Source organism: Eschrichtius robustus, chromosome 16 (genome assembly GCF_028021215.1).
Source record: "Eschrichtius robustus isolate mEscRob2 chromosome 16, mEscRob2.pri, whole genome shotgun sequence".
In the NCBI taxonomy this organism is placed as follows: domain Eukaryota; kingdom Metazoa; phylum Chordata; class Mammalia; order Artiodactyla; family Eschrichtiidae; genus Eschrichtius; species Eschrichtius robustus.
Genome location: NC_090839.1, coordinates 84,502,835 through 84,642,902, shown reverse-complemented (window position 1 = coordinate 84,642,902; position 140,068 = coordinate 84,502,835). Strand labels below are relative to the sequence as shown.

Sequence of the window (140,068 nt, the reverse complement as noted above, 5' to 3'; positions counted from 1 at the left end):
TATTGATAAAGCTGGCGGGAGGAAGCTCTGGAGATGTATGGTGGTGATGGTTGCACAACTATACTGAATGCTATTGAACTGTACACTTAAAAATGGTTAAAACGGTCAATTTTATGTTATGGATATTTTACCACAATAACAATAAAAACAAAACAAAACTAGTTGATGGAAGTTAGAATACAGAGTCTCGAAGTTTCTCCTTAAGGATTCTTTATAAATTACAAAGGAATAAGGGCTTCCCTGGTAGTGCAGTGGTTGGGAATCTGCCTGTCAATGCAGGGGACACGGGTTCGATCCCTGGTCCAGGAAGATCCCACATGCCGCGAAGCAACTAAGCCCGTGTGCCACAACTACTGAGCTTGCACTCTAGAGCCCGCAAGCCACAACTACTGAACCCGCGTACCACAATTACTGAAGCCCACACACCTACAGCCCGTGCTCCACAACAAGAAGCCTGCGCACCACAACGAGGAGTAGCCCCCGCTCGCCGCAACTAGAGAAAGCCCGCACGCAGCAACGAAGACCCAACGCAGCCAAAAATAAATAAATAAAATAAATAAAATTTTTTAAAAATTACAAAGGGGGCTTCCCTGGTGGCGCAGTGGTTGAGAATCTGCCTGCCAATGGAGGGGACACGGGTTCGAGCCCTGGTCTGGGAAGATCCCACATGCCGCGGAGCAACTAGGCCCGTGAGCCACAATTACTGAGCCTGCGCATCTGCAGCCTGTGCTCCGCAACAGGAAAGCCTGCGATAGTGAGAGGCCCGCGCACCGCGATGAAGAGTGGCCCCCACTTGCCACAACTAGAGAAAGCCCTCGCACAGAAACGAAGACCCAACACAGCCATAAATAAATAAATAAATAAATAAAATTACAAAGGAATAAGTGGCTACTTTACAGTGGATAAATCTGGCAAATAGCACTTTAGCCACATTGTCAAAGTTAACTATTAGTTGAATAAACATTATTATTTATTTGGTGGGATAAAAGGACATCACATGCCTCCTGATGTAAGGAGATGATACCCAGGGTTTAGAAAAAAGTTATGTATGTGTAAATGTGTGTGTGTGTAAACACACATGTATGTGTATACATACGTGTGTATATGTGTATGGGTATATATGTACATATACAAAAAATTACATGTATATACATATTACATACATACAGAGATAGAAAAAGCATATGTAGCAAAATGTTCATATTTGCTATATATGGGTAAAGAGTAAAGAGGATTTCAAAATAAAAGGTTAAAAATAAACCCTTTCTAGGTCAGATTCAAGAGAAAGAGAGGACAAAGGGATTCGTTTTCAGAAGAAGGCTGTTAACCAGTTTCCAAAAGCAATGGCTGAAACAAAGTATGAGGTTACTAGGTAGAAAACAAAAAGATGTGTAAGACCTTTGAGAAATAATTTATGAATCTTTACTGAAAGTCATCAGAGAATACCTAAACAGAGAGAGATTCCATATTCATGGATGGGAAATGCAACCTCAAAGATATCAATACTCCCAAAATTAATTTATAAGTTCTATCAAAATCTCAACAGGTTTTGTGTGTGTGTGTGTGTGTGAGTGTGTGTGTGTGTGTGTGTGTGGAACTTGACAAAACGATTCTAAAATTATATGGAAGGGCTAAGGGCCAAGGAAACCAAGACTTTTGAAGAAAAAGAACAATGTGAGAGACACACCCTAACAGATACTAAGACATATTATAGAGCCATGGTAGTGAAAGCAGGGTGCTGGTAGGACAAGAAAAAAATACAGTGGAATAGACGAGAGAGCCCCAAAACAGCCACTTGCATAAGTGGAAATCTGATACATGACAGAAGGAACAGACGGACAACTCAGTAAGAGAAGCTGTGACAAGTGTTATCCATATGGGAAAAAAACCTGGATTTCTACTTCATACATAAAAATGAATTCTAGAGAGATTAAAGAGCTGAATGTGAAAGAACAAAACTTTAAAACTTTTAGCAGGAAATACAACCTTCCAGGGCAGAGTGAGATGAAGGGTATTTGCTAAATATGACCCTCATGCCCTCCCCCCACAAAAAAGCACAAATCGTAAAAGAAAGGTGACTTTTTAGGGCACTTTCATAAATAATGATGAAATAGCTATAATAATAATAATTACGATTCATCATTTACTCACAATACACAGGGACTAGGTTCAGTACCCTAATCCTTATACCCACCTAGGGAAGTGTCATTGAGCGCATTTTACAGATGTGCAAACTAGGACTCAGAGAAGTTGTACCCAAGGTCACGATGTACCAGTGAACACCCAAACCAAGTTCAATCCCAGATCTATCAGACTCTAGCTCCTGGTCTTTTGTCTCTAACCCTTACTGTCTCTCTGACACTTTATAGTAAAGTTAATAATATCAATTGGGTGTGTTGGCGGCGAGATATACCCATCTAAATAACTCTAATACAAACAAGTGTTAGGATTTACATGCCTCTCCCCCAGCTATTCATATCAGGTATTCAATAGGTGCTTTAAAAATAGGACTTTCTTCCTATCACCCTGGGAAGACAAAATAGCTGGTGTGTGATTAAGAATAAGAAACCAAAATTGTGGGACAGGTGGAATTTGCCAGACGTACCCACACACAAGCCACTGACACTACAGCCATGGCATTAATTCTGTAGCCAGACTTTATTTTTTATTTATTTATTTATTTTTATTTTTTTGTAGCCAGACTTTAGCTGGAGAGACCACGATGGGGTGAGATTTGGCACGTTTTTTGTGCAGTGAAAGAGATTTAGGGGTATAAAAGGAAAGCAGCTCTGGGAAACTTTTCACTATTTCATTATTAAATGTCAAATGGTATACAAAATTTACAGCCCACTTGACTTAGTACATGACTTTGATTATAGCTAAGGAAAATGAATATTTTGTACAATGTTTCTGGCTTTTACTTACAGAGTGTTAAAAATTACTTTAAAAAATAAAGTGTCGGGAATTCCCTGGCAGTCCAGTGGTTAGGACTCCGCGCTCTCACTGCCAGGGCCCAGGCTCGATCCCTGGTCGGGCAACTAAGACCGCACAAGCTGCGTGGCACAGCCAAAAAAAAAAAAAAAAAAAGGTGTCTAAAGGGAAAATGAAATCCACTCCCCCCCACCCCCAACTATTGTTAACAGTTTGTGGTGAATCCTTCCAGACAATTTTTATATGCATATAAAATCACTTAAAAATACACTTACTAAATGCAATGTGGTATCCTGGATTTGGATCCTGGAACAGAAAAAAAGACATTAGTGGGAAAACTGGTAGTATCCAAATAAAGTCTGGAGTTTGGTTAATATTAAGGTATCAATGTTAATTTCTCAGTTTTGACAAATGTATTGTGGTTGTATAAGATTCTTGTTAATGTTAGGGGAAAACTAGGTGAAGAATTTATAGGAACTCTGTGTACTATTTGGGCAATTTTTCTGTAAACCTAAAATTATTCCAAAAGAAAAAGCTTATTTTAAAAATGTGCTTAAAATGGGGATCATATTCTACACTGTTCTGCAACCTGCTTTTTCTCAAAAGAAGCAGAGGACATCTTTAATGCTGAAAATCACTTCATTCTTTCTGATGGCTGAATAGAACCATATATGGAGGTACCACAATTTATCCAACTAAAGTTCTCGTGCTGAACATGTAGATGACTGCAATTTTTTTTGTCACTGCTACAAACTAGAACTTCCTTGTCCATCTATCTTTCCATGCCTGCTTCGATATTTCTGTAGGATCAATTCTTAGAAGTGGATTTGTGGATCAAAAAGTATCTGTGTTGGGACTTCCCTGGCATTCCAGTGGTTAAGACTCCTTGTTTCCAATGCAGGGGGCGCAGGTTCAATCCCTGGTCAGGGAACTAAGATCCCATATGCCACGTGGTGTGGCAAAAAAAAAAAAAAAAAAAAAAAAGGTATGTGTGTTGACACTTTTCATAGCTACTGCCATCGAACCCAGCAACCTTATGTGGATATGCCTGTCTCCTCCACACCTGGCCTTTAGACTTCTTACCCCTGATGTCCACACTAAACCAGCAAGGCGGGGTGGGGGGGGGACTATAATCCATGTTCTATTCCTTATCCAGCAGGTCCTGTGTGGGGCACATTCTCTGCCAGCTCTGGGTATGGCTGCGTTGCCGACACTGAGATCTTAGGTCAAGGGCTTTATACTGTCTGCCTTTCTCAGTGGTCATATTACCCAGACTATGTTCCTTGAACCAGAAGCAAAAGACTGAACACTTTCCAAGAGGCTGTGTGTGCTTGACTGACTGGTGTTTAGACCACCTACTCACCTTCTACAATCAGGGGGGTGATACTGGAGTTACAGGACCATCAGACTTTTCAAACAGGATCATGAGGGTGGAGAGTGATGGGAGGACTGCTGATTTGGAGACGGTGATCAGGAAAGGACATTCCCAAGGGAGGTACATTTGAGCAGAGGCTTGAATGAGGTGAGGGAGTGAGTCGTGCAGATATCTGGGGGGAGACAGCTCCAGGCCAAGGGCAAGTGCAAAGGCCCTGAGGCAGGAGCAGGTTTGGTATGTTCCAGGAATGGCAAGGAAACTGGAGGGGCTGAAGCCTAATGAATGAAGGAGGAAGTGGTAGGAGGTGAGCTCAGAAAGACCAATTCATGAAGGACCTTGTGAGATTTTAGATCATATTCTAATGGGAAGTCATTCAAGCAGGAGAATACTGGATGCGATTTACCTTTCAAAATGATACCTAGTCACTATGCGGATAATACATTTTGAGGGGCAAGCATGGAAGCAATTAGGCTACTGCAGTGGTCCAGGCAAGATATGATGGTGGCATGTATCAGAGCAGAGTTACCCAACCCCAGAACTATTGACATTTTAGGCCAAATAATCCTTCGTTGTGGAGGCCTGTCCTTTGCCATGTTTAGCAGCATCTACACAGTTGTGACAACCAAAAACATGTGTAGAAGTTGTCACGTGCCCCCTAGGGGGCGAAATCATTCTGGTTGAGACTTGTATTCATATTGTGTTAGAGTGACTTGGAGAAGGTAAGAACAGGTTGAGCTCCAGATATATTTTGAAGATAGGGCTGGAAAGATTTGCTGATGGAATGGATGCTGATGGTAGGATGCAAGAAAAAGAAGAATCAAGAATGACTTCAATGGATAAATAAAACGTGGCCCATCCATACAATGGAATGATTCAGCTTTAAAAGGAAGGAAATTCTGGACTTCCCTGGTGGTCCAGTGGTTAAGAATCTGCGCTTCCAATGCAGGGGGCACGGGTTCGATCCCTGGTCAGGGAACTAAGATCCCGCATGCCTCATGGTGCGGCCAAAAAAAAAAAGGCATGAAAAAGGAAGGCAGTTCTGTCGCATGCTACAACATGCATGAACCTTGAGGACATTATGCTGAGTGAAATAATCCAGTCACAAAAAGACAGATACTGTATGATTCCACTTATACGAGGCACCTAGAGTAGTCACATTCACAGGCCCTAAAAAAGTAAAATAGTGGGTACCAGGGGCTGAGGGGGGCGAATGGGGAGTTATTATTTAATGGGGACAGAGTTTTACTTTGGGGAGATAAAAAGTTCTGGAGATCTGTTTCACAATAATGTTAATATACTTAACATTGCTGAACAGTACACTTAAGAACTAGTTAAGATGGTCAATTTTCTGTTAAATGTATTTTGCCACTTAAAAATAAAATAAGATAATTTTAAAAAATATTTATTTATGTATTTGGCTGTGCCAGGTCTTAGCTGCGGCATGTGGGATCTCTAGTTGCGGCATGTGGGATCTAGTTCCCTGACCAGGGATCGAAACCGGGTCCCCTTCATTGGGAACACGCTACTGGACCACCAGGGAAGTCACAATAAAATAATTTTAAGTATTGCATAAAAAAAAGAATGCAGTTTTTGTCCAAGAGGGTCTGCTTGATTCTCAGAATGTGGAAGCTGCTGCCAGAAGTTTCCTCTGGGCCATTAGTTTCCCAATACAAGGCACATCCCTTGGGAGGCTTCTGCCTTGGCAGCCTTTAAGCCTTAGGCTGCTTCTGAAAGAAAGTGCTGGACAAACATAATGGTCCCCAGTTCTGGTCATACCAAACTCTCCCTCAACACCGGTACTTCCCCAAACATGCTCCCTGCCGTTGTCTACGGGAAGCTCAAAGAATGAAGTTTCAGTGACTCTAGGGGGAAGTATTGGACACTTCTCTTCTACGCTCTAATTTCACTTTTGCATGTTCTGTGGGAACTGCATTTTGTCACAGCGCAAATGTATCTCACAATGAGACCTTCATTTCCCAACAATGGGTTGCAATGGATTCCCACTTCAGCCGTCTTGCCTAGATAAACACACCAAAAGCAACCTAAATGTCCATCAACAGAGGAATGGATAAAGAAGATGTGGTACATATATAATGGAATATTACTCAGCCATAAAAAAGAATGAAATAATGCCATTAGCAGCAACATGGATGGACCTAGAGATTGGCATACTGAGTGAAGTAAATCAGACAGAGAGACAAATATCATATGATATTGCTTATAAGTGGAATCTAAAAAAAGGGTACAAATGAACCTATTTACAAAACAGAGGTAGAGTCACAGATGTAGAAAACAAATTTATGGTTACCAGGGGGTAAGAGGGGGAAGGGATAAACTGGGAGATTGGGACTGGGAGAGTGGGATATATACATTACCATATATAAAATAGATAACTAATAAGGACCTACTGTATAGTACAGGGAACTCTACTCAATACTCTGTAATGGCCTATATGGGAAAAGAATCTAAAAAAGAGTGGATACATATATATGTATAACTGATTCACTTTGCTGTACACCTGAAACTAATACAACATTGTAAATCAACTATACTCCAATAAAAACTTTTTAAAAAGAAAAGAAAGAAAAAAGAAAACAAAAACAAAAACAAAGCACACACACCAAGAAAGAATAGTGATGTGGGCACTAGTCAGATTTAGTGTAACAGATTTCCTGCGAATAGGTGGGACTGTTAGAAATGCATTAGGGGAATTCCCTGACAGTCCAGCGGTTAAAACTCTGCTTTCACTGCAGAGGGCCTGGGTTCAATCCCTGGTCAAGAAACTAAGATCCTACAAGCTGCACAGCACAGCCAAAAAAAAAAAAAAAAAAAAAAAATTAGGATATCTTTTCATAACTAACCTAAATGGAGTCATCAAAACTTTTGGGTGTCACCATCATCCTGGGGGCTGAAGAGCAGAAAAGGTACTCCACTCGGGAAAGACATTCCAGAATGTGGGGACCCAGTGGGATTACACTCACACACCGCAGACCAGATTTTCCTACTATCCAGCCAAGCCCGGCTGCTCCCAAAGGATCTTTGAGAAGACAAAACAGTGAATCAACCCCTGGGCACCTGCAGTTTCTCACACCAGGGAAAACCACTTGTCAGAATCCATCTTCATACCTCAAGCTGATGATTTCAAGAAATACTAAAATTTTTTTGCTTTTATTTTGCACTGTTAGTCTGTTTTGCTTCTGTAAGTCAGCTAAGACTTTTTTAAAAATGTTTTATTTTGAAATACAATAATAGATTCACAGGAAGTTGCAAAGAAATGTATAAGGAGGTCCCGTGTACCCTTAGCTCAGTTTCCCCTGATGATTACATCTTACATAACTGTAGTACAATATCAAAGCCATGAATGTGACATTTATACGATGTGTGTGTATAGTTCTGTCATTTTATCATATGTGTAGACGTCTGTTACCATCGTGGCCATCAAGACACAGAACAATTCTGTCATCACAAAGATCTCTCTCGAGCTGTTCCTTCACACCCACTCCTCTCCCCCACACAATCCCTAAACTCTGGGCATCACTAATCTGTTTTCCACCTCTATAATTTTGTCATTTCAAGGATATTATATAAATGGAGTCATAGGGTGTGTGACCTTTTGAGATCAGCTTTTTTTTTCACACAGCATAATGCCCTTGAAATTCACTGAAGTTCTTGCATGTATCAATACTTTGTTCCTTTTTATTGCTGAGAAGTTTCCATGGAGTGACTGTACTATGGTTTGTTTAACCCTTTACCTAATGTAGGACATTCTGATTGTTTCCAATTTCAGGCTATTACAAATAAAGCTGTTGTGAACATTCTTGTGTAGGTTTTTGTGCAGACATAGGTTTTCATTTCTCTGGAATAAATGCCCACGAATACAATTGCTGGGTTGTATGGTTAAGTGTATGTTTAGGGTTTTTTTGTGTGTTTGTTTGTTGTCTTTGTTTTTGTTTTTTTGCCGCACCACACGGCTTGCAGGATCTTAGTTCCCAGACCAAGGATCGAACCCGCGCCCTCAGCAGTAAAAGTGTGGAGTCCTAACCCCTGAACCTCCAGGGAATTCCCTGTTTAGTTTTGTTTGTTTGTTTGTTTTGGCTGCATTGGGTCTTCATTGCTGCACATGGGCTTTCTCTAGTTGCGGCCAGTGGGGGCTACTCTTCGTTGTGGTCTGCGGGCTCTAGGCGTGCGGACTTCAGTAGTTGGGGCGTGAGGGCTCAGTAGTCGTGGCACACGGGCTTAGTTGTTCCATGGCACATGGGATCTTCCTGGACCAGGGCTCAAACCCATGTGCCCTGCCTTGGCAGGCAGATTCTTAACCATTGTGCCACCAGGGAAGTCTACCTGTTTAGTTTTTAAAGAAACTGTTAAAACTATTTTCCACAAGCCCTGGTCTGGGAAGATCCCACATGCCACGGAGCAACTAGGCCCGTGAGCCACAATTACTGAGCCTGCGTGCCTGGAGCCTGTGCTCCGCAACAAGAGAGGCCGCGATAGTGAGAGGCCTGCGCACCACGATGAAGAGTGGCCCCCGCTTGCTGCAATTGGAGAGAGCCCTCGCGCAGAAATGAAGACCCAACACAGCCATAAATAAATAAATAAAATTCTTTAAAAAAACAAAACAAAACAAAACTATTTTCCAGAGTGGCTGGATCATTTTGTATTCCCACCAGCAATGTATGAGGGATCCAGTTTCTCCACATCCTTGTTAGCATTTGGTACTGTCACTATTTTTATTTTAGCCGTTCTGATAGTTGTGTGGCGATAGCTTATCCTGGGCTTAATTTTCATCTCCCTAATGGTTAGTGATGTTGAACATTTTTTCACGTGCTCATTGCCATCCGTATATCCTCTCTGGTGAAATGTCTCTTCGTGGCTTGCCCATTGTCTAGTTGGAGTGTTTGGTTTTTTTAATGTTGAGTTTTGAGAGTTCTTTATATATTCTAGACAGGAATATATCAATATCTGTTCATATAGGTGGTATATCCATACAGTGGAATATTACTGAGCTATAAAAAGGAATAAAGTACAGATACATGCTACAATATGGATGAACTCTGAAAACTATTCTAAGTGAAAGGAGCAGGACACAAAAGGCCACATATTGTAGGATTCCACTTATAGGAAATGTCCAGAATGGGCAAACCCATAGGGACAGAAAGTAGATTAGTGGTTGCCAAGGGCTGGAGGGAGGGGGAAAAGGAATTGACTGCTAATGGGTACAGGTTTCGTTGGGCATAGTGAATATGTTCTGGAATTAGGTAATGGTGATGGATGTATAACTCCGTGAATATACTCAAAACCAACAAATTGTATACCCGGAGCTTGTTCAAAGTCTCCTAGAGAGGTAGAATGGATGGAGAAAAAGGCTAGGACTGAGCCTAGGGCTCCGGTCCACTTGCCAGTCATGCTTTGCAATGGGCAAGTCACTGGATCTGGCCACTGAGACTTGAGGGGATTTCTCTTCTGGGTTTTCTGGGGAAGTCTTCTTAGCTTTTAAAATAGGACACAAGGTGGGGATGTTTCCTCTTTTCTGGCTCTGAACATTGTCATATGCATGAGCTACTCAGAATTGAGGCCACCATGTTGAGTCATGAGGGAAACCAGCCAAAAGAAGGGGCCAACTTGCTGAAGATAGCAGAGTAGACTTGGGTCCCTGATGATGTCACTCCACTGAATTAACCAATCCTGAAATGGCCTTACCTCTGGACTTCTTTTTTTTTTTTTTTAATATTTATTTATTTGGCTGCACTGGGTCTCAGTTGTGGCATGCGGGATCTTCATTGCGGTGTGCAGGATCTTTTAGTTGTGGCATGCAAACTCTTAATTGTGACATGTGGGATATAGCTCCCTGACCAGGGATCGAACCCGGGCCCACTGTATTGGGAAAGTGGAGTCCTAGCCACTGGACCACCAGGGAAGTCCCTGGACTTCTTATTAAGTGAGATAAAAACTCCTCTTTATGAGTGACTTTGATTTGCATTTCCCGTTACTTGCAGCCAAAAACACTGTAACTGATAGAGTATCAAACACTTTTGAGGGAACTCTACTCAATATTTTGTAATAACCTATATGGGAAAAGAATCTGAAAAAATATATGTATATTCATATATATCTGAATCACTTTTCTGTACACCTGAAACTAACACAACATTGTAAATCAACTATACTTCAATTAAAAAAAAAAACCAACATTTCTGAGATATCAAGAAACACAAGGACTATGGCAGAAACTGAATTGTTCCCTGGTACTTTCTGTCCCTTCTTACATAGTAATAGAATTCTTAGCTGGGCTATGGCCATGAGAAGATGTTCTAGCCATAAGAGAGCAGAAGGGATGTGGCTGTGCCCCTTAAGGGAAGGAACATGCCTTCCGTGTGTCTTTTCTTTCTCTTTTCATTGGCTATTATGGACTGAATGTGTCCCTCCAAAATTCATGTTAGAGCCCTAACCCCCAATGTGAGTATATATGAAAATAGGGCCTTTAGGAGTTAAGATTAAATGAGGTCATAAGAGTGGGGCCCTGATCTGATAGGATTCGTGTCCTTATAAGAAGAGATACCAGAGAGCTCTCTGAGATCCATGTGAGGACACAGTGAGAAGGCAGCTGTCTATAAGCCAGAAAGAGGGCTCTCACCAGGAAACAAAACTTGCCAGAACCTTGATCTTGGACTTTCCAGCCTACAGAACTGTGAGAAAATAAATTTCTATTGTTTGAGCCACACAGTCTGTGGTATTTTGTTACGGCAGCCAAGCTGACTGATACATTGGCTGAAATAAAATCATGATGGCGGAGGATGGAGCAGCCATCTTGGACTATGAGAAGGAAGCCCTGTTGAGGGTGGCAGAGGAAGAAGAAAGAAGAAATCTGGATCCTTCACAATCGTGAGCTCTAGATCTCCTGCCAGCACTTACAGGTGAGAGATAAAAATAAATCTGGATATTGTTTAAGCCTCTGTTATTTTCTGGTAGGTTATACTACTGTTCAGCATATGTTCACTCTCTCCTCCTCCCCATTTTTGGGAGAGGCATACTTCCCCTGCCTCATTGATAGATAACAGCCTTGGCCATATGACTTGCTGTAGACAATGGAACATGCATGAGCAGATGGGATGTGTGTCGTGACCCAGCACAAGCTTTAAATGTGCTTGCTTGGTCTTTGGGGTTTCTGCCTTCATCTCCAGGAGGAGCATGCCCCAGGTAACCACTGCTCCTTTAGCTTGGGTCCTGGAATGAGGCACACACAGTGCAGACCTGAATGCAACCCACAGCCTGAAATAGAGCTTTCAGAGCCAACGTGCAGAACCATGGGAGAAAAGTAAATGTTTGTTGTAAGCCATTGCAATTGGGGGGTTGTTTGTTACACACTCCATCACAGCAAAAACTGATGAATACAGTTTCAGAGCTCATATTATAACTAAAACAAGGAATGAAAAAATTGTCCCTTGAATCTCATGATGTGCAGGTCACCATTGACCTGAGGAAGGGTTGTCTCAGTGACGTGCTAAGGACCAAAAGCAGATTGGAGCCATCTGAGTAGTGAGAGAGAGGAAAGGAAATAAAGGTGGGTGAGCAGACAGCTCTTTGGGGAAGTTTGGCTGTGATGGGGAGGAGAGGGGTAGGGCAGCAGCCGGAGTGGGGCGTGGAGGCCAGTGGCAGCCATGCAGATGGTCTGCTCAAATCTCCCTCCGAGAAAGGAGCTGATGAGTTGTGAGGAATGTAGTCAGCTGACAGCCTCCATTTGTAGCAGCTTCAGGATCTACTGCAGCCTTTGAGCCAAGGGCACACTCTTCCAGGGCAGTCCCAGCCAGTGACAAATCATGGTAGGGAGGGACTTCCCTGATGGCCCAGTGGTTAAGACCCCCCACTTCTACTGCAGGGGGTGTGGGTTCGATCCCTGGTCAGGAAACTAAGATCCCACATGCCGTGCAGCGCGGCCAAAAAAAAAAAAAAAAAAAAGCATGGTAGGGATACTAGGGCTGGGCCATTTCTACCCTGAAGACCCAACCGACATAGGTTGAAAGGGTTTTCTGTTGTTTGCTTTAAATGACAGAAACCAGTTTGCTTAGAAGCCCCACGGGAAGAATCCAGTTGGGAAAGAGCAGCTGAACACGGGAGAGAGAAGACCCACAGATGGAGAGAGGGAGGTCCCGAGAAGGTAGAAGGAGATGCGTTCTGGAATGCGGGGGAGCAGTTCCTCAGGCCCGGGGAGGAGAGGACGGCTGAGCGCGGACGTGTGAGGGGGTGTAGGTTTGGGAGCGAGGTGATGGCAGACTTCCCATCAGAGAATTTTCTTTTTCTGAGAAGTGGGAAGCAAGATCAGATTCCAGAGTCAGGGAACTAAGTCCTTCAAGGTTGTACGGCTGTGTCTCCATTTTCCTCTCTTGGCCTCAGTTTTCCCATCTGCACGATAAGCAGTTTGGGTTAGACCCCTGATCCCCAAACTTGTTTGAGCCTCAGTAGATTTTCAAAAACACACTTTTGGGGGGATCCCATACCTCAACTGCTGGATCGGAATCTCTGGGGCAAAAAGTGGTAGGGGCAGGAATCTGTTTATATTTTTAAGTGCACCCAGGGGTGATGTGAATGCACATCCAGGTTTGGGAACCACCCTGTGGAGGCTCTAAGGACCCCTTCAGCTCTGAGTTTGTGGTTCCAGCCAGAAGGTGCAGAATTCCAGCACAGCATTTGACTGAAGCTATAAACTACAGAGTAAACCACACACCATTACCTGTCACCTATGACTACAAAAGCGCCTAAGTCCCAAAGGTACCGGAACTCAAGAGGAACCACAATAAGGCAAAAGATCAGCAGCAAAATCAGAGGCCCTGCCTACATGGGAAGCCTACCTCATGCACTCTGGTTCCTGCTACCAGGTTTCCAAACCCCCAGGTGGGATGGGTTTGGACATGGTCAAGGGGAGTCCCAGGCAACGGAACTAAGGGTTGAATCAGGGCTGTGGCAGGAGAGAGAGGGATGCTTTTGGCTGCCCTGCCAAGGGGTGGAGGCCTATCCAGGCCTTTCTGAAACCTGAACCCTGGGGTGAGGGAAGGGGGAGGAGGGGCTGCCTGGCCCTGAGAGTCCACGCCTGCCCCCCAACCCCAGAGCTCCTCCTCTGCCCGGTGCCCCTTCTGGGGGCTGCTCCAGACACTGCAGGCCACCTTCACTCTCCCTTTGCCTCCCTCTGCCCCTAAGGTCGGGTGGGGACAGGCTGGGACCACCAGCCAGCTCCATGGATGGGGAACTTTGCCTCTGCTCACCTCCCAGCTTTGGAAAGAAAAGAAGAAAGGTCTGTGTTGATTTGCATCTGGGGGATCCTTCCCAGTCCTAAACTTCTGGAGGCAGAAAAAGTGATTTGACCTCGGACTGACTATAGAAGAAGGAACAGAAAGAGCCTAGAACCTTCCCCCAGGTATGAATTCTTCCCTTTTGCTGGTGTGTGTGAGTGTGAGTGTGCGTGACTAGTTTTCCACTGGACAGATGTGGAGCTGTCCTTAATGATCTCCGGGGCCCCTTCTGACTGCTTCAGTGCTGTGATTCTGCAGCCCTAACCTTCATTCAGTCTCCTTAGTACCCGCCCTGTGCCAGGTGCTACCGTTGGGTAAGCCCTGGTCCCTGCTCTCGAGGGTCCCCAGTCTAAACGGGGAGGCAGTAATCATAATAACAGCTACCACACTTACGGTGGGCCAGGCTCCGGGCTAAACTTTTTACAAACTTTAGCTCATGTATCCTAGCAAGAACTGTAAGAGGTAAGTGTATTACTAGCCCCATTTTACAGATGAGGACAGCGAGGCGTGGCAAGATGAGCTCACACAGCTAGTAAGTAGATGGTGGAGCAGATGCTTGTAACCACTGTGTATGCTGCCTGCCCTGAACAGTGAAGAAACAGTTCAGGGCAACAGGTGCACTGCTACAGGGTAGGGAGGGAGGCACTATCCACGAGGGCAGGGAACGGTTAAGCCTCATTTTGACCAAGGTTCCCAGGGTGTAAGGCAGGAGCAGTTCTGGGGACCAAGCTAGGAGCTAGAGATAAGGCAGGCTCCACAAGGCCCACTGAGAGCTCTTGGGTCAGCCAGGACTTGAGATCAGTGGCTGTCAGGATCAGGGGTCCTCCTCCCTCACTCCTGGGCCAGGGTGGCAGGGGATAGAGCGGGGGGACTTCAGGATTCCCAGCCAGGTTCCCTGGGAGCTGTGTGTCCCCATACTCACAGAGCAGGGGCTTGCCTGACCTGGGGGGCCAGTGTTCCAGCAGCCTGAGAGGTGGGTGGCCCCAAGGCCTGGGAGGCAGGGGAAGGCCCAGGTCACAGTGGATTCCCCTCAGCAAAGACTGGACCATGGGTCCCCCCTCCTCACAGCTCTCGACTCCCATCTCCCAGCTGTCCCCAAGAGGACAAAAGCTGATTATTCCACTGGGGGCTGTACTGGGCCCCATGAATGGAGTATTGAAAACCCTGTGTCCACATCCAGATAGGTTTTCATCCTCTTCCCAACCAGACTGTTTGTATGCCAGGATGGAAGCAAAGCCAGGGAAAGATGGCGGGGGGACGAGGGGGGTGGGTGCGTTCCAGCTGAGAGGGGCACCCATGTCCCCCGGGAACCTGGGTCTCAGTATACCCCAAACAGAACCATCTTCTAAACCAGCCCCCGACCATCCAATCATAGCCCACACACTGGGATGCTGGTTACATGGTGTGAACGTTCACTGAGCTCTGCCCTTATGATTTATGCACTTTTTGGTTTGTAAACCTCAATCCAAAATTTAAAAAAAAATCCCAAATGGCATTTACTCTCCCAGCCCTATACCATTTTTGCATATTTGTGACTCGTGGGAACCATATCTCCTTGATGGTTTTTTTTTTTTTTTAATTTTTATTTATTTTAGCTGTGCGGGGTCTTAGTTGCGGCACGTGGGATCTTCGTTGTGGCATGCATGCGGGATCTAGTTCCTCGACCAGGGATCGAACCCGGGTCCCCTGCATTGGGAGCGCAGAGTCTTACCCACTGGACCACCAGGAAAGTCCCTGATGTTTTTTCTTTAAATTAACTTTTTTTTTGCTCTTTCTGATTTCAATTAACTTTAGGGAATTCCCTGGTGGTCCAGTGGTTAGGACTCAGCGCTTTCACTGCCATGGGCCTGGGTTCAATCCGTGGTCGGGGAACTAAGATCCCGCAAGCTGCGGTGCAGCCAAAAAAATAAAATTAAATAAATTAAATTAACTTTAAAGGGAAACTTTATGTTGTTCCAGATAAATGAAGAGCCAGAATCCTTTGCCATAAATAGAAGGCAGTGTAAAAGAAAAAATAAATGAAAATGAAACAGTAAGTGTCATCTATCTCCCCCCAAAATGATGTGGGTTGCCCCCAGTGGCCCAAACACCCTGCTTTGGGATGTGTTGTCCTGGAGGAAAAACTCTGAGCCTTTGGCACAGCCAGGCAGACCTGTCTCGGTTTGGGATCAGACAACCCTGCAACCTCACCTCCCACGCCTTGCTTTCATGCACCCTCTGCCCCAGCTGGACCTAAGTCCTCATGAGGAGTTTCCATCTGTGTTTCTGTCCTTATCCTCCAGCTGCTGCCTCCACTCAGAATACGAAACCCAAGTGGAAATGTCACGCCCCCACCCCTCACCGAAGCTCTACCTGGGCCCTTCCAGCTGGAGGAAGTGAAGGGGAACCTTTAATTCCAGAAGTTCCAGCTGTGACTTCTCCACCACTCCTTAATGGGACCCTTGGAAAGGCCATCCACTGGCTGGACGCCTAAGGACACAGAGATGCAAGTTGGTCCCCAGCCTGATGAGAAGGGCAGGGGATGGAGGCCTGGAGACAGGAACGCTGCCCCTTCCCCCCTCACCCCTGTCCTGTCCTTCCTCCTCCTCTTGCCACTGGGTGAGTGCTCCCCTCCCCGCACTTCCCCTTTCTGGCTCTGAGTTTTCCCAGTTGTAAAATTACGGTGGGAGGTGGCCTGTAAAGGAGGTGGTTTCCAACACTCTCTCCAGCTCTGACATTTGCCCAGGTTTGATGAAAGCTAAGGTCTGAGTTGGGGGAGTGGAAGGCTCAGTGCTAAAGGTGAGGGCTCAAGGTACACAGAGCATGGGCAGTTGGGATATTGGAAACAGGCAAGGAGGGAAAGGGCACAGGCTCACCAATGGCTGTTGGAAAGCCAACTGGTGGAACAGATGCAATCAAACAGCCTAGGGACTATCCTAACTTAGGAAAGAAGAAACTGACTCTTAGTTTCTTCATCTGTAAAGTGGGTACACTAGTACATGCCTCAGAGGTTGTAAGGATTCTTTCTCTGAGCTAAGGTATGTGGATGTGTCTGAGAACTCTGTGCACAAATGAGGGGCTATTATGGGTATTCAATTTCCCATGCTAGGCCAGTTTCCCCCTCAGTCCACGTGCTCAGAATTGTATGGTGAAGAAGAGTGTGGCTGTCCGGGTTAGAATTCCAGCTCTACCTTTTATTTGCGGAGTGGTCTTGAGCAAGTTACCTAACTTCACTAAACCTGAAGTTTCCCCTTCTGCAAAATCCAAGCTGCCTCATAAGTTGTCCTAATGAGTAAGTGAGTCAGGCTACATAAAGCAATGAGCACAGTGCCTGACCTACACATATGTGAGAGCCGAAGCAGAAGGACTTATACAGGTAAATCTTTGGGGGGAAATCAGACTGAATCCCAAAGGTAATTTACACACTTAAGGCAGAGCTACTGAGCATCTGGGGAGTAACAGGCTCTGGGCAGGGGGCTCTGGAGGAGACCGAGATGAGACAGACATGGCCACATCGCTGGGCAGAAGGCCTGGAAAAGGGTATGTGTATGGTGCCCAGGTATTCAGAGGAAAAGGAGAGCACTTCTAGCTGAGAGCTCCAGGAAGGCTTCCCATAGGAGGGGGCTTGATCTGCAGGGCTGTAATGAGCAGGGCTAGCAGAGGAGACTGCAGGGTGAAAGACCTGGAGACAAGACTGATGGGAGACTAAGAAGTAAGGAGAAGCTGATCAGAAGATCCTAGAAGACTTTGTAGAGAAAGCTTAGGTTCTGGGACTCCTGCAGGAAAAGGGGAGTCTTTGGGGAATTCAGCAGTGGAGTGGGATAAGCTGATCTGTGTCTCGGGCAGATCACTCTGGGGCAGCCCATGGACCAATGGGCGAGGGATGAAGCAAGGAAACCAACTGGGGCAGTCAGGGGCTTTGGAAAAGCAGGGGTAGTGAAGAGGAGGGGGATGATGGTGAGGACCATGGGGGGAGGAGGGGAGGCTGTGTTCCCAGGGCCAGGCAGCCAAGGGAGGGGGCTGAGGGGGCCAATGCTCTTCCTCACTCTGTTCCAGCCAGCGCCCTACAGCCCACCTCACTGCCCTTTCCAGGTAGGTGCCCCTGCCCCTCCCCCCCGCCCTTCCCCCTGCTCGCGAGGTACTCAGATGCTCAGACAGAAGACCTCAGGGAATAATGACTAACCAGCCCTCCATTATTCTAGAGGCCCCCAAAGGGATTGCTCTAGTCTTCCCATTTTACAGAAAGGGAGAAATAAGTCCCAGGAGGGCCTGATCCCAAGGCCCCCACAGCTTCAGGGCAAGGCAGAGGCATCCTCTAGGTTGGGCCCACTGATCCCCCCGTGCCAGCTTAACCCTCTCCACAGAGCTGAGGCTGGTGGGGGGCCCGAGCCGCTGCCGGGGACGCCTGGAGGTCCTGCACGGCGGCTCCTGGGGCAGCGTCTGCGACGACGACTGGGATGTGGTGGACGCCAACGTGGTGTGTCGTCAGCTGGGCTGCGGCCTGGCTCTGCCTGTGCCGCGGCCCCTCGCCTTCGGCCAGGGCCGAGGCCCCATCCTGCTGGACAACGTGGAGTGCCATGGGCAGGAAGCTGCGCTGAGCGAGTGTGGCAGCCGAGGCTGGGGCGTCCACAACTGCTTTCACTACGAGGACGTGGCTGTCCTGTGTGACGGTGAGCAGGACAGTCTGCGATCCAGAAGGACAGACAGGCAGGCAGGCAGCAGGGCTTCCCAGCAGTAAGAATGTTCCAATGAAGAAGACCAAGCCAGCAGCTGCAGTGCATGGTGCTGGGGAAGCGCCCCAGCCTGGCTGTCGGGAGCCTGGGCCCCAGCAGTGCTCTGGCTCATTGTATGACCTCTGCTGAAAACCAGTATTACTGCTTCCATGGAGGGCCTTGATTATCCCAGCAGAGCCCCCTTCCCATTTTTAAAACCAGACAATTGGGGTCAACGCTGGCAGTAAGGCCCGCTTGGTGTAGAGCTGCAACAAATCTCTGAGAGGCTTTGACCTTGAGAGCAGTAGTTCTGGTTTTCAAGAAAATCAGCTGGAGGGCTCATTAAAACACAGATGGTGGCCCCATCCCAGAGTTTCTGATTCTGCAGGTCTGGGGTGGAGCCTGAGAATTTGCATTTCTAACAAATTCTCAAGTGATGTGATGCTGCTTTAAGAACTAAAAGAACTGAGAACTAAACGAAATCCTCTAAACCTACTGCTTTCAGGACTCAGGTGGCCCTTTCTCCTCTCATACCCCAGATTTCCTAGTTTTGACCCTTTGTGTGGCCAGAGGCCCTGAGGGCAGGTACCTTAGCGGTCCATGCCCTGCCCCTCACATACCTGTGTTTGTGAGGATGGAGAACAGAAAACTCCATATCCTCCTCCCTTCCACCCTGCTTCTTTCCCAGAATTCTTGCCCACGCAGCCCCCAGCAAGGAAAGTGTTAACCAGTAGGGCACCCGCTACAACTCCCCAGAATGGAAAAGGTAAGTAAAGGCAATGTGGGGGACCACCTGGGTCTTAGGAGAGGGATCCAGGGAGGAATATCCCAAACCCTACGCTAGGCAGTGGGAAGTGAGGGATTACTGATGGGTGAGTTTGGTCATTCCTTCATCCCGCCCTGCCCCTGCACCCCCTCAGGCCACTCACCGTCTGGATAGGGAAAGAAGATTCATTCTAGTGGGATGACAAAAATAGTCAGCACAAGGTTGGAGAAAATAAGAGAGGTGGGGGCTGAAGCTTAATCTAATGGGAGAGTCCGATATACACAGAAATGCTGATAATGATGTAGAACAACAAAATGAAAAGTTCCCTTAAAGAATGACAGATAAAAAGGCAAGAAAATCCGGAGGAGGAAGAGGATCCCATTCATCAGAAATCAGGGAGGTTTTCCTGGAGGAAGAGTTGTTGGTGCTGTACCTGGAAAGATGAGAAGGCTTTCACTGCTGTAGTGTTATAAATGAGGAATCAGCACATCCTAGATGGTTAGCAGAGCATGGATTGACAAGGGCAGGGAGGGTTGCTTTTAGGCAGGAAATGACACAGTCAGAGGGCTCTGTCCTCAGATCCCACAAAGCACCCCCAATCTAGACTCTGAGGAAGCAGTGCTTTGGGGGTAAGTGGGTGAGCAGCTCCTCCTAGGTTTTAGGTCCTGGGATACCATGCACTGTGGGTATGCGGAGGGCCTGGGGCAATAAGGAAGAACTTTGGGTTGGAATGGGCAGCAAAGCCATGTGGGAGATGCTCCTTGTCCCTCCACCCCCATTACCAGGTGAGGGCAGCGTGCGCCTGGTGGGGGGCGCGGGCCCGTGTCAGGGCCGAGTGGAGATCCTGCACGGTGGCCTGTGGGGTACCGTGTGTGACGATGACTGGGGGCTGCCGGACGCCACCGTGGTCTGCCGCCAGCTAGGCTGCGGGGCGGCCCTGGCAGCCACCACCAACGCCTTCTTCGGCTACGGCACGGGGCACATCCTGCTGGACAACGTGCACTGTGAAGGAGGCGAGACCCGTCTGGCAGCCTGCCTGAGCCTAGGCTGGGGGGTGCACAACTGCGGCCACCACGAGGACGCCGGCGCGCTCTGCGCAGGTGCGGACTTCGGGGGCGGGGCCGGTGGGCGGGGCGGGGCCGGTGGGCGGGGCGGGGCGGGGCGGGGCCGAGTCCTGAAGCAGGCGGAGGTGGAGTGGGGCCTGGGAGGGCACCAGGATGTTGACTGTCTTGGTGTTAACCTGAGCTCTTTCAAGAAGGCCCCCAAATTAGTGTTAATTTCTCAGTACTGCTCTAGAAGTGCCTCCGAAAATCCTAGTAGACTCCACAGGTATGTAATACTGCAGTATTACCCCACCAATACTCCAGAATTGTCTAACAGTACTCCAAAAATGCCTTCGGAATTTTCCACCACTTTCTAAGTACTCTTTATGGAATACTTCAGAGTAAAGTAATAGTCTTCTAGGATCGCTCCAGAGATACTCCAGAATTCTCTCATTGAAACCCAGGTATGTCCCCAGAATTTCCTAGCCATCTGTAATCCTGATTCTCTTATAATAGTAGTTCCTCTCACCTGGTCCCTCTCCCATACTGAGAGGTTTTCTGAACAACTAGGAATAATAGGGCTGTTAATGGCATTTCACAAATGGACTCCATTCTACCAGATATAAAGTGCTTGCCCATGCCTCACAGCAAACCAGGGGGCATCATTCCCAATTTACAGATGGGAAAGCTGAGGCCCAATGAGGCGGAGTGAGCCCTGGCAAAGCCTCAGCTAACCTTGCTGCATGATCTTGGGTATGCCCCTTGCCCTTTCTAGTCTTATTATTTTATCTGTAAATGGGGATAGTGAGTTTTGTTCTGCAAGCCCCTCAGGACTGTGCATGGCCCTCCCTGGTGGGCAAGGCCTTCTTTATCTCCCCATCTTGGACACACATTGGGCTTCTGGGAACATTGGAGAGACATGAAAGCACATCTGTGAAAGCCTGTATAAACCGTGAAGTGTACACCTAGGCAGCACAAATAAATTACAAGAACTGGCAAAGTGGGGCAGACTTCCTTGGACCCCAGTTGGGACTGAGCCCCCAGCTCTGAAAGTAAAATCTGTTGTCTTCTCCAGGGAGACCCTCCCATCCTCTCCGAGAGCCCAAGGCTGATCAGGAACCAGAACCTTGGCCTCTGACCCTACTCCCTTCTCTGACTCCTACTCTAGTCCTGGGGCACCTGACTCTCACGGCACTGCCACCATCGGGCACAAGAGCGGACTGGGCGTGGCACACAGAGCCAGAGGGTAAGGAGCCCAGCCCACCAGGCTGGAATGGTAGGGGCAATGGTAGGTGTGTAGGGCTGGGAATTGGGAAGACTGTTCTGGACCCAGGGGGAGGGGGCCCGGGCTAGCAGGCCAGGGCTTTTGGCCAGACGGTAAAGAGGTGGGTGAGAGAACAGATGGGCAGCTGGAGCAAGGGTGAAATCCAGGGCTCTGAAAAGTTCAGCAGGCTGGGAGGAGGCACTTCTTCAAAGCTCTGAAATAAAATTTGGGTTGGGGCCGAGGTTGGAAATTGAGAGGCCTTTCGAGAAGTGAGATATAACTTGAATGAAGGGTAGAAGTAGATTTGCAATTAGGGCTGGACCTATCATTGGGATTGAAATTAGGATAATGCCTGGAAGTGGGATTTGGTTCATTCCCTTCAAGCTTCCTGAGGACCCCACCACAGCGTACAACATGGTGACTCTAGGATTGAGGCTGAGTGGGGTGCAGGTGTGGTAAGAGTTGGGGCATCTCAGTAGACGCGCCCTGTGCCCTGCTGCAGGCCAGAAGCCCTCTTTGTCCCCTTCAAATGCTCTAGATACCCTGTCTCTGCAGCTACAGGAGTTGGTGCCCTGCCTTCCAGGGAGCCGGCACTGTTCACCACAGCGGCCTGGGCGGCGGGGAAGAAAAGTAAGTGGCAGGGCCAGGGTTCCGTTGTGGGTGGAAGAGGGTGGGGCCGGGGCTCTGCCCGGGAGCCGGTGGCCCCAGCCCAGCCCCTCTGGCCGCGGGCCTGTGCGCCCCGCAGGCGGGCGGCTGCGGCTGGTGGGCGGCCCGAGCCCGTGCCGCGGCCGCGTGGAGGTGCTATACGCCGGGGGCTGGGGCACCGTGTGCGACGATGACTGGGACTTCGCGGACGCGCGCGTGGCCTGCCGCGAGGCGGGCTGCGGGCCGGCGCTGGGCGCCACGGGCCTCGGCCACTTCGGCTACGGCCGCGGCCCCGTGCTGCTGGACAACGTGGGTTGCGCCGGCACGGAGGCCCGCCTGAGTGACTGCTTCCACCTGGGCTGGGGCCAGCACAACTGCGGCCACCACGAGGATGCGGGCGCGCTCTGCTCAGGTGAGGCCGCTGTAGGACCACGTATGCACGGCGACACGCGCGGGGCACAGCGCCATCTGAGGAATGTGGGGGGGAGTGCCGCGCGCAGGCGCTTACTGCGGCAGGGCGGGGCCCGCTGTGAGATGGGCGGGGCCCGCTGTGAGATGGGCGGGACCGGCGCGGGAGCGTACTGCGGCGCGGGCGGGATGAGGCAGGCTCTGGGGAATGGGCGGGGCCTCGCGCAGGCACGCTCTGCAGCGCAGGGGGGCGGGGTCTGTTGGGAAATGGGCGGGGCCGCGCGTCAGAGTTCGCCGAGGCGCTGCGGCGTGAGTGCAGCGGGAGAGGACTCACACTCTGCAGACAGAGGCGGAGCCCACCGTCGGCGCGCTCTGCGGCTGCGCGGCATGAGCGGGGCCGGGAAGGGAGCGCCCTCTGCGGCAGTGAGGGGCGGGGCCCGAGCTGAGAGGCCGACGGCTGGGGGTAAAGTGTGGAAGAACCTGTAACAGACGTGGCCGGGGAGGTTTTGTTCTGCTGCGTAAAGGACCCGAAAAACTCTAGTTAGCAGGGAGAGTTGATCAGCTTTCGGGGAGCAAGCGTTTGACCTTTGGGAGGAGTCAATGGAAAAGGGGTGTTTGCAGAGTCTGACACATTTAAAAATGCGTCTCTTTATTGATTGCTTTGGGAATCGGTATTTTCGCCCTTGTTTGGTGCCCTGGTAGCCTTGGCCACAAAGGGTTCTGCTTTGCGCCCCAGGGTGAAAGAAACACAACCCACGTTTCTGTACCAAGGAGCGGGGACCTATTAAGTCCTTTCTGACCCTAACTCAGTCCTCCCTTGGAGGGTAGAGGTGACCTGGCCTCAAGGGACTTGTTCCCCAGTGTGACAGCCACCTGTTTCTTTGTCCTTGCTGAGCCAGGCCCAGAGGAGCTAGTCCAGCAGGATGGTGCTGAGACCACCCAGGTGCCCACTCCTCGACCCAGGGACGGTAGGTGTCCACCGTCCCTAAGAGTGAAGTGGAGGCATCAGGATACGAAGGACCAGATTTGGAAGGAGGTCACAGCCCGGGGTTACACAGCAGATTTGCACCAGGTCCTGGAGCCTTTGTCCTTCTGCGAGAGTCTCAGGCCTCATTAATAGAGGCATGATGTCCAGAAAGAGGGAGGTGGGTTTTAAGCTAGAGTCATCTAGAGATTTCTAGAGTTGGGACCAAAATAAAGGGATGGGCTCCTGTCCTCAGGAGAGCAATGAAAGAATTCAGGCTTTAGTCTGGGGAGTCCAGGGAGGAGGGGAGATGATGATGATAGAGAGCAGCCCTGGGTCTGAGGTATTGGGATTGTGAACAGAGAACTAAGGAGAGAGCAGACATGAAGCTCCCAGCATGCAAAGAGCACCCCACAAAGGCTTGTACACATTCTTCTGATCTTGAGATGCAGTCTGGTCCGATGCCCTTCTTATTTTAATCTCATTTGTCTGCCTTCGTCCAGTGGTTCCCAGGGCAGTGCTGTGTCCCAAACCACCACCCTTTGCCTCCTGTAACTACCCCTTACCTGGCCTAGCTTGGGAGTGGCCTGGCCTGGGCCAGCCCCTTCCAGCCCCAGGCCTTGTCTCCCCACAGGGCACTTACGTCTGGCCAACGGAGCCCACCGATGCGAGGGCCGTGTAGAGCTCTTCCTAGGGCAGCAGTGGGGCACTGTTTGCGATGATGCTTGGGACCTGCGGGCAGCCGGCGTCCTGTGTCGCCAGCTGGGCTGTGGCCAGGCCCTGGCAGCCCCTGGTGAGGCCCACTTTGGCCCAGGCCGAGGCCCTATCCTCCTGGACAATGTCAAGTGCCGTGGAGACGAGAGTGCCCTGCTGCTCTGCTCTCACATCCGCTGGGATGCCCACAACTGTGACCACAGTGAGGATGCCAGTGTCCTGTGCCAGCCATCGTGACCCAGCCCACTCTGCAGACCACCTCTTCTGGGAGCCTACTGTGGCCTGCCCCTCTTCCTCCAGGAAGTCCTCCTCCTGTGACAACTGCAGTTCACTCTGCCCTTCCCTCCCCTTGCCTGGGAGAGAGCCTGCCCAGATGGTGTGGTCCTGCCTGAGGGAGCCTGGCTCTATCCCATCAACTTAGTGTGTGACCTCACCTGTCATCACCTACTGTGGGCCCAGTTCAATGAAAACTCCTACTTTCTGCTCAGCTAAAACAGAAAATGGTGGGAAGGGAAGAACTCCTAACTTTCCTCTTTGGTGGGACTCCTGTTACAGTACCCTTAACCCAGCCTTCCTTAACCCTGGTCCAGGAGGTTCAGGTGCTCTCTGTAAATGGGGTATCTCCCTTCCCCCCACCCATCTTGGGATCCTCAAGAAGACGGGAAGGCAGGAGAGGCCTACAGCTCTTACCTTAGACTGGCCTGGGGCTGCAGAAGAACCTGGGTCGTTGCCTGGCCTGCCCTGTGAGGACCTGGACTCAGATGGTGCTTGGCTGGACAAGGGGACTGGAGGGGCCAAAGCAGGGACAGGGGCCCCTCCCTGCAGCTGGAACCAGCAACTCGATTTATGCTGCTCCCACCACAGAGCCTCCACTTTGCAGGAGCAAAGAACCCTGGGGGCCTGTAGCCACCCGTTCATAGGTGCCAAGTCAATAAAGCATTGTCCCCCCTGTCTTTTAACCGAGGTCAGTGTTTGGGCATAAGTGCGTAGTTTGTGGCAGCAGGGAAGACTCTGGTTAGGACTCTCCGGAGGAAACCTGCCTGGGGGTGGAGGGCAGTGCGAGAGCATCATCAGAGAGCTTTCAGCAGGACCATCACATCCTGGAGATGCTGACTCACAGTGTCAGGCCAGGAAGGCCCCTAGAGGGTCCCCTAGCCCATCCCCATTTTCCTTTTACGTACACAGAATCCTAAAGGAAGGGGTCTGCTCAAAGGCACATAGCAAGAGTCACTAGAAGAGAAAAAATTGAGAGGAGGCAGAAAGGATGATGAAGGAGAGTAAAGCAGCATTGGGGCTTCCCCAGGGGCTGCTCTTGAGGTACCTCACCTGGCGCCCCAGGGCCAGAGAGAAGTGAGGGATCCTGCCAGAGCCTCTCTCAGCCCCACGGTGGCTGACTCGCCAGTAGCAACTGTCTGACGTCAAACCCCCACCCTCCTCATCAGCCTGCAGGCTCTGCATGAGTTTCCTATCCCTGCCGTAACAAATTAGGATAAATTTAGTGGCTTAAAACAACAAATTTATTATCTTACAGTTCACGAGGTCACGAGTCTGAAATGGGTTTCCCTGGGCTCAATTCAAGGTGTTGGCAGGGCAATATTCTTTCTAGGGGATCCAGTGGGGAATCCTTTTCCTTACCTTTTCCAGCTTCCAGAGGCTGCCTGCATTCCATGCCTGCTCACAACCTCGTTCCAGCCAGCACTGCATCACTCTGACCCCAGAGTCCATCATCTCATCTCTTTTTCTGATTCTTCCACCTCCCTCTTCCATCCTCGAAGGCCCTTTGTTATTATATTAGGCCCACCTGGATAATCCAGGATAATCTCCCCGTCTCAAGGTCCTTAATTTAACCGTGTCTGCAAAATCTTTTTAGCTACGTAAAGGAGCATTTTCACCAGCTCCAGGGATTAGGACTTGGACCTCTTTGGGGGGGGGGGGGCGGGGGCGGGAATTATTCTGCCTCCCACAGGCTCCAAACCCAAGTCCTGGCTGCCAGCCAGAGTGAGGCAGACACTTAAGCTCCAAACTCCATCAGCTCTTGGCAGTATTGGTTTTGTCTCCATTTGTCAGGGAGCTCTCTGTGACCCACGTGTCATTGGAGGGATGAGGGCTGGAGGAGTGAAAGGAATGAAAATGCTGAAGAATTCAGGGAGTCGGGGCAGAGGGACACGGATGCTGTAGCTGCCCTCAGCCCCTAGACCTCAGTGCAGCACACTCAGATTCTGCTTAGCCTGTGGTCATTGCCACTCCAGCCACACCCACACTTGAGTGTGCCTCTCCATTGTCTTGAGATGTGTGACGGCTTCCCACCCCTGGACTCCCCTTCCCCATCTAGACAAAGTGCTTTCATCAATGCTCAACTAAAGGGAAGTGTTAGCATCCCTTTTTACAGACAGGGACAACTGAGGCTCAGAGCGGGGAAATGACTTGTACAAGTTTGCTGAGGAGACCCAGGACCAGAAGTTAAGATTCTTGATGCCCATTACTGGGCACCAACATGTCCAGTTCTTCCCCTTCCTGGCATGTGGTAGATTTGTACTTCCCTGTTCTCTTGAAGCGAGGCATGGCATGTTGACACGCTTTGGCTGATGAAATGTGAGTGGAAGTATCTCCCCCAGGCAGAAGCCTTCAAGGACCCAAGCACTATCTGCCAAGTTCCCTTCCTTCAAGGTGACCAGTGACATTCCAGGTGGTGGAGGCTCCATCAATCTGGGTCCCCACCTGGAGAAAAGCTTCCATTGACTCAAGATGGGCAGGTAGAGTGAGGGAGAAATCTGAGTTTGGGGGTGGTTTATCATAGCAGCGTAACCCAGCCCATCCTGAGGGAGACACTGAACCTCCTAAATTTTTCTCTGTCCTGTGGGGTCTATCTGAAACCTGTTTTCCAGGCAGTTATCAAAGCTGTTCTGCTGTCTGTGGTTTTCTGTGGTTCTGTGTACACTTTGGTGTTCTGTGGGCCAGAGCCTACTGGGTTTGGGAACACGCAGATAAATAAGGGCTTTTGCCCTTGAGAAACTCACAGAATAATCCAAATGCTGACTTGAGCGCCCTGTGCTCTCCTGATACTCAACCTGTGCCACTTAGAACTTTGTCACCTACACCTCAACCTGGGTTTCCCTGTTTAGGAAGTAACACTACCAAGCACTAGCTTAAGCTGGAAATCTGGGTCTTATCCCCAACAGTCCCCACTCTTGAAAAACTAATTAAAGTCTACTGATTCTACCTCCCAAACACTGTTGGAATATGTTCGTTTCTCTTACTGTTTCTTCTCTTACATTTCTTTCATGGCCTCTTCACTGTCTCACTGTCCCCAATCCACTCCCCATACCACAAGAGCAGTGAACTGTCTAATGTTGACAAATCTGATTGCGCCACTCCCCTGCTTAAACCCCTTCCATGGCTTCCCAGTGTTTTCCTCAGCAGCCTAGCTCAGTCTACAAGGTCCTGCAACAACCTGGTTCTACTTGTGTTCGACATCATCCCTTACCACTTGCTGCCAGGATCTTGCCAGGCTGAACTACTTTCAATTCCTCTAATGTCTGGGCTTTCTTCCCATCGGGCCTCTGCACATGCTGTTCTCTCTGCCTGGAATACACGTCACCCTCTCCCCTCCTTCCCCTTGGTCAACTCTTATTTAGCCTCATGTCTCAGCTTTCATTTTCTCCAGAGGCCTTCACGGATACCCCCCTCCCCCACCCACGGTCTGGACTAGGAGCCCCCATCACACCTGGTACCTCCCCAGTGACAGCACTCACCCCTACATCACAGCAGACTGCTGACTTGGCTGTGTCTTCCACCAGCCCAGGGGAGCTGGGAGGGCTGGGGCTGGGTCTGTTGTGCTTGACTTTGCACGTAGGACCTTATACATGGCAGGTGCTCAAATAATATTTGTCCAGTGAACGGAGGACATGAACAAGTATTTCTGGAGCACCTGTGTGCTAGTCTGAGCACCGTGCTGGACTCTGGGGCTGCAGAACAGGAAGAGATCTAGACCAGTTACAGTTTGCATGGCCCAGAGATTACCTTCAAAAGAAGACCCATGATAAGCCATTGAACAAATCAATAGCCAAGAGAGTTTGAGCTAGTGATTAGTGCTACAAAGAACATGAAGCAGGGTGTTATGGGGAGGCATTGGGTGGTCATGGAAGGTCACTGAGGTGGTGAACCTTGAGCTGGGCCTGAGTAGTGAGGGGGAACCAACCATGAGCCTTTTGTTGATCATGAAAATGTTTGGGGCGGACCATTCCAGGTCCTTCACTGGGGATTTAGCCTGGCCTGCAGAAGGACCAGCAAGAAGGGCATTGTGACTGGAGCAAAGAGAAACGTGCTAAGAGATGAGTCAGGAAAGCTGGTAAGCGCCAGACCACTCAGGATTTTCTAGGCCACCGGGAGGAGTTTTATTCGAAGAGCAATGAGAATCCATTGGAAAATGAAGAATGTAGGCGGTCCAGATGTCAGCCTCTTGAGCACTTCCCACCTCTTTTAACTTGCTGAGTGCACCTTGCCTCTTAAGATCTAATCAAAAGGACCCATTAAAGTAGGATACCAGGATCCCTACCAAAAGCCTCAGGAATTCTTAGGGAGCTTAGATTCTGCTAAGTACCCCTGACTTTTGCTGATTTCTAAATCTTCCATCTGCTTTTGCCTCCTTTGTGACTCTCCTTTTACCTGTTCACTGACCAAGCCCTTCACTCCCAAAGTTCCACCAATTCCAGGCTGTGCATGGTGCACACTTGGCTGATGATTTGGAGCAAGCATTCAACAAACAGCCAGAAATTAGATACCCTGTTTTTAAAAATCCCTTGTATATTCACATACACACACTGCCACCATTACCACCACTGCACACACATGCACATTCCCACATAATTGTTACTGATTTTCTCTACTCTAGCCCTAATGGCCTACCCCAAATGCTGAGACCCTCTGTCTCCTACCACCTCCTTCCGCATTTGCAAGCCCTCTTGACTCCCACGTTTTTGCTCATTGCTTTTTCTTAAATAACAGCTTTATTGCGATATAATTCACATACCATCAAATTCTCCCTGTACACTCAAGTGTACAATTCAGTGGTTGTTAGCTATTTGCAGGGTTGTGCAACCATCACCACTATCTAATTCCAGAACATTCCAGAACATTTCATCACCCCACCAAAAAAACCTCATACCCATTAGCAGTTACTCTCCATTTTCCCCACCCCGGGGCCCCTGGCAACCCCTAATTTACTTTCTGTCTGTATGGGTTCTAGACATTTCCTAGACATAGAATCAGGCAACATGTAGCCATTTGTGACTGGCTTCTCTCACTTGGCATAGTGTTTTCAAGGTTCATTTGCATTGTAGCATGTATCAGTACCTCATCCTTTTTTAAAAAATATTTATTTATTTTATTATTTTGTTTTATTTATTTATTGTTTCTGGATTCATCGGGTCTTCGTTGCTGCGCGCGGTCTTTTGTCTGGTTGCGGCGAGCGGGGGCTACTCTTCGTTGCGGTTCGCGGGCTTCTCATCATGGTGCCTTCTCTTGTTGCGGAGCACGGGCTCTAGGCGCGCGGGCTTCAGTAGTTGTGGCACGTGGGCTCAGTAGTTGTGGCTCGTGGCTCTAGAGCGCAGGCTCAGTAGTTGTGGCACACACGCCCAGTTGCTCCGCGGCATGCGGGATCTTCCCGGACCAGGGATCGAACCCGTGTCCCCTGCACTGGCAGGTGGATTCACAACCGTTGCACCACCAGGGAAGCCCTCATCCTTTTTTAAGGTGAAATAATATCCCTTTGAATGGACTTATCAGATTGTGTTTATCCATTCATCTGTTGACCGACACGGACTATTTTTACCTTTTGGCTATTGTGAATAATGCTGCTTTGAACAGTCCTGTACAATATCTGTTTGGGAACCTGTTTCCAGTTCTCTTGGGTATATACACAGGAGTGGAATTGCTAGGCCATATGGTAATTCTATGTTTAACATTCTGAGGGACTAGCAAACGGTTTTCCACAGTGGTTGGGCCATTTTACATTCCCACTTGCACTGCACAGGCGTTCCAATTCTCCACATCTTTGCTAACTCTTGTTACCCCCTTAAAAAAAAATTCTAGCCATCCTACTGGCTGTGAAGTGTTATCTCCTGGTTTTGGTTTTTATTTCCTTAATGACTAATTATGTCAAGTGTCTTTTTTTGTTGTTCTTATTGGCTATATGTATATCTTCTTTGGAGAAATGTCTATCAAGTCCTTTGCCTATTTTTCACATGTGTTCTTGCTCATTTCTTATGCAGAATTACCTTGTCTACTGCCTAGCCTCCAGGACTAGCTTTCCAAAATTGCCCTTTTTGTTTTGCTAATCAAAGCTGGATCTCCTAATTGGAATTCTGCAGCCACCTATTAAGTGGTTTTGTTCCCTCCCCCCCTCCCCGCATTTGTATATGTTGTCTCATTTCACAGTCGCAACCTGAGAGATGGAGGTAAAATCCTTTTCTGATTTGACCTTTGAGGATTTAGGGATTGGCCAGGATCTTACAGCTGGCTTATTAGGGGGTGGGATTCACACCCTGAGCTGTCAAACTCCAAAAATCCCCATGCTCTTCCTACTAACTAGTACTATCTTGTCTCATGACTACCCCTGGACATGTTTATCTTTATTTCTACTGTACAGAAGGGAAACTCAGGGCCGGAGAAGGATCAGGAGTTTTCCTGGGTCACGAAAAAAGATCAGAGGCCAGGTCTAGGGTCTCCCACCTCCGCCCCAAAATCCTCCTCCCAGCCCCACCAGCTCAGTGGCGCGGACCTGGAAGGGGTGGCTCGGCTCGGCCCTTCCGGCCCAGTCCGGTCTCGCTTTGCTGCTGAGTCACTGCCGAGGGGCAGGGCAGGGCGGGCGCAGCGAGCACGCGCGAGGAGAGCGAGTAGGAGCCCGCCCCGCGTGGGAACCGAAGGCCCACCTCTGACTCCGCGGTAGCCTCCTGATTGGAGAGCATTGGACTGATACAGCCAATCACAGCAAGCTGCGGCTTGCGGGTGGGGCGGAGCCGAAGACAAGGGAGACACCTCCCCCCTGTCTCCTAGAATCTGCCTCTTCCGGGCGCACCCCTCGGGGCTTTGGGGAGTATTCTGGGCTCGGCAGCTGGAGGGACGGAGGTAGCCGGACCTTGCGGTGATGTCGGGTGCTACCTACGCGGGGTCGGGAAGAAAGGGTCCGGAAGAGTCCCCAAGAACCTGGGGTGAAGGCGACCTTTTCTAGTCTGTGCGGCCATTCTCAGTTTACAAAGAGAATTTGACACCCCACCCGCCGCCAGTCGGGCCGGGCTGGGATCTTTATTCTTGTTTGTGGGGAAGATTAACCAACAGAGGCCTGTTAAAATTATAAGGCCAGTTTTCGTTAAAACTGGCATTGGAAAGGGGCGGGCCCAGGCACTTGCAGACGTGCGCACTAGGCTGGGAGTTTACCAGCAGCTTAGAGGCGCCCCAGCAAAGGCCTGTGTGTGCAGGGTCACCCTGAGGATGTGGCCCGCGTGGTCTCCAGAGCTGGCCCTGAGGGCCTTTGAGATGCAGCCAAGGCAAGGAGGGTGGTCTCTGGAGCTCAGCAGTTTGCTCTTCAAACTCATAGTCTAGGCCTAACTCCCTGTCTCCCCTGCCGACCGTGCACCCCTCCACCCACCTCCCTGGCTTCTGCCCTTGAGGTGTCTTGGTGGGCTTGAGTTTATCTTACTCGCAAAGACTGCTAGCAGTCTTTCTTCCTCTCCACCTCACTCAGCTACTCAGCAAATGTTTGAGCCCTTCCTTGTGTCAGGCTAGGGCAAACGGCCCATCACAGAGCCAACCAGGTCTCTGCTCCTGTAGAGTTTACAGTCTAGGCAGGAGATAGACCAATGGTTACGTCAAAGCCTGGTGAGAGTTGGATGGGGGAGGAACAGAGTGCCAAGTCGGGCAGTTTGCAGGGGCCCCTAACTTAGTCTAGGGGGAAGGAGCAGGGAAAGCTTTAGGAAGAAAATAGCTTTTTTAAAAAAAATTTATTTTATTTATTATTTTGGCTCCTACTTGGCAGATGGAGAAACTGATGCTCAGAGAAGAGACTGATCTGCCCAAGATCACCACCCTGAGCTAGAGGCAGACTTGGAACCTGGACATGCGGGCTCCCACTGGCTTCACTTCCCACTGCCCACATTTGGGTTGTTTTAGGTCTTCATTGCTGCGCACGGGCTTTCTCTAGTTGTGGCCAGTGGGGGCTACTCTTCGTTGCGGTGCGCGGGCTTCTCATTGCAGTGGCTTCTCTTGTTGCGGAGCACGGGCTCTAGGCACGCAGGCTTCAGTAGTTGCGGTGCGCGGGCTCTAGAGCGCAGGCTCAGTAGTTGTGGCGCAAGGGCTTAGTTGCTCTGCAGCATGTGGGATCTTCCCGGACCAGGGCTTGAACCCATGTCCCTTGCATTGGCAGGCAGATTCTTAACCACTGTGCCACCAGGGAAGTCCAGCAGGAGGATTCTTAACCACTGCGCTGCCAGGGAAGCCCGAAAATAGCTTTTAACCAGAGGAAAGGGAGCCTGGCCTTCTTGGAGGAATGGAAGGAGAAGCAGATGGCTGGAACAGAGGTTCAAGGGAGAAGGTGGATTGAGATGGGAGGAGAGCCTTGTGGGCTCATTAAAGATTAGGGAGATTATCCTGAGGGTACTCAGAAGCTAACTAGAGGGTTTTAAGCAGAGGAGAGACATAATAAGATTTGAATTTTAAAAAGATCATTCTGGGCATATTGTGGGGAAGGGGTAAACAGTAGGGGAATAAGATGGAAGCAGGGAAACCAGCTGCATTAATGCAGGGGAGACATGATGATGATGGTTCAGACTCTGGTGGAAGTGGTACAGACCATGAGCAGAGGATGCATTGTTGACCTGTAAGGGGGGCTGTAATGCTTCGGGAGACTTAGAGTGGCACTCCCTCTGTGGGGCCCCCTTTATTTATTCGTTCATTTATTCTCTTATTCAACAAATATTTGAGCACCACTTTGGCCAGAAATTATGCCCAGTTTCCCAGGGAGCGAGGCTGCTGTCTGACCCAGTCGGGGTGGAAGGGAAGGGGTGATGTCTGCAGAGGGGTTGGTGCAGACCTCACTGAGACCCCACAACTGTACAGTATTTGGACACTGGTGTGGGGTTCCTATGCATTTCAGCTCCCACCAGAACCTCCCTCTGCTGACAGCCAGCCAGAGATTTCAGTTTCTACTTGGCATATGGAGAAACTGATGCTCAGAGAAGGGACTGACCTGCCCAAGGTTACCAGCCTGAGCTAGAGGCAGACTTGGAACCTAGGTATCCGGGCTCCCACTGGCTTCTCTTCCCACTGCAGTCTGGCTGCCCACATTTGGGTTGTTTTAGGCTCAGAGAGCCTCTCCACCACCGTCAGGCAGGAGGAGAAGCTGCAGACAGAGGGGCGCCTGCTCCTTGTCTCTCTGCGTCCAGCTCCAGCCCTGAGATTGCTATATTATTAGCAACAACCCACGACTGCGCAGAGCTGTACAGCCTTCTGCTTGCCAAGGGACTTACATGCAATATCTCATTTGATCCATCTGGCCTCGCCAGGAAGTGAAAATTATTATCCCCACTTAACAAGTGAAGAGACTAAGTCTTAAAGACACAAACTATCAGTGCATCTGATGAACTCCATTGAGGTTCTATAACATACAACTAATATGTATCCATTGAACTCTGATCCCCTGCAACTGTGCTGGGTTCCATAGAATACAAAGATGAACAGGATCTGGGCTCTGCCCCCAAAGGGGAGATAATCTATAGGGATATAGTTCATATACATTCCTAGCCTTTGTGTAAGACCCCGGTGTGTGGGGCTTTGGAGAAATGGTGTGGGCTCAGAAGCAGAAGTCACTCCTAGCAGAAGTTCTGGGAAGCCTTCTGGAAGAGGAAGCATTTAAGCTGGAGTTGGAGGCCATGGGTTTGGATAGGTGGTTCTAGGGTCCCCTCTGTGTCCTCTCCCAGCATCCTGGGCTCACCCTCTCATCACATGTCATTACTTGTCTCCCCTACCAGATACTATGCACCTAATAAGTACTCAACATTTGAATCAATGGAGGTGCAAGTAAACGGTGGAGAGGCAGAATGAGGCCAGGTTGCAGGTGACCTTGATGATCAGCAGGGTCTCTTCCAGTCGTAGAGGGCTGCCATCTGGGGCAGAGCTCTTGGGCGGGTGGGATAGAGCGATGAAACGTGTCCTTTCTTCCCTCTTTTTGGTGGGACTTGGCACCCAGCATAAGTGCTGGGGTTTGGGGGTGAGGGGAGGTGGGTAGGAGCCTTTAATTGGTGGGATCTTTATCAGTGGTGCAGCCCTGGGAACTGGGGTCACACGCTACTCTCCTGACTCCCCACCTTTGGCCCAAACTGCTTGGCCAGATTTTTGGAACTCTCCCCAAAGGGTGCCAGGAACAGAAGGTATCTGTTGCCTCCAAGTTCTTGTTGGACCTGAAGGACACCCTTGACACCCCAGGTTACTCAGGTCCTCTGTGGGGTAAGTGAAGATATGTCACAATCACTGAGGATTGGGTGGTTGTTTCCATTTTACAGATGGGGATGAAGGCTGCAGAGAGCTCAGTGGCTGCCAGACCTCACAGCTAGTGAGAGGCAGAACGGGGTCCCTGCCTCCAAAGCAGCCCCCTTCTCCGACCTCCTGCTGCCCTTGAGGAAGCCCTCAGCAGGGGCACTCCTCAGTCTGCAACACAGGGTCACCTGGCTGGGCTTTCTGCAGCAGGTGGTGCAGATGGAAGGGACAATCCGGCTGCCTGGCCCGGTGGCCTCTGCCTTCCCAGAGCAGCCATCCATCTTGCACTGATTGGGTCCAGCCCAGCAGCTTCCGGGATGAGCTGTGGGCACCCGGCCAGCGAGCTCAGCACCTTCCCTCTGTCGAATCCTTTCTGTCTCTCTGTCTCTGTTTATTTCTCTTTTCTCTGCTTTTCTTTTATTTATTTATTTTTTTTGCCAGCCTCAGGGCCTCCTCCCCGGCCTTTCCCTGCCCCAGGAGTAACCCCAGGACATCCAGTGCCTCAGAAATCACGGCTGCCCCTACTCTGCCTGTGCCTCTCCTCAGCCACCTGCATGACCCAGTGGATAAAAAAGTACAAAGCAAGGGAATACGGTAGTCATGCTCCCCTTTGTTCAAGCCCTTGGCTTCTTCTTCCCTGGTTGTGAAGCTCAGGAGGCCCGAATCGGCCCCATCTTTCCGAGGTAGAAGTGCTGGCCCAGAGATCAGAGTTATGGGAGCAAGATGCAAGGGTGGCAGGGCCCTGTGCCAGGCAGAATGGAAAGGTGTGGAGGTTCAAGCCGCCAGCTGCCCTGCCTGCCGCGCTGCTTCTTCCAAACCCTTTGAGCAGATCCCCTTCCTTGGGGCTCAGAACTCGTAGCTCTGTGAACCAACCCTGCGCCCTCACAGCCTGGTCCTGGGTGGCCTTCCTGAGGCCTTTGGCCCCTGGTTGTCGTTTTCGTCCTTCCCCAGGCCCTGCCCCATCCTGGGGACTTCCAGCATCCACAGGACACAGCGTCTGCCACCAGAGCCTCTCAAGGGAACCAACTCAAACCTGAGCCTCAGCCCTAGCCCCTGTCCACTCCCCAGAATTTTCTGCTGCACTTGGGCTTCCCACTCTCCTGATGCTCTGGCACCCCACTTCACCACTCCCCTCTACTTGTTCTTCCATGTCCCTGAGCCCTCCGGCCTCTGACCCCCTCCTGCCTTTATTTTCCCCACCTTGCCCGGTCCTCGGCCAGTCCTGGCATTCACTCCTTTGATATATTGAGCCCCCTGGCCCCCAGTCCCTTGGCCACAGCTGACCACTGCCTGCCCTGGGTGGTCTGACCTCGACCTTCTCAGCTCCTGGCCCACACTGCTGAGAGCTGCTGGAGAAAACCACAGGGCCGGGCAGATGGGGGCCCTGTGCACGAGGCCTCCAGGCCCAGCTGGTCCTTTTCCCAGCTCACTCCCCCACCCTCCCCAGAGGCTCCCTCAAACCTTCAGCCTGTTCACCAACCTCCTCCCCTCCTCCTCCCATGACTCAGCAGATGACTTCAGCTTCTCCTTTTCGGAGAAGAAGGATCCCAGGAATCTCCCTGCCCTCCGCTCAGAAGTGCACCCCACCTGCCTTCCATCCCGGCTGACCCCTCTTCCAGGGCTCCTGACCTCCCCCACGTCAACATATCCACCTGTTCCTTCCACACCGCCCCCATCCTTCCAGCCTCTCTCTCTCCAGACTCTTTCCCCTGAGCATTTAAACAATCCCAGCCTCTTGCAGACAAAGGAAACCCTCCCTCTGCCATGAGCCACCAGCAATATCAGCGTCTCTCTCCTTCATCTGACCATTAAATTACTGATGAAAATAGTCATTTGCCTAACACAACATTGTAAATCAACTATACTCTAATATAAAATAAAAAATAAATAAAAAAAAAGAAAATACTCATTTCCAAATCCTAATTCGCAACTTCTCTACCCCCTGCCATCCTGAACCACTGTAGTTCGGCTCCACTAAAATTGCACTTGCCGAGGTTGACAGAGATGCCCTAACTCATGGAAAGGCCTGCTTTTCTGTCCTTACAGTTTTCTGGAGGCACCTGGCACCTTGGAGCACCAGGAGGAACGGATGGTCACATCCTGTGCTTCCTGGTGATCCTTCCAGGTCTCCTTCTGAGCCCATCTTTTCTGGCCCAGCCCATACCTCACCCCCTGCTCATTTATACTCCTTAAAGGCCCACGGGTCCACCTCCCACTGCAAACTCAAATTTCTGTGTCCAGACCCAACCTGGGCATCTCACCTCCCAAACTGAACCCATCATCTTTCCCTTAACCCTGCTCTATCTAGGAGGATGGGACTGTCCTCATCCACCCACTTTTCTAGGAATCCTGCTGGGCATCTCCCTCCTCCCACAGCCATCACTGCTCCCTAACCCCTCCCCCCCACCTCTCACAGGGGCTATTATAGGAACCACCCCCCCAAAGGGTCTCCCCACCTCTGGTCTCCCCATCCAATCCACTCCCGACTCCAGCTGCCAGAATGACCATTCTAATATGCAAATCTGGGAATTCCATGGCAGTCCAGTGGTTAAGACTCCATGCTCTCACTGCCGAGGGCCCAGGTTCCATCCCTGGTGGGGAAACCAAAATCCCACAAACCTTGTGGGTGGGCCAAAAAAAAAAAAAGACTTTAATAAAATGCAAATCTGACTCCATCTCTCCCTTGCTTGATATCTTCCCTGGCTGAAGAATCCAAAGGGCAGAATCTGGTCCATTCTGAGATTCCCAGCCTTAGGGCTTCTCAGGACTGGTTTTATTTATCCTCCCCTCCCCCACTCCCAGAACCCAGGAAATCCCCATGGTTTCATTGAGCGCTGCTGATTTGTGCAGGATAACTGGAGTTCAGATCATTTCAGCGAAGGCCGGAAAATGTGAAGATTTTAGTATTAACCTAAGTGACTTGTTCTGAGCAAAGGAGAGTCAGAGATCCAGAGAAGAGAAGTGATGTGTTTAAAGTTATTCAGCACATCATTGGTTCAGCCAGGTCTCCAGTGTTCTGTTTGCTGCCCCAGCCCCCTGAATCCAGCGTGGGCAGCCCCAGCCTTGGGGAGTATGCCTGGAAACTGCTGTCCCTCCAACTTCTCCAGGAGGGCCTTGACTTTGACTCATCCTCCTGGAGGACACACACCTTCCCACTCCCGTGAATGAGCAGGTCATTCACCTCCGCTCTCAGGCCCCTCCTACTACCCAGCTTTGTCTGCATCCTCCCACGGGAGAGGTGAGAAGTAAACCCAGGGCTTCCCTGGTGGCGCAGTGGTTAAGAAGCCGCCTGCCAATGCGGGGGACACGGGTTCGAGCCCTGGTCCGGGAAGATCCCACATGCCGCGAAGCAACTAAGCCCGTGCGCCACAACTACTGAGCCTGCGCGCCTAGAGCCCGTGCTCCACAACAGGAGAAGCCACGGCAATGAGAAGCCCACGCACCCAACGAAGAATAGCCTCCGCTCGCCGCAACTAGAGGAAAGCCCGGGTGCAGCAACGAGGACCCGATGAAGACAAAAATAAAATAAATTAATGAAAAAAAACCCCACCATTCACTAAAAAAAAAAAAAAAAAGAATCTACTTGCCAACGCATGGGACACGGGTTCAAGCCCTGGTCCTGGAAGATCCCACATGCCGCAGAGCAACTAAGCCTGTGTGCCACAACTACTGAGCCTGTGCTCTAGAGCCCATGAGCCACAACTACTGAGCCCACCGGCCACAACTACTGAAGCCCACGTGCCTAGAGCCCGTGCTCCGCAACAAGAGAAGCCACCACAATGAGAAACCTGCGCACCACAGTGAAGGAGTAGCCCCTGCTCACCGCAACTAGAGAAAGCCCGCACGCAGCAATGAAGACCCAAGGCAGCCAAAAATAAATAAATAAATAAAAGAAGTAAATCCAGCTGTGTGTAGGGAGTCAGGCCTGCCTTCACTGGCTCTGAAAAGAGGCCAACAAAGAAGAATTCCCTCCAATGAGGAACAGGAGACACATGAACCTCCTTCATGACCCAGCCCCTCCGTTTACTACCTATGTGACCTAGACAGGTTACTTAACCCCTCCGTGCCTTGGACTCCTCATCTATAGTGTGGCTTCTCTTCTGTCTATGGGGGAATGGGGGCAAACGCATATGCTCTCCTGTTTTTTTCTCACTTATTGGCCTTTCCTTGCCCCCTGAGTATTATTAAAGAAACAACGTGAGGACTTAGGGGGAGGATCACAGAGCACTGATTATAGACCTCGAGGCAGCCTCTGATGGAGGCACCTGGCTCAGCCTAGGTTGGGGTGGCTGCCCTAGGGTTGGAAGGCCAACGTCCACTTGTCATGAAGTGCTCTTAGGCCTTGTATAACCCTCTGGGCACACAACTCTCAAGTTGGGGGGTCAGGAGCTCAGTACCACATGTCCTGGTCATCCATCTCTTTGGCCGTCTCTCCATTCCCATCATGCACCAGGCATTATAGATGGAGAAGAAAAAAGAACGTGCTAAAATGTACTCTTGGGCTTCCCTGGTGGCGCAGTGGTTGAGAATCTGCCTGCCAATGCAGGGGACACGGGTTCGAGCCCTGGTCTGGGAAGATCCCATATGCCGCAGAGCAACTGGGCCCATGAGCCACAACTACTGAGCCTGCGCGTCTGGAGCCTGTGCTCTGCAACAAGAGAGGCCGTGATAGTGAGATGCCCGCGCACCGCGGTGAAGAGTGGCCCCCGCTTGCCACAACTAGAGAAAGCCCTCGCACAGAAACGAAGACCCAACACAGCCAAAAATAAATAAATTAATTAATTAATTAAAAAAATAAAGTAAATAAATAAAATGTACTCTTTGTTCCTGGGGAAGCTTGTACAATATAGAGACAAAAGGGCTTCACATGTCCTGGCCTTAAACGTAAAAGGCCTTTGGGGGGAAGGGTTCTCCTTTTTCTTGTAACACCATAAAGTAGAATGAAGAACAGTGGGAAAAAGATCTGGGAACCTAAGTGCTGTCCCACAAAGGAAGGGGGACTTCAGGAAATAGTAAACTGCCTGTGGCCAGAGGTGTGCTCGCAAGGGCTAACACCCAGGAGATGGGGTGCTATATGTGGGATTTCTCTATTGGATGAACAAGGGTCCTTCTGCTGTCCCTTCCGGTTTACCAACTCCAACTCCAGGAAGACAGGGAGGAAATCTGGCTGGCTCTGAAGCCTAGAAGACAGTGCAGGCCCCACGCTCCTGAGTCATCTCAATTTGCTCAAGGGTTGATGTGGAGGGAGTGCTTTTTGCCCCTGTCTGTCCCCAGGCTCAGAGCAAGGAGTTGGTGCTGTCTGTGCCTACCTCCTGTCCCCTGGTGCAGCCTGGGCTCCTGTCTGCCTGCTGTGTCAACACCAGCATTCCTATTACATGATCAAGTGGGATTTGCACTCTGGAAGCATTAGTGCTGGGCTGACTTGGCAGAATGGCCAACACAAGAAAATACCAGTTCCCTACCTCTTCCAGCCAGCTCTCAGAAGGCCTCATGGCCACTCTACGTCCTCTTTGAGCAACCCAGCCTGGCCTTCTTCAGGGTTTCCAGGGTCTTTTGAGGTCACTCTGGCAGACCATTAATGGTGGAAGAATCCCCCAGAGAGCTTTAAAAACGTACAGGTTCCCAGACCCTACTGTTGGAGATTCTGATCCAGTCTGTTGGACCTAGGACTCTGGATTCTAGACAAGTTCCCCTCAGGTATTTGGGGGACTGCAGTGCACAGCCAGGTTGAGAACCGCTGGTCAGCGTCACCTCTGAGTGGCCCGTCTTCTGGCCCTGCTTATCTGCTGGTCCCTCACCTCTGACTCCTGTCCCACCCTATCCAGACTCAGCCCATGCCATCACTGGACAGCTCTAGCTGATGGAGAAATTGCCTCCTAGAAGTGAACTGAAACTGATGGGCTCTCTGCAGCTTGGAGTCTTCTAAAAACAAAAAGCACCTGCCTCATTCCCTGTGGTAGGCAGGCTGCCACCATCCCCATCACTGTGGCTCTCCCATGAGTCATTTGCCCTTTGTTGGAGTCAAGCATCAAAATTCTCACTCAGACCCTTCTACCAAGTCAAGAACGCATTCATTTCATAGTCCAATTCAGAGGGCATGGTGGAGAGTTCTCTTTAAGATTCATTGGGGAACCTGAGGTCCAGATTGGTGAAGCACTTGGCCCAAGTTCACACAGCTGAGTTTCAGGAGAAGATTCTTTCTTTCTTTCTTTCTTTCTGTCTTTATTTATTTATGGCTGCATTGGGTTTTCGTTGCTGCATGTGGACTTTTCTCTAGTTGCGGCGAGCGGGGGCTACTCTTCCTTGTGGTGCGCAGGCTTCGCATTGTGGTGGCTTCTCTTGTTGCGGAGCATGGGCTCTAGGGCACAGGCTTCAGTAGTTGTGGCACGTGGGCTCAGTAGTTGTGGCTCACGGGCTCTAGAATGCAGGCTCAGTAGTTGTGGCACACGGGCTTAGTTGCTCCGCGGCATGTGGGATCTTCCCGGACCAGGACTCGAACCCATGTCTCCTGCATTGGCAGGCGGATTCTTAACCACTGCGCCACCAGGGAAGCCCTCAGGAGAAGATTCTATCCTGGGCTCCTCTGCCCTGGAATGTCCATCTCTTGAGAATGGGGACAGTTTACCTCTTTGTTTGGGACAATGGCCTATTTTTTATGTGATGGACATTCCCTTGGTGTGGTAAAGTTTGAAGTGGGCTCTTTTTAGGGGAATGCAAAACTTAAAACGTAAAGAAGTTTTAGACTTTTCAATCTCTCCCTCCTTCCAGGCCAATCAGTTTTAGGGGATCTGAGAGGCCATAGATTTAGGGAAGCTGGCTTGGTGAGGAGCAGTCAGACACTCAGAACGGAAAATTTCTGCCGGTTGTCAGAGCCAGGTCAACAGGCTTTCTTTGAAATCTGTCTGGCTCTTCTTCAAGACCATTCTTTCTGGCTGTGGCCCTATTTGCTCCTGGGATTGTCTACAGTTCTGACCTCCTGAGTTTTGGCCGCAATTTGACCATGGCCATTTGTTTTGGGGCAAAATCTTTCAAGTCCTCCTCAAGAGGTAAGACCATCACCAGGTGATTCATTCTTGAAGCAGAGTCTTTTTCATTGAACAAAACTTCCCTGAGCACCTGCTCTATGCCGGCCTCGGAGCTCAGAGGTGACTCCGATGGATCTCTGTCTTTGAGAAATCTATTTGTAAGACCACAGGGGAAGACAAAGTCACACACATACGAGTGCAGTGAAGAGGTCTAGAACCTGTGCTGGGAGCTGGTAGGAGCACCGAGGTGGAGTGGTCAGTTCAACACGCTGTGTCTGAGTCTAAAAGACGAAGAGGTAGGATTGAATGGGGGGTAGGAGTAGAAGGAGTTCCCAGCAAAAGGAACAGCTTTTGAAAAGGCCCAGAGTGGGAAGAGGGCACTGCATGGTCAGGAAATGCCAGTCAATTGTCCTGTGTGAGATGCAGGTAGAGAGGTAGGCCGGAGTCTCGGGAAAAGCCCTTGAATTCCAGGCTAAGAAGCAGGGACTTTGGCCCATATGCAAAGGGAGTGGCATGCATGGCAGAGCCAAGGCGAGGGAAGGACAAGATGGGATGCACATATAGAAAGATCTTTCAGATCTTGTACTGTAGAGGCTAGGAAGACACTATGGTAAGGCAGTTGGCAGGCTATTGCTACAGGCTGAAAGACCTTAAGAAGCATCCGTGCAATTCTGTTATATTACCGATGTACAGTCTGAGGCCCAGAGAGGTAGAGCGACTTGTTCAAGGTCACCCAGCAAGATCAATAGCAAAGTCAAGGCTTCAGCCTGTGGGTCCTGCCTCCCAGCACAGCCTTCCTCCACTGCTCCAGTATCCTCAGGAGGAGAGGCAACCCACTGAGATCTCCACGTTGTCCTTTGCCGCTGAATCTGTCATGTGCTCTGGCCCTGCTGCAGACCAGCCTGTTAGGGCAGTGACTGGGAAGTGTTCCTAGAGGACAGGGTGGGGAGCACTGCCGGTCTGTTTCGGAAGATGCTGCTGCTGCTGCCGCCTCCACACCAATCAGGGAGCTTTCTAGCCGCAGGAGGAAGCCGGGAGCCAGGGGATGGGGCTGCAGTGATTTATGACTGCACAGAAACAGCAGGACAGTAACGTCTCTGGCTGGCCTGTGTGTCCGCCAACTCAGCCCAGAGAGGATGCATCTAAAGGTCATATCCTCCAGCACTGGAGATGGGGCAAAGGGTTAGCCATACAGGGTGCCTGCCCAGTGCCCGTGTGTCAGGCCAGTCACCAAAGGGCGAGGCCCCTCCTTTCCTGAGCAGATACCAAGGGGTAGATTCTCATAGCCTGGGCAGGAAAGGGTGCCCTTGTTACTGGGAGTCCAGAAGATCTGCCTGGGTTTGAATTCAGGTTCTGTTGGTCATTGCTGTTTGAGCTTTGACTGGTTACACAGCCGAGATCTCTGTGTCTCAGCCTCCAAGTCTAAAACACAGAGATGACTGAGCCTTTCAACTCTGGGACTGAACCATCTCCCAGGTCTGCAGGTACAGATTCCCTGTTCCCACAGCTAAAGAATGTCAGTAGCCTTCCATTTCAGAAGAGGAACAGGCTGAATCTAAACTATGACTCGTCACACCTGGGCGGAGCACTTAGCGCTCACTGAATTTAATTTCTCACTTCAAAGGTGGGGAAATTAAAGACCCAGAGAGGGCACAGGCCTTGCATATAGACCTGGGGGCCAGGCAGAAGCCAGGATGCTAGTTCTTCACCTCCCTGCTCCAGGTTTCTCTTAGCAGTACCACGGCGTGGAGGAGGAAGCCAGAATTAATAAAGCCATTTGCTCTATGTCATGTTGCCATGCCTCTGAAGCAGCCCTCTGAACAGCCAGGGGCCGCTGGGCAGCTGCAGCTTTAAGCCTAGAGTCTTAAAAAGAATCAAAAGGGAAAGGAGGGCAGGGCCAGCTCTCCCCTGCACCATCGGAGAGAGGCCTGGATGTGGAGACTACAGATGTTATTCCTGTTTGATTTTAGAACATCCTTTTCTTTGCATCTGCTTTGCTTTTTCCCCAAACAGATTTGGCCTGGAATTTTTTTACTTTATTTTATTCTTTAATTCACATTGGACTGGTGGGGGAAGGAGAGGTCAGAGAGGCAGCCTGAAATGTGCCAGGAAGTTCCTGAGATTTAGCTTCTGGGGCCTGAATCATTGACACATTTAATCCACACGTGGACAGCCAGGGTTGGCTGTAACGGTTCCTTCCCATGCACCTGGGATGCCCAGGCCAGAATGGTTGAGGCCTGGCCTGCAGGGAGGAAGAGAAAGGAAGAGGAAGGACTTGTCCAACTCTCATGTAAGAGACAGAAGGAAGTGGGAAGCAGGATTGCATTTTGCTGGGTGGTGTAGTAAGAGAAGAGGGACCAGATCCCATGTTGGAGGAAGGGAGAAGAGAGCTATTTCTAGACTCCTCTCCTCACTCAGGCCATCTCCTTCACTCCTGCCACAGCACTCTCCCTAAGCGCATGCATGCGTTCATTCATTTCTTCATTTCACATGTTCTGCATACGTATGGTGTGCCAGGCACTGTGCTCAGCACTGAGGAAGCAACGATGATGAAGATCAAATGCAAATCTCATCCTTTTCTGCCCTGGTTAAAATCTCTCACAGGCTTTCTATTTATTTTGGAAGAAAGACTTCACTCCCTTGCCTGCCATTCAGGGCTCCTCATGTTCTGGCTCCTGACTCCATCCCCAGCCCCACTACCTGTCACTTCAGGCAACAAACATACAGAATTCTTTGCCTATCAATAAATATGTCAGGGAGGAACCTGCTTCTGAGACCCCTGCCCGTGCCCTCTTCTGCTCTCAAATCCTACACATCTTTTTTTTTCTTCTTTTTTTGTTTTTCTTTCTTAAAAATTTTTTTGTTTTTCATTTTATTTTATTTATTATTTTTATTATTTGTTAATCAAATCCTACACATCTTTAAGCGCTGGGTTGGAAGTGTTACCAGCTTTTCCGAAACTCTTCCTGGGGAATTCCCTGGTGATTCAGTGGTTAGGACTCCCACCTTCTCACTGCGGAGGGCCCAGGTTCAATTCCTGGTTGGGAAGTTGCCGACGCCGCCAAAAAAAAAGAAACTCTTCCTATCTAGCCTGAATTCCTTGAGGGCAGGGTTCCATGCCCTCTTCCTCCAGTGCCTCGCATAGAGCCTGGAATATTCCTTCACAGAAACTCCCTCATTCTCTATTCTCATAAACAACCCTTCATGTCCACTATCTTTTTTTTTTTTTACTAGTTATAATTTTCTAACGCACTCTACATGTTATCTTTATTTTGCCTATTTTCTTGGGCAGGGGTTTTGTTTTGTTTTGTTCACTGCTGCACCCCATTACTTAGAACAGTGCTTGGAACATAGTAGATGCTCAGTAGATAAGGGCCGAATAAATGAAATAAATAAAATGTGCAGTCAACACTATGGGGTGTGTGAGCTACATGGAATGTCAAAAAGGGAAGCATATGAGCAAGAATTAGTCAGCCTGACCTCAGCGTGTATATCCTAGGCGGGGAGAGAAGGGTTGGTCCACCCCGAGACACAATCCAGTGGTAAGCATCCATTGGCCCTGGTAACTGAATTGAATCTTTAACGCTCCACCCCGGAGAGGAAGAAGGGGCTCCCCAGGGGTCAGCCTGCAAACAGCTGCATCCTTTCTGTATATTAACCAGAATGCCCGGCTGGTATTTGTCTTTCCATATTTCCACCTGTCAGGTCCAAGAACCTCAAGGTGCGGATGGGGAGCTGGAACCTTGTGGGGGGTGGGGGAGGGTGACAGTCCCCCAAGGTTTGGCTCTTTCATTCAGCCATCCCTGAGGTGGGTACCACCCTGACAGTTTGAATCAATAGTGGACGCTCCCCATCTCCCCAATCCCCCCATGGCGTGCTATTTTATCTCGGGAATACGGTCCAGGGCTGAGGCCCTGGCCCCCTCCCCCAGTAATTTCCCAAAGAATATGGGGCGGGGCCGTGAATCAGCACTCGCTCGGACACAGGCAACCTTCGTCCCCGCCAGGGGTCCCCAGCGGCCGCGGACTTAGACCGCCCCCACCCCGAATCCTCCTCCATCTGCGCGCTATGACCACTGGGAGATGTAGTCTTGACCGTTCCTTTGTCCTTGATCTCCCCAACGTAGCACCCTACCAGAGGATGAACTACAACTCCCAGGGGCCCACGCGCCGGGGGCCTGGCAGGGCGGGGGTCTGCATGGCGAGGGGTGGAGGTCGTCTGGAAAAGCTAGGGCGCAGCAACCGGGGTGAAGGGGAAAACGGGGCTTGTTGAGGGGCAGCGGGGAAGAAAAGGACACCCAGAAGGCGGCGGCGAGCTGAGTTGGGGAGGGGCAACCCGAGAAGCGGAGGGGCTGGGGCGGGGCCGGGGCGGGGTGCGCGGGGTGGTGGGCGGGGCCGTCTGCGTCACGCGGCGTGGGCGGAGCCGCAGGGGGTTGTCCGCCCGCGGCACGCACAGCAGCCGCAGCCACCTCGCGCCCGGTCCCGCGGTCGCAGCTCGAGCCGCAGCTTTCGCGCCGTCGCCTCAGCCGCTCGCTTCGTGGGTCGGTCCTTCCGGCACACGGGCTCCAGCCGCGCCCGCAGCCGCCCTCCGAGCCCTTCAGGCCGCCCCGGTCTCCTCGCCCGGCCCGACCCAGCCCGTGAAGATGGTGGACCGCGAGCAACTGGTGCAGAAAGCCCGGCTGGCGGAGCAGGCGGAGCGCTACGACGACATGGCCGCGGCCATGAAGAACGTGAGTTTCTCCTCCCCCCTCCCCGCCGCCTCGCCCCAGCCCCTTCGCAGACGCGGGCTTCCGCGGGGTCGACCTGGGGACTAGTCACCCGTCGCTCCTGCAGGTTGGCCGCCCCAGAGAGGGCTGGGGAGGGTCCTGAGAGCGCTGAGGACCGGGTGTGACGCGGCCTCTCCCCGAGCGTTCCCCAGGGCCGGCGGCGCTGCCGCCTCGGCCCTCCCCACGCGCCCGCGCTGGGGCGGGGTCTTGCAGGGCTGGTCTCGGGAGCGGGGTCTCTGGCCGCTGCGCCTTCGGGTCTGCTGGGGACCTGAGCAGGGGCTGTGCGCATCCTTTGTGCCCCACTTCCCCTCCTCCCAGCCTGGCCTTGTGGGGGCGGGGGACCGCATGGATGCGGTTCCTCTTTTCTCCCTGATGTCTGGGCGGCGCCTTTCCCATTCACTGAGCAGGTCTCCCGGTTTTCTAATACTGCCCCCCTCCCCAAATCTTCCCACTGCCTCTCCAGACAGATCCTTTAGGACCTCCCCGGGAAAAATGTAGGCTGTCCTGAAAACCTGGGCTCAGTGGTGCAAAATCGAAACCTCCTTGCTCACGTTTTTCTTAACAAAAGGCTCCTCTTTCTGCATGCCCCAAAGCAAGCCCTCTTGCTTTTAGGAAGGGGGAACGTTTGTCTCGCTAGCGTTTTCATTGATTGTTCTCAATATGTCATCTCCATGTTTTCCTACGGCTTTCGTATTGAAAAGTGTTGGTATTGTCTTTAAAACAAAGGTGGTGAATTTAGCTGACTGGTTCAATTTGTGAGATATGCCGTTTCTTTTTTAAATATAGGCACACATCTGTCGAATTTTCTATAAGTTGAAAAAATATTCTCTGATCTGATATTGCAAACAAAGCGGTGGTGGGAGGCAGTATCAAGTCATTCCAGAAGATTCTGCATTTGTCGTATTGCAGAGAGCCTAGACTGGGTGGAGGCTGGGAGGAGTTATTTTAAAGGGGAAAAAGTCTTTTTCTTTTTTTTTTTTTAATTTGTTTTGTTAGATGCATCTGAAGCTTAAAAAAAAAACAAAAAACTAGCGCATCCTCAATGCTGATGAAAAGAGAATACTGATCTCCAGTTGTCGCATTTTGCAGATTCCTGCTTGTATTGCACCATTTTGTCAGTAACACTATATTCATCTAATGGGTGGTCAACCAGTTTGATATTAGAGGATGGGGGAAGTATTGAGCATTATTAAATGAAATGTAAAATTATCTAATGATTTCGGTCTCCCACTGTTTTCATATCTAACTTCCTGCCTTATGTAACAAAGGTTTTAAAACGCATCTCCAGTGTGCAGCGGATGGAGGAGTGTACCTTGCCTGTTAAACCTTTTTAATGAAGCAGTATAGGTATTACAGGTTAATTCTTGAATAACTTTACTGGTTGACAGAAGATGACAATGCTGATGCCTGTGTATTTAAGCCAGCTACATTAACAAAGAAGATTTTTATCTCATTAAGGAAGAGAATTGATTCTGAAATTTGGAGCACTGCTGTATTAATATTATTGCCACAGTTGCTGTCTTTAAAGCTCAAATGATGTAAGTTGCACTTTAGCAGATATCAGTATCTTTAGTTCACATTACTTAGACTCTTCTAATTTTTCCATATTTCTAGTTTCACCGGAAAGCGAGGGACCTCGCTCCTATATCCATAGCAACCCAGTGATGTCACACACAATGACACAGAGGCTGCAGTGCACCTAATGGGTTGGTAGGGAGTATGCAAATGGCATTTGTCCAAGGTAATGCAGAAATTAGCAGATAAGCCAGGTGGAATTGAGCATTTTATCTTCCACCGGATGAGAATTGGTCCCCCAAATAAGAATTTCATTTATCCTTAGACGTGCAAATCAGGGACGTCTAGCTATGCCTGTTCACCTTCCTGTTTGTAGTTTTCTCAAAAGTTTATAAGATACAGTCGTGTTTTTAAACATTTGTCTGGCTATTAAAATTGGGCAATGAAGGAATAAAGATAGAAATTTTAAACCAGAATGTTTTATGCTCATAGTGCAGGGGTGAGCTGTATACATGGGTTTATTGCGAATTATTAACTTGGCAGGTTTTAATAAAAACCTTAAAAAAAATTATGACTTCCTACTGGGGCATTTTCAGTAAATGTTAGGGAATGAGACTCTATTACCGAACAACTTAGCTTGGGATTTGGGAAAGTTCTCTTTTGCTGTGTTTATGTTTCTGCTCCTTAACTGAGTGTGGAGGAAAAAACAGTTTATAAAATACAGCAGACCTTTTCCAAATCTGTTTACCGTGATTTTGAGGAATTAGGCTTACCTCTGACCTGCATTTTCCTCATCTGTAAAATGGGTCAACACCTGCTTGAAAAAGTTGTGGGGATTAAATAAAAAATATAGTAGGTGCTTTAGAAAAGGTAACTATTTATAAAACTTTGTTTCTTCCTTTGTTTATAAAAATCATCTCATAAGAGAATTTGGAAAATACAGGAAGATACAAAGAAAATACTCAGTCCTACCGCTTGAGTTCTCTTCTAAGGCTGAAGTCATCCAGATGCTAGCGTGATTAAAGTTATTTGCATCTGATGAAGTTATCCTAGTAGTAAAGAGTTAGGACCTATGATAGTTGTAGGTGGCTGACCAGGATAGAGATAAAATGGTGTATTCTGGAAAGGAGGAAAGAAGGAAGTTTAGTCTTTGAAGACACATGTGTAGGCTTGTATCTAAAAAGAGCAAACACCTAGATGTTTCCTACTTGTTAGACAATACTGACTTGTCCTTTGGATTTTAATAGCCTCTTGAGAAGTTAATATTCTAAGTAGGCTACTGGTACTTGCCTGGGGGCGGGGGGGGGGGCAGAAAAGTTTCTAGGCTACTAACTTTGTTGAAGTTACTGGGTTAAGCAGTTTAACTCAGGTGTGTTGGGAGGCATTAGTGGCAAAAGGCTATCTTAATTATATAAAAAAGTCTTCGTAGTGGAATCGATATACTTAAAAAGTTTTTACCATGTTAAATATTCTGTTTTTCCTACTAGCTCTTCCAGGAGGCTAGATCAATAGCCATTATCACTAATGGAGTAATGACACCTCTGTAGACTCTTCAGAGGTGGAGTTCTGCCAGCCATTATTATAATCAGAGTCATGTGGTTTCAGTCGTTCTCTTTGGGGTGGAAAGAATACAGATGACAGTTTGCTTTTTACGTTAACCTTCACAGTAACTGAAATGACTCTTAAGTGCCTTTTCTAATTATTTAAGCAATTTCATATGTATCTTTTGGATTATATTGAGATAAAAGATGTTGCCGAATGTGCATCCTCATTACAGTTCTTTGGATTAACTGCAGACCCTGGGGAGGATTTCATCCCCTAGTACTTGGAGGAAGCCTTATTTATTTATTAAACCAAACTCTAAATTATTAAAAAGTGGAGGAAATGATTTTATTTTTATTGAGGTAAAAGTCACAACATAAACTAACCATTTTCAAGTGTACAATTCAGTAGCATTCAGTTCATTCACAATGATGTGCAGCCATCACCTCTAGAAAAAATAGGAAAATGATATTTTAAAAATGATGATGGTCTGGCTATAGCTGGCTGGATTTCAGCACATTACTGATTCAGGAATGTGTCAATAATGAAGGGCTCACAGCCAGTGGTAATCAGTATCCCTTTCTCTTTGTTTTCTAACATCTGAACCTTTCAGCATAAATTGAAAAGGGGACTTATTTTGGCTAGATTTGTATTTCCATTTAAAAAGTTACAGAGCTTAAAAACTATACGTTGCTCACACAAATTAATAAGAACAATTTACCTGAAATCGGAGCCAACTATTAACTATTTGGAGATTATAGGAATTTTGCTGGTGTTCTCTTATCACTCATTTTCCACCCCAAGACTGACTTTGTTAGACACACTTGCCCTGCTGTGTGCCACCGGTTCCTGCAGTGCTGAGCTATTCAAGCATGGGCTTCTCCTAAATAAGATGTTAAATACATTGTTTTGGTGTTTCTGAGGCTGCCAGGAACAACTTCTTGTCTCCAATATCACCAGCCCTAACAGTTTTATCTGGCAGGGCATCTGATTCTTTCTGTATTCCTACCAGATTCCATGAAATGTGGAAAAAAAGAAGCAAAGACCACTTTATATGTTTAAGAGTCAAAGGGAAAAAAATCACATATAAACCATTGTCTTTTGTCTTATTTTCTAAGCTCTGTTTGTTAGAGCTTGACCAGATATTCGAGACTATAATTATAGGGAACCTATATTTGTTGTCTTTCTAGGCTATAAAGGCTACCAACATGAGCTGCCTTATGGCCTTTCCTCTCATAATCGTTTTTCTGCTGTCTTCCCCAAATTCCATTTTAGGTATTACCTATCATTTTGGTTTAGTACCAGACTATATTATCTTGCTTTAGATTGGCACTTGAAATTTTGATTTTACTAATTTATGAATTTGAGTCGTAATAAAACAGGTACATGAAAAGTGATCAACAAAAATTCCCAAAAGAAAGCTTTAATTTTAAAATAAGTGGTTAAATTTATTTGGTTCCATGATTTTGCTGAAACAATAAAAATTTGTAAATCTTGTAAGACTTTGCATGAGTCTTTCTTTTTTCTTCCTTTTAAAAGAACTCGTGAAGTCTAAACCAAATTTTCATCAGCATATCACTTGTAAGAGTGTCCCACAGAGGTAGATTTTTCTTTACCTAAGTTGAATACTGTTAATGTGGTGCATAGCATTAGTTGCATTGTGAATAAGTAGATAGAAATGAGTGTTCTTACATATATAGATTTTTTAATATGACATTTTTTAAAAATTCCAAATAAACTCATTGGTCTCATCCTTTTAATCTTTGAAGTGATACCTTATTTTTGGAGAGGTGTAAAGCCAAACTTGGTGAGTAGGACCCAGGTGTAGTGTCAGCTTTTCCCTCTTAATAATTCTGTTGCTAGAACAGGGGTGCCAGAGCTGGGGATATGACAGTGACAGCAGTGGGCAGCTGAACATGTAATGACGGTAGTGCAAGAGGAATCCCTCATCCACCCTCCCCCACCGCTGAGTATGAAGAGCAGCTGTGGTGGTGTGAGAAGTGAGAGAAGGCTAAGAGGTAACAAGAGGAAGGCTTTGAAAAATGAAGGTTTGTTTTGAAGAGAGAGATCATTTAAAACTTCTTTAGCTTTCTGAAAGGAGTTATTAATATGGCACTTAAGCTACCATATTCAAATAACCAAGATCTAGGAAACAAAGTTGCCTATGGTGCCAGTACTTTAAGGATGTAGAAATAAGCTTAAAATATTTTTGACTGAATTGTTTCAATTCAGTACCATTCAGTTCAACACAATGCTCCTTTTGTATGGGTCTAACATGAAATAGTGAATGAGTATGTCTTTGCAGCAGAAGCCCAGCATGGATAGTCGCCATGCAAACAATCCCATACTTCCGCCAGGACATGCTTACATGAGGGCCTGCCTGGCATGGCTAGACCCGGTGGATAGATGTTATTTTCAAATCATACTCCACTCTTCACATATGACTCACCTCTGGTCTTTCTAGCTACATCTGTGTAGTAAAAATAGAGACTTAAAGTTTAGACACTAGATTTTTTGTCTAGTAGTTTGAAAATGACCCAATGCGTGAGGATAAGGAGAAATAACAAGATAGGATAAGAACAGCAGAATAGCATTCTGCAGACAAGGAAAGCTGGTGGGGACAAGTGAGTAGGGAAGAAAAATTTTAGAATATCTTGATTTTGGGATGCTCTGATCTTCTAAGGGACTCTGGTTTTTGGAAGGCTGTCATCAGTGGGACAGACCACTGATGACAAAAATGTCTGGCCTTTAGGACGCTAGACAGATGACACGTATCACCATAATAGTTCCCTATGCAGGGATATTTCCATCATGTCTTTCTACAGGGCTTTGTACCTTGCTTTTTCAACTTGATATTTCAAGGATATTTTCTTCTGTTATTAGTATTTTCAGTGGCTGAACAATCCTGTGGGTGTGTCATAATTTAATTTTTATTTAGCATTTAGGCCGTTTCCAAATTTATAAATAATATTGCCATGAATATCTTTGTGGCTAAAGCTTTCAACACAGATTGTATATTAGGACAGAGACCCAGAAGTGGAATTTTTGAAAGAGTTGCTAAGAATTTTTAAGGAACTTGAAAACATCACTAGTACTGGTATGTATCTCAAAAGTTTTGGAAGATGTAATTGTTTGGGTAGATACTACATACACATCGTTCAAAGTTCAAGGATACCCTATTGCCCTTTCTGCTCCAGAAAGAGAAAATGAGGTTGAAACAGGGGAAAGTTTAACTGCAAGCTTATTTGTGGCAAGCCTCTCTTCTGCTTTCTTGTGGTTGGAATGAGTACCTTTTTAAAAAATTAAAAAAAAAAAACTAATATGGTAACTTTCAAGTATATGCAAATATGGTAACTTTCAAGTATATGCAAAATAAAGATAATAGCATGATACAACCCCATAATAACCAGTTTCACCATTTGTCAGCATATTGGCCAATCTTGTATCTATATACTTTACTACTGTTCTGGTCCCCTTGGTATTTACCATCTTGCAAGATGGCTTTTTATTGACCTAAAATTACGCCTTATTTCCTACAGATGTTCCAATTACCAGCAAGATCTCTTTATGTTCAGATTTGGCAACCTCAAAGTGTAGTTTCTTGCTTAAAGCATTTAATCCAGGTGGCAGATAATTTAATTTTTTCCTTGATTTTAAGAGGAGTGTTTCTCTTCAGTTGACATCCCAGTGCTGCTTCCCATCAGCCTTTGCTCATGAGGAGGAGGAAAGGCTGGATCGGTCATGACTGGGGAGAGGAAAGATTGGTGCCGTGTCAGGTAGGTTTAGAGAAAGGTTTTATCATTACAGGACTGTTCGTTTTTACTGCCTTTTTTGGGAAGGGGACAACAAAGGCTGATATCTTTTGTCATTTCTGGCTTTTATCACCAATCCGATAGAAGTGCTAAAACCCAATTGATTTGTTGAGGGAGATGTGGATAAACAAGTTTTGCTTTTGTTCGGTTTTGTTGCTTGCCAAGCATTTTTAAAAAATCATTTTTGCCTTGAAGTCATCATGGTACTGGTTGTAGGTATGAGTAGGTAGGTAGGTAGGTAGATAGATAAGTACATACACTAGCTGTCTGGGCCCAGACACCTTGGGTTTGAAGTCCATGCTCAGAAGTATGGAGTTGACTAGTTTAATGATATCAATAATTTAGGTGAGTATACTGCCGTTTTATTTTTTTACCATTCGAAGGTCCTGCAGAAAAAGGCTAGATTTTTGGAACCGTTTATTGAGGAAGAGAAAACAACATGGTAAACTTCAGACAGCTATAGTAATGAATTGAACTTTAAAATTGCATAAAATATATTTCTATTAACATTACTTATTTAGAACTCTGTCTAGCATATAGATTCTCAAAAACAGAGTGAATTATAGCTAGTTCTTATTTTGGATTTATGGTACTCTTGCATTTTGATCATGTTTTTCTCTTCGTAATCTGGCCGGCTGTATAAATATATATATATTTTTTAATGAAGGATGATTAAGACTAGCTTTTTAGCAAGTGTTTACATCTGTTGTGAAAATCACATCAGTACTATAATTTACTAAGCTGTTATGGCACAGCATTACCCTGAAATGTTGATGAGTTAAACTACGCATCTGGACCACAGAGGAAAACCTAGTGTACTTTTTGGGTATGACTTTTTTCACATCTGTTCTATGGATTTCTGCACTGACTATAATATTTTTGGGAAGACAAGATTTTAAGTTACACACTCTCAGATTAAAATATTGCAATATAGTTGGACATTTACTGTCACTTGGGAAGCATCTTTCTATACTTTTCCCATTTAATTTCACAACAGTTTTATAAAGTGATGGTCCCATTTTACAGGTGGAAATGTTTAAGTAATTCGCTTAATAAGGCTTGAGTTAAAAGTTTTTTTTTTTCCTAAATCTCAGCCTCTTTTAAAAGGTTTTTTAGTTTTCAAAAAGGAGTCATAGGGCTTCCCTGGTGCGCAGGGGTAAAGAATCTGCCTGCCAATGCAGGGGACACGGGTTCGAGCCCTGGTCCGGGAAGATACCACATGCCGCGGAGCAACTAAGCCCACGAGCCACAACTACTGAAGCCCGCGTGACTAGAGCCCGTGCTCCGCGACAAGAGAAGCCACCGCAGAGAAGCCTGCGCACTGCAATGAAGAGTAGCCCCCACTCGCCGCAACTAGAGAAAGCCCGTGCGCAGCAATGAAGACCCAGTGCAGCCAAAAATAAACAAACAAAATATTTTAAAAAAACAAAAAAGAGTCATAGGTGAAGTGTATACATGGATACTGGTAATCTTTTAGCTCTTGTCTCAATGATCTGTTTTCATTAATTTTAGTCAATGTTCCATTGTTTGCAGAAGCTTTGAAATTCCTTCAAACTGCTGTATATTTAATATTTTTCCATTTGGTTGTCCTTGAGAGGGTTGTTATGTAATCCAGGTTTTTAATACAGAACAAACTTCTTTAGGGCAGCCTTAAGATGAAATACTCAATATAAGTGTAATCTTTCTTTTAGAAAATATTTGGTCCCATGATTGTGGTGTGTTTTAAATACCATTTAACAAAGGAGAACTTGCAATTTTTAGTATAAGGAGGTAAGTACCATGGTTTTGCCATTGGAGTCTTACAGGAATTGCCAAGAAGTGAAAGGATGCCACTCACACTGAATGGAAGAGTATACCTCACTTGAAAGAAATGGGAGGAAGCAATGACTTTTTTGTTCATCAAAGATAATATGGTCTTGTGTGGAATTCACAAACTGGAATGTGGAAACATGTTTTGAGGGGATTTAAGTGAAGATCAAAGGAAGAAAAGAATGTTAACGTGAATATTTTGTAGATGTTCTAGGCAGTGGAAGAAGTGAATGGTACTGATCCAGAATTCACACAGGGAAGGTAGAGTTGTGAGGGGATTATTGAACGTCTGTGGGAACATTCCACACACAGAAGGTGAAGGTCAGCCCAGTGCTGTGGTATCAGAGGACACTGAAGTCACCCTGAGCATCAGGGGAGATTTCCTAGAGAAATGATAGCAGAGCAGTGTGGGGGGGGTGAGGGGGGGGTGTTGAGGGGAGGGAAAAGGCTGGAGGAAGGAATGTCCAGGCAGAGGGAATAGCATTGTTTAGTTGCAGAATGTACAGGGAGCAGAATCTGTTGCATGATTGATAACAGTCACTGTTGGTTGCACTGAGAGAATGTTAGGAAATGAGTCCAGAGAGGTAAATAGGGGCAGGGGCCAGTTCATGAAGGGCCTTGTGGAGTTTGGGTTTTTTTCTTAGGCTTTGGAGAGTCATTGAAGGATTTCAGGCAGAAGAGGATCGTTATCCGATTTTTGGTTTGGAGAGAACCTTGGCAGCAGTGTGGAAGTTGAAGACGACAGTGTGGCAGAGGGACAAGACTGATTAGTATTGCAGGGTCTGCTCTGAAGGTATGAGGACCAGGACATGGGCAGTGAGGGCAGATTTGAGAGAGAGAATTTGATGGCTGGAGATAGGAGGAGGAAGGAGAAATGATGGAGAAGATCAAGTCAATTGCCGTCATGCTGTGTTTGAGGAAACATTTAAGTGGCGGTAAGTGGAAGCAGCATGGCTACAAGTTAATTCATGAAAAGCTCTTAAAACGGCCTGGCACAGGTTAAGCACTCAGTGTTACTTATTATTCATTAAGTAAACATTTATTTAGGAACCACTAACGGCCAGGTTCTAGTCTCAGACCTGGAGGATATGATATCCCCTGCCCTCACAGAACTAACATTCTAGTGGGAGTCTCCTACCAGGCATAATAAGGTCACCTAGGCAAAATTGAGAGTTGAAGTCAAAATGAACCCTGGGGGATCCCACTTCAGTAGTGACTGGAATGAGGAAGAAAAGACTTAAGTAGATGGTGATAGAAAACCAAGAAAGAAAGCTAACAAAGTGGACAAGAGTGTCAAGAAAGGGGGATTGGTCCGCAGTGTTAGATTCCTTACGAATTAGGAAAGGGACTTCCCTGGTGGCGCAGTGGTGAAGCATCCGGCTGCCAGTGCTTGGGATGCGGGTTCGAGTCCTGGTCCGGGAAGATCCCACATGCCGCGGAGCAACTAAGCCCGTGCGCCACACCTACTGAGCCTGCGCTCTAGAGCCCACGTGCCACACCTACTGAAGGCTGCATGCCTGGAGCCTATGCTCCACAACAAGAGAAGCCACCACGATGAGAAGCCCGTGCACCACAACAGAGAGTAGCCCCCGCTCGCCGCAACTAGAGAAAAGCCCGAGTGCAGCAATGAAGACTCAATGCAGCCAAAAATAAAATAAAAATTAAAAAAATTAAAAAATAAGACGTAAGAGAACATGGGCTATGTGAGGTAGGAAGACAGTTGATGACAGTGGTAATGGGGTGAGGAGTGAATGAAAGGTGAAGAAACGGTAACAAGTGTAGGCTAATTTTCAGAAACTTGATTTTGAAGGAAACGTGATTAAAAGGCATCGTTTATTTTAAACCTCAACTTGGACTACATGTTAATGGGAAAGTACAGGAAAGAGAGTAACTGATGGGAATATCTTGAGAGTGAAGAAACATCTTGTTTGCATACAGGGAGGAGGCGGCAGTGGTAGGGGCAGTTGTTTGTCAAGTATAGGCCTTTGGTCACTTTCCTTTGAAGAGGCAGTAGTGAGCAAGGGTTGCCAGGCAGTGAGTGCTAAGGGCCCGGCTGAGGTTAAAAAGCCTTAATTTGTAGTGACTACAAGCTAGTTTTTTTGGTGTCTCTCTCCCTTTCCCCTACCCCGCCCCATATTTTGGGTATAAGAGTAGAAAGCAGGCTGGGTGGTTCTATTGATTGAGCATTTGGGTGTTTTAGAGATGGTATAGCAGAAGGACAAGGCATAGGAATGTTGATACTAATGCGAAAATAATTGAATTTGATGGATCTTGATGAACCTTACAAGGAGGAAATAAAACCTAAAGGAAAGGGGCTGAGAAAAAAGGAGAGGGCTCAAGAGCAAGTCTAGTAGGTGGAAGTGAGGACTGGTAACTGAAGGATAGGTAGGAGTTTGGTTTTATTATTTTTTACTTGTTTTGGCCGTGCCGCACAGCTTGCAGGATCTCAGTTCCCCAACCAGGGATTGAACCCAGGCCACGGCAGTGAAAGCTCCAAGTCCTAACCACTAGACCACCAGGGAACTCCCCTTTTTAAAAAATTTTTTATTTAATTTTGCTTGTTTCTTTTTGCTTTATTTATTTTTAAGATTTATTTATTTATCTTGGCCACACCTCTTAGTTCCCTGACCAGTGAAATCGCCGAGTCCTAACCAGTGGACTGCCCAGGGACTCCCAGCAGTTTGATTTTAAAGTGAATGGTTGGGGGTGGGGCAGGGGGGGGATAAATTAGGAGTTTGGGATTAACGTATGCACACTACATAAAATAATCAACAAGGACCTTCTCAATATCCTGTAATAACCTGTATGGGAAGAGACTGCAGAGAATGGATACATGTGTATGTCTAACTGAGTCACTTTGCTGTACACCTGGAACTAACACAGCATTGTAAATCAACTATACTCCAATATAAAATAAAAATTTAAGAAATGAATGGTTGTGAGTGAGGTCAAAGATGTGGTTTGGGGATAAGTTGTCAGAATCGATGAGATAACTGTTGTTTAGAATTAATTTGAGGGAGTAGCCTTGGATAAGGAGGTAGGGCCAGAGGTCTGGATACAGGTAAACAATCCCAAAGAAAGTGAACATGACATTGATTCCAGAAGAAATTTTAGAAGCAGAGAAAAGACATGAAAGAGAAGATGATTGTGAGGGAGTCAGTATGGGCTTGTATAAGAACCTGCGTAACTAATTTTGATTTAACTAATTTTTATTTTTTAAAAATATTTATTTATTTGGTTGCACCGGGTCTTAGTTGCGGCAGGTGGGCTCCTTAGTTGAGGCTCCGGTTAACTAATTTTTAGAATAGGGTTATTTGATTGCTAGCCAAGGGAGTGCTAGAGGATAGTATATCTATTTCCTGATTTGTGAGGTTAAATGGTGAGCTGCAGAGCTTTGGCATTTGTCCCGGTTGTTGAAAAGTGAGATCAGACTGGAGCAATGGGTGGAATCTCGGCTAATGAAGTGGCCTTGTTTTTGCTTCAAGTCCTGTACCTTGACCCTAAAATTCAACTGTTCGTTACATTTGGTGCAGGTGGCACTTAACAATAGCCATCTTAATATTCATTAAGTTTTTGTTTGTATCAAACTACCTAAAGCAAATATTTCTTGATTATCACAGTTCTTTATCCTGGCCAGGTAGTTTGGGTCTAGACTTGCTCCTGTGGGGCCGGAAGAGCTATGAAGAGGCCAAGGCCTCTTCACATAGCCTCTCATCTCCAGGTTAACCCAGGCTTCTTTGCCTGGGGAAGGTTCCCAGCAGTGAGCCCTGATTCACAAGCACTTTTCAGGCCTTTGCTTACCTCATACTTGCTAATGCTCTGCTAGCCAAAGCAAGTCTCATGATCAAGTTCAGATTATAGAGTTGGAGAAATATATTCCAGTTCATGATGGAAGGAGCTGCGAAATCATTTAAAAGGAAGGAGAGATACACAGGGTTGGAAGGAGTTATTAGGGCCATTTATGCAAACAGTCTGGGCTGGATACAGCCTATGTAGATTCATGTCACTTAAACATTCTGAAGTGACAGTTTAGGTACTGTGGTGTGATTCACTGATGAGTGAAGTGTGCTACCTGCCCTTAAGGACTTTAGTCCTTTTAGGAAAAAGAAAGGTATACAGTTATACTACAAGGCATTAGATATAAGCAGTATAATTGCAAGGTGAAAGTTACACACAGAGTAAGCAGTAGTTCTGCCTGAGGAATTTTCAGGCTTCAGGAAGTAAGTGTAGTATTTGAATTAGGGCTTAAAAGATGACATAGAGAATTTTTCTTCATAGTTCTGGAAGTGCGTTTTAGGTGGTTGGAAAAGAATGATAGCAGAGGAGTGTGTAATATGAGGAAGACTGCGAGACCTGGGTCTGGGTATTGATGACTTGCAGCAGGGTTTTTCTACCTTGGCCCTATTGACACTTGGGCCAAATTATTCTTTGCTCTTTTATGTGGCTGACCTGTGCATTGTAGGATGTTCACCAGCATGCCTGGCCTCTGCCCGGTAGATGATATCTAAATAGAGCTGCTTTTAAAATGCACTGTATCATAGGTTATACAGCGCTTTCAAATACACCAGCTTGTTTACCTTCTTCCCCCTGCCCCCCCCCCCAAAAAAAGCAGATCTGTGGTAAAACTAGCAGTTATAAATGTTAGTTCATTTGTGGTGAATTCAGAAAATAGCCCGGCTAAAGTGTGAAGTGTTGTATTCTAAGTAGCAGACTGAAGAGTACTGACAAAAGAGTACTGGCAAATTTGGGGGGAAAGAGTCCGGATGATGAGGGGAGTTGTATCCAGGTCATAGAAACAGTTAAGTAGAGAAGACCTAGGAGTATGAGGACTATCTGTTTGAAGAAGTGATTCTGGCCCCAAGAAATAAAATTCTTAAGGCTAGCGACTGGCAGTTTTAGGGGAGATAAACTTAGCTTTATCTTGAAGTCAGGTACTTCTGATCTTACTCTCTAAAGGTGGATTTAGGCTGAATTCTCACAGGTGTCCAAGTAGAGGGTTGGAAGACCACCCAGCAGGGTCTGTAAGAGGGAGGGGAGCACTGCTTTGGTATGTGTTTGTGTGTGTGGATTGTCTGTAATTTGAGAAGTTGTTATTTTAGTATATTTCTCTCCTGCCTTTTTTCCCCATAGTGGCAGAATTGAATTGCTTCATAATGAAGAATACCCATGGTAGGGAATGTAAAATTCTTATCCCTTTTCAAGTTTGCTTAACTATATCTGAGCAATAAAGATAACGCTTTCGTTCTCATTTTTGGCGAGGCTATTGAGAAATGTTAAGCTACGTCAAACTACATAGTTTATTTGAAGGCACAAGAGGAGGATTAAATAAGAGGTAGAGGTTCATGCTCTATTATAGTGGGTTTTCTTTGTAAGAGCCCACATGTTATGAAGCATGAAGTATTTGGAATTCTGAACTTGTCAAACAAATAAGCTAATTATTGACATGTGTGAAAGTGCTATATAGACTGGCATAGTTGCAGCAGTTTTATCTTTATAGCTTTATTGAGATAGTTCACATACCATACAATTCACTCATTTGAAGTGTACAGTTCACTGGTTTTTAGTGTGTTCAGAGTTGTGTAACCATCACTAGTATCTAAATACAGGACATTGTCACCTCCCTAGAAGAAACCCTGTACCCATTAGCAAGCAGTCACTGCCCTCTGCCCTGCCTCCCCTCCCCCCACACACACGAAAAGAGCTCTAAGCAACCACTAATCTGTTTTCTGTTTTTACAGATTTGCCTGCTTGGGACATATCATGTAACTGGAATCATTATATATGGTCATTGGTGATAGGCTTCTTTCACTAGCCTAATATTTTCATTATCATCCATGTGGTACCATGTATCAGTACTTCATTCCTTTTTATGCCTGAATAATATTCCATTGTATGGATAATGCTACATTTAATTTACCTTTTCATCTGTTGACATTTGGGTTGTTTCCACTTTTTGGCTGTTTTAACTAATGCTGCTTGGAACATTTGTGTGCAAGTTTTTGTGTGGATCTTATGTTTTCATTTCTTTTGTATATACCTAGGAGTGGAATTGCTGAGTCATGTGGTAACTCAACATTTTGAGGAACATTGTCCTGCAGTTCTTAACCTGGAGAAATAGACGTGTGGATCCTATGCAATACTGAATCTTTGAGGGTTAGGGCTGCTAAGGAGAGTGTTTTACAAAAAGCTCCTCCTTGGTTAAGAACCAGTCATAATAGTGGAAAGCATATGGGATTTTGAGCCATGAGATTTGCATTCCATTCGTTGGCTCTGAGCCTTAATTTTCTAAACTTTAAAATGGAAATAACAGTACTGAATCATAAAGGGTTATATGGAGGGCCAAGGAGGAATTATAATTTTAGTGAAGAACTCATTTTTGATACTACAAAAGTTATTTAGAAAAATACGGAATAGATGAATACTTCTTAACATGATAGAAGTATCTTTTAAACAAAGAGTTGGTATTTAAGAATGAAACACTGGACGTATTCCATTAAATTCAAAATGAAACAAAGATGCACATTATAAGCATTACTAATATTGTCCTTGTCCTTGCAGTAGATGTGATACAGTATAAGAAATCTAACCACGGGAAAGGACAAGTAATATTTGGAAACCATAAAATTAAGTAGGGAATAAACTGGAAAAATATTAGAATTAGTAATTAGTTCAATGAAACAGGGCTGAAATCTATAGTGTGAATTTTATATATCAGCCCTGATCTGTATAAAGATATAATGAAAGATTTTTATGCAACTAAGTTTTGTTTTTTAAGGTATTCTTGGTAGAAGTGAGGTGGTGAGCACAAAGCAGCAGATGTGCGTTTGAGTTATTTACATCAGTAAACTTGTTTACATAAAACTGCTGGCTTTGAGCTTTTTTTGAAAACTTGGTTTTCATAATTGACTTTGAACTTTAATTGTGGATGTGATTAACTGGGTAAATTATGGAGAGGGTTTGTTTGAATAGGTACTACTGGTAACAGGTCAAACTTCAACATCCTCAACCTTGACTGCCTCCCAGCCACTCTGTTTTCAGACCCTTCTAGAAATACAGTGAGAGCATAGAAATTCCTTTTTAATGGCTACCTAGAATTCTGTTGTATGGATGTATCATAATATAGCCAGACTTCCATCGAGGACCATTTAGGTGGTTCCAGACTTTAGCTGCTACAAACGATGGCGGTGAATCAGTTTCTAGAAGTGGAATGGCAGAGGCAGAAGTTTTCTTAGTATTTGTCATTTTGATAGCTGTTCCCAATTGCCCTCCATAAAGTTTGTACTAATTTATGGTTTCCAACAATGGATGAGAATGCCTGTTTATCCACAGTATCAGCCTTCACAGTGAGTCATCAAAGTTTAAGTTTTGCCAGTCTGATTGGAGAAAAATTAGCATTTATAAAATGAATGAATTTGAGTACTCTACTTATATTTTCCTTTTTTTTTTTTTTTTTTCAATTGTCCATTCCTTTTGCTCACTTTTCTATTACTGATTGGTCTTAAATTCCTTTTAGGAAGGTTTTTTTGTTTTTGTTTTTGTTTTTTTGGCTGCGCCGCTGTGAGGCTTGTGGGATCTTAGTTCCCCAACCAGGGATCAAACCTGGACCCTTGGCAGTGAAAGCACGGAGTTCTGACCAGTGGACCTCCAGGGAATTCCCTGCAATAGCATGTCTTAAAGTACATCTTTTTTTATTGGAGTTTAGTTAATTTACAATGTTGTGTTAGTTTCAAGTGTACAGCAAAGTGATTCAATTACACATATATTTTTTCAGATTCTTTTCCATTATAGGTTATTACAAGATATTGAGTATAGTTCCCTGTGCTATACAGTACGTCCTTGTTGTAGAAAAGTACATATCTTAATTAAAAAGTATTTCATTGCTAAAAATTGCTAGTCTGACAACACAGGGTTGCCACAGACCTTCAGTTTGTAAAAAACTGCAGTATCTGTGAAGCGCAGTAAAACAAGGTACAGCCTCTATTAGAAACTAGCCCTTTCTCTGTGACATGTTGCAAGGTTTACATCATCAGAGACTCAGGATGGGAGAAAGCCCAGGATTTGAAACCAGAGCACCCGAGTTTGTGTCCCTGTCCTGCTGTGTGATTTTTGGGAAAAAGTCTATTGATTTCTCTGCATCACACCTATAAAGTATAATGTCCACCTTGTTAGGGTAGTTGTGAAAAGAACATAGGATTTGGTGGCTGTCAGAAAAGCCCAGGTTCTCAGGAAGCTCTCCTCTCATCGATGAGACCTTGAGCTTGGCCCTGAATATGCCATGGAAGTTTCATGATTCTTCTAGGATGTTCCTCTTCCTGGAATGTTTCCCTTCAGCACAGTTTTTATCCAGGGTCATTGCTGCTGGCTTTTATTTATTTATTTTAAGTTGGTGAATTTTTGTGTAGCCTTTTTTTTTTTCTTTTTTTAAAATTTATTTATTTTTGGCTTCATTGGGTCTTCATTGCTGCGTGTGGGCTTTCTCTAGTTGTGGAGAGTGGGGGCTGTCCTTCGTTGCAGTGTGCGGGCTTCTCTTTGCCGTGGCTTCTCTTGTTGCAGAGCACGGGCTCTGGGCGTGCGGCCTTCAGTAGTTGTGGCACGAGGGCTCAGTAGTTGTGGTTCGCGGGCTCTAGAGCGCAGGCTCAGTAGTTGTGGCACACGGGCTTAGTTGCTCTGCGGCATGTGGGATCTTCCCGGACCAGGGCTTGAACCCGTGTCCCCTGTATTGGCAGGGGGATTCTTAACCACTGCGCCACCAGGGAAGTCCCGCTGGTGTCTTTTAAAAGTCCAGCTGATGAGCTTTCCAGGCAGAGTTTGAATACGTGTTGAGGGTCCCCAAGACTTAGCCCCATGTTCAGTGATCTGCCAGGACTCAGCATATAGCTGTGCTCTTGGCTATGATTTATTACAGTGAAAGGATGCAAAGCTAAATCAGCAGAGGGAAAAGGTGCTTGGGGCGAAGATCAGAGTAAATCAGGTGCAAGTTTTCCAGAGTCTTCTCTCAGGGGACTCACACAGATTGTGTGTGTGAAATGTCTGCTGGGAATCTCATTAGAGACTCAGTACCCAAGGGTTTTTTTGTTTTGTTTTGTTTTTTTGATGTTTAAAATGTTTATTGGTATTTTTTAAAATAGATCTTTATTGGAGTATAATTGCTTCACACTACTGTGTTAGTTTCTGTTGTACAACAAAGTGAGTCAGCCATATGCATACATGTATCCCCATACCCCTTCCCTCTTGAGCCTCCCTCCCACCCTCCCTATCCCACCGCCATCCATTGAGGGATGCTCACAAAGGCACTTTCTGCCTAGCACATACCAAATTCAAGACTCCTAGAAGGAAAACAGGTGTGTTTAGCATAAACCACATTGTTTGGACAAACATTTTAGGGACAGTGAGCCATTCTTAATTGGGGATGGTGGGAACCCTTCCAAAATCTTAGTTCTCAGATGCTAGCCAAGGGTCAACTTTGCAAGCAGACCTTTCTAAAGATAGCAGTCTCAAGGCTGTTGTGTTAACTCTTTTTTTGTACAGACTGTACTTCAAGTTTAAGGCATTTTGCCCACATATGCAAGACATGACTTCAGATTATTTTCAAAAATTTTGATTTGAGATTTAGCAGGTCATCTCTAGAATACATGACTGATTATATGCAAGCAGAACAGTGTCACATTTACTTGCAGTGGGTTATTCTGCTGCCTGCACAGTATATAGATAACTGTCCATTACGTGGACACTGGTACTCATTTTGCACCTTGTCATGTTTTTCTTTTTGGTGTAGGGTGTTCATATATAGCAGTCACTGCATTTACCCTTTTTATGGCCTCTTGGCCCTCTCAGGTGATAGCACTCCTAGGACCGAAAATGCTTGATGGGACCGAATGTTATACCTGGTGTCTGCTAACTCATTTTTTTAATAGACTGTTTTTTAGAGCAGTTTTAGGTTCACGGAGGAAAGCACAGAGGTCCCGTACGCTCCCTGCCCCTCCCCCCACGCACAGCCTCCCCACTGTCAGCATCCCAGCGTAGTATGCTTGTTACCATCAATGGACCTACACTGACTCACCGTTAGTATTCAAGTCCGTAGTTTACATTGGGGTTTAGTCTTGGTATCGTACATTCTGTGCATTTTTACAAGTGTGTAATGACATGTATCCACCATTAGAGTATTGTACAGAATAGTTTCACTGCCCTAAGAATCCTTTTTTCTGCCTGTTCATCCCTCCTATCTTATTTTTTGGATGTGAACAGAATGTAAGTTTGTTCTTTGTGGAGATTTTCAGCTTTCCTTAAGTCAAGGCGTCTTACCATCATAAGTTATTGTACAAGATTCTGCTTGATAGAAATACATTTTAAGTAAAGTAAGCTTAATTCAAGTTTCATTTAAGGAGTTTAAACATTTGAAGTTGCATTCATCACAATTTAAGGTTCTCGATAGGTAAGTTGAAGAATTGTGAATGACTTGGTACTCCAAGACCACACAGGGTCAGAAAGTCATCTAAATAGCTTTCCAAGAATCTCAAGGGTTGCTCATCTTAGGTGGAGAAGATTTGTCTCCTCATCAACTCTTAGGGGAGGACAGTTGATAACTAATTAATATCTGATGCCTTAGCAGCTGGGATTTGGGGAGTTTTATTTCTTAAACTGTTGGTGAGAATAACAGATTTTTCTAACCTTTTTGCTAACAGCTCTAACTCACTGAAAGAAATTTGAACTTGAGCTAGTATCATAGGAGTTGAGAAGAGAAACCTTAATTTTATTTTTAACCAGAACATAAAACTGGAGAATTTGCAAACTGTCCACATTTTCCAGTAGCCATGACAGTAAATTTTGGGGACCATATATACAAGTATTGCATTCTTAGAAACAGTTCAGTGACTGTTTCGAAAGACATTACCTTGCTTCCCAAATGATACATATCTCACATCTTCCTACACTGAATAGGCATTCTATCTTGGTTAAACCTTTTTTGAAAGCTATGTGGATACTTTTTTTTACCTTTTAAAAAAATTATCTTGACTTTTGAAACTAGTATGGTTGGGATCTCTATTTTATTTTAATGTAAAAATCACAGATTATCTCTCATACAAGTCATTTTGATCTTAAGGATTTTTTTAAAAAATTCAGATTTAAGGTTTTTAGAGAAATCTTAGTTCCTTTGAGCAGACTTTTTTTTTTTTTTAGAGTTAAAGGTTTTCCCCTCTAACATAGTTTTTCAGTGGCAGAGAACATCTGGGTATGTCCCAAATGTGGTTGAGTTACTGTATCTAAAGGTGATGTTGGCATTTCATAATCTCCATGTTCCAGTTTGTCTGAGGCAAATGGCTACCTTTGGGCTCTTTAGCCCAACTTTTGCAGCAGGAGGAGACCTAACGGTATAGAGTACTGGTGAGGTAATTTGAGCTTTAAATAGTTGCTGGCTCTTGAAATAAGGATAGCATGATTTAGGGGAAAGGCCAGAACCCAATCTCAGTGGCCTTAGGCACCGCGGCTTCTTGCCTTGGCGACAGTTATCAGGTTACTCTAGAGGCGGCTAGTCTTCAGTATCTGCACATTCACTGAATATGGGCTGGTGTCCTATGGTATGCGGGCCTCAGGCCTACAGAGGCCTCTCAGCCTGTTTGAAAGCCAGTCTGGGGAGTTATTCCAGGCTATATGATATTAAAGTTTATGGAAAGGAAGTGATGTAAGGGAGCTAAGGACTAGAGAATAGCATGAAATGGAGAAGAGATACTTGATACAGTATCTCTTATACATTAGTAGCATTGAGCAGAAGATAAACTAGATGATGTGAGAAATACAGAGGCCGCCTATGGCGAGAATTAAAGTGAAGGGACGTTATTCAAGTTGTTCTCAAAAGTAATTGCTCAAGGGAATTTCCTGGCGGTCCAGTGGTTAGGACTCCGGGCTTTCACTGCCGAGGGCACGGGTTCAGTCCCTGGTCAGGGAACTAAGATCCCGCAGGCACATGACTTGGCCAAATAAAGTAAATGCTCACATCTCTATAGCTTACATCTCTATAGCACTTTACTGTGTTGGGAGCACTTTATCGTTCATCTGATAACACCCTTATAATCTTATGAAGGAGGTAGAAATCTGTATGCAAACTGAGGCCCAGACAGATAAAATGGCTTGTCCCCAAGGTCACTTAGTAAATGGTGGGACTGGAAAGCCCCAGTCTTCTGGGTTATTTGCATATACGTCAGAAATTGACAGGAGTGACAGTGGCTGAGGGCTGGGAATAGTTTCTCCAAAGTCCAGAATATATGGAAAATTGGATGTGAGATGATAAGCCTCCTATTCAGGGGAAGCAGTGTTTCCACGGTGGGGGGGGGGGTGGCGCTCAGATAGTAGAAAGCACCTCTGTGCTGGTTTCCTTCTTCTCTGAAGTCCAGTAGAACCAAAGCCCTGTTCCCCCACTCTGCATCTGTTTCCCCTAGGCCACCTCTGGCAGAGCTACTGTTGCTGTCTAGTGTTAGAGTGGAGAATCAGTAATGCATAGTAAGAGGTTAGCATAAGAAAAACCACTCAAAAACTTAGGAATTTGAGTGTGTGTTATTTGCTGGATGTTGTGAGAATTAGTAAGCAAAGCATATGAACTAATATGTATGGTTTACATTCTGATTTGATTGTATCTGAGAGGAACTATTTTAATTACACAACCAGTTTCCGTAAGTATAATCGTCTCCCACCCCGACCTCTTCCTTGATAAAAGAGGAATACATACCAAATATAAATGATCCATACACAGGTAAGTCTCTTGGAATCCCAGCCCTTCCTCCCCCAGATACTTTAGCTTATCTTTCTGGATTAATCCCAGTACCTTGCACATCTCTGAGTAATATAATGTTACATGGATGCTGTGGTTGATCTACACAGGGAACAGAGAGTAGCCAGTTTAACTGGGGGTGGGAGGAGTAGAGCTGGGCAAGATTGCATAGAAGCCATGAGTATAACTTGGTTCTTGACAGTTGTCTAAGTATTTTCCAGGCAGGAGCACTGGTAATTGTTCTAGGCAGAGGCAGAAGAACAAAGGGCAGAAGGATGAAGGTTTTTGCAATTAACATGTTACCACTGGAGCGCGGGTACATGAGAGAATGAGGCGAGGAAAGCATCTAGTCTGTTGTAAGTCATAGGAAAGAGCTCATGATCTGGGGTTTCTGATAATGCCGTTGACTTAGTATGTACCAGTTGAGATACGATAGTTAACCAGACAAATAAAAATGTGACCTCAGAATAGGAAAAAAGTAAGGGCTCAATCACTCCTTCTTGTAAAATTTTGTTTCGTATGGTTGTCAGACACTTAGAGGTGTATGGCTCTGACATCACAGAAATCAGGTAATATAAATTAAATAGTTTTAGTCACTTGATTTAATTTCTTTATTATATGCAGTTGTTTGGTAGTCATAAAAATACACAACACTGGTGTGCCGTTGCTTTAGTGTCCTCAAGGCTCTTAGTGTTTCGCATGATGAAAACCTAGCACAATTGAAAGAAGCATTAATTCCTGTTGGCCACCTCAGCTCAGAAGTGCTTTGCTCACCTCTCCATGTTATTGCTGTTGTATTCAGACACTACAAACACATGTTCCCCAAGTTGCTAATATGTCAGTGATCAGAGTCAATCCCGTGCCCCCAATTTTGACTTCCTTTCTGGCGTTCGTAATTTATGTTATTTTAACATAAGAAAAACTTCTTTGTTTCTCAAAAGTCAACTTGAAGTTGACTGACTATGTTCTCACCCGGTAGGCAAGATACTCTCACCCAAAATGGATGGGACTGATGTTTGGTAGACAGGGCAAGGTTAGGAAGAAGCTGTCATTCTTTTTTCTTAAAAAGAACTGATGAGATATATAAGCCATCTATACTTAAAATCCTTAGGATTGGTATGTACGTAATGTTGCATGAGAGACCTGTTGACCTTTTGTAATTTAGATCAAATTTTGACTTTACATCTAAGAGTTAGACTTGATAGTTCTTTCCTGGAACAGCTGTGTGATAATAAGCCTATGTGTCCTTCTCTAGGGAGAAAGCAGGGGTTCAGGCACCATTGAGCCAGTTGCAGTTTTTTCCCGTCTTTGTTGCTCCTTCCCTCTCCATCCCTCTTCCATATACCCACACAGCCTAACTTCTGTTTGTTGATTACTTTAATCAACTGGTAGATCTCTTTGTGTTTTAGTGGCATAAAGATATGATTAACCCAACTGACATCATCTGTACCGTAACAGCTCTTTATCTTTCCTCCTTAATAGGTGACAGAGCTGAATGAGCCACTGTCCAATGAAGAAAGAAACCTTCTCTCTGTGGCCTACAAGAATGTAGTTGGGGCACGCCGTTCTTCCTGGAGGGTCATTAGTAGCATTGAGCAGAAGACATCTGCAGACGGTAATGAGAAGAAGATAGAGATGGTCCGTGCTTACCGTGAAAAAATAGAGAAGGAGTTGGAGGCCGTATGTCAGGATGTGCTGAGCCTGCTGGATAACTACCTGATCAAGAATTGCAGTGAGACCCAGTATGAGAGCAAAGTGTTTTACCTGAAGATGAAAGGGGACTATTACCGCTACCTGGCCGAAGTCGCCACTGGAGAGAAGAGGGCGACCGTCGTGGAGTCATCTGAGAAGGCCTACAGCGAAGCCCATGAGATTAGCAAGGAGCACATGCAGCCCACTCACCCCATTAGATTAGGCCTGGCCCTTAACTACTCCGTTTTCTACTATGAGATCCAGAACGCCCCAGAGCAAGCCTGCCACTTGGCCAAGACCGCTTTTGATGACGCCATTGCCGAGCTCGACACTCTCAACGAGGACTCCTACAAGGACTCCACGCTCATCATGCAGCTCCTCCGCGACAACCTCACGCTCTGGACAAGCGATCAGCAAGACGACGACGGTGGAGAAGGCAACAATTAAGGCCCCCAGCTGGACTGGCAGCGCACGCTGATGCTACTACCGCAGTCTTTATTTTTCCCATGAGTTGGGGTCGGGTGGGGGAGGGAAAGGGAGCGATGACCTTCCTAGGGAGAAACCCACGACCTGTCCTGTCTTTGATCGCCTCTTTGACATTTTTGCCAAAATACCACTAGTGGAAAGTCAGGCTAGCTGTGCTGGTATTGGAATAGCAGCCTCACGCTGGCATATGGACTGTTCTGTAGATTAATGCAAGTGGAGCTGTCCTTAATTTAACTTATTGCTAGAAAATAGGGTTTTAAGATGAAAAGAAAACTTAAACGGAATAGCCCTCATTCAGTAAGTTCTGTGGTTCCAGTAAGGATTTTTATGTACATATGCTCTTGTCTTTTAAGTTCTGGGTACTTTCTAGCTCATCTGTTTCAGCTGTGCATTTTGTTTTTCAGGGTGTACTCTACCAGACATGGAATAGTTAAAATCCCAAGCTGATAGACTTAGAACATAAGGTATATTTATCCTTGTGGTTTAGGCCTTGCCAGTTTTCAGAAGTTTCTGATTAGTTGACAGTATTAACACTAAATTGCAGTTTACAGTATTTCTACATTACAGCCATATGTGACATCAAGCCATTGATTGTGTGTTTTTCTTATTTTGGCTTTTACATCCTTATTCAGCCTCATCCAGGTTGGTTTTGCTGTTATCTATCTCCGAGGCCAAAAGGCTTGCCTGAGGAGAATCAGAGCTACTTTAGGTTTTGTTTAATAGGTGCTTGGCAGATGGCTGTGGGATTTTTGTCCTTCTTTCTTCTTAACTTAAATCCACCACAAAAATGATTAATCACTTTAATAGAAACGTTAAACACCACAAAAATAGAGAAAATTCAGGTCTGTATGTCATTTATTGTGCTGATATTTCCAGAGAAATCCTGATTTTTTTCAGCTGCCATAGCTCCTTCCTCAGGGACTGCACTGCTGTCTCACTCCTCACTTGAGTCTTCCCTACTGTACCTTGTGCCCAGGGCATGCACTCGGGTGGGTTGAAAAGCTGTTGGGTTGTAGAAGTTGGCGGTCGTTTTGAGAAAGTTTGTGGTGCAGTGTGTGAAAATTCAGGTGCTAGGAGCTTACTGGTAGAAAAATCCTAAAGGAAGAGCTCTATTCATAAACATTCTGTCCAATTTCGGGAGCCTCGTGTGTCAGTTTTTCCTCCCTAAAAACAATCCTTCCCCAAGTAATCGTTGTAGGAAAATAAACTAAAATAATTATCAGATAATAAATACTTAACTCCTATTTGACCAAAACTTTTTTATGTATTTTTTTCCTTTTTAATGAAAGCATAGAAGTTGGAAATTGATTTGTGCCATCTGTACACGTTTTAGAATTGAAGGAAACCACGATGCTATTTCCACAAGTTTGTTTCAGTTAGCCTTAGGTCCTTGGTTCTCATTTTGGATAAGTCTTAACACACGACCTGTTGCATGTGCATTCAGCCTTTTTTATAAGGTCAGTAACGGCGTGAACTGCTGAGATAGGTAATGACACCAGACTTGTTTGTTTCTTTGTTTTATTTAGGCAGGGAGAGGAATGAGTAGTAATTGAGGAAAACCTGACAGTTGCTTTTGCTGAAACCAGAATGGAGCTTCCAGTTGTGAAATGCACGTGTTGACCAGGATCCAGGTGGCAGTGAAGATAGCAGAGTGTGACGATGCTCTGTAACGGGGCACAGTTTTACCCAGCATGACTTTCCTTCGAAGGCCCCCTCCATACGCTAGAGCGGAAGTCCCAACTAACCAGACCTACCAGGAGAACTAACAGAAGAGAGCTTCATAGCTTCTGTGCCCTAGCAGGGGCCTAAGGTCAATGCCACGGATGGGAACAGATGGGCGGGGGGGAGGGGGGGTAGGTGGGGTTTTCCTTAATTTATCTTCATGTCCAGTGAGCAGTGTTGTGTCCTTCCTTGTAGCATTTGGAAATGATTTACTGGAATTACAAAACCTATTTTTCTTTTAGATTTCAGCTTTGGCTCTGGCTGCTTTTTAGAATAATGCAAGGTAAAACCATATCTGAGGGCTAAAAATGAAGGAGGGAATGGGAGACTTGATATTTAAGCAGCTTGAATGGTTTATTTTCTTTTCTTTATTTTTAAAGAAATGCACTTGCCTATGATGCTGTCTCTCCAGTGAAATGATTACTCCTCCATTACTCTATTGATACAATATTGTGCATGCTAGTGTTGTATTTCTATACGGTAGCTTGAAATTTATTAACTTATACTGTAGGTGTTATGTATTCCTATGACAAAAAAAAATTAAGTCTTCAAATTTTTTAAAGTTTTTTTAATTTAATTTTCCCTTTTGGGGGTAAAGTTTGCTCTACCAAATAGTGATCGTAACAAATTGATCTGTTTTGGATGTTGCTATAGTGACATGCAGTTATATATTTTGTTTTTAAGGGTGGGGGGGGAAGCAAAAGAAACACCAGTGTTAGCTTAATCTTAATGTCTGGTGTTTGTCATGGTGAAATTATAATTATTACAGTGTAGGAGAACAACGAATATGTTCTCTGAATGAGCCTTTGTGCTTTTTGTCATGTTATGCAGTGAACTATTTTTAAGGTCTAATCAGTGATGATTTTTCCAACTCCGTGTTTCTCTAAGGAATTATTTCACACACGGACCATTCTTAGCAGTTTTCCTCAGTGATGGAATATCATGAATGTGAGTCATTATGTAGCTGTCGTACATTGAGCAAATAAACTTACAGATCTGATGTCGGTGCTAGTTTTATTTAATGAGTTGAAATTCTTCTTTGCTTTTGAAGGTTTGATTGGACATGGGTGTTCTCCCCCACTCAAAGAAAAAGGTTGGACTGTGGGGGGAAAGGGGCAAAACGGTGTATATTGGAAAGTGCCTATCTCGGAATCAGACCTGGGTTTACTGACCTTAAAAAATGATCGCACCTTTTGGGTCTCCGTTGTTTCTCTTGTGAAACGAACCTTAAGTTTGAATCATGACTCCTTTTGATTCTCGGGCAAATGACTAAACTTCTGAGCCCTGGGGGTGGGGGATATAGGTCTAAATGGAAACTGGGTCACGTGCCTGGTTTGGTATTTCTCAGGTGCCCATTGGAGATCTCATTATGTCTTAGGTGAGGTGGGTTTTTGCATTTTAAGATGTTCATTCATAACTATATTGTCTTGGGTTTTTTAAGTCTTTCTGAGGTGGTCAGCAGCCTTAGTTGACGTGGGCTGCGCTCTCAGCAGCCTGCTGTTTCTGATGGCAGCTGTCAGGATGTGCCCGCGGCTCAGATCACATCCCTGGACATGTCGGGTGTTCTGCCCTGACCAGCTGTGAGGAGGGGTTTGTCTACAGGAAGGAACACCAGGGCAAAGGCGTTCCTCCTCCACCGGCTTGGGTGTGCTCCAGCAAGGCAGGGAGGGGCTGCACTGGTTCATGCAGTGGAAGAGGACGGCTTTTCAGTTTTTTGAGAAATTTTAATTCACATTTTAGGAGTAACACTGTGTGTGACTAGGCTTTTGCCATGTTGATGAATTCACCTATTTTGGCTCGTTGTCCCTCAGAATCACCTTGAGAGTGCCACCTCTGTGGACACAGAAGTGACCCATGTGCCTGAGGTCCCACAGCTCACTGATGACCCGTGTTGGAGCCCGTGTCTTCAGCCCTCCTGAGCTTCGCCTCCCAACACCAGGCTGCTTCTCCTCTAGGAGATAACACTGAGCAGCAGCCAACACCCAGCGCACTGACGGAGCAAGAGCTCAGTGTGGGAGTTACTAGGATAGCGGCAAGTCATACACGTCTTGCCAGCCAGGGGAGTTGAGAGATGGGCAAGATCAGCACAGGCTCACCAAGGCTCTTCAGAAAGAAAGGTAGCTCCTGGAAGGTGTTACTGTTACACCCTTGCTCCTGTGGTGTAACGTCCCATTTTGAGTGCCTGGAATTTGACATAAGACTGGAATTTGCCCAGAGGGTTTTCCACAGACGGACTTCTCTTGAAATGAAATGCTGTCTGTTGCTGCATTTCCACCCAGTTTTAAGTTCCTTGATGCAGTGTTTCTGAAACTTTTTCATCTCAGAACCTCTTTACATAACTCTTATGTAGACTGTGTCAAAAACTAGAAACTGAAAATACTCATTTGTTTAAAAATAATGGAAACCTATTACATGTTGAGATACATAACAATCATGAAAAGTAATTGTTCTCTAAAACAAAAAATAGAAGAGTAGCGTTATTTTACAATTTCGCAGATCTCTTAGTAGAAGTCATCTGGACTCTCCTAGCTCCTTCTGCATTCAGTCTCCTGTGACATATTTCCATTGTGAAGTATTTGCAGGGGGGCGGGGGGAGGGGGGGCTTGCATAACAGTGATAAGCAGTTGGAAAAGAATGGCCCTGAAGAGTTGAGGTTAAGAAAGCTCTAATTCAGGAATTGAATGATACCCCGGGTTAGGCACTAAAGATAGAGGTCCTCTTCCTCAGCGCACTCTAGAACTTAAAAAATAACTGACAGTGGGAAGGAATTAAATAAAGGTGATGGGCAGGAGGGTAATTGTAAAGGAGTGAATGATCTACTTGGCTTCGGGCATCCACAGAGCAGGGTTCTGCATTCCTAGAACTTTGCAGGTGGAGTGGAGGGGATATCAAACGGGACTTAGTGGCAGGGAACCTTTCAGTGGAGCAAATAAGTTGCCTGGTGAAGCGAGTGCAGTTTCCCTCCACTCTTTATATGTAACGACCGCACGCACTGGCCTCTGCGCTGGTGAGCGGAACCTGCCTGTTGACTCACACTGGTTGATCTGAGTGGCTAAGAATGGCAGCTACCTCTTCCTGTGCAGTTTCCAAAGCAAACTTGGAGAATCAAGCCGGGTAACTGTTCTCTATTTCTAGGAGCTGACATTAAGTGGTCTCCAGCCTAATCAACATTAAAATGTGGTGTACCAGCTTACTAATTTAATTGGCCTGCTAGTTTGAACTTTCCAGTTCTGGTATAGGCAAATGTGGTTGGATCTGAATGGCCACAAACCCTACCTCTGATTAACCAGATACCTGTGGTCGGTGAAGAGTTTGGGGCTAGAGTGGCTGGGTCACACTGACGGAGTCCTCAGTACCAGCTCATAGGATTTTTGGTATTTCATCTTCATACTTAATCCATACCTGGCTTTATATTTTTAAAAGGCTGTAAAGGAAAAAAAAAGTGCAAAGAGACAGTATGTTGCCCGTGAAACTTAAAATATTTACTATCTGGACAGTAGTATGGTGACATCGGGTAACAGTAAGTCTCCCATGGTGGTTTCCCAGCCACCCATTTTCCTTCCTAGAGGTAACGAGCGACTGTCCTCTGTGCTTCCTAACCTGCCTCAGTTTGAGATGGAAGGATTTTTGCTGCTTTTGAGCATTAAGTGACCCGTGGGTCATATAAGGTTTTTTTTGCCCTGTGATTTTTTTTTTTGGCTGCGCTGCGCAGCTTGCAGGATTTTGGTTCCCCCACCAAGGATTGAACCCAGGACTTCGGCAGTGAAAGCGTGGAGTCCTAACCACTGGACCGTGGGAGAATTCCCTGGCTTGTGGTTTTTAAATGTGGATATTTGAAACCGGTGGTCCCAGTAATTGGCTCTTGCGTTAGATTTAACCCTGTTTAAAGGATAGCTAGGTGGTATTGGGGGACTTGACACCCCCCCCCCAACCTTTTATATATTTTGAAAAATTTCAAACACAAAAGTTGAAAAGAATGGTACAGGGATAAACCAAATATCCATTGCTTTGTGACATTTTATATTTGTCTTGTGGAACCTTGAAAGTAATGACATTGCACTCCCTATGTTGATATTTCTCCTAAAAACAAGGACATTCTCTTATGACGGCCACACTGTTATCACACCTAAGGAAATCACAGTAATTCTCTTAATGCCAGCCCATATTCAGATCTCCCCAAATTTTACCCAGAATGCCTTTGATAGCACTTTCTAACCCCCTCTCCTCTGATCCAATGAAATCGATTAATTGGATTTCATAATAGTTTTCTTTAGCCTCTACTCCTTCCACCTCTTTTATAACATTGACTTTTCCAGAGACCAGGCTACTTGGTGGTCTTAACACATTCTGGGTTTTGTCTCTTTGTTTCCTCCTGTGTCACATGATTTGTTTCTATTCCTGTTGGGGCACTTTTTTTGGTCTTGCATAAAGATTTTTCTTTGTCCCTCCATCCAGCCTTTTCATTGGTTCAGGTGGAACTGAATTTGAATTGAGTGGTGGCCGGCCCAGGGCTCTTCCACTAGAATCAGATGGCCTTAAGCAGCGGTCAGCACCAGGGGCCTGTGACCTGAGCCCATGAGGACAAAGCTGCCTGCCTGTCACCCAGAGGAACCATCTTGTTTTCTGAGTAGTCTTTTAGGTTAGGGTGTTTTGCCTCCTCAGAATCCTCTCCTGTTTCCTTTGGATGGGAAAAGAACTAGGTAGGTGCCCACTCAGCACGTGCTTTGACTCAGCAAGCCATCTCATACATGTGCTCACTTGACCTGGTGAATCCTGGTGGTCTGCAGCTGTTTGCCCCTATGCCTGGCAGAGGTGGCAAAATAGTGCAGCCCACCACTCCCAGAGTTTTCAGGAAGCTGCAATCATGTCTGAGAGGCTGCCTTCATATTGGATCTACCTTGGGAGAATGAATCTATAGACTTTTAACACAGTCTTGGTGTTAACCGGTTATTCCCACCACGATGGACAAATTACCCTACTACTTACTGGCTCTCAGATAAGGGGCCAACACGAGACATCAAACCTTGCATCTCTTCATTCTCTTAGCCTCCTGAAGCCAGATTTTAGGGCCGGGGTTTTGATGGTTGGTCAGTTCTTTAAAGCCTGACTGAAAGCTCATTTTGGATTCCCTTAGGTTTGTTATGAAAGCATTTTGCCTTCCAAAAGTCCTTGCCTCCCAAAATATGGAGGTGTTAACGTTATTACGGTTTATAAGTGGTTTTGCCTGCTCAGTTTGGAAACTGCTCAGTTTTCAAACAGACATTCCTTTTGGGGAATGTTGTGGTTCCTCGATGAGTACTAGGTTGGAGAGGGTAGTGGGTGGACTAAGTGAAAAATATTCTCTTGACCAAAATTAGGCATTACATTCAAATACACAAGATAGATTTGGGAAGTAATGGCTGGGTAACCCGTATAAAGGAGGAGCAGCTTGTGGCTGACTGCAAGCATTTTGGGTGAGCTCCTTTCCCTGTAATTTCCCTAAATGCTGTCCAGATCCCCAAGATCAAACAGACACTTCATTACACTGCTGGGCAAAAGCAAAAGGAGCAATACTCCCCTAATATCCTAAATGTTAAGGATTTAAAATTTATTTAGCCCAGTGGTGATAGGGCCAAAACGAACCTAGATAGCAAAACAGCCTTGGTCCATTCCTCAGGGCTTCAGGACCCAAGAATGCACCAGCGACTGGTCTGGCCGCCTCTGCCCTATTTACTTGGGTTACCAAATGATTTGCAGGGCCCCGGAGTTGGGAGGATTCAGCAGCCCTCCGGGCCCCGGCCCCCCGCCCCCACGCATGTGCCGGCTCCAGTGGCGCCGTCCTCTGCTGCCCCCCGCTGGGCGCCGCCCGGCTCTGCAGCAGGTCCGCCAGCCCCAGGCCCGGGCCCCCGGGTGTCGGCTGGGTTCGGCTTCCTGCAAGCCTTCGCGTTACACGGGTTGGGCCCAGACCCTGGGACGGCAGTAGGGCCCTCAAGCTCGGCCCACGCCTAGCTCCAACCCGTAAGGGAACTCCATCCTCGGCCTTCTCCGGTCACCTGTCCGCAAACACCTGGGCCCCAGGTGCAGGATTTCGCTGTCTGCGTGTGCCTGGGACCTCAGTTCTGCGCGGGCACGCCTGCGCGCACCCGCACCTGGCGATTCCGCGTGGGTGAGCCTCACCGCTCTGCGCGCCCACCAGGCACGTCTTGGGCGCTTGCCCTGTAGGCCAAAGAAATCTGACAACCCGCGATCGCTAAGGTTTCAGGCCAGGCCAGACACCCGGATGTGAGCAGGGCGGGGACGAGGCCGCCTTCCAATCGCGGGCAGCGGCGAGAGCCAATCACAGCTAGCCTGCCCCGCTCCTCCAATGGTCGGCCTGTTGCTAGGGCTCTGCGCCGTAATCTGCCCGGCGGTGCCCCAGCGCTCCTCCCACCGCGGTCTTTAATAATTCCCCTTCCCCCACGCCCCCGTTCTCCATTTTCTCCTCTTTCCTTGGTCTCCGCCCTCCGTGTGGGCGTTTGTCACCCGGAGTAACCTGGCCTGGGTTCTGTAGGGCGTTACAACGCCTTATAGGGCGTTAGCGACATCTGTGGGCCTTGTCCATTGCCGCGGTCGGTGGAAGGAGCTGGTGTGGGAGGGCGGAACTCAGGCTCCTGCGGGGCCCTTGACCGCGTACCTGCCCATCAGATTCCCCGTCTGAACAGCGACGCAGCCTCTAAAGTCCACTGCGGTTCGTCATGCTTTCTAACCTACGTATCGCTTTTTCTGGAGGCAGCCCCTGGAGGTCTACGTTATTCCCACATTGCAGAGGAAGCCGGGTCTCTCTACAGCTTGCCCGGCCCACAGAGCACTTGGAGGGGCTCAAAGGGGGATGGCGACCGGGGTCTGTCAGGTTCCATCACCTCACACGCGGGCCCCAAGGTCCAGAGGGACACTGAGGCCAGCTCCTGCCTGTCTTTGGCACTCAAGGCCCTCCACGGCCAGGCCCCAGCCCCTCTCCAGCCTCGCCTGCCGTCTGCCCCCGGTGTCAGCCCAGCTCCCGTCCCCCGCTGAACACCCTTCTTTCCCCCACACTCCCCGGATAGACGCTCCTCACTGGGAATTGAGTGGTGGCCGGCAGGAGCTCTCCCCCAGAATCAGATTTCAGGAATGATAGGGAGCGCAGACACCCCAGTCTCTGCCCTTCTCATCTCCCAACATAGAGCTGTGTAATCTGAGGCCGGGAGGGGAGATGGGTTGCCCAAGGCACAGTCAAACCTGGATTTAGGAATTGAAGACCAACTTCAGTGTGGCTACTGTTTAGAAAGTGAGATTTCCGTCACTCAGAAACGTGTGTCATTTTCCAAATGAAGGGCTCACAGTGGTAGAAAGCTTAAGATTTTAGGATTTGAATTCTCAACCCATCCTGTCCTAGTTGTGAGGCGTAACTTCTCAAGTTCCTTCGTCCTTCAGAGGTCAGTTTGCATATCTGTAAAATGAGAATATTACAGACTACCTCATAAAGATGCCTACATTGACTGGATGCTTCCTGGGTGCCCCAGACACTGCTCCAAGGCTTTACTTATGGGAGCTCCTTTCTATCCTAGATGGCGAGGCTGCCTAATTCATGAATAATTGACTACAGCCAGCTAGAGCTTCAAATTTACTCAGCTGAATTTTGTTTTATAACACTCCTTTTCTTCTCGTTAATACTGAATGGCCACATCCACTCTAACTCCGTTTTCTTTTCTTTCTTTCTTTTTTTAAAATTTTTAAGTCTTTTTTTTTTTTCTGGCTGTGCTGTGTGGCATGCGGGCTCTTAGTTCCCCAACTAGGGATTGAGCCCGTGCCTCCTGCAGTGGGAGCGTGGAGTCCTAACCACTGGACCGCCAGGGAATTCCCTAACAGTCTGTTCTTATCTATCTTTCTCAGAACTTTATATTCCTGATTATAAATTAAATCTCCATTATCAACTTCTCCATTGCTTCTCTCCATCCATCTTCACATCATTTAAACTCATTAACTGTCTTTAGTCTTAAAAGGAAATCTCTACACTTATTTTCTAAAGCTCAAGTCCCATTTCCTTCCCTTTTGTAACAAAACTGAAAGAACGGTTACCATTTCCTCTTATTTCCCTCAACCTTTTTTTTTGGCCACGCCCCAAGGCGTGTGGGATCTTAGTTCCCCAACCCTTGCCCTCTACAGTGGAAGCATGCAGTCCTAACCCACTGGAGCACTAGGGAATTCCTCCCTCAACTTTGGGAAGGTCACCAGTGATTTCACTCTCTAATTAGGGTGATCTCCATATTATTATCTTAATAAGATCAAAGTTATCGTCCCATAATTAATTCCCATGAGTGTTTCTTTCTTACTTGAAAAATAAAGGCTTCACATGTATTAGTTCATATGATCAGCTTCATTTTGCAGAGGAAAAAACAGACTTAGTAACTTGCCCATGGTCCCACAGCTAGTAAGTGCCCCAGTGGGGATCTGAACCCAGGCAGTTTGACCAGTGGCCACAAGCACAGCTGTAATCCTCTGCTGCCGCTCAGTGGCATGGGGTTGCTGTGAGGATATAATAAGCTAAGGAGTGATTGGCAGCTAGCAGGTGCCCAGTATACGCCAGTGTGATTAGTAACAGCACACCTATGCAGCAAAGGCGCAGAGGGTGTGGCAGGTCTCCCTCACCCCCTGGGCTCCAGGCCTTGGCTCCCAGACCCTGCAAAGGCAGACTGAGAAAGTGAGCTGGGTCCTCCATGAGGGAACTTCCGGGAGGCTTGAGGGCATTCAGCGACTGAGGCCCAGAGCAGAGAGTATGACCAAAGGTATGGTAGGTGCAGGGCTAGGGGGCGTCAGTGTTTTCCAAGACTCGGATTTTCTGCCCCCATTTCTGCTCTGGGCCTGGCAGGACCCAGAACCTGGGCAGAGATTCCCAAAGTTTCTGGGGTGGGTGGTGTCAGGTATCTAGGTGTCTCTGGGAGAGCACCAGGGGGCACTCACTTACTGTCCTATCTGGGCCTCGGGGAAAGGAGAGAGGATGGGGAGGCCCAGCAACAGGGTGTCCTAGAGGGGGTGCCTCGGGACTTACCTTGGCCCTGCTCCATCCTCCTTACAGGTGGGGTCAAGACTTCCTTTCTGGAGTCGGTACAGTCTGAGGCCTGAGCTGGCGGGGCCTGCTGCCTGCTTGGTGGGGATTGGTCACTCCTCCAGAGCCATTCTTCCTCCCATGCAGAGCCTTGGGGCTCCATGACCCCTGCTGAGGGATTGGCCCGTGGGACCACTCCTAGGGTTCAAGGCTTTCCGGCTGGTAAGTCCTGGAGAAGGGGGTTTTCGGGATCATCAACAGGGCCACCAAGGGCATTGTGCAAGGATAGCTCAGCCACCAGGGCCCAGAGAGAGGTAGGGGAGGGGCTCCCAAAAGGGAGGGGGGCTTGGTGAAGTGAGAAGATGCAGTGATGGATTTGGGGGTTCAGCGAAGATGGGAGAACTCCCAGAAAGGAGGGGGTTTCAGTGTGGGAGAAGGGGCTTGGTGTTGGGAGGGGTGCAGTGATGTGAGGGAGTGGGGTGAAGTAAGGGAGATGCCAGATCAGAGAAGGACAGGGAGACCCAGCAAGGAGGATGGGAGCTCAGAAGGGGCTGGGGCGGGGGAGGGCTGGGTGAGGAGAGGGGAGGGCTCAGGGACCGCTCTGGTCATCCATTCACCTAAATTCTCAATCCCCCTGTCCTGCGCTGTCCCATGGTCTCCCCAGCCTGAAAACAGCTATCCCTAAAGGACTTTTTTTTTGGCTGCGCTTTGGGACTTGTGGGATCTTAGTTCCCCGACCAGGGATCAAACCTGGGCCCCCAGCAGTGGCAGTGCGGAGTCCTAACCACCAGACCACCAGGGAATTTGCAGTTTTTGTTTGTTTTGTTTTGTTTTTGGTAAGGGACTTTCGAAAGGACTTTCATGAACCCATCTTGATGAGGGGGGAATGACATGGGAAGAAAAACGTTGTCCAGACCTGCCCTGGGGTCAGAGCCAAGACTGAAGGCCTTCCTCATGCCAGGCCCTTGTTGGTCCTGCAGAAAGTTGGCTTATACCCTTGGGCACCTCTGGGACTTTGGCCTTCCTATTATTTTTAGGGTACCCTGGGTAGCTGCCAGTCTTGGCGATTCCCCCTTGATTTCTGGTCTGCACAGAGCTGACAACACTGACAGGCAATCAAGGCAGGAGGGGCCTCAGGGGCCACCCAGACCCCTCAGAATGGAAACTGAGCCCAGAGCGGGGCTGGACCCCAGGCCATGCCTCCAAAATGGACAGAGCTGGCGCAAACCTAGAGCTGGCCTTAGCCCAGTGCTTTTTCCTGAACACAGAGCTGCTCCTGCATCCCTATCTATTCTTTTTTTTTTTTTTTAATAAATTTATTTATTTATTTATGGCTGCGTTGGGTCTTCACTGCTGCGTGTGGGCTTTCTCTAGTTGTGGCGAGCGGGGACTACTCTTCCTTGCGGTGCACAGGCTTCTCATTGCAGTGGCTCTCTTTGTTGCGGAGCACGGGCTCTACGCACATGGGCTTCAGTAGTTGTGGCTCGCGGGCTCTAGAGTGCGGGCTCAGTAGTTGTGGCTCACAGGCTTAGTTGCTCCGTGGCATGTGGGATCTTCCTGGACCAGGGCTCGAACCCGTGTCCCCTGCATTGGCAGGCGGGTTCTTAAGCACTGCGCCACCAGGGAAGTCCCAACCCCTATCTATTCTTTAAACCTTCCTGGCAGGCTCTGCCCTGTTCAGCCCCGAGATGGGGGTGAGGGTAGACTTCCTTCCACTGAGACAGCCCCTGGATCACCAGTGCTGCATCTTGACCCAACCATTGCCACTTAGGCTGGGCAGGGAGGTGTTCCAAGCTGGTCGGCGTGCAAGGCTGGAAGGAAGGGTAGGAGGGGGTTGTTAAACTGCAGGGACCTCTCCTAGGGCAGGTCAGTTTTCCCCAGGGTCCCCGCACATTACCTTTTCCCCCTGGGCTGCAAGCTGGGAGCCCTGTCTGGGTACTTGACTTTCCCTTGCCCTCAGTCTGCCCTTCAGAAGAGATGGAAGTGGCCGACTGGCCAGTGAGGCTCTTCCGCCCTCCACGCTCCTACCCGAGACCATCCAGAGATTTTGTTATTGATCTGGAGCCGTCCCTTCTTAGCCAGGCCTGGGATTCCTGGTATTTTTCATGCTTCCAGCTTTCCCTGCACAACTAGCTGTTGGCAGAGCTGTCTCATCAGAGGCCCATGAGAATATGGTTCATAATTAGGAGGCAGAGTTAGATGCATATAATGAAGTCAAAGTCACCTGGGCAGGTGGAGGAGGGAGGGGAGGACCCAGAGCCCTTGACTAAGAGGACCTTTGCCAGGGACGGAGTAATTCCCGCCCCCAGGCTCCTGTGCTCTTTAGGGCTGGAACACAGGGGCACGGTAGATGGACAGACAGTACACACTTTGGGGTGGGGGGGGGCACACATTCCCAGGGCCCACTTCCCTAGGACAGCAGCCTGAGGGCAGGGCTTAGCCCCCATTTCATCAGGGTCTGAGCTGCAGGGCCCAGTGGCAGACTCTGGCTAAGACCAGCCCAGGCTCACCCAGCTGCCCTCACCCATGCTGCATCCTCCTTCCCTGCTTTGGTCCTGAGCTGGAGCTCAGTCGCTACTGTGCACGTCTGGACCCGGCGCCAAGTCCTGGCTGCAGGGCTGTCCCAAACCCCCAGGTGCCACTGTGTGCATGTGGGGATTGGGTGTAGTGTAGAGGTGCAGGGGGTCCGGGGTAAGGCCAGCAGATAGAAACCCCTCCAGGCTGATCTCTGCCCTGCCCTGGGCTCTGCCAGGGCACGTAGGGCTTGTGTGGCTGCCAGCCGGCCAGGGGTCTGGGGTCTCTAATGGTCAACCTTCTGGTCAACCCTGGGCGGGGGCTCCAGTCCAACCCTACTCTCTTCTTCCTTCGCTTGGTTGCCCCTCCCCCATCACAAAGGTGCTCTGGCCGTACCCTTTGGATCCAGCACTGGGGTCCTCTGCAGCCATTCTCTGGGCAGCTTTTATTCCCCACCCCACCCTCTCCACAGAGCAGTCTCCCTGGCAAACCCTAGGTTGATTCAGTAGCAGGGAAGATGAGGGCAGCTGGAAACAGTTCACTCCCCCAGCAGCCAAGGTCTGCTGGCTGCTTGACCTTACAGAGACTGCGAAGTCAGCAAGCCCCAGGCAGCGAGCTCAGGACTTCAGAGGTCCCCTCCTTCCCCCACCCCCCAGCACCCCGACATCCAGTGTGTCACCCCACACTGCAGAGCCTGCTGCTGCCACATCCTGGCGTGCGATCCCCCTCTCCCTGGCAGGACCCATGCCCACTACGTCTCAGCAGCACACTGCCCCCGCCTCACGGCTGCCCCTCCCAACCACTCTCCTCTAAGGTCTGGAACCCTGTTTCTAAAGCAGGGATGCTTAAACCCTTTGCTTAGCCTGCACTTAGCGTGGCCTTCGATGCCCTCCAAGATGGGGCCCCTGCACCTCCTTCACTTGCCCTCTCTGCTTGCAGCCCCTCCTCCAGCCTGACCGCACCAGCCTTCCAGCCTCACCCATGCAACTCCCCCTTGCCTGTCACACAAGGGTCACTTCTGGAAATCCCTCTTTCCCACTCCACTGAGACTCCGCAGGCTGTCCTGGGCCCTCTCTAATGGTAGAATGCTGCTCGTCACTGGGCTGTGTCCTCCGCTTGCCCCCTTGAGCTCAAGCAGGGACTTGGACCTACGGGCTGGGTGCTGGGCCCAGAGAAGGAGCCAACAGGGAGGGCAGATTTCATAACTGGGAGGGGAGAGAGAAAAGGAGAGACCCAGGGATCGGCCTGGAACTGAGAGCGGCTTGTGCACCCCATGGATCCCTAGGGGAGCTGGAGCTGGTGAGAGGTGAGCCGCAGCCACAGGGATTTGAGGTCCTTGAGGGTGCCTTTGTCACTGGCCTGGAGCAGGGGGCATTGCCCCTCAGGCACCCGTCGGCTGAGCAGAGGGACCCAGATGCTAGCGTTCACTGAACCAAGGCCAGTGTCTGAGTCTGCAGACCTGAATGTCATCAGAGGCGTTTAGAGAGGGACCCACTGAAAATCAGGGAAAGGCTTGGCGAGGCCGGGGACAGCAGTAGGGCAGGGACTCACCAGGCATCTCAGTACTCAGAACCAGCCTCTCCCTGCGGAGACTCCCAGACCTGAGCCAGCCTGCCCCACCCACCACTCCGCCCAGAGGTGCTGCCCAGATCCCACGTCCTCTGAGATGAGCTCTGGGCGTAGGGCCAGCCCAGCCCCAGGCTCCCCTCCTGCCTCTGCCCCGCCCCCCACTGTGTGGCCCAGGCCGCCTATAGGGCATCTGCCTCAGCTTCCTCACCTCCTACTTTGGTTTCCCACGGAGACTGCGGCCTGTTTCCTTTGCAGGGACTGAATTCTTCACTTCCTACCTCCCTCGTGCCCCAGCTGTGACCCCAGTGACGGCCTGAGCCCCCGGACCTATATTCCATTCCTATAGCACCGACGGCACCCAGGCGCTGACCCCTGCCTGCCCCAGGCCATGGCCCTGGACTCCGGGCCTGAGACCCGGCAGCTCTCTCCGGGCCATTTTGCAGCCTCGCCCCCTCGAGTGGCCCAGGCCCCCGGGCTCAGCTGCATTGCTGTCCTCCTCCTCCTGAGGCCCCATGGAGCCTTATGTGGCAGCACTTCCAGCTGTGGAGCCCCCCCTCCCCCCACCAGCCTTGTGTCTGAGTTAATCTGACCTCCCGTGTCTGGGGCGACGCAGATGGCCTTCTGCCCCCTCCAGGACGAGCTGTGTGAACCTGGGCAAGTCTCTTCACTTCGTTGAGGCTCACTGCCCAGTTGTCAAGCAGCAGTAACCGCACCTCTTCTCGGGGCTGATGTGAGGATTACCTGGTCAAAGGCTTGCAACTAGCTCTCCCACACGTCCAGGGCACCAGTGGAGGAGCTGGCAGCCCGGCAACCTTGCAATCACTCTCTCCGACCAGATAGGGGCACCCAGCCACCCCCGTGGAGGTCAGGGCCATCCTGTTGCCAGCCACAAGGGCACTGGCCAGCAGAGCGAGGGTGAGAACTGGACAGGCTGACTCTGGGTCGTCGTGGCCATGGGAGCGTGGAGGCGTCCAGGAGACATCTGAGACGTGGGGGGTGTGCGTCTCGGGGAGACGGTGGAAGGTTTAGGCCATCAGAGCTCAGGAAACCGGGTGGGAGGGTGGGTAGACTGGGCGGTGTCCTGGCTGACAGGCCCGGACCTGTGCTGCCAGCTGGGCCAGAACCATCCTTGTTCCAGGTGTTTATTTCCCTCTTGGCCTCCTTCCAGGTTCGGCGGGGCCCTCGAGGGCCGGGACCCCCTTTGGCTTCATGCCTGCTCCAGATCGTGGTGTCCCAACAGGGAGCCCACACCAGGGAGGAGAAACTGAGAAGTTGGACGGCGTGAGAGGTGGTGTGTGGGTGCCCCAGGCCCCTCCCTGCGGGTGCTGCTCCTCTCAGGGACCCTGACAAAGTAGGGCTGTGCACCCAGAATGACAAAGTAGGGCTGTGCACCCAGAAGCGTCTGGCCATAGCCCCCCGCTCTGGGACCTTGCTGGTGGAGAGAATGTGGGGTCTCAAAATCCCCCATCTACTTTCAGACTGGGCTCCAAAGCCCCCATCTACTTTCTCCCTCCCCTAGGTCGCCCCGAACCCTCCTCGGGCAGGGAAGAGGGTGGGGGGAGGACAAGGACAAAGGCCGAGGTAGGTGTGGGTGTTTCTGCCGGGGACAGTCAAGGCAGGCCCTCCTGCAGCCACTGCTTCCCCTGGCAGGTCTTTGCCTCTCTTCCACCAAAACCTAGGCCGCACCTGCCCTCGCTCTCTGCAGGGCACCCTCAGGCCTGAGGGCCCAGGCCCCCTGCTACCTGCACGGCCTGGCCTGGCGGGAAAGGTCCTTTGACGAGGCCAATATCCCCTCAGGATGCCATCTGGGGTGGCCACACCCCCCCCCATACCATCTACCTGGTCCTGCCCCTCTTCCCCAGGATTAATGAAGTTATGATGAGGGCAGGAAGGAACTCTGAGCTCCCAGGAAGCTCCCCTCCCCAGACCCTGCCCTGTCCCCCCCTCACCTCCCCCCTGCCCAGGTGTTCCTGAGTGCCTAAGCCTGGGCCAGGTGCATCTCCTGGTTTCCCCTGATCCCACACCTAGCCCTGGGTTTGGTTTTTTCTTCATGAATTTATTTATTTATTTATTTTTGGCTGCATCGGGTGTTTGATGTGCGGGCTTTTCTCCAGTTGCGGTGAGCAGGTTCTACAGCGCAGGCTCAGTAGTTGTGGCGCACGAGCTTAGTTGCTCCGCGGCATGTGGGATCTTCCCAGACCAGGGCTCGAACCTGTGTCTCCTGCATTGGCAGGTGGATTCTTAACCACTGCGGCACCAGGGAAGCCCAGCCCTAGGGGTGGTTTTAATTGCCGTAAACAATGACTGTTTCTCTCTTAATAAACAAGGGACTGGAGGGCAGGGCTGTGCCCTGTGATGGACACCACTGTACCCACAGGGCCCAGCGTGGGCCTTGGCACACAGCAGGCCCTCAGCAAAGGTGATGAGCGTGTGAACCACCCGCAACCCCTATGTCTCCACAAACACACCAGGGTCCGAGGCAGGGGTGGGCAGTTGTTTTGAACTTTGAGAAAAACAGAAGGTAAAGATATCAAAAGAGTACAGAGGTTTGGTGCGTGGGGATGGTCAGTGATGGCTACTGTGGGGTGGGCAACTGGGCTAGGGCCTTTATTTGTTTCCAGGCTGTTCAGACTTCCCAGCTTCTGGGCCCCCAAGCTGGGCCCGCGCCTCGAAGGTTACAGGGATGGTGATCTCTGCCGACTGGGTGGCTGGCTTGGGCAACGGGGCCTCCACGGTGAGCGTGCCCTCGGGGGACAGGGAGGAGGAGACCTGGGTGGGGTCCACACCGGGGGGCAGCCTGGACACGCAGAAAGGGAGGAGAAGCATTACACACCTGTGTGTCCCTGCGCCCTCCTCCAGCCCCCCCAGCTCTAGAGCCAGGACTCACGTGTATTTTCGAGTGAAGCACCGGGAAATGTAGCCGTGCTCGTCCTGTCGCTCTTCGTGCTTGCCTGAGGGAGAGGGGAGTGGAGGGGCGGGGGTAAGGAGGTCAGAGGAGGCAGGGAGGGGCGGCCTCTCCAGCTGGCGCACATCCAAACGCGTCCCACCTGGCGGCCAGGACTCAGGGCAGGCAAGACTGACTAAGGGATTTGGGTGCCCCAGGCTGTCCCGGGATCTCAGAAGCTTCTGGAAAGTTCGGTTCAGGGGCTTTGGGAGCGGTGAGGGGGGCCGCAGCGCCGGGCACGCGCACACGCCCCCTCCGCGGACACGGGCTATGGGCGGAGACGGCGCGGGGCGGGCGGCGACGCCCTCTTCATACCAGCCGCAGGCCGGGTGGGTAGGCGCGGGTGGGCGCGGGGAGACCTGGTCCCTTGGGGGTGGGGCTGGGCCGTGGGGGTCTCCGCTGGAAGGGGGCGTTTCTTCCCTTAGCGGAGACTTTTTAGGGCTAAAAGATCCATTAGGAGCTACCAGCACCCCCCAACTCCAGAGAAGTGGATACAGGCCAGGGGCAGGGCAAGGAGGCCCGCCCCGTTCCCCCGGCTCTGCCCCCGGGTCCTTGGCTAAGTTTTCACTTTCCAGCCCCCCCCCCGCCGCCCCCCACCCCGCATTTCAACCCAGGTCCCTGCCCAGGGCTCCTCCCCAGGACCGGCGAGAGGCCGGGGGCCGGCGCCCCCAGTCCCCGGGGGGGGGGCTCACCAGTGATCTCCACCACGCCGTCCTTGGTCTTGACCGTCAGCTCCTCGGGGGCGAAGTGGTTGACGTCCAGGGACACGCGCCAGCGGTCGGCAGTCTGCTGGATCTCCGAGAAGCCGCTGCTGAGCTGCCGGCTGAGCGCGCGGCTGTAGGAGGGACCCTCGATCGCGGCGGCGGACAGCGGGCGCACGTAGCCCGGCCATCCGCTGTGGCTCAGCCACTGCGACCACTCCTCGGGCAGCCGGGGCAGCCCGAAGGCCTGGTCGAAGAGGCGGCTGTGGGCCGGGTACCAATCGCGGAAAGGGTCCCAGCTGGGGCCCCGCAGGAGCGAGAAGGGCACTCGGCGCTCGGCCATGCTGGCTGGTCTGCGCGCGTCCGGCTGAGGCTCGGAGTAATGCGAGAAGTGTCGGGCCCCCGCCCCAGCAGCGCTTTTATGGGCCTCCAGCCGGGTATTTTTAGCAGGCGTGTTTCAGGTCGCTATTAATGGCAGTGACGGGCCGGAGCAGCCCCTCCCCCTGCATTCCCCCCACTGCATACCGGGGCGCGGGGCGGGGCGAGGAAGGCCCTACCCACATCTGGAACCTTCTCTTGCTTTAGAAAACAAATGACTGGAGCCCCGGTGCTGGTGCAGTGCCCACTGCCGGACGCTCGCAGGCCTGGGTGCTAAAGCGCTAGGCCGCGATCTGTGGACAGTCCAGGAGGGTAAAGCCGAGAGAGAGGTCAGGCTGCTTGTCCCAGGCCACACACCTAGGGATTGGCAGAGCCGGGATTTGGACCCCAGGGTGTCTGTGAAATAATGTCTTAAGAAGCAGCATGGTTAGGAGTGTGGGCTCGGGAGCCAGACCGCCTGAGTTCACATGCAGGTCCTGCCACTCACTGGATGAACTTGTGCAAATGAGAGTCTCTGTGTCTCAGTTTCCCCATCGGGGAAATGGGGATGATGATGATGATGATGATGATGAAAATGCTTCCATCACTGGGTTGGTGTGAGGATTCAGCCACTTAATGAAAGTAAACATTTTAGTCCAGGGCCTGGTACATGATAATGAATTATTGTTATTATTAGCTCCTTGGAGTGGAAAGAGGGGGGAGGAAGGAGAGCGTGTATGTCTCCCTGTTGCAGAGGCGGTGGCGTGTGTAGGTTTGGCCGTTTTCCCCTTGACTTCCCAGTGGGGCAGACCCAGATCACAAACCCTGAGGCCCCGTGCTGAGGGGGGTCAGGAGAAAGGTTACTGTCAAAGCTCCCCATTATATCTATTTCTCTTGAGGAGCCCTGGACAGGGAACTTGAAATACAGCAGCCTTGAATCTCATCGGGGTTTTGCCACTGATTTTTTGTGTGATTTGGGCCAAGGCCCCTCCTTTTCCTCTTTGCAGATTATGATCTCAAAGCCCCTTTTGTTTAATATTCCCACAGCACAGAGGGAGAGAGGGCTCCAGGTAGTACAGCTCCTTCAAACTTGCTTGAAGCCTGAGGCCTGCCCTGCCTCCTATCTGACCACCTATGGGATCCACGCCCCCGCTCCCACCTCTGGGCAGAGGCTGCTGCCCCTAGGGTCCTGCCATAATCCTAACGTTCCCTCTCTCTCCTGCCTTCATTGGCATGACCCCAGTCCAGCCTCCCTTCTCCTCACTTCTGTCTTGTTATCCCTCCTTTCTAGATGGGGAAACTGAGGTTCAGAGAGATTAGGTGACTGGCCTACGGCCTCCTGTAAAACACTAGCAGAGTAAGGCTAGAGGCTCCGAGCCTCTCTAGTGCTCAGGGCTCTTACCCTCATGGGGCTCCCACCTTGGAGTCCCTTACTTCCTCTGCTTCCAAGACCCACTCTGTTTGCTGCGCCTCCCCTGGGGCTGGGCTGAGGCTGTACTCCTGCCAGTTCCACGCAGGATTTGCCCTGCCCCGCCCAGGACACCTGAGGGGCTGAAAGCCAGACTCCAGTCCAGTCGCCTCAATGAGCTGAGGTAGGGCTTCCCTGGCGGCGCAGTGGTTAAGAATCCACCTGCCAATGCAGGGGACACGGGTTTGATCCCTGGTCCTGGAAGATCCCACGTGCCATGGAACAACAAAGCCCGTGCGCCACAACTACTGAGCCTGCGCTCTAGAGCCCGCGAGCCACGACCACTGAGCCCACAAGCCACAGCTACTGAGCCCACGTGCTGCAACTACTGAAGACTGCGCGCCTAGAGCCCATGCTCCGCAGCAAGAGAAGCCACCGCAGTGAGAAGCCCGCGCACCACAAGGAAGGGTAGCCCCCACTCGCCGCAACTGGAGAACGCCCGTGCACAGCAACAAAGACCCAACGCAGCCAAAAATAAATAAATTAATTAATTTTAAAAAAAAATGAGCTGGGGTAGCAACAAGTCTCATGCCCTCTCTGAGCCTCGATTTCCTCTTCAGGAGAGAGCACTCCTAGATGTCTTTCTTTCTTACCCACCTGCTCCCCATCGGGAAGGAGCTGGGGTTGGGCCACAAATCTGAGGTCACCTCTGGAAAGGCATCTAAGCACCTGGAGCTCTCATGGGCCAAGGAGAGGAGGCAGACAGGATGCCTGCCCTCTGCCCCGCCCCTCTTGCTGGATCACGTCAGGAGCCCAGTCTCCATGGGGAGCTACTCGCCGCCCCCCCCAAGGGTCTCAGCTTCAGGAAGCCCCAGGCCTTCACTCCCTGGCACTCCCAACCCCACCTATCCCCAGCTCTTAAAGTCAGGGTGAGGTCAGGAGCCAGGGAGGGCCCTCATCCGTCCCTGCCTGCCCACCTTGGCCCAGACTGGAGCCCAAGTGCCCCACCCTAGCGGGAGCTGTCAGACATAATCATAGGTGCCTTCAAGTGTGACCCAGCCATGCTCTGGGTGGGGGCTGCCTGCCTGGCCGTCAGCACCTTGTAGACAGAAGCTACCTTCAGAGCTCCCTTCATTTTGCCTGAAACCAAGGTGGGGAGGAGCCATCCCTGCTACCCCAGCTGGGGGAAGTTGTGCAACCCAGGGCTCCACCCCCAGCACCCAGCCCATGGAGGTGGAGGCAGAAGAACTGAGAATTCACATCCATCTTTTTTTTTTTTTTTTTTTTGACCACACCTGGGGGCTCGTGGGATCTTAGTTCCCCAAGCAGGGATTGAACCCCGGGCCCTCTGCAGTGAAAGTGTGGCCAAATCTGGCTCCCTGTGCACCGATGCTGGATAAAAATACGGAGACAGAGAAATGGAAGATAAGAAATAGAGAGGCTTTTTATTTTCTTTGCCAGGCAAAGGGAAGACACAGTAGGCTAACGCCTCAAGAACTGGGCCCCCTCCTTGGGGAACTGGAGAAGATTTTATATGTGGGGCTCGCAGTCCGGGGTATATGATAAGGATCAAAAGTAGTGGAGGCCTTGCATTTCTTTTCTTCTGCAAATTCATCGCCAAAGCTGGCATCAGGTGGCTCAGCAACCGGGTCTGATGTCCCTGAAGTTATGGGCCCATGACCTTTCTGAAATGAAGAGTGCTACAGGGGAGTGTAGGGGGAGAAGAAATGCCAGTTGCAAAGGGTAATTTGTATGGAGTCAGAGAGTAATAATCATCTTTGTGAAGGACAAGTCTAGCTACAAGGGTTTGTTAGTAGTAACAACTAAAGAATAACCAAGATTGCTTAACACTTTCAGGTCTGTTTATGTTGTTTCCCCAGCCTGTTCATTGTTTCCTTATTTTCCTGTTTATCAGAAAAGTCTCATTTCTATTTTTGCTACAACAAAAGTGTGGAGTCCTAACCACTGGACTGCCAGGGAATTCCCCACATCCATCTTCAATGGGTCACTTCTCGAGGGACTCTCAGATCAGAGCTGCCAATCACAAGGGAGGGGACCTGGGTAGCTCTGGGTGGTAGTAAGAGGGGGTAGGGGTGGAGGAGAAACTGGGTTTTGGGGTCAGACAGGCTGGGCTTGAACCTGCTGCCGTTCACGGGCCTGGTGACCTCTCTGAGCTGGCACATCCCCATCTGCAAGACATAGCTAATAACACACCCAGCTTGCAGGGCTGCGGTGAATCTATAACACGATAACTCCCGTGAAGTGCCTGGTGCTCAGAAGTGTTCATTGTTATTAAGGAAAGAGGGCCTTTAATTTTGGATATTGAGACTTAGATTAATGAGAATTACCTGGTTGTATGTGCTTTATAGCACGTTCAAGTATCTTATCAGAGTCCCATTCTGGAGATGAGAAAACTGAGAGTCACAACTGCCCCAAGGTCACAAAGCTGGTGAAGGATGGAGGGATTGGAACCCAGGCCTCCTGCCTGTCTATCCGGCAGGGGGGACTTCCCAGGCAGTCCAGGGAGGGCCGTGGGCTGTGGCTTGCAGGCCCAGGGTGAGGTGTGCAGCCCAGGGTTAGCTGTCGGACAGGGAGGGTTGGGCCAGCCTCTCTGGGTTCACTTCCAGCCCTGACCAGGCACCCTTCCTCTAGGGTACTGAGCTCCCAGGGGTAGTTTTTCTGGGATTAAGAGGACAACTCCACCCGCAGGGATTTCCCAGAAGCCAAGGGGTTGGGGAGCAGGGGGACACTGCAGGGATTCCTTAATCAGAGGGGCCCGTCCCCCCATCCCTAGCCCCAGAGTCTGGGATACTCTGCCGCAGCTCCGAGACCAGCCTCCCAGCTTCCTGGCCTGGCCCTGCGCCTGAGCACTTGGCCACACTAGCCACTCCCTTGGCAGGCTTTTGCCAACTCCAGCTGCCACAGCCCTTCCCTCCCTGGCCCAGCCTCAGAAATTGCGAGCGTTCAGGCAGCTGCCCGAGCTCCCGGGAGAGGCCTGACAGCTGATGAAGTGCCTGCCGCTGGGCCTGCTGGGAACTAAGAATGTGGGCAGCTGTAATTAGGGCGCATGGGGGTCGGGGGGCTCTGGGTCTTTCTGGAAGTGTCTAGACACTGCCCCTCCAGGAGTCCATTTCCAAAAGCCCATCTCCTAGGCCTTCGGCTTCTGGCTGGCCTTGGGGTCACCTCGCCTCCATCACTGCTGAAGAGGTGCCAAGGAGGGGCCAGGTGGGAGGGCTGGGGACCCATCCTCCTACCCCTCCCACCCTGCTGTCCAGTAGAAAGAATCTATCTAGCTTGGGAGTCTGGGGACGTATATGTCTCTAACTCTGTGACCTTGGCCAACAGCCGGCCTCCGTGACTCATTTTCTTCATCTGTGCGATGAGACCATCGAACTGGATGTTCTCGAAGGCTCCTTCCAGCACTGGTGAATCAACAGTTTCTCCTCCACTCTCTACTCTCCCCCATCCTCCCACGACCCCCCACCCCACCCCAGGGATGTGTATATGGTGAGTCGACGCAGAGGATGAGGGGGGACGTGGAGACGGGGCATCCCCTGTGGTGGCCGTGGAGGTGGGAGGCCCTGTGGCTGGAGCACTCCGGTGCTGGGTGTCCTGAAAGCTTTTCTCAGGTGGAGGGGGGCTTGGCAAAGGAAGGGCAGGTGCCTGGTGATAAGGCCGGTTTGCTGAATATGCCCTCGGCTGAGAGAGGCGGGGGTGGGAGGGTCGGGGGAGTAGGCCAGGGGGCTTCCAAGAGCGCCTCAGAAAGGCAGGGGAGGGGGGTAGTCAGCTGGGACCCCCAAATTGGGCATGTGCATTTGTGACTTGCTACCCTGGGTCTGGGGCTGTAGGAAACGGATTAAGAAAAAGGGGCGAATTTGCCAGGACACGGCAAAGCCTTGTCCAGCCTCCTGGCTGCTGTGTGTGCGGGGAGGGGAAGGATGGAGGGGTCCCTGAGGCCCCAAGTGCAGCGAGAGAGGTGAGGAGAGGACGTCCTACACCCCAAATGCCACATCTTGCTAAGGTTCCCCCATCCCTGCCCCCGTCTCCCCCTCCTTGTTACCCGACATAGAATTGGAATTTCCTGTTTTCCTGCCTGCCTTCCAGTGTTTTTCCCTTTTCCCAAGGTAAGAGCAGAAGAGTTCAGTCTGAACCCTCCGTCTGCGGGAGGGACAGGGGCCTGGTTCCCTCCCTGTCCTTCTCAGCGGAACAGGCGCCAAGTAGCCGGGGAGGTGCTGAGGAAAAGAGCTTCGGGCTTCCAGGCTGCCGTGGATCCTCCCCCAGGGATCTCTCGTCTCTGTCCAGGCCTGTTTTGTATCCCTTCTGGCGTGCCGCCAACCAGCAGTTTTTCTTTCTCTCTCTCTCTCTGTCGCCCTCTAGGGTCTTCCTGCTGCCACCATGCCTTTGGTCTCCACCCTCCCCCCACGGTTGCTGGAACCCCTCACGCCATAGTTGCCTCGTTCACTCCTTCACTCATTCAAAAAACATCTCAAGGGTGCCTGTTTGGGGAATGCAGAGATAAGAAGGGATGGCCTGGGCTCCAGAAGCTCACAGATTTAGGGAGAGAGAGACCCGCCAACAAATAACTGGATCAAGAGCTTGATACCCTAAAGGCAGGAACAGACCTAGGGCTGGAGGAATCCAGAGGCGGGAGTGGCCACTGCAGCTGGGGATCGGGCAAGGCTCCTAGGAGTAGGAGGCAGCTGAGCTGCGCCTGGAACCACGAGCTCTCGGGAACCTGTGGAGGTGGAGAGGGGCCAAGGGGGGCCCGGGAGGAGGGTCCGCTGGAGTCAAGGACAGTGATGGGAGCGGAGGTTGGAGGGTGGCGGCAGGAGAGGATGGCAATTCCAGGTGGAGCCATTCGCCATTCGGAAGCCCTTCCAAGTGCTACAAGCTGGTGGACATGGTCACGGGATCCTCATGGTGGGGCGTTCTGTTTCCTTAATTCAATACTGTGTCCTCAGAGCCAGGAACTGGGCATGGCACATAGTAGGTGTTGAGTAAGCATGTATGGAAAGAGGGAGGGAATGGTCAGATTTGAATTTTAGTTATGGTGGGATGGACTGGAGGGGGCCAGACCCAAGCAGGCCAGCTGGTGAGCAGGTGGGCCTAGGAGGGGTTGTGGTTAGAGGCCAGGAGCGGGGGTGGGGCAGAAAAGGAAGTGGCACTGCCTGGTCACCTGGCTGCAGCCTGGCTGTGGGGTGCAGATGAGGAAGGCGGTCCGGCTGGGCAGTGAGGGAATGGAAGGGGGGAAGGGGAAGGGGCAGCTTTGGGCTCGTGTGAGACAGGCTGAACTTTCATGCCCACCTTGGGGTATGTTTCATGCCCCCATCCCCTCCAAGAGGTGGCATCTCCAGAGCAGGGCCAAGTTTGCTTTCCCTATAGCCCCAAACCCTACCTGAGGCCCAGATGAGGACCCTTTGCCTTCCCCACACTCCCCAGGTACCCAAATCCACAGAGGCCTGGTCTCACCACCTGCCATCCGGGCACCAAGTGTTTTATTAGAGTCCAATTTTTATCCGCACCGCGGAGAAGGAGGGGGAAACAGAGGGGGGGAACCCGGACCAGACCCCAGACCCCTCCCCCCACCGGAGCCCAGGGCATCTGCCCTGTTGGGCCGAGGAAGACTTCGTGAGATCCCTGAGGGCCCCGGGAGGAGGGGGCTGGGAGCAGCAGCAGAGGGCTGGGGGCCACTGCTTCCCCATCCATGCCCCAGGCCAAGGCCCTCAGTCTAGATTCTACCCTTTCTTCGAAGGGGTGTAGCACCCCTCTCTGGAAGAGGAGGAGGAAGTGCTCCCTTTGGCTCCCTGCTCCCTTGGGCAGCCCCAAAGGGCACGTCATCCTAGGCCTGCTGCCATCCGGCCCAGGTCCCAGCCACTGGGCACACCGGGACCCCGAGGCCTGCTCAGTCCGCCGACTGCATTGCTCTTCCCCTCCCAGGCTCCTCCTCCATCTACCGCTTCTCTTTTCCACCTCCTGACCCGAACCCCTTTTGATCTCAGGGTCAGATGCAGCTGTGGTCTGTATATCCCACCTCTTGTCATGCAAAAGGCCTGGCTGGCGTGGCCTTGGCCCAGGGCATGGGGCGAGGGCTGGAGGGGAGAGCCTGGCCTGGAGAGGTGCGACCAAGGGTGAGCTCCCTGGCCCCTCAGGCTGGGGCTTAGGGGCCCACCCAGTCAGGGCACTCTTGGGCCAGGGGAGGGGTCTGGGGAGGCTCTGGGGCCAGCCTCCAGCCCTCAGCCAGGGTCCTCCTGCAGCCGGCTCGAAGGAAGTGGTTCCTCAGCCTGGATGGTGGTGCACCAAGGGTTAGGCCATTCTTCCTCCTGTCTAACTTAGCTCCGGCTTGCTGTCCCATCTCCGTGTCCGCCCAGTGGTAGAGAGGAGCTGAGGGTCCTATGGAGTGGCAGGGGAGGCTCCCAGGTCTGGCACCGTCAAAGGTGTCCCTGGGTCCACTGAGCTGAGGTCCCCAGCCTGGTGAGCTGGCATCAAGCAGGAAGCGGGGCAAGGTGATCCCTGTGTTCGAAACGGCTCTTTGTTCCCTGGACGTGGTGGGTGAGCAGGAGGTGAGGGCGGGGGCCCTCCAGAAGCAGCAGAATCCAGCTCCTCTTTGTCTTCAGGGCCCCCGCCCTCAAGGTCTTCCCTGGACCCGGGACCTCTTTGCAGGCCCCCTGCAGCTCCTGGGTCCTGACCCCTCGCCTCTCCCTGTGCCAGGGGGCACGAAACTGGGTCGGCTGGGCTCAGAAGCCCCCGCTCTCTGAGCTGCTCCGGCTGTGGTAGCTGGGACTGGGGGTCCGGGAGGGGCTGCGAGTGCGGCTGCGGGTCCGACTGCGGCTGCTGTAGCTTCCATGGCTGTGGCCCGGGCTGGGGCTCCGGCTTGAGTAGTCGCTGCTCAGGCAGCTGGAGGAGGACGAGGGGCTGGGCCGGTAGTAGGGGATGGGACGTTTTCGGGCACTGCCGGGAGGGAAGAGCTGATTACAGGCCATCCAAGGCCCTGAGCTCTGCCAGTCCTGGGCCCTCACTCAGGCCCTGAGCCCCTCCCCAGCAGTGGCCAGGGCTTCCCTGCCTCAGTTTCTCCTGAGCCTTGACCTTGGAATTCTCCCTGCCTCCACCCCTGCCCCAGCAAGACTGGACATGCAGTGGTCCAATTTTATGTTGATCACTTTGTTTTTCCTCATTGTCTGCAGGGAAAGGGGACCAAGTCTTTGCTTGACTGGAGTAGGTGCTCAATAAAAATCTGTTGAATAAATGCAACTTTTAAGTGTAGACAACTCACATCAGCCAAGCTAAGCAGTGGCTTCTATGCATGGGAGGGTTTGTGAATATGGCCCACTCCTGCTTCTTTGTTCCCCACAGGATGGAGGATTTTGGTTCTCAGGTCACTCAGAGGGAACAAGAGGAGCCCCCTGGCCACTGCTGCCCATGCCCAAGGCCCTGGCCCAGGCCTGCCGGCCCCCACTCCTTACTCAGCTACCTCCCGCTGGCCCGGAGTTAGTTTGAAGCCAGGGAGACTGTGACCCAGAGAAAAGAAAAGAGAGTTAAGGGGGCGACAATGCCCCATTGCGTGGGGTTAATTCTGAGGAAGAAAACAGGTGTATGTTAGTGGGAGGAGGAGGAGGCAGCCTGGGAGGGGGCTGAAGGGGGTGCCAGGTGGAAGGTGTGGAGGCTGTCTTAGAACCCCCTGCTTACGGGGGTATCTGGGGGGGGGAGTGTCCCAAGCCTGGCAGCCTGGCCTCTAGCTCTGATGTGAGAACTGAGGCCTGGAGAAGCACGCTGATCTCCCGTGGCTGCCCAGCAAGGCCAGGGCAGAGCTGGGCTCAGAATTTTGCCTGTGGCCCTCTACCCCATGTCGGGGATCTAGGGCTGCAGGGTGATTTCCACAAATGCAGACCATCATCTCACCTGGAGACCCAGGCCCAGACCCTCCAGTCCCGGCAGACTGTGTGGGCAGAGTGGGAGGGACCGGTTCCCCTCACAGCTGCCCCAGAGACCAGACTGCCGGTGCCCCCTCCTCCAAATCCCCCAGGGGGCTGGGAAGTGAGCAGAGAGCTTAGTGAGAAAAGGAGAGGCAGACAGACAGCCGGACAGAGCCAGTCAGCTCACATGGGCATCTCCCCTGCAGCCTGTGGAGAGGGGGTCCACCCGGCCCCCAGGCTGGCCACAGGCCACTCAGCAGGCTGGACCTTGAGATGAAGGAGAAAAGGACACATCATTGCCAGGAGATGAATGTGGGGAGGGAAGGAGGAGGGAGGGGCTCCGAGAGGGATGGCTGGAATCTTCCAGAGCTGAACTCCTTGCCTGCTGCTGTACCCAGACCCCAGAACCGGGCCCCTCCCCTCCATGGCCCTCAGGACGCTTCCCTTCTGGAGGCCTCCCTCCCCGAAGTGAGCCTGCACCTCTGTCTCTCGGGTCCCAACCCCTCCCCAGCACCTCAGTCCTAGCCTGAGCGCCCTCTTCCCTCTCCCAACCCTCACCTTCTCTCCTTCGGCGCCCTCCCCTCCCCGCACCAGGTGCGCTAGGTCGAGGACCCCCCAAGGTCCCCGCGGCCCGGCCCCGGCCCCTCCTTACCTGGTGATGCGCCGCGGTTCCATGAAGCTGGGCGAGTCCCGGCGCCGCTTGCGGATGGGCGAGTAGCTGCGGGAGCGGCGACGGGCGCGGGCGGCCTCGGCCTCGGCGTGCCTCGCGCGGCCCTCGCCGTCCTTGTCCCTGCGGGGCCCGGCCCGAGATGAGCGACGCGGCCCGGCAGCCCCGGCCGGTCCCGCCGCCACCCCTGGGCCCGCACTTACCGGCCCAGGGTTTTCTTGGGCGACGGCGAGCGGCTGGGGCTGTGGGCCCTCTTCTCCGCGGAGCGCGAGCGGGATTTGGAGGGCGAGCGGCTGGAGCTCCACGAGCGAGGGTGCGGGCCCGGGCTGCGCGACGAGCTCTTCCCCTCCGGGCCGCCGTGCCTGCCGTGCGCGCCCGGGGACGGGGAGGTGCTGGCGGGCCGGGCGCGCGGGGGCCGCTCCTTGGCCCTGGAGGAGGGGCACGGCGACAGGGGGGGCTCAGCTGGGAGACAGTGGGCCCCGGGCAGGGGAGGAGCGGGGGGTGGGGGGCCCGGTGACAGGGAAGGGCTCACTTAGGGAGAGAGTGGGCGCCCCGGGGGGGAAAGGACTCAGGAGGGGAAGGGGTTCTATGGGGTTAGTGCGGAGGAGGAGGTTGTTGTGTTGGGGGTCGGGGAAAAGTTCCCGGAGGAGGGAAGGGGGCCCTGGTGGGGGGGAGAGGAATCGGTGAGGAAGACGCTGTTCCGTGCTGTCGAGGGAGAGTGATCATGGTGGGGGGGGGCGAGTACGGGAGGAGGGCGCTCTGTTGTGGGAGGAGGATCTGGATCTTAGCGCGGGGGCGGGTGGACAGGTCCGCTGCGGGGAGAGGGGTCGGTGCTGGGGCGCTCAGTGCGCGGGGAGGGGTTATGACCGGGGAGTGGAGAGGGCTCGGGGGGGGCGGGGAGGGGAGCCCGGTGCGGGTCCCAGGGGCCGAGCCCGCTCACCGTTTCCCGTGCCCGCCGTGACCTCGCTCGGAGCCGGGCTCGGGCCCGGGGCCGGGGTCGCCGCCGCCCGAGTCGCTGCTGGAGCGGGCCCTGCTGAGCGAGCGCGACGAGCCCCGGGGCGGCGCGGGCCGGGCGCGCCGGCGGCCCCTGCGGCGGGGCGCGGACGCCGAGGACCGCGAGCGCCGCCGCCTCCGCCGCCGCCGCCGCCGCCGCCGCCGCCGCCGCCTGGCCGCCCCGCCGGCCGCGCGGCCTCCTCTGCCCTGCGACGACGGCGCCGAGCGCGGGCTCGGGCTCTCCTTCCCACGCGCGGGCGGCGTGGCTACGCCGGCCTCCGCCTGGTCGCGGGCCCTGGGCGAGGGCGAGCTGGGCTTCTGACGGGGAGAGAGGCAGAGAGGGCACGTAGGGGGTGGAGAGGGGACGGAGAGGGCGACAGAGGCGGGCAGAGACGGAGAGACAGAGGAGACGGAGAATCCAGAGGGGGAGAGGCAGAGGCAGAGCCGAGAGGAAAGAAACGGGGAGAGGTTAGAGAAGCAGAGAGACAGAGCGGAGACAGGAAAGGAGGAGAGACAGAGAGAGAGGACAGATCCAGAGAAGGAGCGAGAGGCCGAGGGGGAGAGAGCGGGCGGGCGGGGTGGGGGGAGAGAAGGAGAGGGGGCTTTCACCGGGCCCAGGCCGGGGTCTGCCAGTCCCAGAGCATCGCACACACGGTTCCCCGCGCCTGCCCTGCCTCTGCCTCTCCTGAGTGTCCACCTTCTGGCCTCAACAGTGCAGCTCATGCAAGGTTCTCGGCATGCAAAACACAAGAGGGACGGAGCGGTGGGGGGGGTGGGCTGTCAGGGAGGGGGAATCCAGGACGGGCACGGGGGCTGGCATTGCCCCCCCCCCTCGACGGGACGGAGGATCCCGGCAGAGAGAAGAGAGAGGGCGGGCACCGGGAGGCCGGGCCAGGGCCAGCCCACCAGGCCAGGCCGCCCAGCGCTTGGGGGTGGGTGAGGGGATGGAGGGGGCACACGGCACACAGATGGGGGTGGGGGCGAGGCGGGACAACTGAACTCAAAACTGAACCGAAGAAAGGGAGGAAAAACGAAATAAAAAACAAAATCCACAAATGTCATTAGATACCGAAATCAAAAACAATGTCTGAACTCCTGGGGAACTGACATTTTTCTGTTAACATTTTTTCTTTCTTTGTTTTCCGGCCCTGCAGAGATCTGTGGAGCTGTCAGTAGCACCCGACTGTCTTTCTGTTTCTCTCTTTTCTTTTTCTTTCTTTTTCTTTTTTTTTTTTAAGTTCTGATTTTTTAAGTCCCTCTTGGTTAACGTCCACTTACCAATAAAGTGGCACTTCCTCCTTTAGTAGGTAAGATGTGTAAGAGAAGGGAAAAGTGTGGTAGCGTAAGTTCATCATTAGATTCACAAAAATGCAAGAGAGATAGAGAGAGAGAGAGAAAAACGCAACCACCCCATTCTAGGCCGAGAGGAGGCCATGCCACCTCTGGAGGAAGGATTAGCAGTGCCCGGCTCCTCGGGCCTGAGCAGGCACCTCTCGGGTGACCACTGGATAGAGATGTCGAATGTTTTTCCGAAAGTGGAGTCAGGACACAAGCATCGGGCTACAGAAAACCAGAAAGGGCACCTGGTACCGTCAAAAGGACCCTGGCTGGGAAGCAGGGGTCTGAGAGTCTGCCACAATCTCACTGAGTGACCCTGGCCAAGTCACTTCCCTAGTCTGGGCCTCAGTTTCCCCATCCACAAAATGAGACGGTCAGGGTCAGGCTTTGCTTCTGGATGTCCCTTCCAGAGCAAATATTCCAGGATTCCCTGACCACCCTCTCCATCCCCCTCCCTCCACAGAACTGACCCTTCCTCCTGTCCTTGGGCTTCCATCCAGTAACAGTTGACTGCACTTGTCTGTCTGTAAGTCTGTCCCCCATCCCTCCCCACCCCCCAATCACCAGCACCAACTTGACTTTGAGCACCTCCAGGGCCAATGTGGTGTTGGATTCAGCTTTGTAACCTCAGTTTTTATCACAGAACTTGGCATCTAGTAGGGCCTCAGTGCGGTTTGCTGAGGAAGGAAGAAATGCCCTTACAAGGGCCAGGGCCAAACCAGGGAGTCCTAGGAAAGGGGCAGGGTCTGGGTCAAGCTCTTTTGGCAGCCTTCTTGGAGGAGAGAGCAAAACCAGCTGCCACGCCTCAGGGCACCTTGCTGCCAGGGACTGGAAAGAGTGTGGCTTCCTTGGCATGGCCCTGGGTGCTTCCTGGAGGGGGTGGGGGTGTGGCGTTAAGACCTCTCTGTGCTAAGCCTGACTCCCTAGACGAAGAAGTCAGCTCCCTCCGCGGCAGGGCACAACTAGCTCTCGATTGGTGGCTGCAGGAGCCAATGAACACCAGCCATAGCAGGGAGAGCAGCTGTCCAGAGCCAAATGGGCCATGAAGACCTGGGAGAGCCTTCTGTTTAGGGCAGGGGCAGAGGGAGACACAGGCAGGCAGAATGGATATCACTGGGTACCGAGGTGCCCCTTGAGTCCTCTGACTTTCCTGATTACCAGCTCACCTCTGCTAGGAGAGATGGACGCTGGGCTGTTCCGCCATGGCCCCTCTGAAATGGCAATCCGTTCTCAGTAGACCAGGAGACACTTGTCCTCCCTAACACATAACCCCCTCCACCCCAGCAGGTGGCCAGTGCCTCACAGCGCCCAAGCCCCCAGAACTAGGTTCTGTCATCCAGCATCCTTTTCCCTCCAGAGGAGGCAAATGAGAAAGAAGTCTCCAGGATCCTAAGCACTGAGATCCAAGCCCCTGGGCCAGACTCCTTGTGCTGAGCCGGGTGCTTCCTGCCTAGCATGTCTTGAAGTGCAAGCTCTTCCCCACTTCCCTCTCACCTCCTTCAAGCCAAATGGCTGCTAGAGCCCCAGATGATAGTAATTGGCAAAGTGGACCACCCTGGGATTAGCTCTGATATGAGTTTGCTGTGAAACCTTAAGGAAGTGACCAACTCTGGGAAGCTCAGTTTCCCCACTGGTAAAGTGGGGGATAGCTGGGTCTCTGCTAGGTGGGCCTGTATAGGGGCTGAGAGGTTCGTTTCAGAGAACAACTCTTACTCATGGTCCCCTTACAGATGAATAGGGTCAGAGCAAGGCAGGAAGGCCTGGGGCCCCATGGGTATCTCCCAAGTGCCAGGATGGAGGAGGATGGGAGGATGGCTATACCGGGTAGGGTGGCAGATAGCACCTCCCTGGGGAGACTTCTAGAGCCAATCTCACCCTTATCCACACATCCCTCCAGAAGCCCTGGAGAAAGAGTCGCTGTGATCCTGCCAGAGGGTGAGCCTCTTCCCCAGCTTGGGTCTCATTCTTCCCAGGAATTGAGGGAGATCCAAGTCCAGACACCATGGAACTTCATGGACGGACAGGCCTGTGGTGGCCAGGGACCCCCAAACATCCCCAGAAGCCTGCTCTTTGTGACTCTTGTCCCTCTTGCCTCTTTCCCCTGGATAATGCCTATCACCCCCCTACCCTAGCAAGAGGTCACCACCTCCAGGAAGCCTCTCCTGATCCTCACCCTGAGTCGGGTGCTCTCTTCTATGATCCCACAGACCCTTGTTCCTTCCCTTAGTATGGACTGTGCCATATGGTTCCTTCCCTTAGTATGGACTGTGCCCTGTGCCAGGGCTGGGGCTACCGTGACCAGCAGGAGCTCCCCATCCATGGTTCAGCTCTTCCCTCTCATCGTTCTGAGTGATCTTCATCAGTCCTCCAGCCTGACAGGCGGGGGCTGTGAACCCAGGTCTGCCTGCCTCTCCCCTGGCATGGACACCAAGATGGGGCCTGGTACGGAGGAGTGCCAGCATGTGCTGGCCTAGTGTGTGCATGTATGAATGAATGAGTGAGTGAGTGAATGAAGGACCTCGCCTGCCTCTGAGCCCTGCTCCCAGGAGCCCCTCTGCTCCTTGGTACCACCTGCTACCTGACATCTTCTGCTTATGTAAGACATTTTTGAGGCGAAAGATAAGAGTAGCAAGGGACAGGGTGCTTGCCCAGTCCTGGTATACTTAAGGACAAGAACAAGTGAGCATCTGGAACAGCTACACCCTCTAACTTAGCACCTGAAAATCCTATTTTGGGGGCCCTGGTCACATCAGGTACTCCTTGAAGGTGAGGCCTCCACTCCCGCATCAGGCTGGGACGGAGTCTCCTCCCTCAGACCGGCAGCACTTTCTCCCTCCCTGAACAATTTCCTTGTCTGCCCTCCAGCACCACCCAGGGATGAGGGATACTCTGGTGGGTGAGCTCCCCAGGACCTGCCCCTGGGACCAGCATGGGGGGAGGAGAGCATGAATAGCCAGGCTTTCTCTTTTCAAAGCTGAGGATGGAGGCCCACTGAGGCCTCACGAGGGTTGGGGTGTCAAACTTCTGCAGCGGCTCCCAGGTGGGACAGAAAACAGTTTAAAGGGCAAGTATGGGGAGATGGGGTCCCTGAGGACCTACTCCTGCTGTGTACCCTCAGTGTGGCTGGATGAGCTCTGGGCTGGGAGTCACAAGTCTCAGGATCTAGGCCTGGTTCTCCATCAACATCTTGAGGGACCCTGGCCCCTACTGACTGTCCCTTCTGGATCATCTGCACTGAGGGACCCCATTTAGCCCACATTTGGAAGATGGAAGGATGCTGGGGGACTGAGGGAGCCCCTGACTGGGTTGGGTTGTGGTCCAGGCAGGGGGTGGGAGAGCTGAGTATCCCCTCCATCTCTCAAATTGCCCCCACAGAGACTTTGCTAAGTAGGTCATCTACATCCAGTAGCCGTTCCTGGCCAGCTCACGTCACCCCTGAAGTTCAACTACCATTACGCCCAAAAGATGGAGCGGTGGGGTTCAGTCCTGGTGCCAGCTGCTGCACCTGCCACCAGGGCAGGACCGTGGGAGCCCAGCAGGCCCTGGAGGGTGGGACAGAGCTCTTTCCTCAGGCCTGACCTCAGCCAGAACTTCTTCCAAGATCTGGAGGCCAAGAGGCCCAGCACAGGCCCTTCCACCATTGCTTATTGCCCAAGGTGACCCCGGGGACCGGCAGGCGTGAGGGTGAGGGGCTTAGCAGCTACTCCAGAAGACAGAAATCAAATTGGCTTCACCGCAGCATACAGTCCAGGAAGGGAACACAAACTCGGAATGCTAAACCACACAGAAATGCATTCGGACAACAAAATGAGAAAGAGAGGGCGTGAGGGAGGCTTGGGGGATGGGGGCGGGGATGGAGAGGAAGAAGAAGGAGAAGGGGAAGGTGGGAAAGGGGGGAAGAATGAACCAGAAAAGTTGTCAGGAAAAGTCAAGAAAACTAAACGACAAACCAGGAAACACAGCTTTGTAGCTCATTTGGAGAAAATGCAAGTTACAAATGAGTAGTCATTAAAATAAAGAAAGAAAAAGGGAGGGGGAGAAAACCAACCAGAGCGAGATTGAGAGATTGAGAGAGAAAGAAAACCACATTCAAACCAAGCAGAGTGGCGGGGCTTATCTGGAGATGGGAGCGGCGCACAGCGGAGCCGGGATACCTACCTTCTCAGTGGTCAGGGACGGGAATGCAATAATAAAAAAGAAAAGAAGGTCTCCGCATTGGGAATGCAGAATCGGGGGAAGACAGTGTCTCTAAGCTGCGCTCCCCCTCTGAATCAGCACAGGGCAGCCATGCGGCTTTCGGCCTAGTCCCCGGGATGGGAGGGGGCTCCTGCCCAGCCATTTCTGTTTGCTTCTTTTTTTTTTTTTAAACCCACAGGCTCCAAGAGCCAACCTTTCCTTAACCTTCAAACAACAGAAAACCTCCAGAGGGCATGCAGGAAGCAGCTGATGGAAACAGAACCACAGCATGGGTGAAGGAGGGGCTGGCAGCAGGGGGAGAGAGGCCCAAGTCAGGGGAGAGAGATGGCCAGGAAGAGACAGAGAGACATGGGGAGAGAGACAGACAGACGACAGAGAAACAGAGGCAGAAGGAAACAAAGAGAGAGGCAGGAAGCCAGAGGGGAAGGTGGACCCAGACAGAAGAGAGGAAAGCTGTTTAAACAAGGGCAATCAGAGTGGACAGATGGGGTGAAAGGGAATCATGCATTTAAAAGGGAAGGCAACCACAGATTGAATTTGGAGGATTGGCTCAGCCTCAAGTCAACTCCCCTTTCCCCCTGGCTTCAGCATCATTTTAGCAAAATTTATCCCTCCTGTCTTCTGGCTTCATCCTGGAAGAAACGCCAAGATGTCCCTTCCTGTCCTGACTGCCCCACCGCAGCCGTGGTCACTGCTCTTTCCTGGGGGTCGAGAGGGGGGAGGCTGGGATGAGGCAGGTCAGGGAGAGTCACAGGCACCTCTTCTTGGGGTCATTCTAGGCTCCCCATTAAGTGATGAGATTTGAGCCCAAGGCAGCTGCCAGAGATAGCCCGGGGGCCTTGCTCGGGAACCTCGTCTGCCATCCTCACCAAACCATGAGGCTTCCTTCAACACTTCGGATGCTAGGGGCAGGTGCAGCCAAGCAGGTGCAAACCCTGCACAGCCTTTCTGGCCTATGTGCTGGGAGGGCAAAGCTAGCACCAGTCTGTGTTCTTGTGGGTGGGGGGAGGCAGGTGAGACAGGATGGAAGGGCTTGTTCCGTGAGGTCATCTTACTCTTCCGTCCCACGTTGTGTGACTTTGAGCCACTCCCTTTCCTCTCTGTGCCTCACTATTTATTTCCCTACATGTGTGTGAACTGTGAGGGCGCAGAGCTCCCTGGGTCTCTGAGGCAGCAATTGTGTAGAATCGGGAGAGTTGGGAGCATGCCCTTGACATCTGGCGGGGTCATCAGGGGGAACCTAGGAGCTGAGACAACCAGCAGCCACCTCCCACGTCCTCCTCCCCTTGCTCAGGGCTCCTGGAGTGTGTTTTCTATTGACAACCCTCCCACATCTTGGGATCTACCTCTAAAAAGCTTGTGTGACCTTGAGCTTGTCACTTGACCTCTCTGAGCCACAGACAGCAGTAAGCAGCAGAACCCAGAAATCCCTCTGGGGCTCGGCCCTGGCCTGGGATGGGACATCTAAGAGATGTGTTGGGAGCTAGCACCCCGCTGGCCTCAGTCTCAAGCCCAGGATGGACTTTTTCTCTTGCCCGGGAGTATCTGGCTTTGAAGCCCTCACCTGAGTTAAACTCTATCAGGTGCCTTCAGCTCCCTCCTTTGGGGCCTCCCAAGGATCCGAGGCCTGGCAGGAAGGGGCCGAGCAGCCATCTTATTCTAGATGGAACTGAGGAAGTTCAGGGCTCTGGGAAGCAACCTGGGTGACCTGGGACAAGTCTCTCCCCTTCCCTGGGTCTCCCAGCTTCTCTCCAAGGTTCCTCATAGACTGAGACACAGAATCACCATCTGCACCACTTTTGTTAATTTAAAAGCTGAAGCAGTCCCAGCTCATGCCCCGGTGTTGAGGAGAGGGCTGGCTGCTGCCGAAGATTTGGCAGGAGCTATTGGTGTGGGAGTCGTGTTTTTAAAGTTATCTTCCCTTTTAAATTCTGATTACAAAGGAAAAAAAATATAGAGAGACATGTATATGACTAATGTTCACTTGAGATTCAAAAACCATCTCTGCATTAGGAGGAGAAGTTCCCACAGTAACACGCACAAAAGCAAAATTCTAGAACAACATAGAAGATAGAAAAAACAAAAAACAGAGAGATACTTTGCATTTCTGTACGTTACAAAAGGGAATAAAAAAAGAAAAGAAAGAAAAAAAAAGGGAATACAAACAGAAACAAAATAACAGGAAAAGTTACATAAACTTCCCCACCCTCTTCCCTTCCGGCTAAACAAGAAATGGAATCACAATATTACCACGTTTCAAATGGGAGGCTAAAAAAAACAAACAAAAACATAGACGGGGTTAAAAAACGGTGAGCTTTTTCTTTTCCCGTTTGTTTCTCTCTCTCTTTTTCTTTTTTTAATGGTAGCGTCCAAGAATACCACCCCACCCTCCAGTACTTTTTCCCAAAGACATTTTTGGTTAATGGCCAAGTCTGTGACCCCAGCCCCTATCTCACCTCCCTGGAATGAGAACTAGTCTCATTTTGCTCCTCAGAAAGGATCTGCAGGCCAAGAGGGGATCAGGTGCGGGTGAGAGGCCTGGGATGTTCTGAAGTCCCAGACCTCTAAGGGCCCAAAGGGTAGGGAGAGGATTTGGGGAGCATGCTTTGTGAGAAGAGTAACAAAGTGCTGTCTTCTAGAAAACTCCCAGGGCGATGCCCAATTTGGTCCCATTTTTTGGGAGGGAGACAAGATGGCTGCCGAGGCTTCCTCCCCGAGGCCGGAAGCTAGGCCGCCTTCCCTGGCTGCTCTCGCCTGCGGTTTAATTAGACGCTATGCCATTTTGTCTGCGCAGGCCCTGGGCAGAGGCGGGGTTGCGGGGGGAGGGCCCTGATGGAGAGAACCTGCATTTCTGTGCCTCTCAGAGGATGTGGAGTTCCCACGAGAAGGTGTTTGGGGCATTGTGCTCTTCCCGCTCTGTGCCCATGGGGTTGGGGTTGGGGACGATGTCTTCTAGGTTTGCCCAGATTGGGCATCATCTCTGTGGCCTGTGGCACCAGTCCCTGTCCGGGCCGCCCTCAGCTACCTCTGTGAGCCCTCTCCCACTCCCAAGACAGGGCCAGGGGTATGGGAGGGATCCTCCCCATGTGGCCCAACGAGGTCCCTTGGAGCTCAGGTGCCTGGCGCGCTGTCCAGGTCGGGCAGTCTCAAGACAGGTAATGTCGTTAAACAAAAATTGATCTTGAGACTCAGAGCTTTTTGTCAGCTGCCCTTGACTTTCCTCCCTGAGGCCTTGAGAGTTAGGGTGTTTGAGAAAAGAAAGGGAGTGAAAGGAAACAGCCAGAAATCAAAATGAAACTGACCAACACGTACATGTTTGCTGCTGAGACCTGAGGTCTGGGGAGGGGCAGACTCCCCCCTTTCTGCTGAGGCTCCTGGGGCAGCCTGGAGGTCTGGGGGGGACCTGCAGGCCTGCTCACCCCCATTCCCCTGTGCCCATCCAGTGCCCCTGCCAGCACTGCAGTCCCCTCTCCCTGAGGGGACTCTACCCTGGACTCTAAGACTGACAGACAAAACGGGATGTGGGCCTCCCCCGCCTCCCACCCTGGCCCAGCTCATCTACCTGGGAAAGGCTCTGCCAGCTCCTACCTTCACCACACCTGCCTGTGGCTCTCCAGGAGTTTGTTCGCCTCCTGGGGCGGGGGTGGGGTGGGGACAGTATCTCTGAGGCAGCAGTGAGTGCGCTGGGAGATGCCTTAGGAAGGATGGGCCATGGGAAGTGGAGCCCACGGGTTTGAGACACCTGTCCAAGTGTGGGCAGTGCCCGGGAAAGGACAGATTTTCCTTGGAGCAGGGACTTTAGAAATGCAGCTCTGTGGCAGCAAGGGGACTGAGATGGGGGAGGGATCTGGGAGGGGGAGAGGGGCTATGAGGGGCTTGAGGGAGGGCGGGCTTTCCAGGGGGGTAAAGGACTTTGTGGGGAGAGGGAGGCTCAGGGCCCAAGTGATGCCCCGGGGAGGTCCTGACTCTTGAATCCTGTTCCCGATTGCGACCCCTACCAATGTCCATGCTCCCTCCCACCCCAATATGCCTGGGGGAAGGGAGGCGGGAGGCCTTGTTTCCTTTCCAGCTCTTTACCCAACTGGCTGAGCGCCCCTGTGGTCAACCTTCTCTGGCCTTCAGTTTGCCAAGGTCAAGGGTGCAGGCCCCCCTCACCCTGACACCAGCATTCCTGGGCGCTCGGGTGCGGGGAGGGCGCCTGGGATGGGGGAGCGGCCGGCCCCGCCCCCGTGACGCACTCACTGGCCCCTGCCCCGCGGCGACCCGGCCCGACCCAGCTCCGCTCCGACCCAGCTCGGCGCAGCACGCGCGGCGCGGGAACCCTCTGCAAAGCCAAGCGTACGTACATCGAGCGAGCTGTGCGCCGAGCCGGGGCGGCCCCCGTGAGCTCCGCTCCGCTGCCTGCTGCCGCCGTTCTGCTGGGGTGACCCCCATCCGCTGCCGCCGGACGGGGAAGGAGACCGGCTCCCGCTGGACCGCTGGCTGCCCGTCTTCCGCCCGTCGTCTCGGTGCTTGGGACTCAGCCTACATGGGGGGAGCCGGCTTGGGACGCCCCGTGTGCAAGCGGCCGGTGCCAGGCTCGAAAGGCAGCCCTACCCCCACCCCCGTCCCCTCACTGCGCCGGGAAACCCTGGCATGGAGAGAGCAAGGCCCCAGCCCGCACACTGCCTCGGTTTCCATTCAGGGCCTGGGGCGCCCTTGGGCGCGGGCAGCACCTCAGCCCTGGTAAATTTCTACCCGCTGCTGGGCTGCTGTCTGTCAGCCCCGCTCCCCAGCCCTGGGGATGGGGGAGTGTTTAAACTGCAGGTCCCCTCCCTCCAGCGGAAAGGGAGCTCAACCACACCTGAGCGCTCCCAGTGGCCCGCGGCCTACCTGCTGGGTGATCTGGAATCACTGTAATGGGAGGACAGTGAGGGACTGTGGGGGCTGCCGCTGCTGTGGCGATGGGACCTCCGGCCTGGGGACTCTGCATGTGGCCTGGGAAAGAAATCAGGCTGTACTCGAGTTCTGCCCCACCTCCCCAGGGGGGAACCCTGTGAAGGCCTGATGGAAGCCTCTGCTGACCTCCCTGCCCCCCGCTGCTGCCCCCATAGTCTCCCCCCCAGCCCCCCACAACAGTCTCTTACAAAAATAGCCTCATACAAAAATAACACAAACCCTGCGAGCTAGTCCATGTGGTCATTTGTCAGAATTAGGAAAAAGGCATCCTTTTCTGTAGACAGTCCCGGCCCCCCAAGACCTCACTCGCCCCTCAGTTGGTGTTCTTGTGACTGGGATGGGGGGGGATGCAGGGGAGTCACAAGGACTGAACTTGAAAGGACCCTGGCCTGGGAGGCCACAGGTCTGGGTTCCACTTCCAGCTCTGCCACCGACTCATGGGGGCTCTTGGCTTCCTCTCTGGGTCTGAATTTTTCCTTCTGGGCAGCGGGGACAACATGAGCTATCTTCAAGGGCCTGATTCTGTGATTGTAGAAGGCCAGGTTTTCTGTGCGGTGTGGGGTAGGGAGGGGAGCGGGCTGAGGGGGCTGGAGAGGGGTGGAGGGTACTCACCTCTTCCTTTCTTTGTTCTTTTCTTTTCTTTTGCTCTTGGGGCTTTGAGATCTACAGAAAGCAGAGGCTACCGTGACAGCACAGCCTGAGCCCTGAGCTGGCCGGGGGAGGGCGGGGCCTTCGAGCTCTGGAGCTGGCTGTGTCCAGGTGTGGATCTGAGATGTGTTCCTCTCTCGTACCGAGACTCCCTGGCTGGCGTGGGCTTGCCCACCCCACCCCACTGCTTTTGTCCCTTTTACTGTGCCAAGCCTTATTGCCTCCTTCTCCTGTAAGTCCTGGCCTGGATCACCTCCTGCCTGGGCCCCAACTGCTGTTCCCTCTGGCAGTGCCATAGGAGATGTGGCTATGGCCCCAGAAGGAGGGGTGACCTGCCCTTTCCTTCTGGCATTGGTCTTGGGATAGGCCCCTCTGATGAGTTGCCATGGTGGGGGTGGCCCCTCCACACCTCATTTGCGTCCCCCGTGCCCCAGGTTCCCTCAGATGGGGCTCTCTAGGGTAGGGTCCAGGCCTCCTGCCTCTCTGTCCCCTCAGACTGTGGCCCAGCCTCGGGCCAGCTCACCAGGGGTTTAGGAAAGAAATGCTTTCCCTTGGACAGGATGATCTTCCTGCTTTGGGGTTACTCAAACCCCATCTCATCTCATCCAGCTCTCTGGCGCGAGCCCCACAGCCCAGCTCCTTCTGCCTTTGACAGATGGACTGAGAAGTTTCTGATCAGGCTTCTCAGGTCTCGCCCTGTAGGTCTCTCAGCCTCACCCCCTCTGATGCCACCAGATTCCTGCTCAGTCCCTCTAGTCCTGAACAGATGTCTCCTTCTGACCAAACAATGAGGTGATGCTAAGAAACGCCAGAATGTGTTTCACACAAGAGCAGAGCTGGGTGGGGGGCAGGCCCAGGAGTCCAGAGGTGTGGGTTCTAGAACTCGTGCTGCCTGCTTCGGGCCTCAGTCTCCCCCTCTGGAGCTGGTCTGGCCCTAGCTCACCTCTAGGTCTTTCCCAGGACCGATGGGAGCGGGACAGAGGATCTGTGCAAGCGGTTGGTGACCACTGGGGGGCGGTAGGGGCCCACACTGACCCTGAAGGACCGGAGCGGGGGCACAAGGGGGAGAGACGGGAAATTGGAGGGACAGGAGGAGGTGTTTGTTTAGGCTCCTCCCCCACCTTGCAAGTGGCCGTGGGCAAATTCTCACTGCGGGAATGGGACCGGGGACTCTGCCCCTCCCCAGGGCTGCTGGGAGGGGCTCTGGCTCCAGCGCCAACAGTGGGGATGTGACTGCCCCACATCGTCCTTTCCTCCATGCCGAGTTTTCCACTCCTTTCCACACCCCTACCTCTGCCCGGTTCCGGCCTTACACCTCCTCTCCCCTCTGCAATCCATCCTGAGCAAGCCACTGTCCTGCTCGGAGCCCCCTGCTGGCTCCCAGCCCCACCTGAGTGGAGGCTTCATAGCCTGGCAGCCAGGCTTGTTGGGGGCTGATACCTGCCCCGAAACTCCACCTGTAGGCATAGCCCGCTCACTCCGTCTCCTATCCACGGAGCCTTCCTAGCTCAACGTCCTTCTGCCTGTCATGCCCTTTCCCTGCAAGCTTGGGGTCCTGATGCTTCTGCCTTCCCGACTGGCACCTCCACGGCTGCACCCCTTGCACACTGGACCAGTATACTGTGTTGTCTGGAAATTCTTGGGGCCCCCAAGGCAAGGCTGACTCATGGGGCAGGCAAGGGTTGCAGTTGGCCTTCCTCCACCCCCCACCCTCCAGTCCCCTGTCTGGCTCTGGGGAGGAGTCCCTGGAGTGGGAAGATGGAGCAGGACGGGACCCTGGCAACACCCCTCCCATCATGGCTTCCTTGGTCCCTGCAGGGGGGCACTGGCCTCTGTCCACATCCTCCTGTCCCGCCTCCAAAGGGCGCCACTCACCTGTGCCGTCTCTTCCTCCGGGACCCAGAATCAGACCTGTAGGGCCATAAAAGTGTTCTCTTGAGCATGCCTGGGGTGGCCTGAGGACAGGATCTGCACAGCCTTGGTCATGGCAGGGGTGGGGCGGCGGAAGTGAGAGGAGGGCCCTGGGGAGGGAGGGTACCTGTCTCGGCGGTGTTTCTTCACATTCTTCTTCCTCTTGCGCAGGGGTGAGGAGCTCCCACAGCTGCGGACACAGTGGAGGTGGGGGTCTAGTGAACTGAGGCCCTGGGATGAGGGGCGGTGGAAATGGCTGGGGAACCCTGGGTGCCTGGGGCCTCAAAGCTGGAAAGGGGATTCCAGGGCTTGAAGCCAACTGCCATTGTACAGAATGAACCGAGGCCCTGAGGGTCCACAAGGTCCCTAAGGGTAGTTGATGGAGCTGCCTGTGTTGTCCCCTCGTCACCTTTCCAGCCTTCTGGGCATTGTGAGCGAGGACTGTTTCAAACCCAAAGGTTAGAGGCTCCAATGATGGAATTTCTGGCCTCTGTGGGGAAAAGCTGGCATGTTGGCTGTGTCCAGGGTCCAGGCCCTGAGGTGGCAGGTCTCCAGCCTCTGGGGGATGGCCTTGGACTCTCTCCCACCCACAGACATCCTCTCCAGGCCCAGCCCGTCCATCCCTGACCCGCCTTCATTACTGACCTGCACTCGGAGTCTAGTCTCCTCTTTTTGCTGAGGGCCGGGGGAGAAAGAAGGGGAGACAGACAATTGGGCGGTGTTAGCTGGGGCCCCAGACATTGGCCAGGGCCTCACTTAGCACAGGGGAGAAGGCACATAGAGACGGGGAGCCGCAGATGACACCAGCCAAACCCCTCCTCCCCTGGCCACTCAAGCTGGTGGTGGAGGCAGGAGCCCTGGGGAGGGCGCTGGGGGATGAAGAGCAGGTGGACCGAGGCGGGGGGCTAGGTCAGTGTGTCCAGTTCTGGGGCAGGTGAGTGCCAGTGGTGGGGGTGAGTACTCAGTGGGGGGAGGGGCCTGGTGAAGGGGAGGGGTTCTTGGGGGGGGGCAGCGCAGTGAAGGGGAGGGATTCAGTAAGGGCAGAGGGATTCAGCGAGGGGCGGGGCCCACAGTGAGGCGTTGGTGCCTTGCCAGCCGAGGGATGGGCACCTGGGGGCCCCACCGTTCTCCTCCCGTCCCCCGCTGGCCGGTGGCAGCTCTCACCGGCTTCTCCGGTGGCCGCCTTTCTTTTTCTTCTTCTTCTTGGGAGGGGGCGACGCCGAGCTGCTGGACCAGTGCTTGGTCCTGGGTGAGAAGGGGCGGGGGGTGGGGGTGGGGCAGAGGTGAGGGGGGAGGGGTGGCCCCATCTGCCCCCCGCCTCCCCCCCGCCGCGGCGGGCGCTGACCTGTACCCCCGGTGCCCCCGGTAGCAGGCGGCCGGGCAGCCGCAGTCCACCGGGCCGTCGTCCTCGTCGAAGGGCGCGTACTCCAGGCCCGGCTCGGTGCCCTCGATCAGCCGCGGGGTCTCCGCCACGCTGCCGGCGACAGGGACGCTCAGCACCCGCCACCGCGGCCCGGCCTTCCGGCGGCCCCTTTCTCCGCGCGGCGCACTGGGGCCTGGCCGGGCGGCAAGGTCGGAATGCGCCGGCACCCGGGTCTGGGGCCCCGACCTTTAGAGGGTCAGGCGGGGATCTGGGGAACCCGACCGGGAGCCTCCCTTACAGGGCCCCAGCCTCAACGATGCTATATTTTGTCCCCATCCTCAACGATGCCATATTTTGCAAAAGAGAAAGAAGAGTACGGAGCCCTGCCCCCTCACTTAGCCCTCCTCCTTCTAAGTTCTCACCCTCTGGGAGCCCCCTCCTCCTTAGTGAGGCCCCTCCCCTCGCCGAGGCCCCTCCCGACACTGATTCTTTGTCCCTCAGTCCCATTCAATGCGCCCCAGTCCCCCCCACTGAGCCCCCTCTTCCCTCGTTGAGCCCCTTTCACTGATCCCTGCAGCCTTAACCCCAGCGTCCTATTTCAGAGCCCCCGTCCCCTCCCCAGCTCCCCTTTTCCCTCACTGAGCCCCGCTTTCTCAGAGAGCCCCTTCCCCCGTCTTAGCTGCCCCCTCTCTGATATCTGTCCGTCCTTAATCCCGCGGTCCCTGAGCCCCCTCCCCTGCCGGAGTGCCTCCCTCCGGCCCCTGCTGCATCTCTGAAATATTCATAGCCTTTCCTCGCCCTCCTCTCTGCAGCCTCCGGAGGCCTGGCGGCTCTTCTCCCGCTGCCAGGCTGTCATCAATCACTGCCCGGTGGCAGTCGGCACAGGCCTCTGCACTCTGCCCGCCCCCCATGCTCCCCAGCCATCTTGCCGAGCTCTCCGCTTCGCTCAGCAGGGACCGCGTCATCTCGTCCCCGCTACCGGCTGAGGAGCCCCCAGCCATCTTCTGCCACAGATGTTTGCTCCCTGCGGGCACTTGGAAGAGTGGAGATTTTTCCTAAAGGCCGCTGGGCTTAAGGCAAGAGCAGGAACTTTGAAGCTGCAGATGTGCCCTCATTATGTGCTGTCCCTGAGTCACTGTGTGACCCAGTGCCTGTCACGCTCCCTCTCTGAGCCTCTTCTCCAAGAAGAGAATGCTAATTACGTCATAGCGTTGTTGGGACAGTTCACTGAGGTCCCAGATGCTGTGTGACTTTGTTTTTTATTGAACACGCCTGGAAATAACCCTCCAAAGGCCCAGCTCCAGGGTGATGCCCCCCCCCACCCACATCTTCCATTTTTCATTCCGTGCTGGCTCAGACCGTGCCCCTCCCAGATGGCGGCTCAGCCCTGGTTTCACCGGGCTCATCTTTTTCCTGCCCAGAGCGAGGGAGGCCAGGGCTTGGATGGCAGAGCATTAAGAACGTGACATAAGCTTTGGATTCACACAGACAGGTCTGAATTCAGGCATGACCACGCTCACTGCGCCTCCAGCTCCTTATCTATACAACGAGGAAAAGAATATCCCAGCTTTGAGGAGAGGATTAAGTAAGATTCTATGAAGCTCCTGACATGAGGCCTGGCCCGCGACTGTTGTCCTGCACACACGGTCACCATTGCTAGATGGAGGGACCTCTGTCAGACACTCACACACCAACACCTGCTCTTCCAGGGAGAAAAGCGGTTTTGACACATGAAAGAGAAACAGAGCAAGGAAGGTAGATCACAGCCACAAGGTGAAAGAATTTTCAGGGACACATCTCCAGCAGAGCACCCACTAAGCAGCTCTTTGAAGACTGATTTTTGGATTTGAATAAAAAAGAATGTAACACATATCTGACAGGGTTAGCTAGCCTTGAGGCTCGTGTCAAGAATGTCATTTGGATCCCAAACACTATCCTGGCCCTGGCAGCCTAGAAGTCACACAGGTGTGATGGGAGGTGTTTCTGGGGTGATGGAGGCTCACGTCATTCCCCTGCCCCTGCAGAGCCAAACACCCACACATCCCTTCATTCAAACTTCTCTGCTCTTCCCCGTGCTCCTCTTCCCGAAGCCAGTGGCCTCCTACTTCCTGTCCCTGAAATCTCCAACTCCTGGGCCTGTCCCAGGGCCCATTGCACCCCCCCGCCACAGCCCTCAGCCACACAAACGCCTGACACATAAAACGCAGTCTTTAGCAAAACTGAAGGGCACCACAAACATCGTGTGGGTGAGCCAGTGGGAGGAGGGAGCTTCCGTTTATCCTAACACAAAAATGATGAAGGTTATTTACAAAATAAAACAGCTCAGTTTGGGCCCTGCCTTCTGCAGGAATCCTTCCTTGCCTCCTAATATCCGAGGTGGGTTAGCCACTGAATACAGGCCCTCACTGGGCCCTCCTCATTGTGCTGGCTGCACCCCTAGAGACATCTTTCCTTTCTACCTCTGTCCCAGGGACAGAGCTCCCTCCCCTCTGCCCCATCCTCCCTCCCTGGGACCTTATCATTTGACCTCTCTCACTTTCCAGTCCTTTCTGGGAGGTTGATCTTGTCTGCTGGGAGCACTAGAAGACAGGGGTGGGGAGATCCAGGCTCAGGGAGATGCACAAGGTTTCAGGACCTTCTGGTAAGACTTTGCCTGGCAGTTCCAGGGGTATAAATGGGCCTATGCTGAGGCCTCTCTTGCTGGTTTTATGCAGCTGGTACCATTATGTCCACTTTGCAGGCTCTCCCAGGGCTAGAACACTGGGTTCTCCTGTCCTGACCTTCCTGGCTGATAATAACACTAATAAGAATGTTCTCTAATGTTTAGATGGTTCTCCACAGTTCAAATCCCACTCAGAACCAGTTCCTGATTTAGAGAAATTTGCACGCCCCCACTTCACAGATGAGAAAACTGAGGCCCAGAAAGGGAAAGGAACATCTCCTATTTTGGGGGACCTTTGATTAAGAATGTAAGTTCACCTATGCAATTGGCTTTGAGAATTCATGTGCAAACAGGACGGCCCTCGACTCTGCTGGCTGGGCTTCCCTGCTGTGGATGTTAGCTCAGCCGTCCCCTCCCTGCTCTGTAGACACAGTTGTGGGTGTGTGCACTGAATTCTAGATTTGTTTAGCATTTCCTGCTCTTAAGTTCACGTTTGTTAGTTAGTTTACTCCTCACCATGACTGTGGAATAGGCAGGGGAGGCATTCCTCCCCTGTGACAGAACGAACTGAACCCCACAGAGCTGACCAAAGTAAGCCCAGCTGCAGTCCACTGCAGAGGGACCAAGGGCAAATCGAGGTTGAACCCAGCACCGCATGGAACACCTGTTGGACAGGCTTCCCAGGAGGGGCTCCGACCTGGGAAGAGACTGCCAGCCACACGCTCTTCCTCCTGACAGCAGTTTCGCTAATTAACTGGTTCTGTTTCCCATTTGCCAGGAGCCTAATGGCCAATTGACAGATGAATGAATCCAGACAGAAGAGGAGGAGGATTCCAGGCAAAGGGGCTGCCCTCTCCGTTCACTCACTCAGCCTGTGTGCCAGGCCTGCCCGGGGCCGGGGGGAGGGGGCAGGGGTGGCAGGAACAAGGGCCTCTCCTGCCTCATCAGGCCTGGGGCCTCTCCTGTAGCTCCTCACAGCACAGGGCAAAAATATGACAAGTGCATATGATACTAATCTAAGGCAGGTGCCGCGTGCTGTTCTGAACACTTTACATATATTTATCTCATTCAGTCATTTAATACTCAACAAGCCTCTGATGTGGGTATCATCATTGATATCCTCATAGCAAAAATATGAGGCATGGAGAGGTCACACTATGTATAAAATTAGACACATGGAAAAAAAAAACACTGGCATTTGCTCATTGTTTTAGGAAGTAGCATATGAATATCGTTTTCCAGAAACCCTCTCTCCCAAACATTTTGTTATATTACATAACTATGAAAACAATTATTCTTTTTTTAAAGTATCCAGAGTAAACTTTAATGGTTCTGTGCTCTTACAAACCAAGATGCAATATAATCTTATGTCCATATATGGGATGTGCATTATATAGTGATGAAAACAATTATTCTTAAAGGTTGTCTATTAAAGTGAAAAAAAGAACAAAGAACTGATAACAGACATAGAAGTAAAGAAAACATTGTATATATCCCAAAGAGGAGAAGATTTTACTTTTATCCCAGGAATAAAGTGGTTTTTAGAGGCAGCCTTGAATGATGGGGTATATTCGACCCCGTGCACAAGGGTGTTTCCGGCTGAGGGCCCAGGATGAGCAAAGGCGTGGAAGTGAGAACGCGCAGGACATGGCTGCGAGCTGCCAGCAGGTCGGGCTGGCTACTGCGTGATACTGGGAGTGGGAAGCCAGGCTGGGTCTAGAGTGTGGAGAGCCTTGAGTGTCAGGCCAGGGAATCCAAATTGGATTGCCTGGAGGGTGGGGAACCACAGAAGTTTTCTGGGGCAAAATAGGACTCCCCACATGAATCAGTTTCCAGACAAAAGCATGTCCTCTCTCAGTGTCTCTGGGACCACACTCTCCATCACTTCTCTCCCAGATTAGAGTGCCAGCTGCCCCACTGTTTTCCTTGTAGTTTCACCCATCTGATCCATCTGCCAAAGGAGGAAGCCCCTGAACACCTGTCTGACCACATCATACCTCTCAAAAACCTTCCACTGGCTCCTACCCTCTATGGGATCACACCCAGAACACTGCAGTATGGTGTTCTGGTGTCCAGTGTGGAGAGTAGACTGGAGGGGACTACTCCATGATCTCAGACTTCCAGCCTCCAGAACAGTGAAAAATAAGTTTCTGTTGTAGATCAAGGCACCCAGTTTACGGTGCTGTGTTATAGCAGCCCGAGGTGCCTAAGACAGTGGTGGTGATCATCCAGTGGTGACGCACGTCTGCTGTGTGCCAGCCACTACTCCTCACACTTACAGTCACTGTTTCAGTTAATTTCCTCTACAATCCTTTGAGGATGGTACTAATATCTGCATTTTTTAAGTAAAGAACTGAAGGCCCACAGAAATCAAGGACCTACCCAAGTCACACAGCTGGGGTGTGGTGGAGCTGGGATACAGAGCTCAGGGGGTTAATACTGAACTTAGAGGTTAAGACAGGTGGGGTGTCTGATGCCAGAGCACACACTCTCCCTCCAATAGCCTGTACTCTGAACTAAGAACTGAAGACCTGGTCGGATGGCAGGTCCACAAGAAGGCATATGACCAATCTGTTGCTAGCCCTCTGTCACCTCTCTGCCTCTGGCCTTGGGTTCAGCACCACAAACAACTCTTCCCAGCCCGGGAGTAATCCAGGCCACCGTCACTGCTGCAGTCACTGTTTGCAACGCTATTTTCATACCATTTTGGCTGCCTGAGCTAGAAGAGGGCTTCTGGTCTCATCCCTTCCCTGTGTAAAGGAGGAAACTGAGGCTTTGGGGGAGATAGGGCAAACCACACTGTTTTAGGCACCAGGGATACAGCAGTAAACAAAACTGATAACGAACTTGTCCTCAATGTCTTCTAATATTCTAGCAGGATCCCAGGACCCTGCCAAGTCTATATTCTCCTCTGCTTCCAGAGCAGGAGTCCTCCTTGACTGTCAAGTCTTCCTGACACTGCCTCTTCCGAGGAACCCTTCCTGACCGACCACCCTAGCCTGTCTCTCTTCCCCCACCAAACACGCACAGAGCTTGAGACTAAGTTGTTCAAGTGGCCACATTGTTGCTTCTTGTCCGTGGCTGCCAGTAATTCCTGGTTTCAGGTTGGAGGTTTGTGTTTCCACCCAGGGAGCAGGGGCACTCTTTCCCTCCCCCCACCCCCGCCCCCCTCATAGCACTAGCGCAGGGTTCGGCATACAGCACAGACCCTCAAGGACATTCCTTCTGATGATGGACACTGCAACCTCTCCATGACATCCTTCCCAATGTGTCCCAGTTCTTAAATGCATCATTCATTCATTCATTCCAGGAAAGAGAAGATCAGGACTTCTGGAAAAGACTTGGGAGTCATCCACTAAGAGGAGAGCGTTCCAGCTGGGGGATGGATGAGATTCCCCAGAAGAAGAGGGAAGGCAGACCTGGGGAAGAGACCTGAGGACATGACAGATCCTTGCAGGGAGCCAACATCTGAGAAGTGGGCAGGAGTGAGGGAGGAGCAGAAGCCATCAGAGGGGTAGGAGGAAAGTCACAAAGAACTGAATCTTGAAAGCCAGGGGGAAAAGCAGGTTTCCACTGGGGAAGTACAGTGGTGGCATGTGCCAGAGAGAGGCCAGGCCTGCAGAGGAGCCCAGGCCGTGCTAAGTAGGGCTCAGGCAGCCACAGCCCAAGCAGGTCACCGGAGTCATGGGGGCAAGAAGCCAGAGCTCCATGGCTTAAGGAAGTGGAGACAACGTGTACCACGTGCTCTGCAGAAATGTGGTGGAAAAAGGAGAGAAACATGTGGGCTGGAAGCTGGAGGAGACGGCAGAATTGAGGAAGGACACGGAGTAGATTAAGAAGGCGCCCAGGAGAGGGCAGGCAGGATGGCAGGTTTGGGCTGGAGGAGCGGTTATCGCTGGAAGGGCCCAGAGAAGGTGGCAAAGGTAGCTTCCGGACGAGGCCTCCCGCCCTCACACTGGATGGAAGAGGAAAGCGTGGCTGACTTTCCAGAGGAGCCCTGGGGGGAACTGGGGGGACACAGGTCAGAAAGGCAGGACCTGGTGGGTTTGGAGGTGGTGCGGGCAGCAGCGGGAGCATCTGGTTGTCAGGAGGTTTGAGAAGGGAAGGGAGGGAGGGCCTCGCCCTGTTTGGTGGTGGTGGGGACCTTCGGGCATCAGTGAGGTGGGCACAGCAGTTGCTGAGGGGTGCTGTGGGTTCTGGGAAGCTGGAGAGAAGGAAGTGGTGGTGGTATGACTTCTTCCCACCTCCGGGGAGGAGAGAGCAGGCCCGCTGAGCCAGGCTCCCCCAGATCACCCATGAGCCCCCCACAAACCCAAGGCTGCCGTGACTCTGCTTCTTCTTTTTTTCTTTTTTCTTTTTGGCCGCACTGTGCAGCACGTGGGACCTTAGTTCCCTGACCAGGGATCAAACCCGCGCCCCCTGCAGTGGAAGCGCGGAGTCCTAACCACCGGACCTCCAGGGAAGCCCCCCTGACTGCTTCTGCTCCTACTCAAGCCAGAGAGGTGAGGTTAAGCGGGGTTAGGAGGGGAACCCCCCCACCCCGGGAGCCCCCAGCAGTCTAGAATTTCTGCAGAAAGGGCTTCCCTGCTGCCCATTGAGGTCCATCTACTCCTGCCATGCTGTTTGCCCTCAAGACAACGGCAACAGGAAAATCGCTCAGAAGGTGCTGCTGTCGTTTTATTTTTGTGCCAGTAAAGGTGCACAGGGACTTAGGGACCCAGCAAGAGGCCATCAGCCAGCCATGCCTGGACACTTGCAGTCCCCGCCCTCCTACAGCAGCTGCGCCATTTCATATGGTTTTGAGTGGCTGACGGTTCTCCTGTGATCTGAGACAAAGTCGGCCTCCCTATAACTTCCCTGTTTGATCCCAAGCCCACCCGGGGGGCCACAGCACCCCGGTGCTCCTCCTGTCCTGTGACAGCTGCAGAGATGTGACCGCCGCAGAGCCCGTGCTCTCTGTACCCGATAAGCCTTTGGCTAAGCCAGCAATGGCATTTGGTGCATTAGTTCTTATCCTCCAGAGTCTGTGCTTGCTCTGGAGGCCACTTCATAGGTGGTAGTAGTTGGGGCAGAGAGACTAGCCTCTCCGCCACTGACAACACTAGGGTGAGAACATTTCTCAAGTTCCTGATCCGCAGCCCAGGATTCCCTGAGCTGAGATCTGGGGTGCCTCCCCTACCGCTGGGCGATAGATAGAACCCAGGGCACAGGGAGAGGGCCTCGGGGATGCCCAGGTGCCCAGCGGCTCCTGCTAGCGCCCCGGGCCAGGCCAGAGCTTCCAGTGGACAAGACCCATGCCCTCTCCTCCTCCTCCTCTTTCTCCCCACTCCAGCCCCGACCAACTTAGGGAGCCCTGGGAAAGGCCCCTCTGGCCCCCAGCTGCTGCCTGAGCCTGCACTCTCCCTGTGCCCTGCCCCCACCCAGGCGGCACTCACACGTGGCCCCCAGGCCGGTCCTCCCTGGTGAGCATTCCCTCCTTCTCCATCAGCATCTGCCGGAAAGTCCTGACCTTCTGCCGGGTCTCCTCCTCTGAGTACCTGTGGGGCACAGGGAAGATGAGAACTGCTGTCTTGGCTTTGGTTTCCTCCCCACCTGCCCGCCCCCCAGCCCATCCCCCCAGCCCTCAGTCATGTGGGCACTTTCCAGCTTGCAACGACCTGTCCAAGGTCACACCACCACCAAGATTCTCAGTGCTCAAGGTCTACCCGTTTTGCACCAACTCAGCCAACCAATCAACTAAACAAACAAACTACCAGCCAAACACACACATAAACTAAAGGAAGTGTTGTTCCCAGAAGTGGGGAGACCCACCAGGGGAGACGGGGCCCTTCCTCCTGGCCCTCCCCCACCCCAGGGCAGGCCTCCCTCCCACGTCCAGGCTGCAGTCACTCTCTGGAGACATTTTAGGGGACAAGTGAGACCCCTGGCCTTGACACATACATGGCCTTTTCTGCTTTCCTGGCCTCAAGGACCTGTGATCCTCACAATAGCCTGGGGAGATTCTCAGCGCATCCCCGCCTCTGCAAGGTCTAGGCTGCCCGGTGGCTGGCCCAGGATCCCAGGGGTAGATCCATTGCTTCCCAGCTTGGGATGGGGGGTGGATGAAGTCTGGGCCTTGGATGGAAGCTCCCGACTTCTCTACTCCGCTCTCCCTCCCTCCCTGAGGCTAGGGACCAAAGCCCAGAATTATCTACCCCTCATCCTTGTTCCCACACCCTGGGCTTCGTTGTAACCTCTCTCACACCACCACTGTGACAGCTGCCCTGGTCTCTCAGCCCATGTCCATGCTGCTCCCGGGGTGGGGGGGCTCTGTGCTCACCCAGCCCCCGGCCCTGTGCCCAGCACACGCAGCTGTCCAGTGGATGCTGCTGATTGAGTCTTGGGGTCCCAGGCTCCCACCCTCTCCCCTTCCTGGGCTGCAGGTCGTTGTCCTGGACAGAAAATATGGTGACCAAACAGGAACCGGGGTCCCATCTTCTTTGTCATCTGACCATCCACCCTCTGTGCACACAGCAGGACCAGCCCGCCCCACTCAGCCTGTCCATGAAAATGGTACATTGTTCCCTCTCAGGGACCCCATCTCTTTTCTCCTTCCTTCCTCTCCTTCAGCAAGCATTTGGGATTGACCCTGCCTTTTTGGAGAGCAATTTGGCAATTCTTTTCAAAAGGCTTAAAGAAAAATGAATACAGCTTTTGACTCATAAATTAACTTCCAGGTTTACTCTGCGGAAGTAACCATGGCTAAGCACAAAGATGTGACTCACGGCATGTTTACGGCGGATGGATTCCCACCCCCGCACCAGGTTAGGTGTCAGCGTTTGTGTTTCCATAGCAAACCGAGCTTCCCGGTTCCTGGCAGGGGGTTCGTGTGCTACTCATCATCCGTTGACTCCTCTGCAGCCTGCACTGGCCTGGGAGTTCCCTGAGGGCAGGGACCTTGTCTGTCTGAATTGCTGTTGTGTCCCCAGCACCTGGCACCTTGCCTGCCCCACGTGGCATCCAAAAATGTTTGATAAATGAGTAGATGGTGATGGAGAGGATTGAAGAGTTCGAAGGTGGAATTTTCATTTCGGGAAGATGGCTCTGGTGGCCACGTGGCTGGAGGAGAGGGAGGCTGGCCCTGGGCTACGGCAGGGGTTCAGGGGGCAGGTGCTGAGGTCAGAACTAGAGAGTGGGCGTGAGGATGGAGGGGGAGACGTGGACGAAATACCATCTGGTAGGGAGAATGGCTGGGGCTCGGGAACCGATTGAATATGTCAGGGGGGGCCGTTAGGAGGGGAGCAATACCTACTTCTTAACCATGTGTCCCCTGACCCCCAGCTGGGGTGTCACCCTCTATAGTTTTCGCCACCTCTGTGGCCCACTATAGGGAGGATTTTTTTTCACCATTTTAACCATTTTTTTCTTTTCTTTTTTTTAATTGACGTGTTGTTGATTTACAATGTTGTGTTAGTTTCAGGTGTACAGCAAAGTGATTCAGTTATATATACACATATATATATTCTTTTCCAGCTTCTTTTCCCTTATAGATTATTACAAAATATTGAGTCGAGTTCCCTGTGCTATACAGCAGGTCCTTCTTGGTTATCTATTTTATATATAGTAGTGTGTATATGTTAATCCCAATCTCCTAATTTACCCCTCCCCATAGGGAGGATGGAGTCCAGCCTGGCAGGGGGAGGAACCCTTCTCTTCCAACCCCCCACTGTTTCCGCAGGAGTGTGTATGTCTCAGGTCCTGCTGTGCTGACACCACTGACCCAGCTTCACCAGCCCTGGGCCTTGGCTTGTAAGTGTCCACCTTGGTCCCTGTTTAGCATTCAGCCGGAGGTCCCTAGGCCTTGCTTGCTGGGCAGGACAGAGCCCTCGGTCACTGGGCTCTGAAGGAGGGAATCCCTCCTGCTGTAAACATCCCCTGAGTCATATCCTTGGTCCTTTTCTGAGCAGTGGAGGCTCAGAGGAACTGCTTCCATCTCACCTTCTCCTCAGGAGAACAGCTTGTCATTGTCACCAGCACAGAGAAAAACAGTACCGGCCCTTCAGCACTGCCGAGCCCCCAACTCAGAGACCCCTGGGAGGGAGACACCAGCTGGCTGGGCCATCAGCAGGGGGCCTGGGACCTGGCAGGGTCGGGAAGGAGGTGGACCAAGAGCAAGGCTGGGCCAGACCCCCAGCTGTATGGGAGGGGCTTCAGGCCAGGGTCCAAGCCGCATGCCTGGGGATCTACAGAGCATGTGAAGGCTGGGAGGTGGGAGCGAAGCCCAGGATTTCATGAAGACCTGGAGCAGGATGTGTGCAGGGACTTAGGGCTCATCCCAGAGCCGGCAGGTGTAAGGCGAGGTGACTAACGCCGGCACCTGCTGTTGGGGGGCCGCTGTTGCTGGACTGACCTGACTCAGGAAGACCCCTCTATGCGCCGGGGTTTCTTGCTGGGAGAAGCTGGGACCCAGGGAGGACTTCTGGTTATCGGGCAAAGTGGTCTCCAGTGTGACCACCACCTGGAGTCTCCTCTCCCCTCACACCTCTCAGCTGAGGCCACAGACATTACGAGGAGAGGCAGAAGAGCCAGGCCGTCCTGTTTTCGAATCCCAGCACCCCCACCTTCTAGCTCTGTGACCTTGGACAAGTCCGCATACTTCTCTTAGCCTGAGCCTCTACATCTGTGAAATGGGATAGTAACCTGCCTTTCAAGGTCGCCACAGGATTAAGGGAGCTGATGCATATAAAGCACTTTGCGCGGTGCCTGGCACGTAGTAGGTGCTCCATAAATGGAGTTGATTGAGGATTATTTGTCCCAGAGCTGTGGGGACAAAGGGTCTAGTCGTCCCAGGCTCCCTGCCTTTTTCTACCCTAGACCCCTCCCAGGTCAGCGTGGTCCCGGGTCAGGAGTCACCTGGGCCTCTCCCCTCTGCTCTCCCAGGAGGCAAAGGCTGAGGAGAGGGAGGCTGGTATCCAAATCATCCACTCCCCGCGGATGCGGCAGCACCTGCCAACTTAAGGCCACGCAGGAGGCCTGGCTGGCTAAAAGTCAAGGGCTTGGACAGGGGAAGCCGGTAGGCAGGGCAAGGCTGCCTGTCTCAGCGCCACAGCCTACTGGCTCAGCTGCTTCCCAAGCCAGTCTGGCTCCCTCATTGCCGCTTCACTCTTCGGGAAGGATGTGCCAAAGTCATTTTTGCTTGGGGACTTCCTGGGTTGCCCTCTGGGGCTGGGGTGGGGGGAGGGGACAATGCATTTCTTTTTTTTTTTTAAATTTGGCTGCGTCGGGTCTTCACTGCTGCACGCAGGCTTTCTCCAGTTGCGCGAGCGGGGGCTACTCTTCGTTGCTGTGCGCGGGCTTCTTATTGCGGTGGCTTCTCTTGTTGCAGAGCACGGGCTCTAGGTGCGCGGGCTTCAGTAGTTGTGGCACTCAGGCTCAGTAGTTGTGGTGCACAGGCTTAGTTGCTCCGCGGCATGTGGGATCTTCCCGGACCAGGGCTCGAACCCGTGTCCCCTGCATTGGCAGGCGGACGCTTAACCACTGCGCCACCAGGGAAGTCCCGACAATGCATTTTAAAAGAGGGTCCCAGCGTTGAAAATGTTTCATTCTGCCTGTCTTTGCCCAGATCCGGCATTTCCTAGATAATTACTTCCTCGGTCATTAATTTGATCTTCACCACAGCTCTGAGGGGGCTGGGTGGCCTCACTATTCCCATTTTACAGATGAGGAAACAGAACAGGGAGAGGGGAGGATTCAAAGCTCCAGACCCAGCTAGGGGCAGAGCCGTGCTCTGTCCACCTCCAGGGTCCTCATGGGAAGGGGCATGAGTAGGATGTGGGGGGATGTTTGGGGCCGGAGCTGGAGCACCACGTCACAAAGGCTGGGGGCGCTGTCCCCACCGCCAAGGTGGCTGCCGGCTGCACGTGGCGGCTGCCCAGGAAGATGGCTCCGAAGGCAGCGTCAATCACCAGTGAATTAGCCGCCATCCATCAATATTCAGGAAGGGATTTCTTTTTAACAGGGCCAAAGAATGTGTGTTCCTGTGACTAGTGGGAATATTTGTCAAATGCCTGAGAAGCTGGTAAATAAATGCGAATGACCCAGCGTTTCTAGGAATGGATATTAATGGCTGGATTTTATAACAGAGCAAAGGTCTCTAGTGTTTGTGGAGCACTTTCTGGGGATTGGCTCCGCGTGCGGGAGCGCTGCATGTCCCTCAGTCCACAGGACACTCGGAACAAGTCCCCCCCCCACCTTTAAAAAATTTTTTTATTCTTATTTATATTTATTTATTTATCCCCCCCCCAACCACCACCCCGCCCCGGCTTGCGGGATCTTAGTTCCCCAACCAGGGATGGAAACCCGGGCCCTCAGCAGTGAAAGCGTGGAGTCCTAACCATTGGACGGCCAAGGAATTCCCAGAACAACTCCCTATTTAACGGGCCAGTAGCTGTGACTTGCCCAGGGTCACAGGCCAGGGCTGGAAGCCCGGGTTGCTGGGCTCCAGAGTGGCTGTGCCCTCTACCCACCGCGCAGCCGCTAAGAGATGGGGAGGGGGGGGTGGATGGTAACTTGAGAGCTAGCTTTGTGGGAGACTCCAGTCTAAGGACCACTTGGAGTGAGAGCTTGGGTGGAGGAAGGGCCCCTGACGGAACATCTGGAGGCCTGATGGGTGCTTCCTAGAGAGGCGTAAGTCCTTGATGCCAGGGGACGGACACCAAGGACACGGCCAAATGCCGTCCCCCTCCACCTGAGGCTGCCCTCGTCGGATAATAAGCCTCCCAGTGCAGGCGGAGATGCAACCGGCGGGGTGGGGCGGTTGGGGAGGGAAGGCCCCCGAAAGGTTGGGGCTCTGTGAGGGGGAGGGCTTTCCGAAGGGGAAAGTTCAGTGAAGAGGAAGGGGCTTAGGAAGGGGGCGGGGCTCTGTGAGGGGAAGGGTCGGGGCTTCGTGAGAGGGAGGGGGCGGGGCCCTGTGACGGGGAAGGGGCGGGGCTCTGGGAGGGGAAAGGGGTGTTTTCCTAGAATGAAGCACAGAAGGCTGGTTCTCTACTGTCCCAGTCACCCTCTTCCCCAGCCACGCCCACACTCCCTCCGCTCCTCGAGTCTCCCAATTCAGCAGGATTTGCAGGTATAATTAAGGTCTGGGACTCTCTCTGCAGAAGGATATACTCCATCCCCACCCGCTACTCCACCCTGCCCCTGGGGAGCTCATTTCTTTGGCCACATCCACAGATCCTCAAACCTGTTTTCATTGCCAGCTGGAAGCCTCCTTTCTGTCTGTCTTCAGCAGCCTTCCACCCATCCGTCCCTCTCTGCAGGGACCCTCCCCACCCCCACCTTGTCCCCACCTGGAGGTGAACACCAAGTTCCCGTGCCCCTTTCTTTTCCTACAAGCGACCCTGCCTGGCAGCCTTGGCCCTGCCTTCCTGAGGGCCTTGGGTGGTGGTGACTATCTCTGTCTGAGCCTCAGTGTCTTCTGGGCTCCAACGGGACAGTGAGACTTGTCTTGGCTGCCTCTTAGGGAGCCCAGGAGGCCTGGATGAACAGACAAAGATGTGGTTTGGAAGGACTGCTGTACACAGGCTGTCTGTCCCCATGTGGCTCCAGGCCCTAATGCACTGGGCATTTCTGATTTCTCAGCTCACTGACAGTGCAAGCTTGATGGGCAGGCCCTGCTCCCCACTTTGACTCCCTCAACAGCCGGCCCAGTAGTTTCAAAGTACTCAGGGCAGATGCAAAAGGGAGGCTTGGGTGTACCAGCTTTCCTTGGAGCTGCGCAGATGGGAATGGCTTTGTTCTCTGTTTCTTTGCCTCCAGCTCCACGTGTGAGGGCTGTCCTGTCTCCACTGGATTTTCAGGGGGAGGTCCCTAAATCCTTACTGATTAATGCACAACCTCTCCTTCTCAGCCTGACAAACTCCTACACGTCCTTCAAGGCCCATTCAAATGTCTTCTCTCATAATCTCCCCTCTGAGCTCCTGAAGCACTTGACCCTCTCCTGTCCTGTCCTATAACCATGATTCTAATCTGTCTTATGGTGGAGTTGGTTGTTAACATGTTTGTTTCCCTTCTGAGATGGGGAAGGAATAGAGGTTGGGAGGGCGGTCTTTGAGGAAGTGATCCGATTCGGCTCTGGGGTCCAGCGTTGCCCAGCACAGTGCCTGGCACACTTGTGTACCCCTGCGACTGGTTCTGAACTAGATAAGGTGAAACCTAAGCTTCCGGCTGTGGCTGTTGGGTGGGAATCCTTTGCTGAAACCACAGGCAGCCCTCACACATAGTAGGGGCCCACTGTACTTTCTTGCCTGGCTGCAGCATCTGCTTGGCAGAGACCAGGTAGCTCGATCCACCCATTTTATAGAAGGGGAAACTGAGGCCTTGATTTATCATTGATGTTTACAGCCCTCTCTCCTGCACTGGGCTGGATATTTCTGGAAGGCATGGACTGTGTCTCCTTGGCTTCTGCGAATCTGAGCCCAGGTCAGAGCTTGACATAGAGCAGGAGTTCCAGACGGCTTATTGGTAGAATAAACTAATAAATGAATGAAAGTTCGGCTGGGCTTGCAATGGTTCAGATTCTGACCTTACAGGCTCCCGGGTCCCAACGCTGGCTCCGCCCCGGCGCCGCCCTTGGTTCCCTCCACGCCCCCAGTGCCCCGCCCCGGCCCCGGCCCCGGCCCCGCCCCCTTCCGACTCACCCCTGCTCCTCCATCATCTCCTGCAGCTCCATGCACTTGAGCTCCACGCGCCGCTTGCGCTCGTGGTCCAGGATCTCGCGGTGCGCGCGCTTCACTAGGCCGGGCTCCGCGGCGCGCAGCTCCTCCTCCGCCCGCGGCCAGGCCCCCGACGAAGCGCCCGGCTGCGGAAAGCCGTTCGCCGCGTCGGGCGGGGACGGCATGCTGGCCGCCCCGTTGTTCACTGTGGAGGACATGGTGGCTGCTCCCGGAGCTGCTGGCCTCGGCCCTGCGGGGTAGACACAGACACCCGGCGGGATGGTCACTTCTCGGCCACCTGCTAAGCTCCTCTCGGCGCGGGTTAATCCTGGAGATTTAAAGGACCGCTCACGGCTCTAATCCGCTTCCCCTCATGCTGCAGAGCCGGGCTGGTGGCAGGTTTGCACCTTTGGGTCACACCCCAGGGCATGAGGGGGGAATCGGACACTGGGCTTTCCCCATCTGTAAGGTGGGTGGATTCAGGCCGGACTAGATGGCCTCTAAGGAACCTTCTCATCTCCAGGGACCTAGTAACCACTCAGGACAACCCTCTCTGCCTTGTACCAATGCCTGGGCCTGCCTGCCTGGCCCCTGCCTGCTGGCAGCTCCCCAGGCAACCAAGTCGGTCTCTGGGAAAATTTGTTGGTTTTATTCTTGTTTTTCCTTCAGGCTCAGTTTAACACCCCCTCTCACTCCCCAGTACCCATTCTTCTGGCTCTGGCCCCTGGAGTCACAGACCACGTGTGCTCCCCCCTCCCAGGCTGCTCTGGGTCAGCCCTGCCGAGACGGGAAGATGGAACCTTCTCCAGGCTCAACTCCATTCCCACCTCAGATGCAGTTTTCAGTTCCTACTTGGATTTGGCTAACTTTTCCAAAGTCCATTCCAGGTAGGCGCCTGATTGAAGCCCACAGGACTGTCCCCTCCTTTGTTCTGGGAACACTGCTTCTGAGGATGTGACCAAAAGTGGCACTGACATTAACTCTCCAGGCAGCCACATCCTCCTGCCGGCTTGGGATGGGGTAGGAGTCAGCATGGCTTGGGGGGTGAGAAGCTGTGGCTTCATGCTAGACCCAAAGTAGAGCATGTGCCTGCATGCACCCTGCGCATGTACACGCGCGTGTGCGCACACACACACACACACACACACACACACACACCCCAAGGACTTATCTTAGCAGAGGGGAGGCACCTCCTGAGCTATTTCCATTTCCTTTCTCCAAGGCTCTGCTAGTTGCTAAGCAACAGGGAGGCCTCCTTCCCAGGGAGTGGGATGGGAGGGAGGGAAGGGGTGGAGGGAGGTGAGAAGAGAAGGAACTGGGCATGTCTGGACATCCCAGATGGGGCCCTCCTTCGGTACAACCCCCCCGCCCAAACACATACTCCCCTCACTGGCCTCAAAGTGATGGGGGGGTGAGGGGTGTTCAGAGCCATGGAGTCTGAAAGGCCGAGAAGAGAGGGGGGCTGTGAGAGGAAAAAGGCTGTGAAGGGGACACTGAAAGGAGGTGACAGTGGTAATGGGAACACAAGCTCCTTTCACACGTCCATCCCCCCACATGTCTGAGTTCTAGGTCAGGCTTCTCTACTCCTTGCTTTGTGACCCTGACGATGTCACTGCTCCTCTCTGAGCCTTTGTTCCCAACCTGTGCCTGGGAGCATCATGCAGATTCTTCAAAAGAGGAGGGCTTTTGGGGATTTACAGAACAAAGCTGTTCTTCTAACCCTGCTTCCCGTCTGTCCCTAGCCCAGCCCTGCACCCCAGCTCCACCAGGCCTTCTCCTAGGGTACCCCACAGGCATCACCCACTCACCAAGCGCCACACAAAGCTCTGGGATCCCTGCTTGCTACCTGCCTTGGCTCCGGTGCATAGCTTACGGCCTCCAGCCAGGGACACGCATGAAGCTTGGAGAACCCCATTGTCCTGGCCCACCACAGCTCACCAACATCAAGTTTGGTCCCTCATTCCCTCTTCTCAACTTTGCTCACATTTATCCATCTCCTCCTCTCTCATTACCGCCTCAGTTCAAGCCTCTCCCTCTGGTCCACTCTGGCCTCAGCATCCTGTCTGTCCCCCCCATCCCCGACCTCTTTCTGTTCATCTTCCATCAGCAACCTGGGAGATTGGTCCAGGAGCAAATCAGCAAATCATGCCCTGATTAACAGCCTCTAGTGGCTTCCTGTCACTCTGGCTTCAAGTCGTGACATGGCCTGTCTCCTGGACTAGCCGTCCCCCTGCTGCGCCCACACAGATTCTCCATCCCTCTTGCATCCAGGCCTTTCCCCCTGCTGCTCCCTTTCCCTGGGGTGCTCTGCACTTGACTCCTGCATGACCTCAAAGTCACTGCTCACAGGCCTCCCCACTTTCTGGAAGTCCCCCCCTCCCCTCTCTGGCTGGTGCGACCCTCCTGGAGCTCTAGCCACTCACTGTGTCACTGTGGGCACACAGGTCTGGCTCCCCCTGAGGGCTGAGGGCAGTTTAGCCTCAACTCCTAGGGCCAGCAAAGTGCCTGAAACATGTGAAGCCCAGCGCCCCGGGGTGGAACAAGGAGGAGGCAAAAAGGGAGGTGGGACAGAGGAATGCTGGGCAGTCCTTGATACAGCCTGCAAGACCCCTTTGCGTTTTGCCTTACACTATCTTGCAACTTCATCCCGTGCCACACCTCATCCTGTAGCCAACATCCAGCCCCTCAGCCTGGGTCATCTGTCCCCAAACATGTGCTCTCACTCCTTTGTGCCTTTGCCCATGCGGTTCCCCTGTGCTGGAATTCCATTTCCTCTTCTCTCCACCTGGGGAACTCCGGCACATCCTTCTGGGCCCAGCTCAAATGTCACCTCCTCTGGGAAGGCTTCCCTGCTTTTGAGGAAGGATGAGTCATTCCCTCCTTGTGCCCCCACAGCTTTTGTCCTCACCTCTTTAGATACTGAGGCTCAATTTATTGTTTGCATCTGACCCCTGTACTAGCCCTTTGAGTGGAGGGGACCATCCCTTCATTCTGGCTCCCCAGAGCCTACCCAGCACCTGGCAACTCAGGAGGTGCACTGAGGGTGTGGGGACAAAGTGCTTGGGTCCCAGCAAGAGCCCGTGGAGCCAGGTTCTGAGTAATGCTGCTCTGCATGCTTTCCCTCTGAGGCTCCCCAGCCTAGAACTTGGCCTGAGCTCCTTGGCAGGGGAGGGGAAGCTGGTGGGAGCAGTTCTGAATGCACTCAGATCTCCAGACCCTGAGAAATCCTATCCCTGACACTGGGAGAATGCCTGGGTTAAATGGCTAGGCTGCTGAAGGCAATCTTTCAGGAGTGACTGAAGGAAAGGAGAGGAATGTGAAGACAGAGGGCAGATGCTGTCTGGATTTTCACTAGGACAGATGGTGGATTCTAGCAACTTCACCTGGTGATGGAGAGCACCAGGCAGGAATCAGAGGCACGTTACTGAAAGAATGACCCCTGAACCCCTAGAGGAGAGCCCAGGACCCTAAGAACAAGTCATTGCACACTGAGCCCACTTCTTTCCAAGTCAGGGTTGCTGGACCAGCAGACCAGGGAGTTAGTTACTGCAGGCACCGAGTCTCTCTGTGGGGTATCTGATATTATCTATTACGGAATCCTTGTGAGATTTCATAAGAAGAAAGAGACATTGTGCTGGTGGGAACTAACATTCTGTACTGTTTTATTTGGTGGATAGATTAACCTATGCTCAAAGGGAGCTGATTAATGGGTCGATGTCACATTAGATGGGGGTATCTAGTGGAAGACCACAGGGCTCTGTCCTCACCCACATCTGATCCGATATGTTCACCATTGACTGGATGGAACTCTGATAACCTGATGATCAGATTCACTGAGGACACCACTTGAGAAGGCTCATAAATTCAGAGTCAGAATGTGAAAGGACTCAACAGACTGAAAAGATGGAAGGAGTCTAAGAAGGTGAAACAGCATAGTGAGAAATGCCACATCCTGAAGCTGGATCCCAAATTAACTTTCTAAAATTGGAATGAGGTAGACATACTTTAGAAGCAGCATATTTAGGAAGGATTTAGGGGTTTTCAGCGGTCACAGGCTCAATTTGAGTCAGTATCATGATGTGGCTGCCAAAAGTACATGCTATCTTAGGCTACATCAACAAAAATATGTCTAGAATGGTGCGGTGATAAGAATATACAAGCGGTCAGAATCCCAGTCTTCAGATACTTGAAGGATTGTAGAGGATTTAGGCCAAACCTGGCCGAATCTGTTGGGAAACTTGTTAGAAGTAGGTTGGGCTGGGCTTCCCTGGTGGTGCAGCGGTTAAGAATCTGCCTGCCAGTGCAGGGGACACGGGTTCAAGCCCTGGTCCGGGAAGATCCCACATGCTGCAGAGCAACTAATCCCATGAGCCACAACTACTGAGCCCGTGTGCCACAACTACTGAAGCCCGCGTGCCTACAGCCCGTGCTCCGCAACAAGAGAAGCCACCGCAATGAGAAGCCTGCGCACCACAATGAAAGAGTAGCCCCCGCTCGCAGCAACTAGAGAAAGCCCGCGCACAGCAACAAAGACCCAAAGCAGCCAAAAATAAATAAATAAAGTTATTAAAAAAGAAGTAGGTTGGGTCGCCAGATTTGGCAAATAAAAATACAGGATGCACAGTTAAATTAATTTGAATTTCATGAATTTCATATTTGGGACATCCTTATACTAAAAGAAAATTATTCATTGTTTATCTGAAATTCAAATTAAACTGGGTGTCTTGTATTTTATATGTGATTCCTACCTAGACCTACTGAATCAAAATCTCTGGGGGTGAAATTGTCAGTGTTCCCCAGGTGATTCTGATATAGACCATCTGTGGACGAGCAATTGGGAGCCGGTTCTACAGCAGCAGTTCTCAAATCTTATTTGGCAGCAGAGTCACCTGGAGGGCTTGTTAAACCATAGATGGCTATGGTCTACTCCTGAAATTTCTGATTCGGTAGATCTGGGGTGGGCTCTGAGAATTTGCATTTCTAACAAGTTTCACCTGTGCTGGACCTTGAACCACACTGAGGGGAGCAAGCCCCTAGCCAGTCTGGGTGGTTCCAGAAGACAAAGCCAGGACTCCTGCGGAGAAGTCATCTTGAGTGGACTTCAGCTAAGTCCAAGGTAGGATTTTTTCCCCTAACAATCAAAACTTTTAAAAAACTAAGCAGTTCATCCCTGGATGAGTGAGTTCCCCATTACAGGAACTACTCAAATAGGAGATAAACTATTCACTCAACAAACACAACAAACACTCGCCCAGCGTCTACTCGCCCCCTCCCCCAGCAACAAATGCTGGAGATTTGGAGACAAGCAAGACCCCATCCTGACCCTCTGGCAGCTCACAGGCTGGTTTGGGAAACCAGTAGTTATCGCGGTGTAGTGTGATAAAAGAGAATTTGAGGAGTGTCTGCATCTCCGCCTGGTTGGTCAGGGCAGGCTTCCCAGAAGGGGTGAGAGGGGCTGGAGGCAGGGACACCAGAGCAGCTGGGGCCTGGCCAGGAGTCAAGAAATAGATGGACAGACTGGGCAGGACTGTTGGCGGACTGGGTGTGGGGTGGAGGGAGGCACCTTGGGTAACACTGGGTCTCTGGCTTGCGTGGCCAGGGGGATGGTGCAGCCATTTACTGTGATGGGGAATATGGAGGGCAAACTGGGCTGTGTTAAGGGTGAGGGGCTTTTGGGGGTCAGTCAGGCAGCTATGAGGTCTAGAGCCATAACACTGACCCTGACCCTGACTTGTTAAGGTCCTTGGGGACATTGATGCTGTGTCTCTTTGGAGGCAGGGTGGCACATAGGAAGTCTTTTCTTGACCCCTGATTGGCTGTGAGACCCTGAGCGAGTCTCTTCCCGTCTCTGGACCCTGGTTTCCCCACTGGACAATGAGGGACTGGACTCAAAGACCCCACAGGTCTTCTCCTGCTCTGGAAATCTAGGTAATACTGACTATGTATGTATACCGCCAAGCCTTCAGCCCACCTCCTTCCTGCTGCTGTAGCCAGTGGCCAGGGCCACACCAGTTCCCCCCAGAGCTCAGCCTGAGGCTGTCCCCAGCACTGGGTCAGGTCCCAAGGGCAGGCCCAGATGCTGGGCCAGTCAAACGCATGTGCAGATTAAGTCATGAATTTAATGCTGTCTGACGGGGGTGGGGGGGGGGGTGGGGGGGAGGGGTGGGGGTGGGGCGCATCTCCCCTTCTGACAGCCAGGAAGTGGTTAAAGGGCCATAGCCCTGACTTCCAAGCCTCACTGCTGAGTCCCTGGGCTTGCCTCCTTCCCTCAGTCCCAAGCTTGGGTCCCCTGAGCAGGCCTGGCTGAGGACAGGATGGAACGCAGTCTGGCTGCCGGTACCTGCAAGTCCAGTCCTGCTGGTGGAGATTAATTGAAGGGGAAATAGCCCATCTGTACTGAAGGGTCCAGCCTGCTGACAGGCACAGAGGCCTCTCAGCTAATGAGATCATCACTCACCCCGGGGCTCAGAGGGGTGGGATGCTAAGGGTGGTAGGGGCTGGACCAGGTCTGGGGAGAGGGAACAGTGGACCACATATGTGTCTGAGAAGGAGACTGGGTCATGCCGCGGGGAACATGGTTTGAGGCGGGGAGACAGGGCCGTGCTCTTTGGGAACTCATGAGCTGAGTGACCTTGATCATGTGGCTTAAACTATGTGCCTCAGTTTCCTTGCCTGTGAATTGGAACTAATAACAGCACCCTCCTCGTAGGGTCGTGGTAAAGGACTAATGCATGTGAAATGCTAGCACAGTGCCTGGCACACAATGAACGTCTCATAAGTGGTGATGATTATTTGTCAGTGGTGACTGTCCTCTTTTGGACATCGTGGGGATGAGGAGTCCTTGGACATCCACGTGAAGATGTCCAGAAGGCTGAGGTCTGGGTCTGACTGGGGGATGTCATCACATAGCTGGGGACTGAGACCCAAGGGTAAGCACGGTTGTTGATTGTGGAGGGAGGAGAGGGCAGAGGCCGGAGCCCAGGGCAAGGATGACCTGGGCCACCTTCCTCCATCCCCACGGGCCTCAGCAAACCCCTCCCAACTCACTTTCAGTGTCTCAGCCTCCAGCCTCCATGGCACCAACCCAGGGGCCCCCTTTGCTCCTGGGGCTCAGAAGCCTCTCTCCCCCAGGGGCAGCACTCACTCCCCTGGGGGCTCCTTTCCCCACCCCTGCCTGCCAGAGACCCACCTACCCGGTGATGTTGTCAGGACTCTGGGCCTCTGCACCCTCAAAGGTACAGGTTCCTACAATTTCAAGTAAACTCTTGACCTGTGGTCATACACAATTTAACCACCTTCTTGCCACTAAGGTCCTTTTGCTGCTCCCGCTGGCTCAGGAACAAGCAGCACCAGTTTGGAATCAGAAGATTTGAGCTTGAATTCTGGTTATACCAGTTCTCCCTGGGTGATCAGGGAATGTCACCAAACCTCCCCGAGCCTGAGTTTTCTCATCTGTAAAATGGAGACAATACTCCCTAGCTCATAAGGTGGTGGGATTGTTCATTCTTTCAGTGACAAGCTTGTTATAAAGACAGATCCTGATTACCCCTCACCGCCCCCCCCCCCAATGCTACGGGAGCAAAAAAGAGACCATGGAGGGTCTACCTTTGCCTGCGATGGTCAGGGAAGGCTTCACAAAGGCAAGGGTGTTTACACTGGTCCTTTGAAGGATGAGTCTAAGGAAGGGGGAGTCCAAGCAGGGGACGGCACGGGCTGAAGGCAAGGGTACGGCGAGGTCCAGGGACCTGGGATTAAGAGGGTCAGGGTGGAGGGGGATGCATGATGGCGAACAGCCTCCCCCGTGAAGGTGGGGACCACTAACACAGGGTGAGCCCGCCCAGAGAAAAAGCTCCGTGTGGGGAGACAGGGTGGGGAGGGACGTGCCTCCGGAGTTTCCTGTAGGAAAGAGTTCTTTGTAACTGTCAGAAACGTGATGGAACTGACAAACACACATGAAACCAGGCACTTAGCTTGTGAAACTAAGTCTGGGTCTTTGTAAAAATAAGTGTGTAGCAACAATGGTTTTGTCAAGATATTTTATGAAGCTGGCAAAGAAAACCCATCTCCACTGTGTCCAAGGAATCTGGGTGTGCCCCTTCCCCACCCCAGTCCCTGCCCTGAAGCCAGGCTGTACTCCTGACAACAGAGGATGTGTCCCCAGAGCACCCTGGGGAGGGGGCTCTCCTGTCAACCCCTCCCTTTCCCGGGGGGACCCTTCTCCAGACCTCCAGCCCGTGAACACAAGCGTGGGGAGGTGGCAAAGGTAATCAGGTCATGGCTGGAACAAACTAGAGGCCCTCCCTGTGCTCCCTGCCCAAGCAGGTGTGGCTGGTGAGTAAGGGCCACAGGACTGGGAGATGGCCCCTCAGCTCTAGGGGCGGGTCACTCATTCATGTCACAGCTATTCGGTGAGTGGCCAGTCTGAGGCTCACCAGAGGAGATGCAGGGGGAGAAGCACTGTGAGGTAGCATGATGAGTGCTGGGATGGGAGACATGCGGCAGAGACATCAACTGAGCTGGAGTGTGTTCGGGGAGGATCAAAGCTGGGAGGTCTTCCTGGAGGAGGACTCTTGAAGCATAAGTAGGAGCTGGTGGATGTAGAAGGGGAGGAAGGCTGTCTTGCACAGAGTGTGGGGCATGTGGGAAGAAGGCTTGGAGAGGAGAAAAGGAAGAGCGTGGGCTCATGCACAGGCAGGCACAGTGGACCAGGAGGGGCTGGGGGAGCTGGGACCATACCCTGCAGGCAGTCGGGAGCCAGTGAAGGCTGCTGAGCTGGGGAGGTCACAGTCAGCTTTGCATTTCAAAAAGATCTCTCTTGCTGCCTGGTGCCCTCGATTTTGGTGGCCTCTGCCCTGGAGAAAGGTCTGACTCTCAGGGACAGCCCGGTCCACATTAACCAAGACAGATCTGTACGGATCAGCAAGTGACAGAAGAGACAGGCTGGGTTCAAATCAATTACTATGTGCCCTAAAGTGACTTGACCTCTGTGCTCAGTTTCCTCATTTGTAAAATGGGGTTAATATAAGTACCCCCACCATTAGGGGTGAAGGAATTAACATATGTACAGTGCAGCCGTGCCCAGGAATGTAGTAAGTTCTGTGTATACGTGTTAACTGTTAGTACTACCCATAAACAATGCCAGCTAGTCTAAACCACTACAGGCATGAGTTAACCAGGAAGACGTATAGATTGGTATAAATCAGAACACAGAAGGTAGATAATATACCAAATCAGTGCCAACTTGTGAAGACTAGTAGATACCAACCCACACGGACCCGTAGAGACCAGTATTCGCGGGTCAGAAGATGCTGCGGGGCGAGGCCTGGGAGGAAGGCGCTGGGCAGGCCGGCAGAGAGGGCATTAGCAGAGCCAGCTTCCTCCCTGCCTTCTTGGAGTCTCTCTCAGGAGGCGCTGGCACTGCTGTTTGTTACCCAACCCTCGAGAAGACGCTGCAGCGGGGAGGGAGAAAGCTGAAAGCCTTCTTTTCAATTATTCAGCAGCCGGAGCTTCCTGCCGCCCCGATGGAGCCGGAGGAAGGCCCTTGGCCAGAGCCCCCGGGCTGGGTCTGGCTGGGCTGGGGGGAGGGCTGGTGGCAGGAGGGACGGGCAGCCTGGCCTGCACACAGCCTGGGCCTGCTCCTGCCCTTCCTCCCCGACGCCCCCAGCCCTGGGCTGCGGGGTTTGGCAGGGGGCAGCCGTGCCTGGGCAGGCTTGGAGCTATCCCCTTCCCTGCGGGCTCAGACTGTGCTGTGGAACGGAGGTGGGGGCGGGCTGGCCCAGTTCCCAGAGCCAAGGTGGGGTGTCTGCGGGTAGGCAAGGGAGGGAGGGCCTGTCCACAGGAGAAAGCCAGGCAGCTTAGCTGCCACCTGCGTCCTGGGCAACCTGTCCAGCCCCCTGTATGTCAGAAACACGGCACTCGGCTCCACCCATGAACATGCTGGCCCAGACTTCTCCCTTTGCCTGGAATGCCCTTCCCCTTCCATTCATCTTGTAGTACTCTGCTCAAGCATCACCTCCTCTGTGAAGCTCTCCCTGACCTCCACTGTGGGATGTGCCTCTACGCTGCTTCCAGAGCCTCACCCTCTGGTTACCACTCTCAGTGTTTACCTTGTTCTGCTGTGACTATTTGCTCCCTGGCCGAGTGAGGGCTCTCCAAGGGCAGCGACTGGGTTGTGTCCATCTTTGTGTCCCTACCGCCTAACACAGGGCTTGGCACAAAGCAGCCATCTGTGAATATTTATCGAAACCCGGCTTGTGTTGGCACTGACGGGGAGCTCACTACTTATATTTTTAACTACCTCCATCTCTGGGGACCTCAGTGGGAAAGGTCCCTGGTTACCGCTCTCAGTATGCCCAGACTTGATGTGTGTTAATATTTGCAAAGGCCACATTGTCATATACTTCGTAAGCCCTGGAGTCCAGCTGTGTCATTGAATGGATAGGAAGGACTCACCTGGCACCTAGGCTCCTGCCCATC

General features: G+C 51.5%; 4 protein-coding genes and 1 non-coding gene across 5 annotated transcripts; 2 read left to right on the top strand and 3 right to left on the bottom strand.

Moving 5' to 3' along the window:
• Window positions 1-16,022: 16,022 nt before the first annotated feature.
• On the top strand, window positions 16,023-24,967 carry SSC4D (scavenger receptor cysteine rich family member with 4 domains). The gene is made up of 10 exons (XM_068524177.1): window positions 16,023-16,188; window positions 17,626-17,661; window positions 17,934-18,239; window positions 18,970-19,047; window positions 19,833-20,147; window positions 21,259-21,336; window positions 21,910-21,984; window positions 22,100-22,411; window positions 23,307-23,375; window positions 24,006-24,967. Exons 1-10 carry the CDS (start codon window positions 16,023-16,025, stop codon window positions 24,320-24,322), a joined length of 1,752 nt encoding a protein of 583 aa, XP_068380278.1. The 3' UTR covers window positions 24,323-24,967.
• A 21,102-nt stretch (window positions 24,968-46,069) lies between these two features.
• On the top strand, window positions 46,070-72,747 carry YWHAG (tyrosine 3-monooxygenase/tryptophan 5-monooxygenase activation protein gamma). Its single transcript, XM_068565517.1, has 2 exons — window positions 46,070-46,366; window positions 69,326-72,747. Exons 1-2 carry the CDS (start codon window positions 46,280-46,282, stop codon window positions 69,980-69,982), a joined length of 744 nt encoding a protein of 247 aa, XP_068421618.1. The 5' UTR covers window positions 46,070-46,279; the 3' UTR covers window positions 69,983-72,747.
• An 8,765-nt stretch (window positions 72,748-81,512) lies between these two features.
• Window positions 81,513-81,585, bottom strand: TRNAG-GCC (transfer RNA glycine (anticodon GCC)). Its single transcript has one exon. It is a non-coding gene; the product is annotated as a tRNA-Gly (tRNA).
• Window positions 81,586-87,339: 5,754 nt separating this feature from the next.
• HSPB1 (heat shock protein family B (small) member 1) lies at window positions 87,340-89,017 on the bottom strand. Its single transcript, XM_068524166.1, has 3 exons — window positions 88,503-89,017; window positions 87,754-87,817; window positions 87,340-87,663 (listed from the first exon to the last, which is right to left on the bottom strand). The coding sequence occupies exons 1-3, from the start codon at window positions 88,852-88,854 to the stop codon at window positions 87,474-87,476; spliced, it is 606 nt and encodes a 201-aa protein (XP_068380267.1). The 5' UTR covers window positions 88,855-89,017; the 3' UTR covers window positions 87,340-87,473.
• Window positions 89,018-95,752: 6,735 nt separating this feature from the next.
• SRRM3 (serine/arginine repetitive matrix 3) lies at window positions 95,753-129,810 on the bottom strand. The gene is given in 16 exon segments (XM_068524564.1): window positions 95,753-97,224; window positions 98,374-98,406; window positions 98,408-98,453; window positions 98,839-98,976; window positions 99,057-99,281; window positions 99,794-100,164; window positions 109,728-109,905; window positions 110,254-110,358; window positions 110,932-110,982; window positions 112,843-112,878; window positions 113,006-113,068; window positions 113,524-113,553; window positions 114,043-114,123; window positions 114,224-114,352; window positions 122,339-122,440; window positions 129,578-129,810. Coding segments are annotated over 16 exon segments (2,379 nt in total). The 3' UTR covers window positions 95,753-96,666.
• Window positions 129,811-140,068: the final 10,258 nt, after the last annotated feature.

Coding starts and splice junctions, on each gene's coding strand:
- SSC4D (XM_068524177.1), top strand. CDS start 16,023: ATGGGACCCTTGGAAAGGCCATCCACTGGCTGGACGCCTAAGGACACA. Junction 19,048..19,832: donor AACTCCCCAGAATGGAAAAG/GTAAGTAAAGGC, acceptor CCCCATTACCAG/GTGAGGGCAGCGTGCGCCTG. Junction 20,148..21,258: donor CGCCGGCGCGCTCTGCGCAG/GTGCGGACTTCG, acceptor CTCCTACTCTAG/TCCTGGGGCACCTGACTCTC.
- YWHAG (XM_068565517.1), top strand. CDS start 46,280: ATGGTGGACCGCGAGCAACTGGTGCAGAAAGCCCGGCTGGCGGAGCAG. Junction 46,367..69,325: donor TGGCCGCGGCCATGAAGAAC/GTGAGTTTCTCC, acceptor CCTCCTTAATAG/GTGACAGAGCTGAATGAGCC.
- HSPB1 (XM_068524166.1), bottom strand. CDS start 88,854: ATGGCCGAGCGCCGAGTGCCCTTCTCGCTCCTGCGGGGCCCCAGCTGG. Junction 87,818..88,502: donor CGGCGTGGTGGAGATCACTG/GTGAGCCCCCCC, acceptor CCTCTCCCTCAG/GCAAGCACGAAGAGCGACAG. Junction 87,664..87,753: donor TGCTTCACTCGAAAATACAC/GTGAGTCCTGGC, acceptor CTGCGTGTCCAG/GCTGCCCCCCGGTGTGGACC.